Source organism: Puccinia triticina, chromosome 3A (genome assembly GCF_026914185.1).
Source record: "Puccinia triticina chromosome 3A, complete sequence".
Taxonomy (NCBI): domain Eukaryota; kingdom Fungi; phylum Basidiomycota; class Pucciniomycetes; order Pucciniales; family Pucciniaceae; genus Puccinia; species Puccinia triticina.
In genome coordinates, this window is record NC_070560.1 from 6508660 (window position 1) to 6648842 (window position 140183).

Sequence of the window (140183 nt, forward strand, 5' to 3'; positions counted from 1 at the left end):
ATAAAATGTATTGACCAAGCCAATCCAAAAGGTATTACATATGAGGGGGGCAATAAAAAATGCAAAAATACAGCCTATTGTGTTGCATGAGCAATACAATACAAATACAATGTATATGCAATACAATATGATGCAATACAGGGGAATACAAATACATGTATTGGATTTGTTGCAGCGTTGTTTGGAGGCTTGCACTTTGCGCAAGGGGCACCAGCCTGAAAACTCAGAAGGGAGGACTGACTAAGTTTTCCAACGGAATACCTTTTACTACATGACCACCGAAACCTCCCAGGGCCAGGTTACGTGATCAGACTTGACTCATTCTCTCATTCTCTGTTTTGTGTTATGTAAACATGTAGTATATATACCTTGTATCTCTCCTAAATTCCTAAATAATTCATTGCATCTATCCATATCTCAGTATTCTCCCTACTTGTGCCTCTTTACCCGCGGGTCCCAAGCCACACCCACTACAGTCCCTATGTGGCATGGAAAGTGTGAAACCTGCCCACCTCAGAAGGTTTCACAAAGTCTCACATACACCACAACCTCAATTGGCCAACTTTCACCACACAATACAGGACCCTGGAGGCCCCCAAAGTAGGTGGGTGATGTGGATGAATTTTTCCATTTTTTTGAAAAATGGTAGGTATGAAGTTGGAATGAATGGACATTGAAAGCCAAAAGGGTAGTCATCAAAGATGCATAAATTAAATGTATGAAATTTCTGTCAAAATTTAGATAAATTGTCTACTACCTGCAGAACCTGTCTTTTCATCAGGGTTTTGGGGTTACATGGGGTGATTTTGCCTCAAAAATACGCATTTTCTTTTTTTGAATTGGCCCCAAATAAGCGGGGCGGCTCCGCCTCTCACGGGCTGTCGGCTCCTGGCCCCTGTGGACAACAAAGCTGCAGAGTCAGCTGGCTTTGGGGTGCCTCTACTCCCTCTGCCTCCCCCGGGCCCAGGCTGCGGGCTCCCTGTGGACCTTGCGCCGAACAAGGCTGCCAATTGGCATTCGCTGGTGCTCCCCATTGTATAAATTTAGGCCCCGTTTGGCTGCTGCGTTATATGTCATAAATGGTCAAATTTAAGACGCGCAACCCAAAGTTTGCCCCCCCTTGCCACCAAAACTTTGAAACCCCCAGGGGTCACGCGTCATAAATTCAACCATTTATGACATATAATGTGGCAGCCAAACGGGGCCTTAGCCATAATTCCAGATTTCAGATCACACGGTATATTTTTCAACCAAAGTGGTCTACCCATACTTGCATCACCAACACCAAGGTATAAATAGTGTGGTGATTGTGATAATTCCAGCTTAGGTGAACAACATCAAACTCATAAAATGAGTAAGACACTGGGAGCTGTTTTAGCCAGAACATGGTAAGCAAACACAAACCATTTCTGCATTCCCAAATCTGCACAGCCAGTGTTGTGAAACTGAATTCATCTTTTGATGTCAGCAGATCCAACATACACACGCAAGATTAGGCACGTGGAAAATCCCAGCCAAAAATCTCTCATCAACAGAATTTCAGCTAGCACCAAAGGTAAGCGGCCAAGTTCTCAAGACAAGCTGATTAGATAGTTGCTAATGCACTATCAGATTTTGAATCTTGGACAAAAATTTCCAAGTAAACAAGACCATCCGCACCAATACCCCATAAAGGGGTTGAGAAACTATTGGTAAGCAATTTGAGTTAAGGGAGCAGAGATGTAAAAAAGGCAATAACTAATGCAACGGTGCTCTACAAACAGAATATGTTGCATTTCTGCCTCACCATTTCACTGACACCAATTGAGGAACACCTCAGGTCAATTTGTCAAAGGCCAGTCCAAGTAAGACTCAAATGAACCAAAAGGAAGGAGGTGAGGAAGATCACAAGATTAATGATGTTTGACCTGTCTGAATATTTCAGATCCATCTTGACTCATTCTCTTCTTTCTTAATATCTATCTCAACTCAGTAGAGAGCGGCTTTGTACCTGCTCTTAGGTAAATTTCCTTAAATCAAAATCTACATTTCTTTTTCATAAATCAAATGTAAATACAATAGTTACAAGTTCTGATTAGAAGAAATTATCTTAGTTCCTTAAAGTTTTTCATTGATGGGGAAAAACTTAGCTAAGTCCATCCTGGGGTCCAAGTGCCTGCCTCCAAAAGAGGGACTCATGAATGAGACTATGAGTGGAGCTTTTTGGCCTAGATTTGTTTTGAAAATTGGCAGGGAAAATTCAAAAATCTGAATAGATATTCAACCACACTAGGTAGATTAGGATGGAAAAAATAATATCAAAGGCCCTCATCTTGTCTTTCTCCTCACCAATTTTGGGGACCATCTTTCTGCACCTTCCTTCAAAAATGGATGTCACAAGTCCATCATTTAACAATCTTGTCTGGCCCCACGTGGCTGCAAAATGCATGCCTCTGTGTGGGAAAAGACTGAAATTAAAATCCCTTTATTTTCACCCAAGAAATAATTGCTCAGGTTTCTTGGGTCATAAAATACTATACATGGAGGTGTGCTCAGGAATTTTTACATCACCCAAGAAACACTTGTTCACGTTTCTTGGTTCATAAAATTTAAGGTGTGCAGCTTCGGCCCAGCATGAGTATTAAGGAATACTTGGGCTCACTTGAACTCTTTCCCAGGTATCCTCATTTGACAACAAGCTACAGGTTCATAGGTTCACACCTTTTAAAACAGCACACAAGCTGTGAGCTAAGCAAACAGAAAAAAAAAGTGAATATGATGAGTGAGTTGTTGTAACTAATGGAGATGAATCAAGTGCAATGAGGTGAAAATAAAATGAACTATATACATACATCTACAGTTACTATTAGGTTTAACAACCATCATCAAAATAGGTTTAAATCTGATTTGATCTGTTCTGTAGCACAACATCCAAGCAGATGTTTGACTTTATGCCTCCATAATCCTTATTTTGAAACCCTCTAGTGGCTGTTGATGGGACCAACCAGGACTGAAACTGAAGGAGATTTCTGGGCTCACAAAGGGTTTGACCAGTGAGAAACAATGTTGATTGCAGTAAGCAAAAGAGCAGAAGAGAACACCAGTAAGAGAGCAGAACTGATATGCTTAGTAGAAGCATAAAAAGCCACAAGCATATGTGAACAGAATACAGGTAGCTCAACAGTGGCTTTGCACTATTGCTAGGGGCACAGGCTGCAAGCACCCGCTTTGGACCGTCTCAGTGTACATTGGTAGTTTTATTTTTGCTGCTAAACACACTGCAGAAAAACATCATATCATAGCCTAGCATAGCGGAAGCCTGCTAAACTTTTGCTAACACTATGTGCTCAGTAGTCAAAAAAGTGCCACTATTCAATTTTTGCTAACACTTTTCTTGCAAAAAGCCTTGTGTAGCCTGTTTCAAGGCAGATGCTCCAGGGGTGTTGAAATTTCATGTTTCCGTCTCCTTTATTTCCCTTTCCCTCACCTGTCACTCACTTCATTCCTTCCAGACAAATATTCATTTCACCCCCTATCCCACATCTTGCCCCCCAGTTGTAAGAGCTTAAATATCTTGACAGATTAGAATTGAAAATCATTAGTCTTCTGCGCCTTTTCCCTGAGACCATTTGAGTGGAGGGCTTCCTGTGCAATCTGGGACCTTGCAGATGCCGGTTTAGACCTGAAAAGTTTAGATTTTTGCAGGGAAATCTAGCTTCTTGGGCTCTAGATCACTTCTGGGAGGCCCGCAGATCTTGACAGGAAGTCATTCAGTCTCTTGCAGTGTGCTGCATATCTCTCTCTGACAAGATAGCAACCTTAGCCCTCTTTGGGGGCTCCATTGTCCTTTTCTCAGCCTTGAGCTTTTTTCCTTAAGGGTTGTTCATCCTCCTCCCTCCAACTCAAAGCCATTTTTCCAACAAGGGGTCACCACACTTGATTCAATCTCCATGGCCAATTTTTAATTAAAATACAAATTGTTTCAAAATTATGGCAGTAGCAGAACTTATTTGGAAACAATCAATAATGTGGGGCTCATAATGAAGTGTTTCATTAATTTACAAGCCTGATCGCTGACGTTTCATGCGTCACTATTCCCTGAATCTGCTTGATTTCTGAGTACTTGTTTCCGTTGGTTTTGGTCCGTGAGTGGACTGCTCTGTGGTAATCCAGACATAACTGCGGTCAGGAGGACCGATCTGCTGCATTTTTTCGATGTAACTGCGCTCACACTAAATCAGTCGCATGTGATGATGTGAACAACCCTTGTGAAACATCGGCTGGGCCGGCGGGAATCATCCAATCAGACAGGGGCATGATCCAGTGTACGAATAATAGATTGACCGCCGGGCTAATAAGATTTGATGATCATTGGCAGGCTCCCCGAGATCAGACGATAGCAGGCGATGTGGTCGAGACGAGTATGTCTAACTCAACGAAATTTCCCCCGCAACTGGGCGGGACTTGGATAAGTTGGCAAGCATATGTGCACAGATAGCTTCTTACTTATTTTGGTCCTTTCGGAATCTTTCTGAGCGAGAAATTGGGATGCGTCTTCTTCACCAAATCTCATATTTTACCTCGGTCCCTACCAAGAATATAATTGAATTGATTATGTGGCTCCCCTATTTCACACTTCTTTTGTTCTTGATTTGCCAACTTATAATCCTAAATATTGATGCAGCTTTACGTAGGAATGTCCCAAGGTATTGGTTGCCTTACCAAGTAGATCGGAACGATTTTCTTATGGAGTTAAACCAATTGTCTGGTGTTAGTCGGAGGAATGAATTCCTAGGTTCGAGCTCTTCCGCCTCACTTGAACCTATGGCTAGCGGCGAGTTTCCCAGTTTTTTTGCATGGATTAAAAGTTATTTGCGATCCTCCCAATTTGAAATCAAGTGTTGACCTCTGCGATTGGGTTATCTTGTTCATTTATGTAGATATCAAAGCTGCTGAGGTGTTTGAATCTCGATATAGCAATGTTCACGAGACATGCAAAGTTATACTTGCTCGAGAAGCTATTGACTATCTTTTGCATAAACCGTCTATATCACGGGAAGAGCTAGGCGCTTGGGGACGATCTCTAACCAAATTACTTAAAAACTATTGCGGCCGTTACGAAGTTTGTTCAACACTACTTTATGGCCTTCATACTCTGCGTTTGAAGCATTCAGGCTCTGCGGAACTGGCTGTGTCAATGGACGCCCTCTTGAAAAAACTCATGGGCAATTTGAACAGCGACTTCTGTGCGTCAGCTAACACCGAATGGGACAAGGGTGTGTTAGCTTGACAAAAGAAAACCAACTTTTGAACTAAAGAATAAGCTGAGAAACCTTTCCTCATGCAGAGCTCTTCAATCCATCCCGTGGCCTCAGTAAGAAACTTGGTATGTTCCAGAGTTCCTTGTTGAATTGATGAGTTAAATTACTGGAGGACTCCCGTTAGTTGAAATTGGTAATTGATTAGAAAAGGCTCTTAGTTGCTGGTGAAAATTAGTTGTGATCAATTTTTCACCAGCAAACAAGGTTAGGTGCATGCCTGAGTCTAAATCATGCCATTTTGGAGACGGGAAGTCCTCCACTTTTTGTGTAATTTTTGAAGTAGTAAGCATTTTTTTTCTAGGTGATTGGGAAACTCTCAATTGGATTATACAAAATGATCCAGTTCTGAAAAAGCTTCGGATGGGATTAAACAATTACAAAGCTGAAAGCATTCAAAACTTACCAGATATTAAAACTGTATTCTCTACTGGTAATATGGGATGTTACTCTGCTGAGACTAGGGTAGCTTCAATTGCACTTCTCTACCATTTGTGTCATAGTAATATTCCTGGATATTCCACTGCTTCTGTTGAAACTGCCAGGTTTCTCTGTTCAGGCAATGAGGGATTATTTTTATTTGATCATGAGAAGGCCCTTTTGTCTAAAATTTTCTAATACCTTATGTTTACCTCCCTCAAAACACATCTTGAAGCTACTTCAACTACCTTCTACCTACAGAATCTATACAGGCCAAAATTAACATTATAGATAAAATTTGACACACTTGAGCTGCAGTGATGAAAAAAAATTGAAAGCTGTCCTGGATTGGCTCCACCAGGATCTATATATAATATATTTATTCCAAAAATAGGGATGCATTAGTAGTTTTATGATATAATGGGTGGCTGGATTATTATAGATACACATTAGGGCTTTCATTTTATGCTACTTTTACCCAATCAAAATAAAATTCTTAGTCAGTCTAGGAAAAAAACATCAAGATATCAAATGCAGTTTTTCTTTCCTCTGCTCCTATTCCACCTTATCAAGAGGAGAGTAATTTGGGACAGATGGTTTTGGCTTCTATTCTGAAGAAAGTCCAATTTTTTGTGAGGAAAAAGGAATATTGGGTGAAAGTGTTCAAATGTATGCTGGTGTAAGGGTTGAGAATCCCCTTCACTGTACAAGACAAAGGAAACAGGGAAGAGTGGTCAAAGGGGTTTGGTGTAGAACTACTCAAAGGGTATAATAGCGCCTGGATTATGTAGCTTCCCTATTTCACACTTCTTTTGTTGTTGATTGGCCAGTTCCACAAGTGGTGTCCCAAAAGGATTGCTGAGGACTTCTTTGCCCGGTCTTTGTATGGATTGTGTCCTCTTTCTTCCGCTTTAGCGCTCCACGCAGGTTGCTGTCACTCATGATCCATTGGCCATGGGCTAAAAAATTCTGGAGCTTGTTGCTCTTGGCAGAGAAGCCCATTTTAGACCCCAGGCCACTTTTTCTGGCCGGGGTACCGGTGAGATTATTGCAGTTGCTGCCAAAGCCCTTGATGGGGTGCCCTTCTGGTGGAAAATGTATCCCACTTTCAGCCTACCTGGGCGTCATCTGGGCTGCCAGGACGCAACCTCTCCATAATTTTTGATTTTGTACAACAGGCCGCTGGTGGCGGGCTTGGTATAATCTAATCAAAGGGAGGACTCTGATTCAGAGTTATTCCTCTTACTTATACTTGTGGAATTGTCAATCTGTGACATGTTCTTTTAGCAGACGCGCGGTCATCTTTTAAAGACTGCTTTGATGCGTGCTGCTCCTTTAATTTCCTGTTGCGGGGCTTCTTGGCCCACTATCTTGAGCGGGTCTGTCAGTTGCTGTTCCTACTGAGCTAGCAGGAAGCTGACAAGCCCCTTCTTGGGCTTTCTTTTTTTGTTCCTGGTGTCAAGATAAAAGTGTGACACCTGATAAGAATAGGTGTTACACCTCCTTTCTAAGATAACTCCGGGTTTGAATGGTTATCAGCACTGGGTTCCGCAACGTACAGACCCTTTCAGCACTCCGCAATGAGCCTGATATGATCTGCCTAGTCCGCGTAAGCTTCAGCCTTTCTGTCCGCATGTAGCAAACTCCACAAGTAAATAAGAAATCATTTTGGGTGATAAAAAATCTCCGTGTTGTAGCAGTCCGCAAAAGTTCCGCAAGTAAGTCTCTAACTACAAACAATACTTTAAGATGAGTATTAAGATAGATAGATGATTCCAAGAGAGAGAAAATCCCCCCAAAAGGCTCCTATTCCTCCAATCCCTCCACTTGCATAACTCTGCTCCCAGCCGACGTTGTCCGCATCCTTCCTCTCCCGCACTCGTCAAACTTCGCATGCATCACTTCCCGGCCTAGCCCAACGTCATCCACTTCCACTGCCCCAGTTCACCTGGTGCCGGTCCGCACTATTCATTCTGTCCTTGAGTCCCGCCAAAGTCCTACTCTGACCGTTCCGCTAAGTCTGCTTGTCCAGAGTGCGGCCCCTGGGTCCCCCGTCCCCGGTCCCGCAGCCCTCTGTTTGCCGACTTTCCGTCTGCTTCTCTCAGCAGTACATTCAAGGTTCCACTCAGTCTACATATCAGAGGCATAAGCACACATGCTTATCCCCATTGTTTGGATATGTAGGCTGAGAATTTGCTCAGCCACCCCACTGCATTCCCGCACCTTCTGTGTTGAGCGGACATTCCACGCTGTGGAACTACTCTGAGGGAAGAATACAGCTTGAGAGGGATTTGGTGCTTGAAGGGCTGCCTCTCAGGGGAACAAGAAAAAGAATATAAGAGTATGAACTCTTAAGGAAAGGTGTGTCTATGGAGATTCTTGAGGTATGTCTTGAAAGGTATTTACTTGTCTACTAATCTAATCTAGTAGTTGTATACTGAATATCTAGCTTGTCCAATCTGATTTATTTGCATAAGCAAGGATAATGAGTGGTGACCAGTTATCTGAATTTCTGGGGCCGGATCTGATTGGAACACAAGGTGGGGCCAAAGAGGGAAGACTATATACAAAATATTATGGAGTTGTGGTTGGAAGAAAAGATGAAAAAGTGAAAAATCTCAATCAAGGGGCTGAGGCTGAAAATGCTATGGGGATGGAAAGTTCTGGAAAGAGGCTGGCATGTGGAGAGACAATGAAACATCAGAAGAAAGAGATTACACATCACATGAGAGGCTGGAAAGGTAAGGGCTGAAACTAAAAGGGAAAAGGGGCAACCAAGATGGGATCTCCATGGTTATTACATGTGTGGCTAATGCCAAGATGGTGTTGTTATGCTGGATTGGGAAGGGAGGAAAAGATAATGAATATCCAGGGTCTTTCCTTAGTCTGGCTTTGTCTGATGGGTGCCTTTCTCCCACTTGTGCCTAGCTGGGTGATTGGGGAATATTGAGCTGGTGTAGGAGGGGAGAAAGTGTAAAGAGAGAATGGGGTCCTGTTGTTGGGTATGAATTGTCTTGGCCTTGATTCCTGAGAGAGATGGGCCTTTAGTAGTCCAGAGAGGGTTATATTAAGGGGAAAAGCCTTTCATTTTGGTGCCATATTCAGGATTGGCTTATCACAATGCCGCTAGCCCTATATAAAATTCCACACCGGCCTCAAGCTTTCCTCCTCAGGCCTGTTTTTCCCTTGTCTTTCCCCAGCTTCAGCTGAAAATTCATCACTAAAAGACCGCTGGTACCCACAATGTGGTGCCAGATGCAGTCCTGGGTGCTTGTATTTGTCAAAAAAACATGCGGGTACTGGCAGTGCAAACAGTACCCAGGTCCATTTCATTGTCAACATTCTCTAACTGTGGTGAAAATAAAGAAACCCATCAGATCTATGCTAGATGCATCTACTCCCCTGTGCAATTAGCCATTGAAAAATAATGTATCATCTGTGACAAGTTGGCTAAGATGTATGCCTAGAGTTTTATATTTCTCTTGATGATAATCATGTTCTCTCAACTGAGAGATCCAGATTCAACCTTTATGCATATTTTCCTAGAAATCTCTGAAATCTGTGGTTCAAAGAAATGTGAATGTGTCAAATTTACAAACACCTTGAGTAATTTTGTCCATTGCTAAATACAAATCTAAAAAATGAATGCTACAAAGTATTTAGGCCCAAAGAGTCTTTTGAAGATTAAGGAGGAGTAAATTCACATAGTGGTTATCCAATTTTTCTTTTTGGAAATTTCATTCTACTGCATGACTTTTTCAGGATTTGAGCAAAACTTTTGGACTTCATCAGGTACTTTGGCCCACTCAGCTTTGCGTGATGATATTTGCATTGCACCACCTGCAGCCAGATGCCATTGCATTTGATCAGAAAGCAGCCACATTCCCGGGTTATCCGTTGGAAATCTTATCTTAATCCAGCCATCCTTGGGGATTGTAAAGGTGTCACGTCTTGAATAAAGTTAAACAACAAAGTGAATTCAGTCATAAGAGATTCTAACACATATTTAAGTATAGGGGTAAAAGCTTACTGTATCACAGCTGGTGCATCTGATTTGGGCAATTGTCTCCGGTTTCTGAACCGATATGCCCTGTTGCTTTGAGGTTTCCATTCTCTTTTTGTGGCATATTCTCGGCTCTTTCCCTCTCCCCATATTTCACTGCCCTTATAAGGTTCATGAACACTCAGCTCATGCATACTTGCGTGATTCTTTGAGGATGGAGGTTTGTGTTTATCTTGATAAGTAGCTTTTGGTTTCTTTCCTGGTGGTGTTTGGGATTTGGGGTGGCCAGATGATGAGCCGTGTCGATTTTTATCTTCAGGGTTTTTTCGAGGAATGCGGGATTCATCTTTTTCAGAATGGGGAGCGGGATTTTGATTGGGAACAGGTGGAGAGCTATCTGGATGATCTACTTGCGGATTGGGTAGGGAGTTGTTTGAAGAAGCTGTAGGTGCAGCGGCAGTAGAATTTTTATGCGGATCATTTGAACCAGTTGAAGAGCCGTCGTGCGAGGAGTCGGTCAAGTTGCTTTCGGGCACAGGACCCGTCCCCGGGCCATTAGGTGTTGAACTAGTTGGACTCGTATTCGTGGGTGATGGTGTAGCTGCAGCCCGGTCACCGTGGTAATTCCCTGCGCCGCTTCCAATGATCCAAGGCCGATGCCCACTCAAAGAAAAGGTGGATAACCCTGATTGAAAAAATGAGAAATGTGCAGATACCCTCAATCACATGGCTGATACAAAAACATGACTCTCACTCAACTTACCTCCGCTCAAATTGTTGATGATTAAATCGATCACCTCTGGCTTGTCTGCAGAGAGCAGAAACTGATATGGCGCAGGGACTGATAACCCATCTTTACCGTCGCCCAGATTCGTCAACAGAGAGCTGCTAGGAAGTAGAGGTACCCAAGTCTACAATGTGAATTGTTAGTGTCGTGTCGCGAAGGGAGGGAGGGAGGGAGGGATTAAAACTATGATTTTTTTCCACTCACGGTCGAGTTGAACATCCCAACTGAAAGAAATTTACCATGTATACAATGCGCAGAACCTTTAGCAAGCAGATTTTGAAGAAGAAAACTCAAAGGGCTTACCAGTAGTTCCACTTGGGGATCGACTGAGCAAGTAATCTACCACATAAGTTCTACCAAGCCAAGATAAGATTAATCGCTCAGAAACCTCTCTTTAGTAGGCCTTAATGTTAACTTACTGAGTGGCTGATGGAGGCGCTATAGGTACGAGAGGACGAAGACGACTAGCATCTAGATTTTCCATCTTCTCTTTGTGGGCTTCCGAGTGCGGGACACCTTCTAGTCCCTCTCCGTATCCCAAGATACCAAGGATCTCGCGGTTGGCTTCCGGATTATCGTACTAGAAAGTGTTCAATAAATTTGGGCAGATCAGACATATTGTTATCAAAGACTTGTTTGAGGCTGAAATTTACCTTGAAGCCATCTGCGACTAGAGATGCTCGCATCCAATATTGCTCGTGGTGCTCATGATCTGCGCGTAGAACCACGCTGTACCTCTGCCCGACGTCAATCTGTATCCCCCCCGTGAAGGTAACAGGCTCAACTTCGACTCCATCCGCTTCGATGACTGTCATGCTGTGGTCGTCTATACTAAACCTGATAGGCGCCATGGAGCCCGCATTAACCAACCTGAGTCTATAGCTGTGAGTTGACGAGAGAGCGAGAAAGCGAGGTTAGCATAATCAAATTGAGTTGGCCTTCAAAACTAAGGCAAATTACTTCAGAGTGGCTTCAGATAGATAAGTGGAGCAAACCTTCTCTTTTTCTCCACGATAAGCTTGTGGTAATCTGGGAAGATGATCTCCCCATTTGGTCTATGGGGGTATTGACCAATGCCGTTGATGGTACCACTATCCGGAACCGGCTCATTGCCGGCTTTCCCCCCTATCCCATCAGCCTAAGGGCAATCAATGTATTATTAAAAATATGCTTCTTGATGCCACACACTTCTTATGAACCAGGAAGCTTACTGAAACATATTTTTCGGTTAGCACCTTGGAGTTCTCATGGTACAAATCGCTCAAGTGGACTAAAATCTCTTCATCATAAGTGATGGTAGTGGTCGGGTGAGTGGGATGGACCACCAAGCCTCCAGTGAGACCGTCTGCAGCTTGCGTACCGTACCCTGCCTTCCAAAATGTAGTTCCTGTGAACGAGCCAGGCTGAAGCCTGTAAGACATCTGCTCACCAGCTAATGTGGGTGGATGTGAAATTAGTGAGAGGTCGATTGGATCATCGGGTTCAAGCCCAAGCTATACGAACCCGGGATTCCACATTCCGTTACACCAGCCAAACCATCAAAATAGTTCGTGCCTGCCTGAAATAAGCCTTGCCAGTGGATAGAAGTCGGCACGGCTAGATTATTTTTGACATTCACAACCACTTCGTCTCCTTGATTGACTTCAATTATAGGGCCGGGATATTGACCTATCGAAGGCGTGATGATCAGCAGTCAATCACAAGTCACCTGCTATTGATTCTGCTTACCGTTCGCCACTATCATCGCTTTTTCAACCCCGTCAGGCGATCCTAGTCGCTCATCTATCACAAAAAAGAACTCTCGCTTCTGGGGCGGCTGACCTTTGATGTGGCCGATGAAGGATTCGTTGGAGTTGGGAACACGAACAGGGATCGTGTTGATTCGATTGCGTAAATCGTCTTGAAGGGAGATGTTCCGTAAACCAAGCACCAATCCGATCACAATGCTGGCCACAACGATAATCTAAAAAATATTTTTCATCTATTCCTGGAAAACCCTTTTTAAAATGATTGACGGGTGGAGGAAGACTCACTAGAATGATGCAACCAATCACAGTTTGTAATTTTGTTGGAGCAAGAATGGCGCGCTTCAGTCTACTTGAGATGGTGAAAGATTGGCCATAGGACTCATCCGATCTTTCAGGAAGAGTTCGGCCTGAAGCGAAGGCGCGGTCTTGATGTGAGCTGGGGAAACTTTCAGTCTCACTGGTTGTTGTATGAGAGCTCGAGGATCCATGGGGTTCTCTTGAATAATATGGAAAACTTTCTGTTTGAGAGGTTTCCCGACTATGGCTGGAGTTGGATGACTGAGGAATGACGGACTTCCGACGGCGAGCCCCACCTGAGGAAGCTTGACTGACACTGCTTTCAGAGGCCCAAGAACTTTGGGAGCCTGCGTGACTGGAGCTATCTGATGAGTTGGACCACGGCCAACGCACCTTGAAAGAATCGGCGAAGCTCGAGGCGAAGCTGGGAAGCTTTGACAGAGGCATCGAGCAAGAAAAATAAAATTGACCAACCAAAAAAGAACTGATTTGATAACGATCGACGGGTCCAAATGACTGAAATATGATAGATTTAAACTGCTCGGTGGGCCTTGAAGGTCGCTGCTAGCGTGTATGAATAGTTACCTAGACTCCCAATGGCATGAAACTCACAAAAAGTGTAAAATACAAAAGGCGTCAAGGTGGTAGTGCTGGTGGTGCCTGAAAACAGAGGGCGTGCAAGGCAGAGGTGCCAAAGATAGAAAAAAAAATGTGACAAAGAGAAAGTGGAGGCCAAGGATAGATGTGGATGTGTTTTGTGAATCATGGGTGGACATAAGGAGCCAAGCGACGAGCTCGACATGGAGTCTCGGTGGCAAGGGCACCTCCTCGCGGGCAACGTAGTGATTGAATTTCGCTGAGACGCAGCAACTGAAGATGTGACGAGAATAGTCTCTTCGCTGGATTTATGATGTGCCTCGAATCAGGAGAAACGCTCCTTCTGACGGGCTCCCAGGTACCTGTGGAAATTTGCCGAGTCTCATGGCAACGCCGTCTCGGTTGTGATGAGAGGTGGCCGGCAGAGCGCTGCTCAGAGGCCCCCGGTGTCCACGGGAGCCGGAGAGCGGCGCCATGCCGGGGGTACTTCCGCCTCGGATTGTGGATACGACGGGTGACACCCGCTCCAGTGGAAATCGCCCCCTCGTCTCCCGGGAGGAATGCCTTCGGGACGACGAAGTCTTGTCTCCCGGAAGGGGCCCGGAAGGGATTCCTTTGGCAGCCCGCAAGTGGTCCCTTGCGGACGACAAGGCTATACAACCTCGTCGCCCACCCGGGCCAAAAACAGGCACCCGTACCCGTGCCCGCCACTCACGGGTGGGTGTGGGGCGGGTGCAGCCGGTGATTGTTTTTCACCACCGGGAAGAGCTTCTTTGGACATTGATGATAATATAGAATCCGAACTCTGAGTGCTGGACTTTGGTGGAGGGGGTGGGTTTGGGTTGGTACTGTTTGAACCGGCCGCGGGTGTGCCACATTCTTTACTTCTAGCTCATACCTTGTAGTCCATGAACCCTGAGACCATCTGTACCGGGCACTTAGTTTGACCCCGCACCCTTGACCCAGAGCTCCATTTGGAGCTAGCGGGGTCTGAATGTAGACCCCACTAATCCTGAGACTAATCTCTGTTGGAATTTCACAGCTCAGTCTCTTTTTTCCCTGCTCCATCTGTCACACTCTTTCCTTTCCCTGCAGATGCATATGCATTTCACCTTTTGTCCCACAACCTGGCCCCTAGTTGTAAGAGCATCCGCATCGGTTGCTGATTAAGGGAGGATTAGCGTAACTAATCCTCCTTGGCAACCACATTGGGTCCAATTTAATCGGACTAAACTCCTCCTGGGAGTACAATTTGGAGTAAGCAGGAGTAAAGTTACTCCTCGCTGTGGTGAGCCTAATCAAAACCTTATTACATCACTCAGACACTCACCAGGAAGGAATCACCGCCCAACACCTCCTAGAAACCACTCTGGTACATGTAATCCACGCCCACAGACACTTCATAATAGCCTAGAATCATCTCTACAAGGCGCCTCAACTTCTCAGTATTCACTTTCATGGATGGCCCTCCACAATGGGTAATAAAATATGTACAAAATCAGGTTCAAAGTGGGAGAAAGTCCACCATCAAACAGAGCCAGACTAATAGGAAGGACCCTGAGTGCTCACTAGGATTAACCCCTCTATATTTCAGCAAGGCGTAACTCTTTCTCAGATGCATGGCGGCTGATGCGCCATGGTTATTGTTTCCTCTTATGTCATCCCAAGCCATGTAGTAGATGCCTTGGCACCTTTTTGGAGGCTTTTTGCACCCTGTTCCCATCTTTCTCTTTGTCTCAGAACCACCTGTTGTCCCCTCACTATAAATGTAGAGCCTTTTGGCCCATTCTGTTTGTTCCCCATCAGATTGTCACTTTTGCATCCCTGGTCACAGAATAAGAATTACATAGCCTTTTTTACCACATATTTTACAGTATATTTTCCCCCTTGATTTCGTCTAGAAAACACTATTCTCAATACTTCATCAGCCACACTTTTCTTTAAGAGTCCATACTCTTATTCTTGTCCCATATTACTCTCCCAACCTGAGAGGCAGCTTTTCACGCACTCATCCCTCTCTAAGCTCTATTCCCCCAAAGAGTAGTTCCACATCGCTGATCCTGGGAGTAAGCGCTGCATGCATATTCACATGCATGCAGACACTGCTCTGCACCCAAAAGTATGCACCAAACACAGCTTACATAAGCTGTAGGTGCATACCACATACTTACACAGCTTTTTATCCCGCACCGATGCGGTTGCTGGCCGGGATTAGCGCTAATCCGGGAGTAAGCAGATCTGTTACTCCTCAAGTTACACCCGCACCGATGCGGATGCTCTAATAGTTTATATATCACTAGCATAGATAGAATAAAAAACCATAAGTCCTCTGCGCCTTTTCCCTGAGCCCACAAGTCTCTTGTAGTGCAGAGATTTTTTCCTCCCCACAAACTAGCAGACTGGAGGACTTCCCATCACTTTTGAACAGATCTGGAATTTCAGATTTTGCAGGGAAATCTGGAATCTGGAACTCTGGATCACTTTGGGGATCTTTGGGGACCCACATTTCCCTGCAAAATTTGATATCTGGTGGCTCAGATCTGAATTTCCAGATCTACAGGAAGTCCTCCACTAGCCCCCTTTTGGGCTTCCTTTTTCCTCAAACCCCGCCTTGAGCTTTTTTCCTCAGGCCACTGTTCTCCCCTCCCTCCAATTTGGAGCTCACATTTCATCAATCTCAAATCAAATGTTCATCATGCTTGTAAGCATGAATTTTATGTGTTTAGGTCATGAGATTGGCCACAGGGGTGGAAAAGAGGTTCCCAAGGATGATTATGAAATGAAAGAAGTAAAAATTAAAAGAAATTAAAAATGTGAAAACTATTTAATTTCTTGCAAATTTCTCAGAATGTTCATTACTTCTCAAACCAAGGAGGTAAAATTGGAGAGCACAGTATGAAATGCAACAGGAATGATAAAAAAATGAAATTTTTTGAAACCATTGCCAATGATTTTTTGGGTGGATGGGTTATCAACCAATTTCATTTCAACTCAGGGACTGTAGCCCAAATCACCACTAATTTGACTCAATTTATTTTATCCAATAAACATCATTGGCAATGGTTTCAAAAATTTTCATTTTTATCATTCTTGTTGTATGCCATACTTTTCTCTCTAATTTCCCCCCCTTGGTTTGAACAGTAATGAACATTCTGAGAAATTTGCAAGAAATTGAAAAATTTCCACATTTTTTTATTTTTTCATTTTTACTTTTCATTTATTTCTGTTGAGGGTAAAAACCTTAATTGCATGTACTCCTCCCCAACCTCCTCTTGACTCCTTGATACTCCAAATGTGGAGTTTGTACACCCCACACTCCAACACCCCCCCTCAAACTCCACACCACTAAATACAACCAATAGGAATGAAATAAATGGAAACTTGGAAAACAAAATGAGAAAAGATGAATAACAATTGAGTGGGGATTGTGAGAGAAATTGAAACATGAAATATAAATCTTGAGAGAAAATTGAGTGAGGATTATGATAAGTGAAAATAGAGAAATAAACAAAACAGGAAAAGCAGGCTACCATTATGACTCATCGGAATATTTTAGACATCAAAATTGAGTGTAGAGAGGCACCCAGAGGCTTGGTGAAGAAATTGGCGAGATTTTTGGTTGTCAAAACCCAATTGAGCTTGATGTTGTGTTCTTGTATTGCGTCGTTGACAAAGAAGAAGTTGCGCTTGAGGCTCTTCATTCTCCCTTTTGATGCGTTGTTGTCCGATATGAGCACCACAGCTCAATTGTTGCACTTTAGTATGGCTTCCGGTTTGACGTCAAGTGATTGAATTATTGGGATTAGGAATAATAAGAAATCTACTGTGGAGCCGATTGAAATAAACTCTGCTGCGCATGTCAAAGTTGCCACAACCTTTTGGTGTTGCGAACCCCAAGCAATGGGGCTGCCCATGAATGTCATCATGAACCCAGAAGTGGAACGCTGAAATTCCCCGCCCCAGTTGCCATCGGACCATGCGATTAATTCATTATTGGTGTGTTCCAATTTCAGGCATTGTGGAACTCCGACCGGTGCTGGGCCGTCGGCAGTTACTGGAAGGGAGAGTTGCGCTGTGCGCTGCCTTTGCGGTGGTCCGGAAAAGAGATGAGGAATCGAGGATAGCGGAAGTTGGAGGGGGATTTGTTGAGAGACAACAAGGTGTAGATTCCTGTCGGCGGTAGTTTGTTGTTGAGGATCTGAAGAGGAAAGGAGTCCGGCGAAGAGGGCCGGAGGATGTGATCTAAAGAAGGGATTCGGGGAAATGTGACTCAAGGTGCTGAGAGTTTGAACTCAGAAGACACGCGGACTCAGAGAGGGATCAATAAGATTAAGATTCTGGATGGATGATCTGAAAAGCCAAAAGAAAAGGGTTCAGACAAAGTCCATGCCGCCCCATCATCTGAGTTCGAGCTGAACTCAGACTCTGGGGACTGTGACATGTTGTGGACAGGTCATCATACACCTGCGCGCGCAACAACAAGAAGGAAGAGAGAACAGAACACAACCAAAGAAAACACAAAACAACACACCAACCCACCACATACGTCTCTATCCAAAAGCGCACATATAAGGTAAAAAAAAAGAAAAGACAAGACAAGAAAGAGAAGGAAGAGACAAAACAGACAAAAAGAAGGGGAAGAGGGGGGAGGAGATCCTGAAACGCCTTGAGGATCTTGAGGACTGAGTTCTTGAGACTGGGGGATGAAAGCTGACTATCTTGAGGACTGGATACACTCCGCGCACTGCTGATTTGATCTGAATCACCGCCTGTACCATTTGGTGCACCACAGCGTTTGTTGCAGGTGGTTGCCAGATATTGTACAAGATGTCGAAGAGCGCCCCAGTGTGTCACATCTGGGTTTGAGCTGTATTGGGCCAGATAATTCACGGCAAAGCTGAGGTCAGGACGTGAACCGAGTGCGATGTAGTTGAGAGAACCAATCAGAGATTGATACAACATCACGTCAATCGGTTCATTGGATGAGGTCAAGAGTTTATCTCCTGCGAGGGGGGTGTATGTTGGGATCAACTTAGACTGTACTTTGCTTTGAAATTTTTTAATCATTTGGTCTATCAGCAGCGGTTGACTTAAAAAGATCAATCCATCTTCATATTCCATTTTGATACCAACAAGTTTGTCTGGTCGGTCATCCCACTTAACCCGTAAATTGGACTCAAGGTTTTGACGAAGGATCTTGAGAGCTCCATCATTGTTGCTGAAAACAATCCTGTCGTCAACGTGGATCCAGATGATAATTATTGAGCCGTCCTTCTTATACCTGTACAGGCACTCCTCAACCTCGTCCCAGGTGAATTCCCATGCTTGTAGAAGTCCTCTGAAGTGTTTCCACCAGCATCGGCTAGCTTGGCGGGTCCCATATAGCGCTTTCTTCAATTGTAGGACTTTGCCTTTCAAGTCCGGAAAAAGTTTGGTAGGAGGATCGACATAGATTGTCTTGTCTATTGGACTGTGTACAAAAGCACCGGTCACATCGAACGAGTTGATGTTCCATTTGTTGGCGATCGATAAGGTCAAAAGGAGCCGTAAAGTCGTCAGAGATGCTGTGGGTGCAAAAGTGGACTTCACGTCCCGTCCGATCCTTTGTTTGAAGCCACAGACAACAAATCTAGCCTTTAATTTCTCAACCAATCCGTCCAATTTACGTTTGATGTCAAATACAAAGTTGCCAATGGAGTGTTTCTTTTCTTTTTCTTCAATCTCAAAGGTGTTGATCTGGACTAGTTGGTCCCACTCGGTCATGCAAGCTGCACGCCAAGAAATTTCAGGCATTGTGGAACTCCGACCGGTGCTGGGCCGTCGGCAGTTACTGGAAGGGAGAGTTGCGCTGTGCGCTGCCTTTGCGGTGGTCCGGAAAAGAGATGAGGAATCGAGGATAGCGGAAGTTGGAGGGGGATTTGTTGAGAGACGACGAGGTGTAGATTCCCGTTGGCGGTAGTTTGTTGTTGAGGATCTGAAGAGGAAAGGAGTCCGGCGAAGAGGGCCGGAGGATGTGATCTAAAGAAGGGATTTGGGGAAATGTGACTCAAGGTGCTGAGAGTTTGAACTCAGAAGACACGCGGACTCAGAGAGGGATCAATAAGATTAAGATTCTGGATGGATGATCTGAAAAGCCAAAAGAAAAGGGTTCAGACAAAGTCCATGCCGCCCCATCATCTGAGTTCGAGCTGAACTCAGACTCTGGGGACTGTGACATGTTGTGGACAGGTCATCATACACCTGCGCACGCAACAACAAGAAGGAAGAGAGAACAGAACACAACCAAAGAAAACACAAAACAACACACCAACCCACCACATACGTCTCTATCCAAAAGCGCACATATAAGGTAAAAAAAAAGAAAAGACAAGACAAGAAAGAGAAGGAAGAGACAAAACAGACAAAAAGAAGGGGAAGAGGGGGGAGGAGATCCTGAAACGCCTTGAGAATCTTGAGGACTGAGTTCTTGAGACTGGGGGATGAAAGCTGACTATCTTGAGGACTGGATACACTCCGCGCACTGCTGATTTGATCTGAATCACCGCCTGTACCATTTGGTGCACCACATCTCCACCACGCTTGCAGTCTGTCCCTAGACTGCTCATCCTCCATCTGGCGTCAAAGAAAGATCTGGAAAGGAAAGCCTTGAGGGGGAAGGGGGAAAACCTAGAAGAAAGAAACATCTGGGCGCCAACGCAATGCTCACAAGTGTGGCTGAAGTAGGGTTTTTCAAAACTTGACGGTAGTAGCTACCCAGGAAGTGCATACCAGGAGGGGGAACTTACTTTTGGTTAGAAATGTCCCCGCAGGAATAACCACGACAAACCACAACTTCTCCACCAACCAAATGGAAAGAGCCCAGTACACCCCACTTGCGGATCGGAGATGAGGGGGATGATTGAGAGTTGCTAGTGGTCAGATCAGAAAGCTCGGATGGAGTTGAGTTGGAGGATTGAGGCAGAACTGGGATCTGGATGGGAAGATTGGGGAGCATTGGAATGAGCGGTGATAAGAGATTGGGTGTCAAAGCCGGAGTTTGAGGCAAAGGAGAGATCAGAGAAGAGTCTGAGGTCGTTGAGGAAAGAGAGTCAAACGGCAGGGATGGGACGGTATCATTGAGCGCGCAGGGTGGCTCTGCAGCGTAGGATGGCAAAGATGTCAATTGATTCTTTTCTGGGAAGCTAGGAAGCGAAATCAGAGGCTCCGCCGCCTGGGGGAGTTGGCGACCGGAATGGAGATTGGGAGTTGAATTCAAAATCAAACGGGGGTTTAGTTTAACCTCGTCTCGGAGGCTAGGAAGCGGAATCAGGCTCTCCGCCATCTGGCGGGGTGGGTGACTAGAATTGAGATCGGGAATTGAAACCAAAGAAGAACTGGGCCGTAGTTTAACCTCTTTGCGGAGGCTAGGAGATGGCAGAATCTGATGCGAACGAAGATTGGCAGTCGGGATTGGAATCAGAGAGGGACTAGAGCGTAGCTTAGCCTCGTCTCGGAGGGCAGGAGATGTGATCAACTGCTCCGCCATCCGGCGGGGCTGAGAGGAGAGATTAGGAACAGGATTCGAATAGGAAGGGGATCATAGTTTAACCTTGTCTCGGAGGCTAGGAGGAGGCATCAGATGCTCCGCCGCCTGGCGGAGTTGAGTACTAGAAGCAAGATTGGCGGTCGGAATCGGGGAAGGGCTGGGACATAGTTTTACCTCGTCTCGGAGGTTTTTGAGATTGGAAGGCACGGCCAAAATTTCCGCCTCCAGGCGGCTCTGAAGACTAGAAGGAACTTTGAAAACTGGATCGGCAGAGGTAGCCACTCGATCTTGATGCGCGCCGGCGAATGAACAAGAACTTGGTTTGGAAGAACAACGTTGAGGCCGCTTCTTCCTATGCTCCACGTCAACAGGAGAAGCCGTAGCGAGCTTAGAAGCTGACAGGCCTGGAACCAAGAGATTAGCAATCTTCTTGAGAATAGAGTCCACCGCCTTGGCGGACCCAACAACACGCGGCGAGGAAGTTGGAACAGACAACTGGAATTTGGACTGGTTTGGCGGCTTGCGGATTGGATGATAATGACGGGGCCGGGGAAACAGCGGAGCTTGGGAGGACATTGAAAGCACTGTCGGATACCATGGCTTAAGAGAGCCTCCGTTAGCTTTATATGACCTGTACCAGGGACGGTGTGAGGGACTTGAAGCTTGAAAGGACTCCACAACGCTGCGAATGGGTCGGCTAGGATTGAAAGGGATGAGAGAGCCGCTTGGAAGGAAGAAGCTGCTTCCCTTCTGCTCAACCAGAGTTCCCTTCTTGTCCCTCTGAAGATCCGGGCAGCGCCTGAAACGGTGACCTTCACGGTGACAATAATAACAGATAAGCAGAGTTTGGATAGCGGATTTGAGAACTGGTACGGGGATCATTTCCTTCAACCTCCTTTCCAAAGCTTGAAGTTCCTCCAGACGATCTTCAAAAACCGACAGTGTCCTTGCAAGGTGATCAGAGATACCGGAAAGGGATTCAGGGCTAGGAACTTCAGTTGTCTCGACAGCTTTGGCATCAGGGTTGGAGATTCTAGAGGACTGGGACTCTTCAGTTGATTGCTGCAAAAGCTCGAAAATGGCGCTCTGATTCTCTTCTTCTGAATTGGTGGCGGTACGCATGGGATCTTCAACATAACAAGAGCCCAAAACAGAATTACTAGACTTGGGCTCTTCATGAGATTCTTGGGCAAAACCGGATGAATACCCTTTGACAAGAGATGGGGGAGCGTCCAAACTGGGAACCGAGGTCTGTCTAGTCGCGGCTGCTTCCGTGTGTTCCAGGTCTTTGCTGGATCGATCGACGAGCTCCAACTTGATGCTTGTGTCGTCTTTATCTGAATTGGAGGCTGCTTTTAATTTTCTATCTGATAAATCCACTGAACTACGCAAAGATTCTTGAGCAACATGAGAAAACACCTGATGAAACAGGTCACCTGCTTCTTTGATCGTGTCGGTATAATAGTATTTCCCAACCCACGAGGAAACCATCGGATCCCACACTTCACAAAAGCTTTGGCAATCTTTGACAAACGGAATGCCTTCCTCTTCCAACCATATTTGAACTAAGCGCTCCAGATCTGGGCGCGTGAGCGGTACAATTTCGACTCCTTCCCGCCGCCGAGCGGGAGAGATAATGTCCGCCATGAAACGCTTGATTGACTAGGCACTAAACAAGAGGCAAAGGTTCCGTGGGGCTCACAAATGTGGCAACGTGATGCTTTGACACAATAGTAGATAGACCCTGGAGGTGCACTATGGAGGGGACTTACTTTTGTCTCTCCTCTGCCCCGCTTATAACACCAGAAAAAAACAAGAAACTCCACTCGGTTGCAATTGCTTTCAGCGGCTCTTGCTCCTGAAACGGCTTGAGGGTACAAGAATGAGCTGTCTATTTGATCTTTGATTGCTCCTGCAACGAGGAAGAAGGAAGAGATAGGGCCTGGCGATATGGACGTCCAGTCAAGCTAAAAAGAATGAAAGAAGGGGTCGACGATTCCTCTAATCGATTGGTCGAGTTCCAGAGAGCCAGGAATGGGGTGATCGAGTGTCTGTAGTCGTCTTCGGGACTTTGGGTTGAGATTGAGAGAAGGAGAGAGCCAAGCGCTAGTCGATCGATCGGGCCTGGAGATCAGAGAAAGTAGGAAGGGGGATGCGACTTTGAGGTCGAATAACTTCTGATCTAATCGTGCAATTGGGACCTAGAATATGTACGATTGAAGCTCGTGTCGTCCTCTAGAACCTCGTCGTCGGATACTTTGCACGAAAGCTAACGGCTTTGGCGATAAAGCAGCTTGAAGTTCAAGATCAAGGGGTTCGGATAGGTTGGCTTTGACGTGGGATAACGTTTGATCAAGTCCCGCAATAACGCCAATGAAGGGCTCGAAAGAAAGCTGGAATCGTCCTCTACTACTTTGATCCCAACAGCGTCCTCTAAAGTCGGGCCGTATCCGAGATTCGATTGATTGAAGTTGAACTGACTTGGGGCTTGGCCGCCGCCGCCAAATCGCAAACAAAAAGAAGAACTCCAAGCGGAGTGGATCCACCCTACGACTCCGAGAGGAGTCGTCCTAGATAGAGAAACCCAGGAGGAAAAAGGAAGCAGGAATCCGGGGAAGAACTCCAGATCAAGTAGAAAGGATTTGAAAGGGAGAGCGCCTCCACCGCCGATCGTCTCAAAATCCGTAAGGGCGAGACTGTAAATCTTGAGGTCGCTGGTTCGATCCCGGCTCGGGGGACCAAATGTGGAACTCCGACCGGTGCTGGGCCGTCGGCAGTTACTGGAAGGGAGAGTTGCGCTGTGCGCTGCCTTTGCGGTGGTCCGGAAAAGAGATGAGGAATCGAGGATAGCGGAAGTTGGAGGGGGATTTGTTGAGAGACAACAAGGTGTAGATTCCTGTCGGCGGTAGTTTGTTGTTGAGGATCTGAAGAGGAAAGGAGTCCGGCGAAGAGGGCCGGAGGATGTGATCTAAAGAAGGGATTCGGGGAAATGTGACTCAAGGTGCTGAGAGTTTGAACTCAGAAGACACGCGGACTCAGAGAGGGATCAATAAGATTAAGATTCTGGATGGATGATCTGAAAAGCCAAAAGAAAAGGGTTCAGACAAAGTCCATGCCGCCCCATCATCTGAGTTCGAGCTGAACTCAGACTCTGGGGACTGTGACATGTTGTGGACAGGTCATCATACACCTGCGCGCGCAACAACAAGAAGGAAGAGAGAACAGAACACAACCAAAGAAAACACAAAACAACACACCAACCCACCACATACGTCTCTATCCAAAAGCGCACATATAAGGTAAAAAAAAAGAAAAGACAAGACAAGAAAGAGAAGGAAGAGACAAAACAGACAAAAAGAAGGGGAAGAGGGGGGAGGAGATCCTGAAACGCCTTGAGGATCTTGAGGACTGAGTTCTTGAGACTGGGGGATGAAAGCTGACTATCTTGAGGACTGGATACACTCCGCGCACTGCTGATTTGATCTGAATCACCGCCTGTACCATTTGGTGCACCACAGCGTTTGTTGCAGGTGGTTGCCAGATATTGTACAAGATGTCGAAGAGCGCCCCAGTGTGTCACATCTGGGTTTGAGCTGTATTGGGCCAGATAATTCACGGCAAAGCTGAGGTCAGGACGTGAACCGAGTGCGATGTAGTTGAGAGAACCAATCAGAGATTGATACAACATCACGTCAATCGGTTCATTGGATGAGGTCAAGAGTTTATCTCCTGCGAGGGGGGTGTATGTTGGGATCAACTTAGACTGTACTTTGCTTTGAAATTTTTTAATCATTTGGTCTATCAGCAGCGGTTGACTTAAAAAGATCAATCCATCTTCATATTCCATTTTGATACCAACAAGTTTGTCTGGTCGGTCATCCCACTTAACCCGTAAATTGGACTCAAGGTTTTGACGAAGGATCTTGAGAGCTCCATCATTGTTGCTGAAAACAATCCTGTCGTCAACGTGGATCCAGATGATAATTATTGAGCCGTCCTTCTTATACCTGTACAGGCACTCCTCAACCTCGTCCCAGGTGAATTCCCATGCTTGTAGAAGTCCTCTGAAGTGTTTCCACCAGCATCGGCTAGCTTGGCGGGTCCCATATAGCGCTTTCTTCAATTGTAGGACTTTGCCTTTCAAGTCCGGAAAAAGTTTGGTAGGAGGATCGACATAGATTGTCTTGTCTATTGGACTGTGTACAAAAGCACCGGTCACATCGAACGAGTTGATGTTCCATTTGTTGGCGATCGATAAGGTCAAAAGGAGCCGTAAAGTCGTCAGAGATGCTGTGGGTGCAAAAGTGGACTTCACGTCCCGTCCGATCCTTTGTTTGAAGCCACAGACAACAAATCTAGCCTTTAATTTCTCAACCAATCCGTCCAATTTACGTTTGATGTCAAATACAAAGTGCGTGCCAATGGAGTGTTTCTTTTCTTTTTCTTCAATCTCAAAGGTGTTGATCTGGACTAGTTGGTCCCACTCGGTCATGCAAGCTGCACGCCAAGAATCTTGTTTGGGGCATGCCAGTGCGGTCTTCAGATTCGTGGGGATGTCAGCGTCCGAAATTGCTTGGATTGAATCAAGTTGGGCATCCTGAGCGTTGCATATCTCCTTTGTTGGCTCCTGGCCGAGGGTGAGAGTCCTACGGGCAGATGGAATGTCAGGGGAATTTTTGGGGCCAGGGATCAGCAATCTCCCTTGAAATTCAATGAACTCAGCACACTCTGAGTTTATGACTCTTTTGGTTGCCAGGTTCCAAAAGAACCATCCACGTTCATCGTCCTGGTAGCCGACCAGATACCCAAGCCATCCCCGTTGATCCAACTTGCGACGGAGCTCCTTGGGTATATGTACAACCGCTTTGGTGCCAAATGGGTAAAAGGAAGTTCCCAGGGGCTCCCGACCCGACCAAAGTTTGAGGGGTGTTGTTTTGCAGCGTATGTTGGGTATGCGGTTAATCAAGTAGCACGCACATTTGTATGCGTATGACCAGAGAGAGTCGGGAAGTTGAGAGTGTTTCAAGGTTGTACGGGCTATGTCCCCAAGGGTACAATTCAAGCGTTTGGCCTCACCGTTTTGTTCAGGCATGTATGGAGAAGTGAAGATTATCAAGGTACCGACCAAAGAGAGGTATGTTGAGAAGGATTGGGTTGTGTACTCCTTGGTGTTGTTGCACCGGATGTATTGTGGAGCTGATTTGAAATGGGATATGATCCGCCTGACAAGAGATATAATGATTGAGGGTACTTCGGAGCGGTTTTTCATGGGAAACGCAAACAAGTAGGTGGTCGCATGATCTCGTACAGTCTGTAGGAATTGATTGCGGTTGATATCCGGGTCCAGCGGTCCCATCACATCAGTTACAAGCAGGTCTAGTTTTTCATTTAAGGGAATCAATTCTGGAAGATGGTGACGGCATTGCTCGCTCTTGGAGATCTTGCATGATTCACAAATAAAAGGAGACCAGGATTTGAGGTCAAAAGCCGGAACAAATCTCTTCAGAAATTGTTTGACAATGTTGTCTGACACATGCCCGAGTCGGCAATGCCAGTCAAATGAAGGATTAATGGCGGGAGTAATGGGAGAAATCGATTTCATAGAGGAGTAAACGGGTTGAAAAGCCCCGGATGAGATAAACCAAGAACGGTTAGGATAAGTGGCCATGATAGATATAAAGGAAGAGATTAGGCAAATGTTGTTGTTTGGAAGGAAGATCGGCCGGAAACCGGAATCAATAAACTGTCCTAGGCTAAGAAGCGTTCCCATCATGTCCGGGCTGTACAGGACCTTTGGCACCGCTAGTGTACCAGCCCCATTGGTTATCTTGAGGTGACCACTGTGCGTCGCAGTCATATAACCATTTGACGAAGCAAGATTCAGTCTCAAGGGAGGTTCCAAAGCTTTCATAAAAGAAAAATCACGGAAAGAGCCGCTCACGTGATGGGTCGCCCCAGAGTCCAAAACCGTGCCTGCGCCAGCGGCACTTGTCGCATCCGCACCCACTGCTGATCGAACCGCCGGAAATTCATCAGGCCGAGTGGGTGGATTGTTCAGAAGTGTGGCTTGGCGGGCGAAACTGGAAACGGGGCCACCATTGACGGGGGTATTGGGTTGTTGCAGACCAGCGTCTCTGCTGAGGATCGGACAAGTCGATCTCCAGTGACCCGTGCCCCCGCAGTAAACACAAGGTCTCCCTGCGAGGAGATTGGGATTGCTGGGTCCAGTGTTGCCCTTGCGAATGTTGTTGATGGCAGCCGCAATGTTGTCGATTGTTGGATTACCCGGTCGGCCAACATTTTGATTGCGAGTGTTATTGTTGGGCAGTTGTGATTGTTGGAATGAGGAGTTTTGTTGTTGAGAGTTTGGAACGCTACGTTGTTGTTGTCCAAAGTTTTGATGTGGGACACCCCAAGGATTGGTTGAAGTCTGGCTCGGCCCCGTTTGGAAAACTGACGGAACTGTAGGGCCAGCCAAATCAAATCAAAGGGATTCACCATACACCGATGTGATAATGGCTTGAATGTCTTGTGCAGTGACGTCGGCTTCAGCACCAAGCTGCAAGGAGGTGTTCTGGAAAAGCTGTGATCAAGACATTGATGCCGGAGGCGGAACAATACTTTGTAGCACAAGACTCTCCACGAGTGGTGAGAGTGGAGCACTGACCTTTTGTAGATCGGAAAATATATCAAATGTCTTATTAAATAAACCGGGTATTTGAGAAGGTTTGGTAGTAGGACCGGAAACCCGCAATTCCAAAAGTTTGTCAACCAGTTTGATCTGACGGAACCAAATGGTCCCCTGAAAGTTGGACTGGACTGCTTTGTAGGCTTTGGTACCAGTAGTGAATTGATCAACCAGGGATGATACATGATTTGAATGAGAAAGAGGAGGCAGGTGTTCTCCTGTGCCGATAGCTTGATGTAGTTTTCCACTTTGTCAAAGAAATTAGCGTGGCCAAGCGTGAGAAGAATAACCCGAGTAAGGCCGCGCTTCCACTTATTGAAATTGGAACCATCGGCCAATAGTTGTTCGACATCGGCCTTGTAGATGCTTGGTTGTTGTAAGAACTTGTTTCTAGGCGATGCCTCAGAGGCGGCTGATTGGGACATGGAGGAGAAAGGTGACTTGGGTATGAATGGGATCTCAGAGACCGTAGAAGAGGGAGACGACAGAGATTGAACAGGTGAGGTGTCCCGCGGGATATTGATCTTAGGTCAATACTCAGGTGTTGGAATAACAATGGAGAAGGGTAGGCCGAAAGGATTGCTAATAACCCGATTGTCAGACGGAGCAGGCTTTGATGTCAATGGGTTTTTGTCGATGTGTCAAGTTAATACCTTAGAAAAAACGTATGAGATTGCCGAGATGAAAGGTGAAGGTGGTCGATTGTGGTCCAACGGGTCCGGTTTTTTGTTGACCGGAGATGGAGGTAGTGGTGGTAATCTTAGGAGTGCTTTATAAGCTTTTGTTTGCTTTGGCCGCTTTGCTCTTGTCGTTGGAGGAAGTGGTCCCGTTAATTCAGGTTGTTCACATCGGGTGTTAACCATACACCAGGAAGATCCAGCCAAAAGGGTCGAGTTGAAAAGTCGAGTAGGCTAGCAAATCGGTAGACAGATGACTCTTAATTTGTTGAGGGTAAAAACCTTAATTGCATGTACTCCTCCCCAACCTCCTCTTGACTCCTTGATACTCCAAATGTGGAGTTTGTACACCCCACACTCCAACAATTTCATAATCATCCTTAGGAACTTATTTTCCACCCCTGTAGCCAATCTCATGACTTAACGGCTGTGTCCTGAGCTTCTGCATTCAAAAATGTGGTGCCAAAAACACTAGATGACCCACTGTACACCTCAAGTCTGCAGGGTACTCTGATCCCTGCCATGCAGTGGTGCGCTGGGCACACAGGCACTGTGACCAAGCCTTCCTCGAGGCCGCGCGAACCAGTAGCCAGGGACACGGGCATCTGCACAAGCACACCACACGCAAAAGCGTTGGGTACAATGGCAGATATGAATTGCACCTTACACGCATCTGGGAAGCTTGCTCGGAGAAGTGGACGGATGGACGGCCAGGTTGGTGGGTCGGCCCCGGATCAGGTGTGAGGGACTGACCTGCTGGGCTCATAGGTCGTGTCGTGGAGGCGGAAAGATAAAGGATGAGGAGTCGGAGAAAGTGATGCCTTGTCACCTCCTGGGCTTGCTCCGATTATTACCGCGGGGATGATGAGGGCGGGGGTTGGTAGCGCTCCTGATCTCGTGCTGGGAGAGCTTGATGAGCCCGCCGGGGCCGGGTTTGCCGAGGGGCACGCGGTCGGTGTGGCCGGCCCTGGCCCTGCGGTCGCGGGCGGCGGAGCCATCGAGGCTACGCTGGTGGCGCTTGGAGACGGTTTTGGCGGTGGCGGCGCGGACGGTGCCGCTGGCGATAGCCTGGCGGTCGGCGGCCAGGCTGCGGTCGAGGGCGGCGCGGGCGAGGCCGCGGCTGATCGGGCGGGGATGGCGCTGCTGGAGGCCCTTCGAGGGCGGCGGGAGGGCGGTGGGGCAGAGCAGCTGGTCGAGGTCCGCCGGCTGGGTCTTCTTCTTCTGGGGCCCTGACGAGAGGTGGGCGACTAGCGTGGACAGGGAGCGGTCCAGGTGGGCCAGCTTGCTGCGATCGATGCACCCAACCGATCAGCGCTCTCTGTCCATCCTTTTCAGAGCCACCAGACTCGCTCACGCTTCCTCATCGTCCTCCCGCCTCCGCTTGCCCTTCCCCTCCGCTGCCCCTGGGGCCGCAGTCCGGACCTGCTTGCGCAGGGTCGAAGCCTACACAAGCGGGGCGATGAGCACACACACGCGCTGGCGGCTGAGCAGAGAGGGACGGACGGACCATGAAGGAGGTGCGTTCCAGGTGGCCCAGCTCGCGGCCGGGCTTCGACCGCGCTCGGGACGGATCGGCGAACACGACCACGGCGGGCTCTTGCTGTGGTTCTCGGAGGGCGGGAGAGTCGGATTGCTGGAGGAGGTCTGCAGAAGGCTCGTGAGTTTCCGGGCTGGGGATCGTGAGGCTCGTGGACACACCTTCGGGGCCGTCGAAGTCTTCGTCAGTGGCTGCGACCGAGAAGCCCTCCTCCTCCTCGGCGTCGGACTCGTGCTCGCTCGGGATCCCGGCCCACTCCTCGTAGTCCTGGTCGTCGTCGTCGTCGTCGGATGAGAGGCCGTCGATCTCGAACTGGGCCAGGGTCCGGCTGGCCAAGGCCTTCAGCATCTCTTCGCGCTGGGCTCCATCGTGTTCGGGGTGGGATGTTGACTGCATTGCTTGCTGTGTTGTGGTGGGGGGGTGGTGGGTGGTCAGCGGGGGGTAGCGTGGATGGATATTGCATAATCCCAAATTGCATATCCCAGCCAGCCCAAGCCCCGGCCAAGCGCAGCCCCGCATACACACACACACACACCCTCAACCACGAAGCTGGGCGAAACAATGGTCAGTCGTCCGACGCTCCCCGGGGAGCCGACCAAGCTGACGCGGCCTGTCCTGGATAGCTGAAGCGCCAGACCCGACAGCGGCGCGAGTTCCTCTACAAGAAGGCCCTGGAAGCGCGGGAGCGGCAGATCTGGGAGAAGAAGCAGGCGGTCAAGGATGCGCTGGCCAGGGGGAAGCCGGTGCCGACGGCGCTGAAGAACGAGCTCGACGAGCTGCGCGAGGCGATGGCCAAGGACGGGGCGAACAGCGGTTAGGCTCGCTGGTTTTCGTTACTGTCTGCATATGTCTGACCCTCTGCCGTCCTTCCTCAGAACCTTTGACCCATGTGGACGATGAATACGACCGCGCGGGGATCGAGGACCCGAAGATCCTGATCACGACCTCGCGCAATCCGAGCAGCAAGCTGTTACAGTTCTCGAAAGTGGGTGGATTGGCTCTTTTTTCCTGTTTATTTTCTATTTTCTGTATCTTATTTTCTATATATCTTATTTTCTATATTTTATTTTCTATATATCTTATTTTCTATATTTTATTTTCTATATATCTTATTTTCTATATTTTATTTTCTATATATCTTATTTTCTTTCTACATGTTCCGTATCTCCTGAACAGAAAACTGATTCTTGCCTGTTTTTTTTTTTTTAGGAGCTGCGCCTAGTGTTCCCGAATGCGCACCGGGTGAACCGGGGGAAGTACGTGATGGGGGAGATCGCCAGTGCGTGCCGGGCGAACGGGATGACGGACCTGGTGATGGTGCACGAGCACCGGGGTGTTCCGGATGCGCTTGTCGTCTCGCACTTCCCGCACGGGCCGACGGTGCTGTTCACGCTGCACAACGTGCTCCTGCGGCACGATGTGCCGAGCGGGTCGAGTTCGACTGTGAGCGAGCAGTACCCGCACCTGATCTTTGATGGCTTCTCGAGCAAGCTCGGCGGGCGGATCTCGAGCGTGCTCAAGTATCTCTTCCCGGTGCCCCGCGAGGAGAGCACGCGGGTGATGAGCTTCCAGAACCAGTCGGACTTTATCTCGTTCAGGTGTGTGTGTGTGGTTGATTGTTGGCTGCTGGCTGGTGGCTGATGGTGTTGTGTGGATAGACACCATGTGTTTGTGAAGACCTCGCACAAGGAGGTCCAGCTGGCAGAGGTGGGCCCGCGGTTCGACATGCGGCGTGAGTTGTTTTTTTGTTTTTTTTTTTTGTTGGGTTGCTGCTGACTCTGTGTGTTTTTGCAGCGTATGAGATTCGGCAGGGGACTGTTGAGCAGAAGGAGGCTGATCTGGAGTGGGTTCTGCGGCCCTACCAGCGGACTGCCCGGAAGCGCAAGCAGCTCTGAACCGTTCCTTTTTTTTCATTTGATTGTAACTACCTCGACCACTACTACCACTTAAAATAAAAATAAAAATAAAAATAAGCAGCCATTCATATTGAGTGGCTTACATAAGCAGCCCCTGCCCTGCCAGCGTGTGTCCTTCCTGACCACCACCACCACCACCACCCACCACGAACCAGCCAGCCAGCCATGTCGACACACTCCTCCCCCACATCCTCACTCTCCTCAGCCTCATCCACCCACAACCAACCCACAACAACAACAACAACAACAACAACAACGCAAACAGCCGAAGAACGCCCAGGCTGGACTCACATCGACGACGACGACGAAGAGGACGACGACGACGACGACGAAGACGACGAAGAGCAGGACAGGCTGTGGGAGATCAACCCCAGCTCACCAACCCACCACCCCAGGCAACGACGCATCCCAAGCATCACCCTCATCGACCCCCAGGCAGCACTGCCCAGCACCACCACCACCACCACCACCACCACCACCACTGCCACCACCTCGCTCCTCGCCTCGCTCTCCCCACTCACCCCACAACAGCAGCAACCACCCCCACCCCCACCCCCACCACTCATTGCCCACCAGCTCACAACCCCCACCGAAGAGTGGCGCTCAAAGATCCTCAACAGCGTCCGCAAGGGCGAAGAGAAAGTCGCCCAGCGCCGCAAACAGAGCCTCGCCAGCCTCGACTCAACCCCCGCCACCCAACAACCCGCCCCCAAAACAGAAACCCACTCAGCCGACCCCAAGGGCAAACAGCCCGCCGCCCACCACCCCGATCAGCCGAAAACCTTCGCCACCAACAACCCCTATCTCGACGCCCTCAAGCCCGATCTCTCCCACCTCCAGCAACCTCATCAACTCTCAACCCCCAGCGACGACTCCGCACCCCCAAAACCCCCCATCCCCCCTCGCCCACTCTTCACCGACCCGCCCCCATCGATCCAGCCCACCTCCATCGATCCACCCCCATCGATCCAGCTCACACCCACCAAGCGGCCCTCCGGCTCTCCCCGGAGCTACAGCCACATCCGAAGCAGCAGCAACAGCATCACCGAACTGCCCTCACGCCCCGTCGTACCCAACTCCACCCTGAGCAGGAGCAACAGCGCACTCGGCAGAGCCCAGCACCTCGGCCCCGACCAGCGCGCCCTCGCCTCCCGCCTCCTCGGATCCTCCCCCGACAGCCCCGCCACCGAGCCCCCGCCGCCAGTCGACGGCACGTTCCTGACCGTCATCGATCCTGACCTGTCCTCCCGTCTGGCCGCCGCAAACCCTTCCTCAGCCTCAGCCTCCCCCGACCACTCCCAGCCGGGCAGCAACTTCAGCACCAGCCCAAACCCACAGCCGGATCAGTTCGGCCGATCTGCCTCCAACACCAGAAACCCAAGCACCACCCGCTCCAAAACTGTACGTCCTCTCCTCCCCCTCCCCAGAGAAATCTTGACACCATCTGACCGTCACTCGTGTAGGGCAAGCGCAACTTCTTCTCCACTCTCCTCTCGCGCGCCTCGGGCTCCAACTCCAACCCCACCTCGCCCGGCCCCTCCTCGTTCCCCGGATCCGCAAGTCGCAATCCCTTCGAATCCACCTTCAACCGTCCCTCCAATCCCGATCACCACAGTCGCGCTCCGAATCATCGCTCAGGCCTCGAGACCTATGGCACGTCCAATCAGGCCACCGATCCTGCCCATCGTACGGCCTTCAATCGAGTTTATATCCTTCATCTCATCTAATACCTTTCTGGTTTTGTTTTTTTTTTCGTTCAGCTGACAGGACAGCTAGCCCCGGGTTAAATCCCTCATACGCCACCGCGTCAACCCTGGCGTCCATGAACCTGAAACTGACCCCCCTGACGCCCACCCTGCCCGCCTCTCGAAACTCGCAGCCGCTCTGCGGTGCGATTCTTGACGACAAGTTCCTGCTGATCGGAACTAACAACGGGCTGGACTTTGTCCCGCTCACCGCCTTCGCCAAGTCCTCCAATAGCTCGGATCGTTCCCGTGGCTCGGTCCATACCGTCAAGCCGATCAGCTTGATCAAAAAGACCAGGTTCAAAAGCTTGAAGGTGCTTGAAGTCAGGAGCAATATCTTGCTGGCCATCGCTGGGCGGAATGATCATCTGAGAGGTGAGTTTATCTTTTTTAAAAATATACATATATATTGTGGGCTCACCCTCTTTTCTTTTCGAACAGTCTATGCGCTCGATGGGATCAGAGCGATCGTTGCCAAAAAAATTCAAGATCTGGAAGAAAAGGAGGATTTCGTTTGGCTGCCCAAGACGTTGGCCCGAGTCACCCCGCACAAGGGCAAGGAGCGCGTCTCCAATCCTCAAGCGCAGCCCACCGCATCCAACTCACCCCAATACTCCCCGCCTCCGCCCTATGGCGGTAAGCTCGGGCCTGGTCAAACGATGGCCAAATCCAGCTCCTGCCAACCTGCCTCCCCTGCGAACCATCAGGCAAGCCCGGTATCCCGATCCCCAGGAAAATCAGCCCTGCGCCGTAGCAGCACCGTGGGCAGTCGACTTCCGAGCGCATCAGCGGCTTACGAACTACTCGACACTCGTCGAAGCAGTTTGTACAGCGCCTCCGATGCATCCTCTTTCATCTCGCCCCTCGGACTCGTAGCCCCGACGACACTCACATCAGCCCTTCAGTCGCTCAGGGCCGAGAATTCTGATCGGCTCCCTCCAAATCATCCGGCTCTCGGCCAAGCGCCCGTCCAAGTTGGTCTCGAACAAGCAGCAACTGAAGAAAGCGGGAATGGATCTTCCCAACCCGGACCGCCTCCGATCATCAATATCGATGATGATCTCGCTCAGCGCTCGAACATCACGGGTGCTAACCATGTCGGGCCGGTCGGCAAACCTGATCAGGGCACTCGAGCGATCCCCGGACAAGGGGGCCCGGCTGGGCCTGCGTTGGTCGAAGTGATCAGGAAACGCTCCCAATTGCTTGCCCAAGCCGGCAAGCGCGTCAATCCCAACTCGCCCATCCAGCCGATCTCAAGCTCCCGTCTGGTGCCCCGGTCTGCGTTGGCAACAGACACCGACAACGAGTCGATGGATGGCAGCCATCTTAACCTGGTCGATGTCCTGTCTCAACCCGCCCCAAAAGCATCCACCGCGCTCGGCATCAGCACCTCTGCCCCGGGGCGCGAGCCGCGTAGGTCGACGGGAGAGGCCCCATCTGTGGTCAAGAAGAGCTCTGTGCCTCCGTCGATAACCACGCCAAATGAGGCGGCGCGTCCACAGATCAACGTCACTGACGAGATCACCGAACTGGACCCTCAGTCGAATGCTGCGTCAACCTCCCTTCCCCGACCGGGCCTCATCACCCCGATGTCTGACGATGTTCACAGAGTGAGCTCGTCCCACAGCTCGCCCTCGCCCCTGCCCACGCCCTCCAGAGCCGCGCCCTCTCGCGTGCCCTCAGGCGTCCATTCGGACCAGGAGAACCAACCAAGCAGCCTCACCGTGCCCAGCCGGTCCAAGAAACGCTGGTCCGTCATGGACTCCGTCTTCCGCACCCACAGCAACAGCAACAACAACAACAACAACAGTGGCAGTAGCAGCAACAGCAACTCCCACCATAACTCGCCCTCTAACGCCGGCTCCTCGGGCCTCCTCCCCGCTCGCTCAAGCACCGACGACTCGCTCGCCAGAAGCGCCTCCTGCAACCAGTTCTCGCCCTCCCCATTCCCCGAGGCCCAGAACGCGTACGTGAGAGCTTGTAAATGGATATATTGGCAGGACGGTAGACTGACACGATGGGGATGATACTTTAGCACGCTAAGGTCGAGGCCGTCGACGCAAAAGCTGCGGGCGAACGTGTCCGAGTCGAATGGCGAGTTCGGCGGGATGGCCGGGAGCTCGACGGGGCCAGCGACGACCCTCAACGGCGCCTCCGGGCCGAATCCTCCCGGCGGCCCCGCCATGGCCGGCTCTCGCGCCGAGTTCGAGGACCAGCCCCGCGAACGTCTGGCCACCCATTTCCACGGCCAGAACGCGGCCGAATCCGCTAAGACTTCGCCCCACCCTGCTACCCTCGGCGCCCCCCTCGAATACGTCAAGCTCGCCAGAACTAAGGGGGCCAAGTTGCTGCGGGCCTACGAGACTCGTCGCAGGACGTGAGCTTCCCCCCCCCCCCCCCCCCCCCCCCCCTCTTTTTTCCCCCACCTGTCTCCTTCGCTGGATCCTTGCTGAGTAAGGCGGGCCGGTCTGTTTCGTAGGTATTTGGCCGTGCTTTGTGGGGAGTCTAGCGAGCGAATCGAGCTGTTTACCGTGTGTAACTTTCTTTTTGAGCCATCGGAAGGCCAGCCTTGGTCTGACTGTTTTCTATCCTCCAGGGCTCTAAAAACATCTCGTTGTCTCTGAACCGAACGTTTGTTCTGCCCGAGACTCCAAGAACGTAAGTTATGCTTCTTCTTTTGTTTGGTAGCCACAACTTTTGACGATGTGTGTGTGTGTATTTGTAGGATCGAATTCCAGATGCAGGGGGATGATTTGGTTGATATTGTAAGTGTAGTGGTTCCCACTCGGTCTGGAGTAAAGTCTTGTGGAACTGAAGTTGTGGATTTAGTATTTGGTGTATGATGAGAGTGTGTTTGCACTCGAGCCAGCTACCGTGCGTGTTCGTGAAGTTGGGATTGGAAGGAACGAACGGCGGGCGGCCAGGAGAGAGCGGGAGCGAGCGGCACGTGATCTAGCATCCATCAACATGCGTCCCGCGGTGACCGCCACTGGAGCCGACGGCGCCGCTGCGGCCAATCCGGGTCGAGGATACATGACTGATCCAGCAACAGAGTCTTTGATCGAAGCGGTGGGCGCACCTGCACGAACCACCGTATCCGCCTCCCCATCGACAGTCGATGACGGCCTCACTCTGTCCGCACCTGTCCCGTCCTCCTCCTTCCGACAAGCGTCTGTGGCCCACACCTCGAACATTGCCGGAGGCTGGGGCTCGCATGAGAACCCAGGCGGAGGCAGTAGTGGCGGCCATCCTGGAGCAGCCAAAGTGCCCAACCTGTGGCCATACACCACCTTCCAGCAGCTCCAGTTCATCCCGCCCTTGCCGCCCTCGGTCCTTGCCTCGACCTTCGTCATCCCGCCCACCTACGAAGCGGTCGTGACGGCCAGCGGGGGGCCCAAGGCCGTGCAAGGCTCGCTCGCGCCGCCGGACGAAGACCCTGCCCGGACGCTGTCGCCAATCAACGTCGTCGAGCCCGAGAGCGAAGACCTGACGATCCCGCTCAATCTCGCCGTCGATCGGCTCAGCATCAGCAACGGCAGCAGCAGCATTCTCGGCGAGGCTGGTGGCTCGGAGGCAGGCTCGAGCGCAGGCGTGTCGGGCGGCTCGGCTAAGATCCACGCAGGCGGCGACGGCTCCGAGGGAGACATGGAACTCTCGGATGTCGGCGACACCACAGTGACCATCGAAACATCGGGCCGACAGGCCCACCAAGCTGCGGCGAATCCGACCCCGCAGACGATCCTGGCCGACGGCCCGCTCCTCTCGCCGATCAGTCTGCTCTCGAACCCAGCGAGTCGCCAGATCGGCCCGCCGGGCCTGTTCCTAGTCACGCGGGGAAAGAAGGTGACGTCGATCGTGGACTGTGATGGGCGGAGCGTGATGAAGAAGCCGTTTATCTGGATGAACGACAAGCACGCGAAGCCGAGCGGGCCTCCGCCAGAGACCGGCGGGGGACAGCAGCAGGCGTTCCGGATCGAGGTGGTGCTGATCGACGAGCGCAGGACGGTGTTGGTCGGGCTGGACCAGCAGGAAGTCAAGCTGTTCGAGGTCGGCGGGAGACAGGCCAAAGGGCTCGAGGACTTCTCCAACGCCGCCACCCTCGACATCCTCCCCCACCTCATCCTCGCTGACCCCTCCTCCTCTGGCGCCACCGCCGTCGGCGGCGGCAACGGCGTCGGCGTCATCACCGCCCAGAGCTTCCCTGCCTCCCTCGGCTTCCGCGACCACCACCACCATCACCACTCGGCGCTCAATCTGGGCAGCCTGGCCAACCTCTCCATCGGCCTCGGGAAGCCCTCCCCGACTCCCTCCCACGGAGCGAGCACCTCGTACCCCGGCGCGCTCCCCGCCTCCTCCATACCCTCCTCCACTGGCGGCCTCCCCAGCACCTCCTCCGCCGCCTCTTCCTCCTCGGCAGCAACGGCCGCAGCGGCCGCGACGCCAGCGGGAGGAACAACAGTCGGCCCGCCCGTCGCCCCCGGCGACCGCGAAGTCGTCTTCCTCGCCGCCAGCGTCTCCAGGAACGCGGTCGTCTGGGCCGAACGGATCGGCAGCTCCTTCGCCATCTACACCCTCGACTCCGCCCTCCCCGTCCTCCACCATCATCCCCCTGCACCCCCAAACCCCGCCCCCGCCTTCTCTGCCGCCTCGCTTACCCACGGCATCGCTCTTCCTCACCCGGCACCGGGCCCCGCCGCCTCCTCTGCCGCTTGATGCTCCTCACTGACGCCCCGCTCTCGCCCCGCGCCGTGCGCCGAGTCGCCGGCCCCGTCTCGCCCCGTCTCTCTCTCTGTGCCCTTCTTTCGTTTTCTTCGGCCCGTGTGGTCATCCGCACGTTTACACACACACATCAGTGTTTCCTTCCTCTGTGCTTGTCTCCGTCGCCCATCCATAGAGCCCCTCCCCCCCTCGTCTCCCCGCCCCCGCTGTAGATACGCGCGTACATACTTCTCTCTCTCTCTTGTTTGTCTTTGTCTTTGTTTGGCTTTGTTTGGCGGCCTTCGGCGGCCAATGGGTATGTCCTGCTGCGCCCTTTTTCTTCTGGTTGGGCTCGCTTGTGGCCTGGGTTTGTGTGTGTGGTGGGGGCTGGGAGCGGGGAGAGGCGGGGGAAGCCTGCTCCCCCTCACTTAACACGCGTCCCGTCGATTCAGAGGGCCTATGCCATCATACACAAACAGTACATTTTCGTGATTTCATTGTTCTTCAAAAAAATTTGTAAAGTCGGTTTGATATGTCGGTGGGGTCACGAGGCATGTATACAGCGCACCATCTAATTCTGCCCTGCAATCCGCAGGAAGCCGATTTTTGGCCACGTCAACGGCTGGTTTTTGTTATTTTTCTCAAACAAAAAATGGCACCTGAGAACTCAAACTCCTGCTGTGAAGATTTGGATATACCTCATAAGCCTCTCCTACCTCACTTACCTCAGTCCCTCTCTTTATAGAGGGGGGACGCTGTCCCACAGGGACCCTCCAAAGGAGGGACTCATACACTATATATGTCCACCCCGCGGCCTGAGAGGATTTGAACAATGCCATTCTTTGACATCTTGTAGCAGCTCCAATTCTCATGGGGTGAGTAGGTATTGGGGGAACGAGAGATGCAGAAGATTGTGGAGAATCATCCTGCATATTTTCCACTGTCCAGGCTTTTTGAGGCCTTGAGGGGCACTCAAGTTCCTTTTGGATGGCCACCATTGGGTCTGCTTCATCCTTCATTACACCTCTTGCACTGTACAGGATCCAACACTGATTATGATACTACAAAGGGTATTGCAGACCAAGGAAAAGGGCTGGGGGGAGATGGAAATGGTGCATAGATGGACAGCTTGGGTGGTCCCAGAAATGAATACTAGAAGGAATTTGGTCCAGAGACCCATGTGCTATGTTGATTATGAAAAAGTGCCCCCCAAAAGTTGAAATTCTCTCAGGCTGTGGTGGGGTTGACATAGCGTGTAAGTCCCTCTGTCAGAGGTTGCTTCACTCCCCCAAGGAGGAGAGATTTAGGTAAGGTATCTCTCCTATTGAGAGCATCCCGGGGGGATGCGGGGTCCCTTTGGGACCCTCTGTTTGAGTCTTGAGAGGCTTAGTTAAGCTAGCTCCTCCTGGGGGCGGTATCTAGCTTAACTAAGCCTCTCAAATGGAGGCCCCAGGGGACCCCACATGGAGGGCTCTCTGTAGGGGAGGCTTATGAATCATGTCTGCAGGCTGGCAGACAAAGGAAGGATTTTCAATCCTCAAACCACAAAAACACATTTTCAAAGTCACCAACATATGTACAAGAAAAACTGAATAGACAGTTTTTTTGGCAGGACTGATGAGCACCCTCCATATCCTCCTGAACTGATTGAAGGAATCTGTTTTGAAGGTCAAAGGAATCCTGAAGGATATCACATTGCTCTGAAGATCCATTTCTGGATTTTCTGATAATATGCAAGATTGAATATCCTATCTGCAACAATTGAGGGGCTACAGGTGTAGGATCTGCAGATATCTGCAGGTTTGTGAATCCAATATCCACAAGGTGTGATGGTTGCAATTCATTAGTTTACATTCCTTTGTGTTTTTTATTTATTTTTGAAACATTAGTACAGCAAAAATGTTGGGGAGATGAGAGCAGCACCATTTGGAAGCTGAGATTGAGAAGTGTAATTTGGCTCTGGGCCAGGTCCACAGGAGCTGAGGGGGAGGCTGGGTGTCAGGTGATGCTAAGTATTTTTCCTCAAGGCATTCATGATTTCTTTCTCAGCCAAATTTTTCACTCTGTGATGAGGGTGTAAACAGGTTGGGTTTGGGTTGAAAAACAGCGCCCGAACCCAACCCAACATTTAGCGCGGGTCGGGCTGGGTCGGGGCAGATTTTAAAATATGCTGCCCAAACCCGACCCAATGTCATACTATTGCGGGTTGGGTCTTGGGTCAACCCGACCTCATAGGCGCCAAAAGCCCCCAACTTGACTGTTGGAGGCGTCATAGTCGGGTCGCAGGCTGACCCAATTAGGAAATAGGCTGCCCAAACCCAACCCGACAATTTTACAAGCCGGGTTGGGTCGGGTTCAGGTCATGTCATTTTCTATAAGAATGTGCCCTAACCCGACGGGTCTTGGGTCGGTTTTGGGTTGGCCCGACCCATTTACACCCTGACTCTGTGCACAAGCAACAAGTCCCTCCCTGCAGAAGGGGCCCAGCCACAGCAAGCCTCCCACCAGGGGGGACTTGTGTCAAGTTAGAGGCAGTGTTGAGTGTGATGTTGGGAACGCATGCACAGGAGCCGGGTATGCGGTGGCAGCAACCATTCACGCCGGTGTGCTAGGACCCTGGAAACCCCCTATAAATGGGCGGCATGTAAATTCCTGAATTTTGCCTAAATTCATACATCGGGGGGCACCGGGGAACGGGTTTTTTTTGGCTGATTCATACATTTTCATGCGTGCGCTTGAGCTTAAATCCGATCGGGGGTCCCAAAAACCCCGATTTTAAGCAGGGATTTGCGGGTTTTGGCCAACTTACCTGAATGTCATTGAAAATTCATACATTTATTTGGTGTTTCATGTGTACCCTTTTGGGTTTCAAACCCAATTCATACCATTTTGCAAAAAAATGCAAAAATTCATACATTTTCATGCCGCTCATTTATCGGGGGTTTCCAGGGTCGAGCTGTCGTATCTGGCACATCACAGCCTGTCATCGTCTAGTGGTTAGGACACCAGGTTTTGACTTGTAGGTGTTGATCCCTGGGCGTCCTGGTAACTTGGGTTCGACTCCCAATGACAGGTGGAATTCCTTTTGGCCCGCGGACTACTTCTTTTGGCACACGGCACAAGAACATACAAGTCGTATGTTTGGACCAAGAGAAACTCGGAAAGTCGTATCGGCAATGTTGAGTAGAGTCGACTTGATCTGAGGAGCGTACAGCAACAAGCTTGGGTCGGCCGATGTTGCTGGCATCGATTTTTACACTCCCTCGAATAGCCTTGGGGGCCCTTGATCAGTTTTTGAACTGGAGATGCTACGTACACGGGACTTGGCTCATCCAAGAGTCGAGTGATCTGTATAGAACTAGTCTTGGCGGGAAGATTCTAATTCATCGAAAGCAATTCCAAAAAGCTTAACAGCTAGATGGAAGTGATCAACTAACAAGGAAAAACAACTGTCAAAGAAGGTATTTTCAGATTCTGGCTCAGATGCTGGAAGATCAAGCTGAGGGTGTAAAGGCACAAGATGGAGGCGCAACATTTCTATGATGGAATCAAATCGGAATAGCACGCTGATTGATTCTCGCTTAGCCTGGTAACATCGAGGTCTTCCGTCATTAAACCAATACCCGTCCAGGTTGATGATAAGACTCTGCATGTCACAAGGCAGCGAATCAATGGCATTGCCCATCGTGTTGATCTCCGTGGAAGTGACTCGAGTATGGAATGTGAATGGAGGCTTGGTTGTCGGAGTGATCAGCAGCTTGTCGAAGAATATCCGGACCAGTTTGATAAGCGCAATCGATGCCTGGATGAACTTGATCTCCTGCGGTGTTAGAAACATCTCGTCAGATGATCCTCCCGAAGAGCTATTTCCAGACCGGTCAGCATCACTCGCACTGCGGACCTCCGATTGGTGCTCCTGTGCAGGTGAAGCTTCGGGAGGAGGGTTCGGTTCGAAGGTGGTTGGCGAGTTATTTTGGAATGGTTGGTTTTGCTGCAGGGCGCTTGTAGCTGAAGGTTGAGGATCTGATTCATTGTTGTTGGCTGGATCGGACTCTTGGGCATCTCGAACAAGCGAATTAAGCGACGGGATTACGCTTAGCATGTGGGCTTTGGCACAATCTATCGAGGCTTGCCAGTGCTCTTGGATAAAACAAAAATCCGATTTTTGAAACCATCGCATTAAATTGTCAATCATCTCGAAGGCCTCTGTTGTCGATTGGAGTATGGTACTGTGGTTGGGTGTGGCAGATTGGTGTTCCTTCGAGTCCTCGAAGCCGAGAAGAAAATCGGCATGATGGTTAAATAATGGTTTAAGGCCATGTTGTATTAAACTATAAACGTTTTGGGCGAGAGCTTCAGTGCGATGGTTCTTCAAAATATCTAGATCGTGGTCCTTATCGGAGGGCACGGGTGCTGCTAGGACGACTGAATTAAGGGAATACTGGAAATGGGTCAAGGTTTTGCTGATGTGGAAGGTGATATCGAGGGTCTTGGGAAGGTTCGGGCACGGAGCCTTCTGCGAATCGGTCACATCTAGCGATACCAGGAGATCGGCCAAGTGCTGTCGCAGCGCGGGGAGGCAGCTCGTTCGGATTTGGGCGAGGTGAGATGTCCGAGCGTCGATTTGGTCGGCCGTCAGAGTTTGCTCGCGATGGCGGTAGTGCTGGGCGTTTATGTCCGCCCATATCGTGCGGCCATGGTTATAGTGCACAGATGCCTGGCGGGCCAGTCCGAACTTGTCAAAGTCCGCGTCCCTGCTGCGGCGTGAGCACCTTTGGCCTGGGAGAGATGTGTAGCACTGCGATCTCTCCCGCAGGGAGAGGACTTGTGACTAAGCAGGAAATCTGGCTTGACAGGATCTCCTTGCTTTGGTGGTGGAGGATGTTTTTCCCTTATACCTCTTAAACCACCAACCTAGTTCTTTCTCAATTCTCAGCATTTGATCTGCTGCATCTTCCCGTGATTTCCATCCACTCAGAATTGTGATAATCCAATTTCATCATACCCTTATCTTTTTTTCAAAACTTTGGATTTCTGAACTTTGGATTTTTAGCTTTGGTCGGAAATTGACAAACCCATGACCTTATTCAACCCTCTTTTTTTCGTTGAACTCCTCTTTTTTTCATCCGTCTTTTCATATCCCCTTCATTTTGCCTCCTTCCTTTGATTGCCGATCCCATCCACCCATTGCTCCGCATACATCCTCAAACGCATTCACTCAACAACTCGTAGCTCGAACGTCAAAATCTCCTTTATATACGACTATGGATCCGGATCCGACAAAAACCAAAGAGATCAGATCACAAGAGTCAAAGCTATACTCCATTTGCAATCTCATCAATGAACTCGACCTTACCCCGAAACAGTTCCTCTCCGCCTTTTTGACCAGCAAAAATATGTCCATGGCCTTCCAACGACGATATTGGGGAACTAAAACAGGCTGGCCGTCTACACTATCGCTTCTTCATACGATGCGCGATGTTATTTACACTCATGACGGTGGCAAAGATCACTGGGAAAGTTTTATTCTTGAAGAGGTATGTTCAAATTATTTTGACAATTGTTGACTTCGCTTCTGACTCATTTGTTCCTTCCAAACAAATAGGCAACAAGGATTACAATCTCTCAGAGACCGCCGAGTGGCGCCTTCCCTCAGGGTGCATATCACAACACACGTACAGTATCGGAGGATTTATTCTCGTCGGAGGAAAAGGAAGATCAAGACAAAGCCCTGACAGAAATAGACATGCCTTTCCTCTTCAATCTGCTATTCAAGAAACTTGACAGTTGATCGGCCGCGGGGAACAATCACGATGATGAAAACAAAGATCCAGAGGATGGGAATGAGGAAGTCCCCAAACCAGACTTCGACGTGGCTGCTCTGGATCCAAACAACGATCTTGAGGCCGACTTACCTTTTAACCGCAACAAACGAGCATATGTGGTAAGTTATTTTGCATTCGACAACTCAATACCTGAAATTCGATCTGACCCAAATTTTTTATAACGGAAGGTCGCAAAGACAATATGTTTGATGGTCGCATTTGTCTTGAATCGCCGCATCAATGGTCCACAGCTTTGAAATTCCTTGACGTTTCTCGCGTGTGGAGTGACCGATCGAGTCAATGTATTCTTACAGTACATTGGCCTCAGTTCATCTCAAAAGACAGCTCATCTAGCGCTTAACTATCTCAGCAAGAAATCTCAGAAGAAAATCTCGAAAAAGATTTCGGCTTCGCTTGCGACAAATCTAGCTCCATTCCTATGCGTGGACAATCTCGACTTCAAACAGAAAATTCACGCAAAATCCATTGGCCACACGTCTCGTATGTTCCACGGAACTTGGGGTTATATCCATCACCCTAGCCGACAGCTCATCGACTCAGTCCCAAGTGCCGATCTCACTGTCCAAGCGTATCACCAAGCAATGTCAAAAGTTGCGACTTTCAATGTCCATCCGAGGATGCTACTTCCATCGATCCAGGAAGAAATCTCGTGGGAATCTGTTATAAAAAGTCAAATTGCTCAAGCGCTCCTTGAACATCTAGTTTCCCCATCTGATTTGCTTGTCTCAATCCCTACAAAACCTCCGCCTCTTGAGCCAATATCAAGTCAAAAGCCCGATATCACAATGCTGAAATTGATGATAGCATCCAACAACTCAGCCCAGGGAGCCGGCGAAGTCTTTGAAGCAATTACTGATCAGTCAAATATGTCACCAGCCAGCTTTTCGTCTTGGCTACAAGTTATTGATGGCGACCTTGGGACTTGTACAAATGTTTCGACCTTACGAAACCAACGCATACCAAGCGGGCACAGCGAGGAAAGCCTGGTCAACGTTCTCACGATCTTGGGAGGGGCCCATACAATGTGGAATATCAGCCAGGCAATCTATTCAAAACACATCGGCGATCCCTCTGATGCATGTGACTCGGGCTCATGGAGGTTCTTGGATAGTCTAGGTATTCCATCAAATAAGATGACCGACAAGAAAGATTATACCCTGATGATAAAGAACATCGAGAAGATCCATTGAGCTTCTTTAGTTTATTGTATCATGTATGTTCCCTTCATCCTTTCATTATCCTTCCATTCAACTCGAACTTACTAATATTGAAACCTTCCTTGAGGGTTGTTATGGGAACCGAGCACAACAACATTACAGAAGATCTCCTCAAACTCCCGAGTGCGAAGATCAAAGAAATTATAGATGAAACCTACGAACAATTCTTTTCGCCCGAGGCCAAAGAAGCGGCAAACTTGCACCCTTCTCCAAAGCTCTTGAATCTCATCCTGCGGCTAGGGGACTTTGCAACTATTGTTGAGGGGAATGCTGCAATGAAATCTGGTGATATTGGCCGGGTGATGAACTTTCATAACTTGCAGTGTAGCGTTTTGTGTTCCAGAATAAATTAAGGTAGGTACAACTTCCTTACTTTTGACGTCTTCTTTTTTTCCAAACATGGGTAGAATATCGTTGACTGATTTGAGAGAAGACTCCATTGGGTAGCGGAGGATTCGAATTTCGGGCCAAGTCAGTTCAGCGCGAACAAAATTGACACTTTCCTCTGGAATTTTAAGATTTTTGAGGATCTCGGTAACAGCTAGTGGACGACAGGTTGCCGAAAGGAAGAGAATTGGTGTGTTTTTGGTGGCTAGTAACGCACGCCCCAAGTCGCCATACGACGGCCGGAAGACTGCTTGATCTTGATGACGTTTGTGGGCAGAAGATTTTTTAGCTTCTCCGTTTTTGACCAAGCCCCAGCTGTATATCATGTGAGCTTCATCGACCACGAGCAAGGCAAGTCGATTTTGAAATCTTGGATCATTATAAACATTGGTGAACATTTTGTTGTTTAAGAAAATTTCAGGGCTCAAGTAAACAAAGTTGTATTTCCCTTGTCGAATCTCCGTTGCAACAGTTTTGTTGAAGGTGAGTTTTTTCAAATTTATCGCCGTGTATCCCTGGTCCATTTTCTCTTTGACTTGATTATCGCCAAGAGCATCGAGGGGATTCAAAACCAGGATGACCGGTTTCTTCGACTTAGCAAACAGGTGAATATACATTTCCAAAATGCGTGATTTCCCACACCCGGTCCCGGCCATAACAAATGTATGTTGTTGTTTGACCAGGCTCTTCACGGCCTCGACCTGAACCGTCTTGGGAGGCTCGTTTTCGGGGTAGCACGGCAAGCAGTCATTGATGATTGCTTCATGGAGGTCAGTGTCGGCCATTTCAAGCAAATGCTTTGTCAGGCTAATCTTCTTCAAAGCCTTCTTTGTTTGCTTTCACGTTCGTGGCGGCATCTTCGCAGTCAGAGAGGGCTGGATGAGAGGGTTGATTTGGTCTTTGTTGGATTGTTGTGAATCGAAGACGGCTTTGCCCGACTTCACGGAAGATAGAACAATTAATTATTGTTTTTTTTTTCTCTCTTAGCTGTCGATCTCCTTTGATCTGTTTCACTTTAATGAAATCAGTATGGCATTCTTTATTAATGGGCAGGGGTTCGAGCGAGCTTTTAATTGTCGTAAAAACAAAACTCTTAAAGCTTAATCGGACCAAATGATTGCCTTTATTTCAAAATTTTACAGGGTACATACAAAAATTGAGGAGAGAAAAGTGAGGAGGTAGAAAGCTAGCCAGGATGCCAGCGCTTCATGGAGGTAGGTTGGAATTTAGTGGAAACTGAGTGTTGATTTTAGAACTAAGATGCAAAAAAAACTACGGTTCCAAGTGAGATCCTGTCACGCGAGGCTCTGCTTGTTAGGCATAAGCCCCGCTTGCACCTACGGCTCCGCGGTGCTCGCGGGCTTTGTTAAGCTCGGGGCCAGTCTCACTGCAAACGCCTCTTGAATCCGGGTCACGAGATCTGCGATGGATGGAAAGCAGCATAATTGTCAGGCGATTTATTGCTACTAGAGCTGCATCAGTAGACGTGCGTGCTTCCATACCTTCTAACTGAGGGGATAGCATTTGGGAATCCATGATCCTGTATTGTCGTATTGGCTTTTTTTGCCGAAGAGGCGTCTGGGCAACACTACATAAGATCTACATATGACTACCCTGACAGCTACATACACAGCGGGTCGAACCCGATGCCCCGGGGGCGGCTTCTGGGGCGTCGCCGGGACCCTGCGGGCATGGAACGCCCTGAGGGCGCTTCGTAACTTGCTGCCCCCGAGGCGCACTTGAATCTCAGCAAAAAAAATCCCATGTTTCTGGAGTAATTTTCTTCTAATCATTGATTACACAAAAGATTTTCAGTTATCTGTAACCAAGTTACGAATAACTTTTACAAATAACTGAAAATCTTTTGTGTAATCAATGATTAGAAGATAAAAATGTGATATTTTTGGCACAAATTGAAGAGAATGGTGTTACAAAGCCCTGATCTGTAAATCTTGCTGATAACTTGAACCTTTGTGTGCAAAATTCAAATTTACAAACCAAAAATGTGGAATTTTGGATAATGTATCTGCCCACTGCTGCAAGTTCTATCCAGGCAGCAGGAGTGGCGATTGATTTGCAATGTGCTGAACATGTGTATGTGATGGCAAGTGGTAGCCACAATTGGGAGGAGTGACCTTGTGGTTGACCTGGCTTGTTTTGAGATTCTAGGAACCAAGTTGGAATCCACCAAATGAATTTCAAGCAATTGATCGGCTCTACCGTCTGGGACAACAAAATCAAGTATATGTCTACCGGTACTATGTAGAGGGGAGCCTTGAGATGAATATTTATCAAGTACAGAGATGCAAGACAGAATTGGTGTTGTAAGCAGTACTTCTTCAAGTTTCCTTGGGTCAGTTGTTGAACTACGAGCTAACATAATTTGATTTGAAGGCTCAGTGTACCAACAGGAGGAAATGAAGGATTTGAATGTGCTCAGCTGCTTATGAAAGATCTACTCAATGATCATGCTCATACTCACCAGAACCATAGCCCATCAACATAATGTAACCAGATCCGGCCATTGTACAGGCTCTTGTGTGTTGAGTAGCTCTTTTTGCGAGTTGGAGAGGTTGGATAAGTACTTGGGAGAATAGCAGTTGATTGTGTTGGTCATTGAGGGGAGTAGCACCCTCAATTACCGGTCTGTGTTGGTCATCAAGGGGTGCTACTCCCCTCAATGACCAATTGTGCTGGTCATCAGGGGAGTAGCACCCTTGATGACCGGTCTCTGTTGGTCATCAAGGGGAGTAGCACCCTTGATGACTGGTCTGTAATGGTCATCAAGGGGAGTAGCACCCTTGATGACCGGTCTGTAATGGTCATCAAGGGGTGCTACTCCCCTCAATGACCAATGTGTGCAGGTCTAACAAGTTGGTTGGGTGGGTGGGGGAGTAACTCCCCTTGATGGGGTGTGCTTCTTATGTACACCATGCCATTTGGTGTACATTAAATTTCACCCCAAAAATTGAAGCAGTCTGGGGGTTTTAACACCTGCACCCCAATGTTTTTGGGGTAAGCAGGTCTGCACACCAATAAATTGGGGCACTCCAGAAGTGCACCCCAGTAATATTGGGGTGCACATGTAGGTACACCAAAATGTTGGTGTACATGAAGTAAATTTTTGGGGTGCATTCAGACTGACCCTTTTTCTTGCCCATCCTCCAATTTCTTGAGGGATTTGGATCCATCAGCTTGACACAAAAAAAGAATGAAAAAGAAAGCTGAAAGCAGGCTCCTGCTCCCTGGGGATTTTCAACCCGTGAGAAACTCATTGATCAGGTACTCAGCCCCTCCAAAACATAGTTTCAGGGGCGGAAGTATGTGCACCAACATCCACTGTCAGCCTTAGAGTCATCACAGCTGACCTAAAGTCTGCCTTTTATCTACTTTTACATATGAATTGCTTTATACCTTTTCCATCTTAAGAGATATCTTTGTTTTGACTTCATATTCTGTTTCCTCATGCAATTTTAACCCTAGTTACAACTTACAGATTCTTTGTAACTCTACTCCTTCCCTGAGTTCTTGAGTTGTGGCGCGCATGCGCAGTTGTGACGTGTCAGCGCTACCAGGCGCGCCAAACCACATGTACATATGTAATTACATAAGCAAACTGTGAAAATTTTCGAAGTCAGGATCCCCCTTGCCTGAGGAGGATCTACAGACTTCAGACCACCCAGAACCACGCCGTAGATAACCCAGGATCACCCTACAAGAGGATACAACGCTCCCAGTACACCTACCGTCACAGGCACCTAGGTTATTGATAGTAAGTATACTCTTCCTTTGAACCTTGATTATCCAGAGTGATTCTCTGTGTCTCTTGATTGCTCCTCTTTCTTGCTTTCACTTCAACTCTGCTCAAGATCACAGGTTACTCTGTTAATCCTAGACTCAGTCTAAAAATCAGAGCAGATTAGTATTACTATTCTGTGTCCCCCCACCGTCTCCTTGGTGCGCGCGGAGTCTGTAGCCCCTGTTGGTCTGGCACAGCTGTCCTTATCACTTTTCCAGGTGATTCAAGTTGACTTTTGAGGATCCTCCTATAAGGAGTAGATAGACCCCCTCCAGATCATATATTTCTTTTTCCTTTTCTCTTTCTTTCTCTTTCTCTCTCTCTCACTGTTTGTAGTTCTTTTATCCCAAGAAATACAACCAGTGTCCCCTTTTTTTCTTGTGTCCTGTAGCCACTATAGAGGCTCAGGCTCACATCCACCCTGCCCATGGCCGGCACAGGCTGGTCCATACATACTCCCCCAATGACCAGCCAGTACACATGTTGAGTGTGAATCACAGTTCATTGAGGGGATTAAGCATTCCTCTTGATGACCAGAATGTTCCTGGTCATCAAGAGGAGGAAAAACACCTCTCAATGACCAGAACATCCTGGTCATTGAGAGGAGTAAGCACCACTCTTGATGACCGGAACAGTCACGTGCATTGAGAGGAGTAAACATAACTCTTGATGACCAAAGTACTGCTCATTGAGAGGATTAAACATAACTCTGGATGACTGGAACAGTCCTGGTCATTGAGAGGAGTAATAAAACCTCTCAATGGCTGGAACAAACATGATCATCAAGAGGAGAAACACTTCCTCAATTCCTGGAGCAAACTGTTTAACAAGAGGAGTGATGGACCGTTTGCTCTGGTCATCAAGGAGAATGTTTACTCCGAGAGGAGCAATTATTCCCTTGACAAATGGAACAGACCCGCCCATTGAGAGGAGGAACACTCTTGATGACCGGGTTCCAGTCATCAAGGGAAGTTTTCACTCCCCCCAGGTCATTGAGAGAAGAGTAAATACTCCTCTCAATGAACGGGTCAGTTCCAGTTGTTGAGATGAGGTTTATTCACTCTTCTCAATGACCCAGACTGTTCTGTTCATTGAGAGTGGGATGAATGGGACTATTCCAGTCATTAAGAGGTGTGTTTCCTCCTCTTGATGACCGGGACCATTTTGGTCAACAAGAGGAATTCTTAATCCCCTCAATGACCGTTGATTCACACTCCACATGCGTACTGGCCGGTCATTGGGGGAGTATGTATAATCCGCTCCGGGACCAGCCTGTGCCAGACTTGGCACAGTATGTATACTCCACTCTGGGACCAGCCTGTGCCGGCCATAGGCACGGTGGATGGTGGTGCACATACTTCTGCCCCTCAAACTATGTTTTCAAGGGGCTGACACTGGAAGAAAAACTCTAGAAACTGCTTGCAGTTAAGATTCAGCAAGCTTGAATCAAGCTTCAGCTCAAGCTGGAGTCAAGCACCCAAATTCCATGCTGGTGCACCTTCAGTGTGCACCTTGTTCAGCATCTCAATGCTCAATTACATGCTGTAGTGCTCATGCAGTAGGCTGAGCCAAATCTTCAACCTTTCAAATGAGCATCCCCCTGAGCACCCTTTTATTTGCTTTTAGAAAACACTCCATGTGCCATTGAATCCAGCCAGAATAACATAAAAAGGGTATGTACACATGAAAGGGATATGTACATATGAGAGGAATATGTACGCATGAAAGGGGAATGGGAAAAGGTGTATTAACACATAGAAGGGATATGTACACATGATGAAAGGGGTATGAATGCATGAAATGGGTTTGTATGCATGAAAGGGTTATGTGCAGTAAGGGGTATTTGCACATGAAAGGGATATGTAAACATCAAAGGGGTATGCAAACCTGAATGATGAAAGGGTTGAAAAGGATGTAAAAAACTCAAAGGGGACATGTAAACATGAAAGGGTCATGAAAGCATGATGAAAGGGGTATGTACACATTGTGAAAGGGAATAGACATGCACATGAAAGGGATACACGCACATGAAAGGGATACACACACATGAAAGGGATACACACACTTGAAAGGGGTCATTGAGACAGCCATCAAGAGCTATCTCAATGACTGGCTACCCCGGTCATCAAGAGCTATCTCAATGACTGGCTCACTGCTCATCAAGAGCTATCTTGATGACTGGCTCACCGCTCATCAAGAGCTATCTCAATGACTGGCTGTAGTCATTGAGAGCTATCTTGATGACTGGCTGTAGTCATTGAGAGCTATCTTGATGACTGGCTGTAGTAATCAGGAGCTCTCTCAATGACTGGCTACCCCGGTCATTGAGAGCTCTCAATGACCGGCTATGTTGGTCTAAGGGAGGTTTTTGAGCTATTGACAACCGGCTACACCGTTCATCAAGAGCTTTATTCATAAGCTAGTGTGATATGTGAGTCATCAATGACTGGCTGTATGGTCATGGAGCGCTGTAGCTCCCTTTGATGACTTGGTCATTGGGGGGTGCTTCTGGTGCGTATGTGTATTATAGCACACACAGGTGGGTGCAAGAGTCTTGCGGGTTGCTATGTGCAAAAGTTGAGTTGCCATCCCGGGTTTTTAGCAACCCGGTTTTACCTCCCCGGGTGGAGATGCTCTTACAAATCACAGGTTGGGCCTCCCAAAGATCAACAACATGTACACACCTGTTAGAATGATGTGAAAGGCCCATCTGAATTGGCATATCCCCCTAAAGAAGGCTGGTATCATCTTGAATTGAGCCAAAAAAAGGATGAAATTAGGGTGAAAATATGAGTCAAGTCAAGCGTGGAGGTGTGTAGTACCAGATTTCCGCTAGACATCCTGGCTTCTTAACACATATAAGCTTGTGAGTTGTTTTCCAATGTCTCCATCCACATGCATGTGAGCTGTTTTCCACTTCACCAATGTCACATTTGTGTATGCGCATACATTAGGGTTACATATCACCGGAGGGGCCTTTCACAGCTCCATTACAAGTACAAACTGGTCAAAAAGCCATTAAAGCCCCCAAAAGAGAAACGGGTTTACTTTGAGCACGGTGTAAGACTCAAAAGGTGTCTTGAGACCCTTTTGCTGAATGGCGAAAGGTATGGATGAGTTGCAAGCTCTGCCTTTCTGTATATCAGAAAACAAGACCACCAAGGTAAGCTTGGCAATTTATTTTGTGATAGGATATGTTCAAAGATGAGATATATAAGAGGATTGTTGTCAATGTCCGAGGTTGATGGGGTTACTGATGTATCTGATAGGTGACGGTGACTTGATGTCTTGAGTGGGGCTTGAACCTAGGTCCTTGGCCTGGGGGGTATATAAGTTCAGAAAGTGAGGCGTGATGAGGGTGAGAGGGAGCTAAGCTCAACCAGGAGTGGAACCGGGGACTGGTTACTGGTGAAAGGTGTGTGACTGAGCAATGATATGAATTTCAAATAAAGTGTGAAAGGTTTGTGAAACTGAGTGGTGATGTGAGCTGATAACTGTGATATGGATAGATAATATGAGTGATAAGTGAGTAGAGAATATAGACCGCCAGATGGCATGAGGGTGGGAACAACTGGCAGGCAGAGGCCTCCTTATATAGACAATGATGAGGGAATTTAGCTCCAAGGGAACAGCTTTGAGGGAATTTGGCTGGTGAGAAAGTACAACTGAGGGAATTTAGCTAGACTATCTACAATGCGTCCCTTTGATATGCAAACAGGATCATATATATTCATACAGGGATTTTCCAAGATCAAAGATATGCAAATGGAAAACAAACATATGCAAAGAGAAAATAGGAGGTGAGGAATGATAAAAGGAAGGAAGAAAATTAATTCATGTGCCGTATGCATTATGCCAAGTATGGTAGCCAAGGGTTGAGTCTGTGTGTGAACCCGCTCGGACTGGTGCGTGAAAGGGATGATTTGTGTATCTTCTGATCCGGTAGAGATATGGGAGTGGTTTCAGTGGGTGACTAGGGGTTATTTTGGTCCTAGATTCCATTTCTGATGTCCATTTGGCCGTATCTTGAGGCGTTTTGTGAGTACACATAAAAGTTTGAATTTTTCCTCCTACAAACACAGGAATAATGACCACAACGGAGGGAAACTTGTTGCGCACGGGAATTTCCGTTGACTTGATGTCACGTGACGTTGAGACCCCCTCTGTGCGCGCCACCAGCTCTCCTCAAAAAACTATCCGCACACGGGGGTGCCGTGCAGTGACAGGTGGCCGGGGTGAAGCACTCTGGCCATCCGGAGGAAACAATCCCCTTGATGACCGGCACAGACCGGTCATTGAGAGACTACATCCCTCTCGATTACCGGAATAGACGGGTCATCAGGAGGCTAAAATCATCTCAATGACCGGAATAGACCGGTCATTGGGAGGCTACATCCCTCTTGATGACCGGCATAGACCGGTCATCGGAGGCTACATCCCTCTTGATGACCGGCATAGACAAGTCATCGAGATGCTACATTGCTCTTGATGACCGGAATAAACCGGTCATCAGGAGGTTACATCCCTCCCAATGACCGGAGTAGACCGGTCACTGAGAGGATACATCTCTCTCAACAACTGACATTCCGGTCATCAAGAGAACACATCTCTCTCAATTACCGGCATTCCGGTCATCAAGAGAACACATCCCTCTCAATGACTGGCTGTGTCCCCTTGATGACTGGTACAGAGCGGTCATCAAGGGGGATGTGTCCTCTTGATGACCGGTCTATTCCGGTCATCAAGAGGGATGTGACCTCTTGATGACCGGTCTATCCCGGTCATCAAAGGGGATGTGTCCTCTTGATAACCGGTCTATTCCGGTCATCCATTGGGAGGGATGTAACCTTATGATGACCGGTCTATTCCAGTCATTGAGAGGGATGTAGCCTCTCGATGACCGGTCTATGCCGGTCATCAAGAGGGATATAGCCTCCTGATGACCGGTCTATTCCGGTCATTGAGAGGGATGTAGCCTCCTGATGACCGGTCTATTCCGGTCATCAAGAGGATTGTAGCCTCCCAATGACCGGTGTGTGAGGGATGTAGCCTCCCAATGACCAGTCTGTACCAGTCATAGAGGGGGATGTGTCCTCTCGATGACCAGAATGCCAGTCATCAAGAGAGATGTGATATACCCTCTTGATGACCGGTCTATGCCGGTCATCAAGGGGATTGTTTCCTCTGGATGGCCAGAGTGCTTCACCCCGGACACCTGTCACCGCACGGCACCCCCGTGTGCGGATAGTTTTTTGAGGGGAGCTGGTGGCGCGCATGGAGGGGGGCCCAACGTCACGTGATGTTGAGTCAACGGAAATTCCCGTGCGCAATGAGTTTCCCCCCGTGCGCGATGTAAACCCAAAGAGAAATTGATCAACAGAAATTCACCATAAATGATTAATAATTGGGTATTGAGTAACTATCATTTGATTACAGGTTGTAAGTTTTCTCTAGAAAATTAAATGGTTTTATACAAAATTGCACAAGGTCCTATGACAATTTGGCATCACTTCTGACAGACTTCCCATTCACTTCTGAAGAATTTATCATTCATTTCCTAATCCACATCTGACTCACATCTGACCCAGAACAACATAAAATTAGACTTTGGCACTCTCTGGAGAGTGTGTCAGAGTCTCCCCTACTATGCCTAGCGTAAGCATAGTGGCGCTAATAGCACCCCCTTTTTTTTGTAGTGTTAGCTTGATGCTACTTTACAGTAGAGGTCGCCAAGTGGACCCGGGTACCTGCAGTGATTTTCATGATATTCAGACACCCGTACCCATACACAGCACCCGCAGGCGGGTACTGGCGGTACTTTTTGCGGGTACCGCGGGTACTTGTGCTTTTTTTTATCCAACACCCCCATTCAATGACAGCTACAGACTGTTCATTGGGAGTGATGGTTCCTCTCAATGACTGGGACAGATCCCGGTAATCGAGGGGAATTGGCCCTCTCAATGACCGGGACCTGTCCCAGTCATCAAGAATGTTGTTTCCTCTTGATGAATGGGTTCTATCCCGGTCATTGAGAGGGTTGTTTCCTCTCAATGACCGGGTTCTGTCCCGGTCATTGAGAGGGATGATTCCCCTTGGTGACCTGGATCTCTCCCGGTCATCAAGAGGGCCAATTCCCCTTGATGACCAGGATCTGTCCCGGTCATTGAGAGGGCTGATTACGCTTGATGACCGGGATCTGTCCCAGTCATTGAGAGGGCTGATTCCTCCCAATGACCAGGATCTGTCCCAGTCATTGAGAATAACCCTCTTGATGACTAGGGTCTGTCCTGGTCATTGAGAGCAAGTACCCGACAACATGTGATGGGTACCCACCCGCGGATCCCGGGTACCTGTGCACAGGTCCACTTGGTGATCTCTACTTTACAGCACTTGTAGCGCCAAAAAAGGCCTAAAAACTGCTGTAGCGCAGCATAGCAGGTGTGCTTTTGAGCCCTGTGCACATAGAGCTAGTGCAGATCCGGTGGAATTGTGCTATTGCTACACTACAAGTTAGCTGAATTCAGCTACATTAGGCTACGGTTAGCATAGCTGGCCCACCATTGGTAGGAGTGTGCCAAAGCACAGTCAATGATTAGGAGTGTGCCAAAGCACAGTCAAATATTAGGACTGTGCCAAAGCAGGTGGACTGAGGCCCAGGGAGGGGGAAGGAGGCAGGGAAGGAGAGGAAGGTGTGGGCACATTGGTTTGAGAGCATGTTGATTGAGTACAAGGCTGTCTTGGGTACCAGTCTTGAACATGAGAAACACCAGAGGACAGCTGTGAGCTTAAGGAGGTTGTGATGGGAGCAACAGGAGAGACAACTGAGCTCCTAGTTAGGTGCAAGCAAGATGTGACCCAATGAGTGATGAAAAGAGAAGTGGAAATACAACAAAGTGATAGCCTAGGTACAAGATCTACACCACAGATTGAGTTTTTGGAATTGGCCCACGTCCGGTGGACGCTTTCGGCTGAAAACCGTCCAACGGATGCCTGGGGAGCATCCCGCAGATGTCAGGTGGGCTGAGCATCACATGGATGCTTTTTGGAAGCGTCCATGAGGGCGTTCAAATTGGGACCAAAGTTTTGTCAAATTATATCATGAACCCCCCTACATGTTGAGCCGGCAGGTAGAAAAATAAAAGGAATAAAGAAACTGGGAAACCAGTGGTGTTATCGATTTTTGGAGGCCCTGTATGATGGATACATCAATCAATATCGGTGGAAACAAGAGAAGAAGCAGACAACGGCAGAGTGAGCTCTCGAGCTCTTGCGGTGAGAGCGTGGGAGAAGATGTACTGCATAAGAAAGGTGGACTGAACTTATAAGTGAATCGTTTCCGAGTCGGAGAGAATTCACCAAGCTTGTGCCCGACCATTTGAGGAGTGATATTTACTGGGATATATTCTTTTCCATTATGGACTAGTAACTTCAGCCTATTCGTCCCCTCGCCCCCCAAAAAAACGAAACAAAAAACAGCGGATATGGAGTTGATCAGATCCTTTTCTTTTCGCGCGTTCTACTTCTCATCTGCTTGTGTCCTGGGGAAGTAGAGGTGATGGAACTTACCCCACGAAGTTCGGTAGGATCGTACATGCTCTTGCGGATGTCCGAATAGCAGTATTTGTCTGAAGAGCCTCGGCCAAGTTAGGAAAGGCAGTAAAATAAGGCCCTGTGTGTTCCCCCCGTTTCCATGTTGCACGTCCAAAAATTCGTTTACAGCATATCGATGACCCGAGAAGAATGAGTAATTGAATGTTTCGTTTTTTTGGAAAAGGCGCCCAGACAGAAAACAAATCCAGTCAAAAAGCGTCTCACGTGGGGGGTTGTTGAATGAGTCTGAGAGGAGGGAAAAGAGGGTGGGGAAGGAAGGAGGGAGACGTACCTTTCCAGGCTGATCGAGCGAGACTAACCAACGAGGCTCTCATCAGTTGTTGAACCGGGGGGACAAGGATGTGTTGGATTCGATTGGAAAGCGGCAGGCGCCCTGCCGAATGCAATGCCTCGGGGTTCGTGAAGCGGGTGTCGGGACTCGGTACAGATCGGTGTATCGGGCTATAGGAATGTGAAATATTAGCGGATATCCGGTCATGTCCGCAGGCTCAGTACCCGCCGGGACTGCTAACTTGCCTGCCGGATATCCCGCACGGGATATCTCCTTTAAGGGTTCATCCATCTTCAACCCTGTCCCCAGCCAGCTGCCACCCTGGCCGGACATCATCGCCATCTCCGGCGCTCTCAAGACCGACACACTCACACTCAAGTCCATCATGAGAAAATTCTTCAACCGCAAGAAGCTTTCACAAGACCCCGGCTCAGGCTCAGCCACTGGAACTTCGTCCTCTGTCCATCATACCAAACCGACTGATTACCACTCCACCCTCGCTGGCTCAGCAATTGACCAGGACCCCTCTGCTCTTGGTTCAGATTCGGCTAATCACTCTCAACACCGCGACTCATCCACTGCAAGCCTCATCTCCGCTCCTTCCACGCACGAACACGATACAACATACCCGACCGACAATCCCCTCGCTTCGCCTAACACGCGAGATAATCGAGACAAGCGTCAAGTCGCTTTCGTCAGCCCCGATATCACAAGCCGTGAGTCCTTTGATTCTCGTTGACGTACCCCCTTCTTTTTTCATCTCTCTCTCTCTCATCTCTCTGCGCGCAAAAGCGTCATCGCCGAAACTACCTCAAACGCGAGACTCCTCGTCATCGTTTCTACCCCAACCAGGGAGCTGAGATATACATAGCTCGATGCCCCAAGTGCGGGACACTTGTCTCTAAACACTCAGCTCAAGCTTCTCGCTTCGGAATCGATGTTCTTTTTGAGTTCATGACCCGCCAGTAGATAGATTCTTACATACTCTGGTTGTGTCGGAAACCTTGAAGAGTTGCTAAGTCTGACGTCCAACCTCTCAACCTTGCGTTTTACGTTGTGTTTATCAATCTACTCAAATTACACATACTCATCTTGAAAACCATCGTCACTCTGCGGAACGGTCAAATATAGCTGACTCGGAACTTTCTTCTCATGTCGGTGATCTCTCTACCTGTATGCTCTCCTTTCGATATGCCTTACATTACGCCAAAGTTGTGACCACCCGACCACCCACTCCACCAACACCCCAGCCATCTCACCCCTCCCTTCGATCTTCATCGGCAGCCGGTAACGCCCACGGCTCAACCCGCACCGTCATGAACTACGCCAACACCTCTTCCTTCCATCACCCCCCCGCTAGCGTCATGTCTCCCCATCGACCTGCTGCCGGCTCAACCGGATGGCGATCTGATGGCAGTGCTGGATCCCAATCTGGCAGTCAGCTCGGCCACTCCGCATCTCTCCCATCCCCCGACCTATCTCGTGACACATATGGCGACAGGATGACACCAACCCCCAATAATGGATATCGGCCCATGACACCACTGTCAACCGTCAGCTCAGGTTATCAGGTCCGGAGAAGCTCTGGTGGGGTCATCGGCCCTGCTGACACTTGGGGCGGCAACGTGATCGGTGGGCGACTGGGTGAAGACATATACCAGCCGATGACTTGGAGTGAAATGACCGATCTGGACTTGGTTGAAAACTTGAGCGGAAGAGAGCGAACACGTCAGGAAGTTCTGTGGGAAATCGTGGCGAGTGAGGAGCGTTATGTTTCTGAACTAGTAGTCAGTTATTTCATATAAACTTATCTCGGCTTTCTGCTCCTGAAATACAATCTGACTTCTCTCTGGTCTTTAGTCTCTCCGAAACAACTACATCACTCCCATACTATATCCTATGATCGCCCCGATTCTTCTCACCCCGCCAGCAACAAATACCCAATCGAATTTCTTCAAGAGCTACAGCAGTGTTTCCTCCAGCTCACCAACAACTTTGACTCCTCCCACCACTGCCTCTGACTTCCTGCCGATCGCTGCCCAATTTGTCCGAAGTTCCTCACGATGCTCTCGCAACACGTCTAATCATAGCCAAGATCATCTGCCCGACATGGAATCAGAAGATTCTCACTCATTCCCCGTCCAATCAGCTGCCCCTATCACATCCCCTGATCCAACTCGAACCCTGTCTCCATCTGAGAAAAACGGACCAAATCATAATCGTTTGTCTTTCAATACTCGGTTTGGAATTCGTTCCAAGAGAGCATCTCAACCCGACTTGGACCCCAACGTCCAGGCTCTTTCTAATTACAATCAATCAAGTTCTTCAGTCCCACACATGAATTTCAAGGGTGCTTCCACTCTACGTGGTATCAGGCATTATCTTCGACCGCCTAATCCACCCAACAAGCTTCATAAAGCTCATCAGGATACCATTCAACAGGCCCTAACGAATCACGCCAACTTTGAATACCTCTTGCCCGAGTCGTTGAGGATCATTTTCAATATCGTCAATGATGGGATGTTCAGGGGACACGAAGATTTGAGTGTCCAACTCAAAGAAAAGTATCTCGAACAGTTCCCGCTCGTCCGGGATTTGACATCAGTATGGGCCGAACAGGTTAGGGTTTATTCTTGGCCTTGTCCCTTCTTCAAAAGCCGTCCTAAACGGAGTGTTTATTTCACATATCTCTAGACTTGGATCATCGAGGCATATGCTGTCTATGTCCAGCATCTCGAACGCGCTCTACGGGATATTGAGGAAACTTTGGCGGTCGTGGGTCGCAAGAATTCCACCGCCCCGAAGGAGATGAAGCGTCTTGCTAGTATAATCATGGTCAGTCAACAATCAACCCTTTTGCACAACAGAAAAAAATCACTGACCCTTTTCGCTCTCAGCTTTTGGAAGAGAACGCAGCTGTCCAAGGCGAATGTGGGCTGGCGATTTGTTTGTCTAAACCGTTTCAACGACTACTCAAGTATCCCTTATTGTTCCAAAACCTGCTTTACCAGTCAGTGTTGAGACTTTTTTTCGAATAATCCTTTAGCTAGCTTACTTTTCACCTTTTTTCATCTTGGCAGCACCGATGCATCTACACACGAATATGAAAGCGCACAGGCCATGGCGATTTCGATAGATGGGATTGTGAGGAGCATTGAAGATGGCAAGATCAGCGAAGAAGAACGTACCAAAGCTCGAGATGTATGGTCCCGAATTGATGGTGTCAATGAGAAGGTAAAATAGCTCGTGTTCCGTGATGTTCGCAAAACTCTGGCTAACCCTGATTTTGACATCCGCGTAGGCGATCATGGTCCCCCAAAGCGATCGTCTGCTCATGTCTGAGGAATCAGTTTGGCAGCCTGTTCCTGGTAAAGAAAAGCGAACCCTGTCTGATGCGGCCGAAGGCAGTCGGGCAGTCTCGCCGATATCTTCCCGCAACGTTCTAAGTCCGTCTGGGAAAAAGGAAAAGTCCACTATCGATCGTCTGCGTATTCTCAAAGGACAAAAGTCATTCCGCAGGCTTTCCGACATGGTCGGTACTGAGAGCAAACAGCCCACCCTTGGCTCTAAGCGTGACATTTGGCTGGTTGTCTTTTCGGATGTTGTTCTACGATGTCAACGGGTAGGCGTCACTCGAATGTCCACAAGCTATCCATCTTGGCTGAAAGATAAACAGAAGGGCAAACGTCTGTTGCCTGGTCAAGAGAGGAACCTTTACAAATTCCTAAAAATCGAAAGATGGGAGAAGCATCCCTCTATTATTCTGAAAGAGGCTAACCAAGCTCACGCAGAGGACATGGCCAACAGTACTGCCAGCTCAACCGCCCAACAGACCAGCAACATTTCCGCCCAATCAGCTTCAAGTGCCAATGGGCCCCAACCTGAACGCGTGTCTCTGACTACCAATGGGACGGACGAGTACGAGCGTATCAGGCGTGAAAGTGCCATGAGGTAAGCATTCTGCACAAAAAAGCATCGGCAAATTGTCTTGACTAATGCAACATGGGTTTGTCTAGCTTTTCCTACGACCAGGACGACCCCAAGCCAATCATTGCACCCATCGCACCTCTGACGAAAGGGACGTTAAACAACAAGAATGTCACGAAGATCACTTCTAATGCTGGAACAGCGTCCAAGAAGTTCACCAGCAATCCTGCACCAGCGTCCCGGATAGTTTCGCCGACGACCCAATCGGTTATCGGCAAGCGGACGGCAGCGGTGACCAAGTTCTCCAACCGTGTCCCGGCTGGCCACCAGTTCCAAGGCGTCTCAGGAAGCATGTCCCCATGCGGATCGTCGTCGGCCCATCACCACCGATCCTCGGCGGGGGTCCATACTGGAGCGACGACCAACGCGACCACGTCGCCCGTTGCGCTACAGTACCGGTACGAGACCCCGACGACCAGCACGCTGGCAAAGAAAGCCCAGGCCAGTGCAGCCCGCGCCTTGTCCCCTGCCATCAGCTCAAGAGCTCCTCCGACAAGACGACGCGCCGGAAGCACATCCGGCTCGGCTAACAACCCGCCGAAAACCCTCGGCTCCACCCCTCGCACTAGGGCCGGGAGCATCGAGGCCCTCCGGCCGGCGACCCAGCTCCATCAGTCCGCCGCCACCGCTAAACGTAACACGCCCACCAATAGACCCGTCCAGCATCCCGAACGCGCCCCGCCTTCAGCCGTCGTCTCGAAAAAACCCTCCGAGGACTTCTCCGCTTTCAAGAGCTACTTCGATACTCCCTCTAACACCATGTCTTCACTCGCCATCGCCTTTCCCACGTGACCTCCCCCTCCCTCCCGCGCATTGGGTCGTTCCAATCTCTCTCTCTCTCCTTGTCCAGATTGTCTTCGCATGTACTTATTTATTCGCCCCCGCGGCCTCCTCTTTCTCTTACGTTTTTTGCGGCTATTCTGAAGGGTACGCTCCTCCTCTCACTCCTTTCTCCTTCCATATAACCCTTCCCCATCCATAATATCGCCTGGATACTACACCCTCTCTTTCCTTTGCTTTATACTCTTTTGTTTCGCAACACACTCTTTCAATATACATTGCACGCATATACACACATACATGTACTTGACTATTTATTACCATATGTTTCATCCTCTTCTTTGGTCTCGTCGTCGTGGGCGGCGGCAGCCAAGAAATAATCCGACTTTGGTCGAGGTTCAATATACACTCCTTTCCTGCTTTTTTCTTTGTCTCCTTGATGATGATGATCGGCCTCTTCCTCCCTACTTCCTTCCTGCCTACTTTTCTTGCCTTGTTTTAGATTGTATAGAAGATAAAATTGGGGCTGCACATCTTTCTGGCAATGTTTTTTTAAATGATACATGCATTGACACACATAGCTCTCCGGTGGCTGTGGATGCCCCCAGACTGTTGGACACCAGCTCCCACTTGGTGGGTTGCTTGCTGGAAGAGTTTTCTGTTTACCATCATCAAAAAAAAATACAGTGGATTTCCCTTTTTTACTTCAATAGTGTTCCTACTTCCAAGTACAAGACAAGTAATATGAACAAAATCTTGCTGACACTAAGTCCAACAGTGGGCTGCTATGCTAAACTATGCTAAATGGCTCCTGTGTGATAGTGTAGTGGCTTTTAGCTTTGGCCTCTGCAGCCATAATGTTAGCAGACTGTTAGCTGCACTACACCAACACGCTGCTATGTTATGCTGCTTCTAGTGGAAAAACCTGCTAAAAAGTGGCACAAGTTGCTTGGACTTTGACACACTCTGTTCCTAGTAGTGTGCCAAAGCACACTCTGTTCCTCAAGTGTAGTGTTGGCAATTGGGTAGGCTTAGGCTGGGTCAGTTTGACTGAAATTTTTGCCCAACCCAAGCCTGTTTATGTGTTGGGTTGCCCATGGGCTGCATGTGGACAGGCAATCCCCAGCCAAAAATGGAAATTGAATTCAAGAGGGGGGAGGTTTGTTTATGAATCTGGAGTAGGTTTTATAACACATCCCTAGAGTCAAAATACAATGGAATACAGGATTACTTTGACTCTTGAGGCTGCTTCCTTTGCCACTGGCTTCCTAGCCTTGGTCCAGTCTTGAGTATTAGGGATGGCAAAAGGGTACCCGGTACCCGTGGGGGGGTACCCACCTGCACTGACAGGTACCCGCAGACAGGTAGCAGGTGCGGGTGCAGGTGTTCAGCTTTTGAGGGAAACAAATGGCGGGTACCTGCCTTGTTTGGCCAGAGAGCCCCTCGCCAGGCAGGTACAGATCCCACCTCGCCGAGAGCCTCTCAGAGAGCAGGTATACATGCACCTGCCCGCCGAGGGGCTCTCGGTGGGTAGGTATATGTATCCCTGCTTGCCGAGAGCCTTGCCTGCTTGCCAAGAAGGATGACTCTTGGCGAGCAGGTATACAAACACCTGCCCGCCAAGCCTGCTCACCGAGAGCCCCTCGGCAGGCAGGTGCATGTATACCTGCTCGCCAAGAGAAATCCTTGGCAAACAGATCCCACCTTGCTGAGAGCCTCTTGGCAAGCAGGTATACATACACCTGCCCGCCAAGGGGCTCTCTGCGAGCAGGTATACTTGCACCTGCCCGCCAAGGGGCTCTTGGTGAGCAGGCTTGGCAGGCAGGTGTTTGTATACCTGCTTGAGGAGAGTTATCCTTCTTGGCGATCAGGCAAGGCTCTCGGCGAGCAGGTATACATACACCTACCCGCCGAGCCTGCTCACCAAGAGCCCCTAGGCGGGCAGGTGCATTTATACCTGCTCAGCAAGGTGGGATCTGTACCTGCCCGCCAAGGGGCTCTCGGCGAGCAGGGATGTGTATGCCTCCTCACTGTATGTATCTGCACACCCTTTGACTCGTACACCCTTGGCAAATACAGGGTGTGCGACCATCAGCGGGTGTGTGGCCCCACAAGCCCTTTTTGAAGGGCATGGGCATGGGCGTGCCCCTGGAGGACGCGTGCATTTATCAAGGCCTGTTACATTGGGGGGTACCCCGGGTACCTCCCCCTCTGCACCCGGGTACCCCCCCCCCTTGCAGGTGCCGGGTGCAAGTACAAGTGTCTCAAAATCAGTGAAATTGCAGGGGGTACCCCTACCCGCAACAGGTACCCGGGTGCCATTTGCCATCCCTATTGAGTATATATTAATGCCTTGACCAATTCTTGTTCAGGCACATTCACTAGTTTTCCCCACCTGTAGAGACAGCTGACCCAGAAGCCACTGAGGTTTTTGGGATCATTAGTATTGCCCTGGCAACCTCAGATAGTGACAGGAACCAGGCAAAATTTTAATTCCACCAGCCAATTAGGTTGAGATGTGTCCATCCTGCCTGCCCTGTACTGATGGAATGGAGAGAGGTCTTGGTTGATTTTATTCTTCTTCTGTGAGCTAGAATCACCAGGGGAGATATGTTCCCACTCCCCAGGGAGTGCCTTACCGTAACTTTTTTCCATAACTGTGCTGGAGGCCTTTGGTAAAGAAATATTGAATAGGTATGAACAAGACTGGAAGTCAGCTTGAAATCAGTTGGAAATCATCCTGAAATAAACCATAACTTGCCAAGGAATAATCCAGAACTCATCTGGAATTCATCCAGAACTCATCCAAAATATAGGCCTTTCTTGGCTCCATGACCAGTGTGTCCTTTTCATGGGGATGTGAAAGGCGCAGCATGTCATATTGTCCCCCTCATTTACTCGCGTACATCAGGGGGACACTTGGTGTCTCAACACAAAGTTTTTACTTTTCATGTGGCTGTGAAAGGCCCATCCTGTGATATTCCCACCTCAATGTACGCACGTAATTAGCAAAGTGCAAAAAAGTTCACTTACATGTGCACATGTGGATTTTGAAAAGCAAAAAAAAAAAAAAATCACACAATCATTTTTGTGAAGGGGCCAGGATATGTGGCCAAAATGGGGTGGCACTGCAATCCAACCTTGACTTACCTCAGACTTTCATCCCAATACAATAGTTTATCACCATTTTTTTAGCCAAATTCAAATTAATTACAGCATTTTCAAGAAAATGAGTTTCACTAATTTTACTGCAACATTACCACATTCCAAAATTCTAAACCCAATAATACCAAGTTGACTTATACTTCAATTTTGTACATGAGGGCATATAATGTGAATTAAAAGAGGGTCTTGGAAAAACGACTCCCAAGTTTTGGGAAAACAACTCCCATACGTCCGCGCGACTATTTTTTGACCCGCGCTGGACGTCGACCTAGACCCTTTTTTTGGGTATGGCTGTTTTGGGAGTCGTCGTCCCAAAAAAATTATTTTTTGGGAGTCGTCCCCACCAATTTTTCAGAATGTTTTTAATATTTTCTTGCCGGGGGGTTTGGGAGTCGTTCACCCAAAAGGAGTGCCCCCCGCGTTATTTTGGGAGTCGGCCGCGGGGGCCACGGAAGCCCCCAGGGAGTCGTGACGACTCCCCTTGCCAACTCCCCTTCGAGCCCCCCACCCATCACACAAGTCAGACACCACAACCGCCACACCAACCGCCCGATCACCCCCACCCGTCCACCCCAACCGCCCGATCAATCAAACAAACAGAGAAGATGTTTAACCCTGCCACCCCCGCCGCCGTCCAGGACCAGGAATCCCAGGCCCCTGTTGCCGCCATGGAGCACGCCGAGCCCCCAATGGCCGCCGTCGACCACGACCAGGAATCCCAGGCCCCTGTTGCCGCCATGGAGCACGCTGAGCCCCCAATGGCCGCCGTCGACCACGCCGAGCCCCCTGTCGCCGCCATCAAGTACGCGAAGGCCTCATTGCCTGGCGAGCACACCAAGCCCCCAGTGGCTGGCGAGCACGAGGAGCACGCCGAGGAAACCCAAGCCACAGGGCCAGGTAAGCCCCCTCTCCCCTGCCGACTCCCTCCCATCCAAACTGGAGGCATTGAGCCCCCAACACCCTGTTCCTGCCCCTGATCCAGGTGCGAATCAAGACGCCGCCGAAGGCCTTGCGGCCCAGGACCACGCAGCCACCCTGGCCACTCTAGAGCGCCAAGGAGCCGTCCTAGCCAGCGGGGCTCAAGGTCTAGCACCCGCCTACGCTGCCGACTCCCGTGACCCCGTCGACACTCAACGTCCCGCAGCCGCCAACTCCCAGCCTCCCGCAGCCGCCGACTCCCAAAAGGGAGCCGCCGACTCCCATTTCGCCGCCAACTCCCAAACCGCAGCCGGTGCTCAAGGTCTAGCGCCTGCCTACGCTGCCGACTCCCGTGACCACGTCGACACCCAACGTCCCGCAGCCGCCGACTCCCAGCCTCCCGCAGCCGCCGACTCCCAAAAGGGAGCCGCCGACTCCCAAACCGCAGCCGCCGACTCCCAGGCCATTGCCGCCGTCAAAGCCTGCATTCAGACCACTGAAGCCCTTCAAGACGTCACCCTAGACCCCCTCCTCCTTCAACTTACTCAAGAAATCACCAAAAAAAAACTAGAAGATCAAATCCACAAAGAAATTGAGGAAGAAGATGAAGATTATAGCTTAGATAATCCAGAAGAGAAGAAGACACTCGAGGAATATGTAGAGCTAGCTAGAGAAGAGAAAACTATTGAAGATTGTATTGTAATGTTAGAATTAGATGAAGATAATACTACTAACAATGATCCAAACTCTGGGACTGTTCCACCTGAAAAAAACCCAGAAGAAATCGAGAAAATACTCAAGAAAATTGCTGAAGAGAGAACTGAGAAGGAGCTCGAAGAAATGGAGCTGGAGAACGAGAATCAACCGGATGATGAAGACTCAGTTAATGAAGAAGGAGAAAGGACGATCTACGGCAACATTCCTGCACCGCCAGCTGGAAATTATGACGGATACTTGATGTTGAGTCAGAGGGCCATTGTGGATTCCGCGCGGTGGCATGGTGCTTGGGGAATGGTCAGGGCGCTTGGAGTGCAGTCCGAGAAGCTCTAGCCGACGAAATCAGCAAACGAGGCGAGTGGTACGTGAAGTTGGGACATTTTCACAACATCAAGTCAACTCTGGCCAGAATAAACTTTTCCGGTACCAAAGGTTGCGGTATGGCTCATTGGATGGTGATGCCTTCCTCCGGCGAAGCACTGGCCAACACTTTCCAACGGCCAGTTTTTTATTTCACTGAAGAGTGGTCTCAAAATTTCCTTCCCTCCTTCTGCCCTCCTAACCAAAACCCCCCAATCTTCTTGGCTTTCATCCGGCGACTTGATCACTTTGTGGCTCTAGAACTATCCTCCCCTGACGTCTTCCCTGCCCCTTCCCTACAAAAGAGCTGGAAGCTAAATGCCAACCCAGAGGCACGAGGTTGGGAGGCAAGATACTCTGATTGTTTTGCTCAAACAGGTGGAGGAAAGCTCCTCTTTCCTGATAAGAGTGGTAAATTTTACTAGTATTTCCATTTGTAGTTTTCATGTATTGGTGGTTGTTCTAGTCTTTTTTGAATAAATATTGTTATTATTCCTCTCTAGTATTTTTTGAATAAACACTTTTTATATTTTCTTTTCCTCATTATTTCTGGCAGCTCTGAGAGTTTGTGTCATCAAACATGAGGTACAAATTGTGCGCTGGTAGGGAGCATGTCTATTGTGGAGCTGCACCCCTCATATCTCATGTTCTGATGGCACACTAATGCCACAAACCTTATAGCGCAGAGGAGTTACAGTCTTGAAATATCCCTGAAAATTTTAGACTGTTTGGTTGTGTAACACAAAAGTTAAACAGTTAGCAGTCATTTCCTACTGAGCATTCGGCACGCCCCTTATGTGTCATGTTCTGATGGAAAAATAATGCCAGAAATTTTATATCACAGAGTTTATGCAGTCTTAAGATATCCCTGAAATTTGTGGACATTTTGGGTGTGTAACACAAAAGTTACACAGTCAGCAGTTATTTTCCTACTAATTTTGGCGCACATCCCTTATATCTCATTTTCTGATGGGACAATACTGCTGAAACTTTCAGTATTGTCTTTTTGTGTATGTTTCTCTGTGCTATCAAATTTTTATGGCTCTAGTACTTGGAACAAAAAAGTTATACATATTAAAAATAATAAAAAATAATACGAAAAATTAGTGGGGACGACTCCCAAAAAATAATTTTTTTGGGACGACGACTCCCAAAAAAGCCGTACCCAAAAAAAGGGTCTAGGTCGACGTCCAGCGCTGGTCGAAAAATAGTCGCGCGGACGTATGGGAGTCGTTTTCCCAAAACTTGGGAGTCGTTTTTCCAAGACCCTTAAAAGAAACTCATTTTTTTTACAGGAATTACATTGAAGAATGGCAATTTTGCTTTCCTATCCTTTGAAATCATCAAACAGGAGCAATTGATGAGTTGGACTTGGGTGAAATATCATTTCATCATATTTTTTCCTCTAGTTGTACCTAGCAAACAAAAGAATTCTGCACAACATTGTGTTGATTCCCAAATCAATTCTGACTGACTTTTGACTCACTTCTGCATCCACTTTAATTCATTTAGGGATGAGTTACTGATGCACATCAGGCTCACATCCAACCAAAACTCACATCAAATTCAGCTCTGGCATTCCCTGGGGAGTGGGAACATATCTCCCCTGGTGAATTGTTTTGAATTTTGGTGGGGTTGGTGGTGGGTGATGGTGCTGAAACATACAGTTTCCACAGCGCAAAGAAGAGAGACTTGACTCAGCCAATGAATTTGCTGACATAGTTTTCACCTAGAAAACATGGCACATCTTGTAACACAGGTCAAGGACAATGCCAATGGCAAGCATTTCCTTTTTTGGCTCCCAGGATTTATCAACCTTTGGTCTCATTGGCAAGACTTGTTTTTAACAAGGAGTCCTTGATCAATCACTGTCATCACATGGCAGGCATGGTTGATGGTTGGAGATTGTGTGCCACTCAAGTTGCTGACACCAGGGGGGGATCTGTTGCACTTTCTACAGAGTGCCATACTGTGATTTATTTCTGTAACCATTCCAGAAGTCAACTGCTTGTACATGTGTAAATCAAGCCTAAATAATTTTCAGCTGCTGTTGAACTCATACTTATGTCTTCTCTAACAACAAATCAGGTACCAGGAAAGTGTGGGGAAGGGTTTGATTTCAATTGAACCAACCAAACTACTACAAGATAGGAGAGGAAAGGTAAAAGACATTTAATGAACATAAACAACACAAACTATTGGTCTCATTCTCCAGAACTCTCTCAATCTGATTTTTAAGCCACAAATCATTTTTTGAGGATGAAATTTCTCCTTGAAATAAGCAGGTACGGCACCCACCATCAAATTCCTCATTTAGTGGGAAAATCCAGGTCTGTGATTCATGGTACTAGGGGAGCATCCAAGCAGTTTTCTATGACATCATTATGAGAGTCAAAGACAAATAACTCACATTTTTTGCTAAATTCCAGAAAGATTTGGAAATCACAGAAGGAGAAGTGTGCCCCAATGATGTCAAAGTGATCATTTAGGGGTTTCAATGGTGGGCTTCTATGCTATACTACAATATGGAGCCACTTTGTGTTAGTGTAAAAGTGGCCCTTTTTTCTGTATTTTACACTATGCTGTAGCACTTTTAGCACCAAAAAAATCCAAAGATCCACTAAAAAAGTGCTGTAGCACAGCCTAGCCATCCCTTTTTTTGCGCCCTGTGCACAGAGTGCTAGCTCAGGTCCCCCACAATTGTGCAAAAGCTATGCTATATTTTAAGGGAATTCTGCTACACTACACCATGCTAATGTGGTGGTAAGCATAGCTGGCCCACCGTTGCTAGTTCATTAGTAAAGATCTCTGGATTTTCCAGCCTTCTTGTTGGCGGGGGCCAGGGATGAGCCAACTGAAGTTCACAGACTAAAAGTTTAGTGATACTAGTGAGTGAGAAATAAAGGTTTATGATTCACTAAGGAGGAAACTCCAGGGACAATCTAACATGGAACAAACCATGGGAGTTTCCTTGGAACTTGTGTGCAAGTGCCATCTCTGAACTCAGTCATAGATTTGGTTGGATCTCAGTTGGATGGTGCTTGGAAGGCAATTTCATGGCTGCCACACATTAAGTTGATAGGAACTGGAATCATACCAAATGTGTTGTACAATGTCCGTGTGAAATGTATGCCATACCTATGCTGAAAATCAGGCCAATTTAATGATAAGGTTTACTTGATCCTCAAGCTTGACCAAAGTTCCTCATATTTCAATTATCATGATTTTTTACCTCTTTGGAAACCCATACGCAGTAGGTTTCTCTGAAACGGTTTTTGTATTTATTTTCAGGGCACACACCAAAAAGCTGCCAGTTCTTTTTAAGTTTTTTCTATTACACATGGTTAAAACTTTGGATGGATTGCAGTGATACTGTGGGAGGTAGAGCTGGTCCCTAGTACCCATTGGTGGGTACATGGGCGGGTATCCGTGGAAGTGTGCAGGTATCTTCCAGGTGCGGGTGCGGTTGTCCAGTCTGGGTCCAAATTCAGGCAGGTACCCGCACAAAAATTGCCATTCTGCAAAGCTCTGCTTGCCCCTAGTGCCCATTGGTGGTATTGCGTACCTGTGGGCGGGTACCCATGGAAGTACGCAGGTAACTTCCAGCGGGTGCCGGGTACAGGTGCAGGTGTCCATTCTGGGTCAAAATTCAGGTAGGTGCCCACACCCGCCATGGGTACCCGGGTGTGAAGTGTCAGCTCTGGGAGGTGTGATTGTGCTCTGGTACTGCGGTTTGACTTTGGCGCTGTGGGGCCAATGCAAATGTCACAAAACCATGTAACCTGTGCGGGTTTCTGTGACACATTGCGTCATACAAACGTACACGCACACGTTTGTGTGACACATAGACCATCACGCAGCCATATCATGCCAAGATGAGTGCCCCGCAATCCCAGGGGTGAGCAAACTAGCCGAATCCCTTAACAATTGTATCTGATTTTCATCCATCAGTACAGAAATCATTTCAAGGAGATTTTCTGAATTCATTCACAAACCCTGGGTAATCTGAGGCTCCCCTGGACTTGTCCCAGAATTCTAACTCCCTTGGGACAAAATTTAGCAGCTGAAGAATGTTTCACACAAATTTACACATGTGTGCTGGTGTGTCACATTTTTCATCACTGAGCCAAGTGATGCCAACCTGAGTGCTCATGCAGAGCCAGGGACTTAGGTGGACCCTTCAAAAATTGTTTATAACTTTCAGCCATATGTACAAAAATGATTTTGAGGATATTTTCTGAAGTCATACACAACTCCTGATTAATATGAGCTTTTTTCCGCTGGACTTTTCCCAGAACTTCAAATATTTTGTGAAAAAATTCAGCAACTAAAGAATGTGTCACACAAACTTACACGTGTATCTTTTTGTGTACCACTAAAATTGTTGGAATTCACTTAACCCTCTTAAGAGGAGTACAACCGGTGAGTAGTACTTTGAGTACACTCACTAAAAATCAAAGCAAAATGAATATTCATATTGTTTTGTTAAACCTGTGACAGATACCCTGTCCAAGCCAACTCACAAGAAGTCTTGTACTCTTGTGTCGATCAGTGACGCAACCAACACCACTGCTCAGTACTCAAGTGATCTTCGATCACTCAGCTCATTGTGAGTAAAGACGTTGTTTTCTTAACCTTTCCGATTGATCAATAAGCTAATTGCTTATTGTTTCTTTCAGATCAAAACCCAAAAACAAACAACTCAACAAATTGCAAAACAGTCAAATAGTCACGAATCACTCGTGAGTACAATGACATTTTCTCAATCAAGATCAAAGAAGAAGTTTATGTTAAAACTCTTCTTCTTATATCATCCTTAGTCTTTCGAGTCTTACAAACCAAATAACCTTGCCAATTGTCAACAAGCGCATAAGCAAGACTAGCTAAAAAGAACTCTACTCGATCATAGTCTAACGACTATTGTCTATCAAAGTAGAGTCCAATTTCCTGCTTTAAAACTTAAACAACAGCTAGCTTTGACAAACAAAACTAACTTAAGATTTATTGTTCGTTCTCTTTAAAAGAATAATAACTTTTAGTTATTCTAAAAACAAACGATTCAGTCTTATTGTCAGGTCAACAGCCTAGTATTAGTCTAGCAGATTTCTATCTGCCTTCAGGTAAATCTAATACTAGAAAACTATTATGGTCATAAACTTGTATTTCTTATTTTAAATACTTATAAGAAATATACTTCAGTTTTCCTATTTCTCTCAAAAATATCTTGAGACTTTTGGGATTTATGATAAAAAAATGATAGAATGAAATATATAGAGCTGGCACTTTGCACCCGGGTACCTGCAGTGGGTGCAAGTAACTTCATCAATTTTGACCCAGAATGGACACCTGCACCTGCTGGCTGTTACCTGCGTACTTCCACGGGTACCCACCCACAGGTACCTAGTACCCGTAAATGGGCACTAGGGACAAGCAGAGCTGTGCAGAATGGTGATTTGTGCACAGGTACCTGCCTGAATTTGGACCCAGACTGGACACCCGCACCCGCACCCAGCGGATACCTGCGCACTTCCACAGGTACCCGCCCGCAGGTGCCAAGTACCTGCCAACAGATGATAGGGTACAGCTCTAGAAATATATGATTCCCATGGTAAATACCTTGTTTCTGCCAAGTATTTGATATTGCTTTGCAAGGCAGTTGAAAATGTGTTCTAAAATAATTCCAGTAATGACTAGAGTCCAGTTGGAGCTGGTTTTCAATTGAATTGAACTCCTTTCCAAAGTGACTTCAGCTCAATTGAGCGTAAGCTAAACATAAATTCATCATGAATTCAGCATACATTGAGGCTCAAGTTCCAGGATATATCTAACAGGGTTCTTAAACAATATTGTGTGATGGTACTTGCACGCAAGTGCCAAGCAAACTCCCATGGTGACAAATACAAGATTTTCTGTGTTATGGTTTAAGCATACTATACAAGATATATAAGCATATTATATCAGCACTTCTTGAAAGCAAGATGTAATTGAACCTACCAATTTACGGACATTCAAATCATCATCCTTGTGAGGTTGTTTGTTGAAAGGGAGATATCCCATACATCTGAGCAGCAGGAATAACCCAATTAGCTCTAGAAGATTGTTAATCTTTTTTTAATAAGCATCATGAGCCATTTAAAAATGGTAGGAGAAATGATTGAGGTGGGGAACACAAGAAACACAAATTCATTTGCATCTTTGACAGGAGGCGAGTGCCTGTCTTGGCTGGTCCCTGTACACACTGCCAGCATATTTGGCTGGGTTGAAGTCATCCCAGTTTAACTGGGATGCACTCAAGAAATTTAAACTTGGGTAATCTCAACCAATTAGATATAAACCCAAGGGGGGTACCTTGGATTTATATTTCATCAGTTGAGATCACCCAAGTTTGAATTAGTTGATTGCATCCCAGTTTAACTGGGATAACCTTGGCCCAGCCAATTTTTCTGGCAGTGTGGGTGATTGGCCAAAATCTCCTTTGAAATTTTCTGAAATGTTCACCAGGAAAAAAAAGTAGTCAGTTGATGACAACTGACATAACACAGCTCTGGTTTCAGCTCCAAAGCTACTCCATCTGCTAGTTCAGGGCTGGCTGGCACACAGCTCAGTGCCCATTTTGGCACAGCTGAAGCCTCTAGCTTGCAATTTTCACAAGCTGCTCCTCAGCTTTGTCCCAGGCAAAGCTGCTGCTCAGCCTTGGCCTAGGCCCAGCTGCCCCTCAGTCTTGGCACAGGACAAGCCACTGCTCAGCCTTTGCCTGAGCAAGAACGGGTGTTGATAAACACACACCCGTCCCCCGGAGGCAAGCCCTCGCCCACGCCCTTTGAAAAGGGCGTGTGGGACCGCACACCCTTGATAAAGGGAAAAAGGGCATGCACACCCCTGTATGGGCGTGCGAGGGCGTGCACGCCCCCACATGGGCGTTCACGGGCGTGCACCATGGCTCGTCGGGAGCTCCTCGGCGGGCAGATGCAAGTATACCTGCTCGCCGAGAGCCCCTCGGCGGGCAGTTACAGATACCACCTCGCCGAGAGCCTCTCGGAGAGCAGGTATACATGCACCTGCTCGCCGAGAGCCTTGCCTGCTCGCCGAGAAGGATAACTCTCGGCGAGCAGGTATACAAACACCTACCCGCCGAGCCTGCTCACCGAGAGCCCCTCGGCGGGCAGGTGCATGTATACCTGCTCGCGCAGAGAAATCCTCGGCGAGCAGGCATACAGATCCCACCTCGCCGAGAGCCTCTCGGCGAGCAGGTATACATACACCTGCCCACCGAGCCTGCTCACCGAGAGCCCCTCGGCGGGCAGGTGCATTTATACCTGCTCGCCGAGAGAAATCCTCGGCGAGCAGGCATACATATCCCACCTCGCCAAGAGCCTCTCGGCGAGCAGGTATACTTGCACCTGCCCGCGGAGAGGCTCTTGGTGAGCAGGCTCGGCGGGCAGGTGCATGTATACCTGGTCGCCGAGAGAAATCCTCGGCGAGCAGGCATACACCTCTCGGCGAGCAGGCATACATATCCCCGCTCGCCGAGAGCCTTGCCTGCTCGCCGAGAAGGATAACTCTCGGCGAGCAGGTATACAAACACCTGCCCGCCGAGCCTGCTCGCCAAGAGCCCCTCCGCGGGCAGGTTCAAGTATACCTTCTCGCCAAGAGCCCCTCGGCGGGCAGGTTCAACTATACCTGCTCGCCGAGAGGCTCTTGGCGAGGTGGGATATGTATGCCTGCTCGCCGAGGATTTCTCTCGGCGAGCAGGTATAAATGCACCTGCCCGCCGAGGGGCTCTCGGTGAGCAGGCTCGGTGGGCAGGTGTATGTATACCTGCTCGCCGAGAGGCTCTCGGCGAGGTGGGATCTGTATGCCTGCTCGCCGAGGATTTCTCTGCGCGAGCAGGTATACATGCACCTGCCCGCCGAGGGGCTCTCGGTGAGCAGGCTCGGCGGGCAGGTCTGCTCGCCGAGAGGCTCTCGGCGAGGTGGGATCTGTATGCCTGGAGCAGGTGTACATGCACCTGCCCGCCGAGGGGCTCTCGGTGAGCAGGCTCGGCGGGCAGGTGTTTGTATACCTGCTCGCCGAGAGTTATCCTTGTCGGCGAGCAGGGATACATACACCATACCCGCCGAGGGGCTCTCGGCGAGCAGGTATATGTACTTGCGCCAACCCACCGAGGGGCTCTCGGCGAGCAGGCACGGTGCACGCTTGTGCACGCCTATGTGGGGGCGTGCACGCTTGTGCACGCCTATGTGGGGGCGTGCACGCCCTTGATAAAGGGTGCGCGGTCCCACACGCCCTGTTCGAAGGGCATGGTCGTGGGCGTGCCCCCGGAGGACAGGTGTGCATTTATCAATGCCCGTTCTTGCTCAGGCAAAGGCTTGGTCGTGGGCGTGCCCCCGGAGGACAGGTGTGCATTTATCAATGCCCGTTCTTGCTCAGGCGAAGGCTGAGCAGTGGCTTGTCCTGCGCCAAGACTGGAGGCAGCTGTGCCTGGGACAAAGCTGAGGATCAGCTCGTGAAAATTGCACTAGAGGCTGGATAGCCAGCTGGAGCAGGTGTCATGTCAGTTGTCATCTAGTGACTACTGATTTTTCCTGGTGGTTGCTTTGGAGAGGACAGGTCATCAAATGCAGGCTGATTGCGCCCTCACACCACAATTTCCCTTAGAGTTGCACATCAGAGGCCAAGGGAGATCTGCTTCACAGAAGAATTCTCAGATGCCATGTGTGTGTATTGCAGGGGGGAATGTGTCAAGATTTTGACTTGCTCCTGGCTGGGCACAATGTCTTGTGTGGGTACTGTAAGAAGAACCCCTGGTGAACCCACAAAAAGCACCTCGGGGGTCTTGGGGGAGCTGTCCCCAAAGCCCAATGTCCTGCTGTCTGATGCTTGTCACCCTACATTTGCGTGAACATAACGGTGGACATCAGGCAGTGTTGACCAACTCCTCAAATCTCCTCCTACCCACTAACATAAAACAAGTCCCTCTTTTGTGGAGGGGGGATGCTGTCATTGTTTCACTTCTGCGCATCTTGTGGTTGCTCCAAGTTAAAATTTGGACTCCACAGCAAAAAAAAGTGTGCAGGTTCTCTGTACTTTCACTAATATTCTAGGAAAAATGTGGCTTGGTGGGCCCAAGCGCCACAGCACTCTGCACCAGAAATGCTTTTTGAAGCAAAAAGAAATGAAAAGCACCACCAGCCTCTGCACTATTTTGCAGCAAAAGCAGGAACGAAAAATGCATTGCTACCTGAGGATCAAAATCTGTGCAGTGTTTTTTTGGCTGTGCTGACACTGAAAACAGCGCAAGTAGTTACATTCAACCTTTTCTTTGCCATTGGAATCTCTAAAAATCAACAAATAGCTGACCATTAGATGACTTTTGGAAGAAGATTCAATATTCAGAAAGAGAAAAGCACTTACCTAAGATCTTGGAGAAGTGGTCCAAAACCCCACTTGTCAGTTTTTGCTTCTTTGATTGACTCTGTTCTTGGAATTTACTAGGCGCTGGAGTCTGAGGCTCCAAGTTTTCCTTCTCTTGGCTGTTTTTTTTTTTCAATTCAGGCCCAGGATTAACCTTGATGGTGTGTTTCTTGCAAAAGATAACCAGAACCTGCCATGTTGAGCCAACTTGGAGACTTGAGGTAAAGGGTGGTTGCAAAAAAATCTGTGGTCAAAGTGAAACATCCAGTCAAACTGGGTCCCAGGGGTGGCATATAGGGGCAGCCTGCACCTGCCAAGCGGGCCAACCGGGTTTTGGGCGGCCTATTGGCAGGCCCGCCCAATTACTATCCTTACGGGAGTGTGAAAGCACATTCTATTATAGGAATGTGGGATCCAGAAATATTGTTGGACATCTGCACCCGGATATTCACCCATGTCCGCAGTTTGGTACACCACCGGTGCACTAAGCCGTCCCAGGGCCAGCACCGCGGAGGATGAGACCAGGACGGCGCAACATGCTCCGCAGCCCATCCCAGGGGCGTGCTCATCCAAATATAAATGATCAGCGCAGGGATGCCTCTACGTACCGTCACCAAAACAGCATGAACGTGCAGCATTACGCTGGATCACCGGTGCCGTATTGCCGTTACGCGGCAAAGTGGACGCTAACCATGCACATGGTCCGAATGGCCCCCGTCTATCCCAATCCCGGCAACCAACCGTCCCAACACAGACCGCGCGGCCACGCCACAGCAGTGGGACGGCCGCACCACATCCTGCATAGTGCCCAATAGCAGGCAGAGCCAACATGGAAGCATCCCAAGGGTGTGCTTGAGTTACACACCGCCAGATGGACCGGCTGCAAAAGCACTGGCACAGGGGCAGCTTTGCTGGAAAGTGGGCTGAGCACAAAGGCCGCAAGTAAACGAGGGACATGCTTAATTGCGCCGGCGCAAGTAGATCACAATGAGGACAAAGAAAATATGTATGTACAATGCAAAATATATACAAGAAAAAAGCCCTGAAAAAGTGGCACCCAAGAATACTTGGGATCTTTCCTGCTCCTGGTCACACATCAGCTGCATTGTCTAGAAGAGGTGGCTCATTGGCTAAAGCGTTGGCTTCCATGCGGGCTGATATCTGCTCCTTGGTAGGCAAAGCAATACTTGTCACATCCATCTCAGTCCACAAGTCGTGGCCAAATGTGGCATGATCGTAAGCCAGGACCAGCTGGTAAAAACTGCGAAAACACTGAGCATTGAGCAATTCATCCAGCTGATCATGTACTTATGACTATGTAGACAAGAATAACTACTCACGCCAAGCGGTATGCGCGCTGCTTGAGCGATAATTCACACAGATGTTCATCAATGTTTTTCCATTGTCGACCAACATCCCCACCCCCTCGGCCTCCAAACTGTATGATGGTCTGGATTCGCAGGTAGGCCAGTCGTGCTTTCAACAAGGACTCGTTCCCTCGCGGCTCTGGCGGCGCCGGTGCTCCAGGGATAGGTGGCGTGAAACTTGCCTTCATCTTGAAGCACAACATATCAAAGGGGTGAATGGTCAGAATTCAGAGAACAACAGCATGATATGTACAAAAAACATGCAATCAGTTCCGCCCACCTGAACCAATAAAGCGCTGATTGTGGGGACCGGCTGCAGTATTTCCCTACCAGCCCCTGCCTGGATGTTCGTCAACAGCTGTTAAGTCGTGGGTTAGTTGGGTTTATGCCTCACAGACACTTCCAGAAGGGTATTCACCAGGTCCCTGATTTTGCCTCGACTGTTCCGAAGCTTTCCTCGTACAAACGTATCCACACTACCCAAGGCTCCAAGCTCGCCATCTATGTAACCTCGCGGGAGATAATCTTGTTTGAACTGGTTGCTCTGAGCATTAATCGCCTCCTACGGAAAATACAGACGCGTACAGAGTCAGGTTGTATCAGGAATAATGCTCCATTCATTGATTCGGACGTACAGTCAAACCCTTGAAACCGCATACCCCTTGGTGGACTGAATTTCCTATGTGGTTTGGCAGTTTATGTGGTTAAAAGGGTTAGCTACAGGCCAAAATGAGATTTTGGTGGACCCAAATGAGTATGTGGTTTGGGAGGTTATGCCCTTATACAAGTATGTGGTTTCACAGGTTTGACTGTACTAAGACCAAGCTCAGCAAGCTCTTTGCACGGCGAGGGGAATTACAGGGTTTGTCGGATCCGTATATAGCACAGCTTCTACTCAAAAGTATATCACGAGCTGCCCTCTTGACAAATTCCTGTTAAAAATGCGTTAATATACAATGTAATCCCAACCAGGGACAAGACTGCACGCACACTGAATACCGATGTGTAGTGGAAGCCCCTCCCCGAGGGGGTGGTCGTCTCAGTGGTGGGAAGGGGTCTTTGGATGGTGACGAGAGCTCCAGTAAGCCGTTCGCTTGCTTGGCGGAAAGCCAGCATGCTGTAAATGATCACTACATATTGCCGAGGTGCAGGTACCTGCTCGGAGTTATGAAAAACAGTCAGCTGGTCTTGAGGTTTGTCCGCTTGATCCAACCCCAACGCACGTAGGCAAGTTGCTCAGCTAGGTCTGCATATGCGCCTTGAAGCTGAAAAATACCCTCAACAAGGTCAATGAACTCGTCGTTTACAGGTTCGTCCTGGTGGTTCATGGCCACAACAGCCTGGGGCCAACCTTCCAAAACGGGGCGGTTCGTAATTGGATTCAACGGAGATGTGGGGCCAGCCGTGGCAATGGGTTGGGTAAGGCCCGGAGCCGGAGGCAACCGACCTTTGGAATATACGGTTGAGTTTGTCAGTCCAGATAAATTCAGCAATACATCCATGTTTGATGTACTCACCTGGTCGACTGACCTCACCAGGCACAGATGGGGCTGCCCTGGCCATCCGCGTTGAAACTGGAGTCGGAACAGACCTTCCAGCACGGCCTGGACGTACCGGAGCAGTTTCAGATCCTCGAGCTCTCCTGATAGGCCCTACATGGGATTCTTGAGAAGCCTCGTGCGTGCGGCGGTGATTTGGTTCTGGCGTGTCTCTGGCTGGAGGCTGATCATGCTCTCCATCTGAATGCTCGCTCTCGGATGACAAGTGGAAAGACATTTGGCTGTTCTTAGGCTGTTCGGCTGTTAAACGCAAGGAAGGTGAGGAAAATTGAGCAGGGGTGGAAGCAATCAACGTTTCCTGGATTGCGACTGTGTGCGTGTGGGGGGAAGTTGAGGCACATTGCCAGCCCAGCCCTGATTAAATATCATCTTCTGCTGCGTGGAAGATGTCCCCAATGCGGTATTGCACCCGCCCGTCAAATCATCTCACATCTTCACACCAAACTGTTTCACAAGTGGTCATTATATGCCCAGGAAACAAATGAACAGAAGGGATGCCCTTATAGCCAAGGTGGGGAACATTGGTTAAAATCCAATTAGGAGTATGCGCACGAAACATCATGGTGGTATGACCTATGAGCAAGGAAATCCACGGTGGTAGCAAGCCAAACCACAGCAAAACAAACCATTAATCAGGGATTTCCTTGGTGGAGAACTTCGGTAAAAATAAAATTGTGAGTGTTAGCAGCAAACCATGGCAGTATGACTCATGAGCAAGTAAATCCACGGAGGTAGCAAGCCAAACCACGGTGAATTTCATTGGGGAGTTCCTCTCAATCCTGTTTGTATGGAAATTTGTCTGCCCTGTTGAAATCATCCAATATTATTTTCACCTTACACCTTGCTGGCGTACTATTATCATGCCACGAAGCAAAAAGATCAAACCAACACGCTTACTTGACCCAGGTGAGTGAAAATGTAGCATGTGTGCCTTGGCAAGATGACTGATGGATAATTCTGAATCCCCCTGTGTTGAAGCCGTATGGGATCAAGTAGCCAATACGCCTAAGGGAGGTGTATATGTGTGCATGCTATGCCACTCACAAAAGATATTGTGGCCTTCTGTAGCAAAACATGAAGCATCCACGAAACATGTTTTAAACCTTGGCGAATTCCAAGCCATGCGCGCCGGAGCTGCTGAAATCCGGGCGGCTAACCAATGCAACAGCGCAAACAGTGGTTACGTTGTATCCGCCGCACCAGTGCCTCCAATGGCATCAGCTCCGCCTATGGGAAACCCGGAATACGAGACCAATTCCGTACCAGAGCCATTAGCATGGGTGCCATACGCTGGAATCACAAATGTCCTCGATGAGATCCCGCCTGGGGAGAACCACATGAACGAAGCTGGTAGCCAGTTTAGTGAAGAAATTTCTGACGTGGACTATAGTTCATTGGAACATGAAGCGCGATCGGTACTACTCTCTGACTTGGACTCCAATGGCGAGGCTGATGGGGAGGAGTGGGAGATGGATCCTGGGGATCTCCAAGCTATCATTGGAGTGGTGTTGCCTTCAGTACAAGAAACACCCAACCACGACTTGCCAGAGGTGCCACGGTCCCGAAAGCATCGACAGGTTGATAAATCCTGGTGGCCCTTCCGTTCAAAAGAGGTGAACTCTAAGTTTTCTGTCACAATGGATTGTAACTGACAGTTTCATTTTTTCACAGCATTCAATTGCTTCTCTGGTGATTGGTTTTACACACTCTATTGTCTCTTGAAGCTTATATAGTCACATCAAGTCAATGTTCCGACTATTTCAGGTCAAGCTACCAGCTTGGACCACAATTCGTCGATCAAAGGCCGATATAAGGGCATTACTTGGATTGGATGTCCAGAAATCAACATCTATTCTCAACACACCCACCTACGCATTAAGTCTTATGCAGATACTTGCCCAGGAAATTTCCAACCCTTTAGTTAGTCCGCTGTTAGATTTTTATCCCCAAGACGCACGCGGTAAAGATGTATATAAGTTGTCTCAATCTTGGAAGTGGCTAGAGGGGCTGGAACAATCTGCGCGTGCACCCATGGTCCGAGCAGAAAGCGGTGATTTCTATCTTTATGAACCACTGCAACTTTCTAATGATGACATTGTAGTACCACTATACTTCTATACAGCTGGAGGCGAATTGTGGTCCAAATGCGTCTCTCCTGACTTCAATCCTGAAATCAATGGGTCCGGTCTCCGGTTGACAATCCCAGGCGATACTTCTTTCACATCGGTGCAATTGCTCACTATTCCGGTTCGTGATTTTTACCGTGATTACAAAGGGATTAGAGGACCAGATGGCCTGCTGCTTTTGGACCGATGCAATGGGAATCTGTATGGTAGGTGGTGCATTGATATTTAAATTGGATCTACTCTTGTTTTAGGTTTAGGAATATTGATCTAACATCTCTGATCGATCAGAACTGGGCAACCACATGACCCTGATCCATTGCCTTCCCAACCCATGGAGGGAACGCGCCAACGGAAAGATCATTTGACATATGCCAATAACATTATACTGTGACGACACTTCAGGTAACCAATCAAAGCGTTGGAACAAACACATATCTTTCTTTTTCACACTCTCGGGCCTGCCACCAGAGATGACCAACCAGCAATACAATTGCCACTATCTGACTACATCTAATGTCGCCGGCGCAATGGAGTTGGCAGTCCCAATTGTAGCAGATCTGAGGTGCGTCTGGTTGCAAGTTTTGACTTGTGAGGTGCAATATATGCGGCTTACACGCTCATTTGCTGACCACTATTTCTCACAGACACTTGGCCACGGAAGGAGTTGTAGGCTGGGACTGTTCCATTATGCAGGAGGTCCTCATAACCTCGACGATGCTTTGCTTCCTGGGGGATTCCCCTATGCACGCCGAAATCACCAGCACTCCCATACCCGGTAATAGTCTTCATCCCTGCCGTTCATGTGACCTCTCAGCCAAAAGTGTGAAGGCAAAGGCAACCATTGAATATGTTGCCTCTTTTTGTATGCTCAGCTTATCTGGAGAATGGGTGAGTAGCTTGCTGGGTGATTATCCGCCTTGGCGAGAAACTTCTGATTGATCCATGCTGAAAAAAACTGCCTCTTGAGATTACGAATCCAATAAGGTCGTGGACCAAAATAAAGGAGAACTGTTATGACATTTGGAACATATCTCAGAAGCCTCAATCAAAGACCGCTGTTGGATATTTACACACACAGTTAGGGGTTAAAGATACGCTGAACAAGGCTATCATAGATAGGAAGTATGGAATCATTGCCAAGAAAGAAGATGCAACTTTGGAAGAGCTTAAATTCCTCGAGGATCATAAGAGCTTGGACGCCGAGCGCCAAAAGGCAATTTTCAACGCATTCTTTGAAATCGATGGTGAGTGGGCTACTATACTATCTGCTCCCGAAAATGGGTGCGCTGCTGACCCGTGGTATGGGCCATGACAAACAGGTTTCGACGGGTGTCTTGACACACCAGTTGAGGTCCTCCACGTGTTCCTACTAGGGGTTGTAAAATACCTGGTTCGTGCCTTTATGAAGGCGCTGGCTCCCGCGCACATTCCAGAAGTGATGGCACGGTATCAATCTTTCAATACAAAAGCGCTCAACATCCCTTCCTTGCAGCCCCGGTACCTCACTAGACATTACGGTAATTTTATTGGCAAAGACTTTAAGGTTGTGCTTCAGACAGCACCTTTTGTTCTTTTTGAATACATGACTGATCACGAAAGACTTTTGTGGTCTTCCCTCTGTCAACTGGCGCCATTGATTTTTGAGACGCGGATTAAAGACATGGAGACTTATCTATCTGAACTCACACTCCGCATTCGATCATTTGTCTTCCTGCTTATCAAGGGGACAGCCCAGTGGGTCAACAAACCCAAATTCCACATGCTCTTACATCTTCCAGATGCGATCCGACGATTTGGACCGGCAACTTTGTTTGCCACAGAGAAGTTTGAGAGTTACAACGGAATTCTGAGGAACGCTTCGATACATTCAAACCGCCAGAGTCCAAGCAAAGACATTGGTGTCACCTTTGCCGACTTCTCTAATCTTTGGCTTTTGTATTCGGGCGGTTATTTCTGGGTTAAGGAACACCAAAACTACCAGACAGCAGCCACATCAGTGCCTCACTTATTTGAAAACAACGACTCGATACAAAAGGCAATGGGTTATAACCCATCAGTCCTTGTTGATTCATCTGACTTCAACCCAAGTGTCCGAGACTACAAGCTTCCCGCTGCCCAACGGTTTGTTGTGCCTCCTTCGCTGGCCAGTCATCTGCCGGGGTGTTCGTGGCAGCAAGTAGCTGAAATCAATCAAAGCAGCAAAAGCGTTGTGAAGGTGGGTTCATTTGTGCTGGTGAGTCCACTCTTGTTTTGCACGCTGAACAACTTGTTGGGGTATAAAGGTTACACTAACACCCGTCTGATTTGATAAACACAGTACCAATCTGCCGTCGGGACAGGAAGGCCGGATATAGGACGCGTGGATATGTTGTGGGAGGCACGGAAGCCAACTGGTTCATGGCTTTTTGTTTGTCTCACTCCATTCAAATTTGGCAGGATCAGTGGATTCTACAACATGAGGGAGGTGTTCCAAGCTGGAGAGGGGCAGTTTATCACTGTACAGGTCAGTGGATTATTTGGATGCGTCGAATTTTGTGTACTCAATCCTCACTGCCCTTCATTTCCGAAAGAATATCTGTGCAAACCTCAACGTGCAGCATGATTGCCACAAGGGCAATTGCTCAATCTCTTTGACGAAGAGGCTGCGAGTTGAGCGGGAGGATACGGAAACTCGGGTTGGCGAACTCACCCATCGAGATAACAAGAACTACGTTGTGAATGCGGCGGCGATTTCTTCGGCATTGGCGCACCGGGAATTCTCGGATATCCCTTTGCAGCCAATTGATCCTCTTTCTCAAGTCCGTTGTCTATATGAGGGTATAACTCAATGGCATTTGGCGGGGACAAAGACAGGCCCCCCAATGCCCATGGAAGTGGTCGACCCCAGCCTTGTCTGATGGTGGCATGGTGGGCTGTGTCGTGCTATATAGATTCCTGTTTTTATTGTTCAATTTATAGTGACCTTCGGGGGGCTGGAGCATTGCGCCAGCATGCCAAAAGGCCGCCTCTGGAACAATCAAGAGGGAGAGGCAAGGGGAGGACGGCCCTGGTGCATCCTGTGTTTTCGGGGACGACTGAGTGACGCGTTTTCCCCGCTTTGGGGCGTTCTGTCTCATGGTTTTGCGAGAGTGTCATATCTCTGCTTGGATCGCACCTGGGAGATGGTTGGCTGCTGCTGCCCCTGTCAATGGGCAGCTGTGGAACGGATGTGATAATGTGATGCACCAGGTGCAACTGTTGCCCACGGTGCTGATCTCTGGGCAGCCTGGGTATGGCTGACCAACATGCGGGACGGCTGCAGAGCAGTCACATCCAGGGTTGGCGGAGGTGGGGCGGGGTGCGCCCACGGTGTATGTAATCTCTGATCGCAGATATTTGGTTTGATCCGCGGGCCCTAACGGATATCCCGGGTCACATTCTGGATATCCCGGATTGCTTACCGGATACCCCGCACGGGATATCTCGTTAATTGTTGAAGTGATAAGAAAAGTATTCCGATTCTCCTGGGACGGCAAAATCGTTAACACGGTCCTGCGCGTTCCCGATGAAAAGAGAAGCGGAAATCGATAGCTCAGAGTCGGCGGATAAACTTCCTAAAACTATGTCAGAAAAGCACGGTGCAGACCAAGAGGCTGCGTTCATTAGCCCTAGCTCGGCTCGGTGTGTTTGCATCCATTCTCTGATTTTATAGAACCATTCTCTACGGCTTTTCTTCATTGCTGATTCTACTTTCGTTTGTCTATCTCTGGGTTTTTGCTGCCTCTCCTCACCCTCAAGACCCGACCGGGAAACTCAACTGTTAGTCAAACTGGAAAGCCCCTAATCCCATAATGCACACAATTCATGATTTCATTCAGGTTAACGTGATGCTTTGAACTCTTGACGACAAACTTTCCATATCTAGATTTGATAGGCAATTGAGGTAAGCCTAATTCGCTCGTCTCTTTCATTTTCTTGCGCAGCTGTCCAGCTGATAGTTACGTCGTCGAGCAGGCTTTGGGAGAGCTCGGGTCAAGAGCGTTTCAAAAAAGGGGCAGTGGGAATCTGCGATTGTTCGGCAACTTCGACTCAAATCGCCAAAAATTTGGTTCTGTCTGGTCTAGGACACGTCGAGATGTACGATACAGGAGTCGTCCGGCAATCAGATGTGGGGAACAGTTTCTTTTTAGAGCAAGCGAGCTTAGGGGATTGTCGTGCGACGGAGTGTCGTAGATTGCTTGGGGAATTGAGCACATCTAAACACAACCCAGTCATGGGCAACTACCACGAGATCTACAACGCTGAATACTGGGACGGTTTTGACGATTTAACCGGATTCTCAGATTGGACGGCGCACATCTGCGTCCGAATGGTCGAAGATGACGAATATGTCACTGAAAGCTACTGCGATCGATTCAATGTGCCCTCAATTTTCGTCCAGACTTGCGGCTTGGTGGCAAGCATTCGGGTTTCGATTGGCGAGTTCAATAGTAAGCTCACTCACTCATACCATCAATCACCAGTCAAGCATCCTGAACTATTCTCTTTGCTACCGGGCCCAGAGATCAATCTGACTCAAACAATCCTTCCGTCTTTCCTAACAAGTTATCCAAACCCATTCCGAATCCCTTGTCGACCTCAGATTAGATTCTCCCTTTCCAGCCCTATCTGAATTTGTCGAATCATTCGACATGGAGAAGATGGACAGCCATGAGCACGCTCACGTCCCGGCCGTTGTAATCATCATCCACTTTTTGGAAGTTTTCAAATCTAAAGTCAGTGCGATGTGAATTTCTTTGGGAGAATGAATATCACTTGGCTGAACTGCTATATATTTATTGATAGCATGACGGCAAGCTACCTCAAAATTCAGCTGAACGAGGAGAATTAAAGGAGATGATATTGGCTGAGAAAAGAAACGCCGACGAGGATAACTTCGATGAAGCAGTGGGCCTGATTTGGAAAGCCTGTCAACCGACGCAAGTAAGATTCTTTGATACTATCACACAGCTTAGATCATTTTCTCATGTCGATCAAAACTTCGCACCAGGTACCCGCACATATAGAAAAATTATTTTCCAGTCCTCATTGCGATAAAGCACCCTGGTTCGACGGCCAATTTTGGTTACTTGTGAGAAGTTTACGAGAATTTGTCAAGCAGCATCCCAACCACCAATTGCCTTTGTCTGGCGTCCTTCCAGACATGAAGTCCGATACGAAAAACTATATCAAGATGCAAACAATCTATCGTCAAAAGGCTGCGGAAGACTTGCAAACCTTTAAGGAAATCGTTCAAAACATCAAAAGCTCACTTAAAGGTCGAACCGATGATGACGACGGCGACAGCGACGGCGGCGATGGCGATGAAGACAGCGATGAAGACGGCGATCAAGATGGTGATTATCACGACCCTCCCGATTATGATGTATCTCCTGAAATGGTTGAGACATTTGTCAAAAATTCTGCCCATATACGTGTGATCCGGGGAGACGAGAGTCCTCCCGGAGCTACCGGGGATATATGTGAGTATTGCCATCAGTAAGCATACGAGACTAAATGTGAAATGTTTCTGATGCTTGTTGCACAATCTCACATATTTCTCCGGCGTTGGTGTCCTGACATCGAAGCCTCGAGATTCAAAACGGAGTGTGAACCTGGGAATGAAAACTATACTGTGACTTGGTATATAGCATTCCAAGCATTGTCGGACTTTAGGTCGAAGAATGATGGCGAATATCCAGGCATGCGAAAAGGGCAAGAAGACAAAGATTTCGACAGCCTTTTGCAATTCGCACTCGAATTTTTAGACCTTTCTGAAGGGGACAAGGAAGCGGTACCTGAGAAACTGGAAAAGGCATTGAAAGAAATGTAAGCGTCTTCATCATTTGATTGTTTGTGAACTTTCTGGGGTCCTCGAACGGCAGAGTTTTTTTACCTTTTTTGTTTCTCCTACCATGGCGCGTTTAGGGTCAGATCAGCTGGATCTGAATTGCCACATATCTCAAGTCTAGTGGGAGGTTTAGTTGCTCAAGAAGTGACCAAATTGATCACGCGACAATACGTACCCATGACCGGGACTTGTATCTTCGATGGATATAGATCATCTATTGGATTTGTATGATACTAAGTCCTTGGGCAAGAATTTAATGCCAATCTTTTGACTGTCTCTTGACCCAAAACTATTAGCGCCTTAAATGGCATGGGGAAGTTGTGAAGTGCAGGAGACTTTTTTTTGCTTTTTAAGTCAAGTTTTGCCATTAGAGCATCTCCAACGGTCCGGGGGTGGATTGGCTCGCCTTGCCGACCTTCCACTCCTAAGAAAAACTTTTTTCTCGTGTGTTGTTATTACTCGGGCCTAAATGAGCCTCGAAAGTTCTCGTTGACCCTCAAAAACAGCCAAATGGGATGCCAAAAATTTTGGTGCCCCCGCTGTACAGTAATTTGGTTTGCTGGTCTAGCCTACACATGCACACACATGTTCAAGGTCTCACAACTTGGCTGGAGAATGTTTGTTGCTAGTCAAGGTGTGCAATTTTTTGACAGGTTTGGCTTGATTCCTTTAAACAGTTGCACAAGAATAGACACATTGATAAGCGAGAACTTTGATATTTCCCTTCCCAAAAAAAAAGAGAAAAAAAAGAAAAAAGTATGATGGAAGAACATGAAGTCTTAAATGAACAGACGGGCTAATTAAAAGAAAGATTTAAACAAAAATGGTTTGGAGTAAAAGTTGAAACAAAGGGCCAAAACTCCTAGCAAAAGAAAGGAAACTCTACAAGAAACCAAAACCGAGCTCGAGGAGAGAGAAGGGATGGTGGTTGGTGAGTTATTCAGTAGCATCTTCGCTTCGGATCGCTTGAATCCACGCAGCTTGACCATTCGGATCAGACTGGAACTTCAGATCACAAAACGTCTGCACACATAAACGTGAAAAAGCCCCACCCAGACTGGTCAGTCTTTCAAAAACAAAAAAAGATAGCATCAAAAGGGTATTAAAAGGAGAAAAAGCAACCCACGTCGAGCATTTTACTTTTAACATCGGCGATCAACTTCTGTACTTCAGCAGCTTGAGACTGGGATAATGCGTCGGCTTCAGGGTTGAAAGTATCTTCGGCTTCCTTATCATTCGATTTATTTTTGGCAGCCGAGTTTCTGATGATCGGATGCAAGTCGTTGAACAGCAACTTGACCAACTCGACGTTCGCCAGGGCGGAATATTCCTGGACCTGGTCGACCAAGCCGAGCATGGGCTCGATCGACTGCTCCAACGATCGGCTCCTGTTCTTTTCCTCCGGTACTGAATAGATGATGCCCGAGATTTGCGTCGCTACACACGAACCCGCAATGAAAAATTGTCTCAATAGTTCGATGTGCTCGAATGGTGCCCGGTTCGGGAAAATTAAGGACATGTAGTATGAGATCCGGGTGAGTGAGGTCGAAGTTAAAATGATCGCCTCAAATCCAACGACCAGCATCATAATCGTCCATCGCCACTGCAAATTTTTTTGCGACGCCCGCGACGATTAGATTAATTTGTTCAGCTTGATGCCTCTGAAGTAAGCAAATAAGGATGTCAACCGAAGAATACTGACAAATGTACCAGCGTCTGTCTTTCGCAATGTGCCTATCAACAGCAGAGACGAGAAGGAAAATCCGTAAAATGGGCAGGTGTTCTTGATTCCTTCGATCAGGTACTCTCTCAGAGTAATGCAATTTTTCCATTGTAGGATCGTTGGTCCAAAGCTAAGAGATATCCGAGAGACCAGCCAGGCCAACATGGTCAGCTGGAGTACTTTGCGCATGAGTTTCAAACTAATGAAAGGACATACCGATCGTACGCCCATCGTTTGGTATTATCATTCAAGGTTTCGTAAGCTTCTCTCATTCGGATGAATTGCGACTCCACTTTGGCCTTCCATGCAGCAATCTCATCTTCAGATCTTACTCCGGCAGGTGGGCTGAGTTTGTCTGGATGAAACGAACGGGCCACCCTGCGCCAGTGTGATTTTAATCCGGACTCGTCGAGCAAATCGCCTCGAATGATTTGGAGTCTGACAGTATTCAGGTCTTCGGGCACACTTTGGGTGGTGGCATTGAAGGCGAGTGAGTTTGATTGAATGCCCAAGACGGAGTAGTGATTTTGGCCAGTTTGTTTTTGGTAATCAACAATCAGCGTGTATCCCAGATAGAGCCCGATCACGAGACCATGTGCGATTGAGTGATGATGACGAGCTCGACGATCGTATTCTGTCTTCTGTAGCTCATGTATTGGATTGTAGATCGGCTTTTCATCTGCGGCAGTCCTGTGGCTTTCTGGAAGTGTCGGACGGCGTGAAGGGAATATGCGATAGAAAATCGCCAGAACGGCCGACGAAACGTATCCCGGTAGGAACCACCACCCAACGAAGCTAAAGAGTGCACTGAGGTCGCCCAAGTGAGCGATGTAGGCGGAGGCCATGTCGTTTGTGTCTATTTACTGATCGCAGTCCAAATGCCTTCAAAGATAACCCCTTGCGAGGGACCAGTTGACGTAAATACAAAACCAATGGGAGGATCTATCGAGGGTTTCCTGTGAGTGTAAAAAGTGTCGAAAGTCAATATCTGGATTTCACCAAGGCAATTTATTTTATTTGGATCTGCAAAGGATTGCTGAGTTGAGAGATTTCCGTCAGTAAGGCACTTCGCCAGATATTATCATATTCAAGCAACCACTTGCACCCCAGACAATCATCAGCTGACGTCCTCGAAATAGACAGGGTATGAAACTTGAGAGTTGTCCAGGGGACACTCCCCACAACTTCTTCTGGGCTAATTCACATCCTCAATTCAGTCAGACAACATATTCCACTTTTACCAGTTCTAAGCAACCGCATCAAGCCACTGATCCTGATTAATGTCTGCAAGCTATCCACCCCCAGAAACTCTGAAGGAACCTAGAAGATTGTGAGTTTGAGGGCTGATGAAGATATTCCTTCGGATTGCAATGTTGAGATTTTGTACCCTTTGAAAAGAATTCCATTCCGTGGCCACCCACCCGAGTGGAAACAATCGCTCAGAAGTTTCCTTCCGAGCGATCCTCCGGGTTGGGCTTGACTGGCAAGAGGGCCTCCACCCTGTCCTTCAACCTAAGCAGCCATCGCCCCCATGGGCTTGCAGTCAATCGTGACATCCGAAGAATGAAACCAGAGAAAGAAACCGAAAAAGGGAGACAAGAGGCAGGGAAGAGACGAGTAAGTGGGGTAGATGTGAGCTCCTGCCTTTGCATGATGACTGGGATGAGTTTGGGAAGTGGTTCTCTCGAACACACAAGCCCAAGATGATACGGTAATCATATCAACCAGAAATATGTCTAGATGTACACCAACGAAGGTGTACAAAGAAGCTGAGGGTGGTCAGACACCCCGGTAAGATGTTGGTCTTGCCTTACGCCCGGAAAAGAACTCTCTGAGTCATAAAGGAGAGCCGAGCGGGAAAAAGACCAGGAGGAGCAGCCGAGGGTCAAGAGCAAAGAAGAGAGTAAGAGAAAGAAATGGGGTGACTGGTTGAGGATGGAAGCAGCCAGGCAGAAGACGGTCAGGATGAGATATCTTTCCCAGTCCAAGTCAACAAGAGACTCTCCGCAACTTCTGGTCAGCAGGAGATGGGTAGACTGGGGAGCAAGCGAGGGTTGAATCGACCCTTTTACTATTGTAATCCATCACTCGGATCACTCAGCACCGAGGAAGAAATGAGAGCCTCAACGGCTGGGCGTGACTTACGAAAGATTCTGAGGGTGGCAGATCAACGTCGATCGAAGTGGTCAAGAGGCCTAGCGATTTTTCCTCCGCTTTCTGGAGGTGGTGGTCGGGAGTGGGCGTGGCGAGTGGGTGAGAGGGCAGACGGTGGGGTTCAACTAGCTCGAGGGTTGCAGGATGACGTTCGAATGAGAGGTGGTGGTCATCCAAGGAGGGTTGGTCTTGGAGTGAGTCGAATCTCGAAGGCTTTCGGTGTACGGGGGCTGATCAAGGGCAGGAGGGGAAGGTCGAAGGGGGGTGGTGAACCTGAGACTCGCCGAACCTGAAACAGCCTGAAACGATCCCCTTTGATGGTCGCCAGTCGAACAAGCCAAGTCGGATCTCGACTGTTGCCGTCACAGAAACTGCACCCAGATATTCACGGGGTGTAAGGTGTACATCTTGTTGTACTCGATCGTCAAATCAGTGCTGGCCTTCGATATGTCCCCCTGGAGACCGTTGCTCGTACACTTTGTCTGCGTTTTGTCAAGGAACGGCGGACTTTGCATACGGTGCCGGCAGCGCATGCATATGGTGGCCCACCCCTCGCGCGAGCCTAGAAGGAGGGACTTGGGCAGTTCGCAGAGCAGAGACATGAGAAACAATGAGTGGAGTGATAGAGAGAAAGGGAAACATAACCGGGGCAGACAACCAAAAGAAACATAGCCAAAGAGTGTAATGGAAAACAGAATCCTGAATTGGCGGAGGCGGAGTCCAAAACCTTGAATGTATTGGCGGAGGCAGAGGCCAAGTCTGAGCTCCCAGTCCCAAAACATCTTAAGGGGTGGGTCCACTAGTCCTACTCCAAATATTGCATTCCGCTGCGTCTACTGGCCTGAACACCACAACACATAAGCTATGTACATATGAGAGACTGTGCTACGGCTCATAACATTAAACCTGGTTGTACAGTCACAAGTGGCCCAAAAAGAATCTTAATTCATGCCAAATGAAGATGATTGATTGTTGAAGTGCTAGGTTGTTTTCTGTTCTTTCTCTGCTTCCAACCTGTTTCTTCTCTTTCACAGTCTGTGACATGTCATGTAGTCTTGTCTATTCACCTGGGCAACAGAGTGGAAGGCTTTTCCTCATCCTTCCACAAACTCATCTGTGCTGTGTTCTGCTGTCCCAGGTTCACTGCAACATTGATTTGAGAATTAAAAACACATAATTGCGTGGGTGATGTCTTTTTTTTTTTTGGCAGCAGTTCCCCTGGAACCTCTGACAAAAAAAAATAACATTACCAACGCAATCATCTGTAGGAATACAAAGGCACAATTCCTGGGTGACAATAATTTGGTCAAAGCCTATCAATACACCCAGCAGCCTTGGGGTATCCGGCTCTCCGTCAACGGCCTCCTTTTATGCTCCACAGAATTTGCCGTGCTGCTGTGACCTCCCTTACACAATTGCAGCACTACATTTCAATGCTCAATCAGGTAACTGGGAATGCTTTTCCCCTACTGCCTTTTATGTACAGCAAGTGCATTTCAAAACTTTCCGCACTCATCTTCTTTTTGCACGCACCCATTTGCAAGTACTCATTTACTTTTCATCCGCTTCTTGTAATCACCGGATTGCTATGCACTTGATTCAACACTTACTTATTTGTCCAAACACTCATCTCAGCTATTTTTCCACTTGCCCAAGCAGGAATCACATCATTTTCCACAACCCAAACCAAATTGTCAAGACCCAAGCCTACACGCAACAATTTGACTGCTTTTTGATACACTTCGCAATCAACTTCCTTGTGCATCTATTGAATTGACATCACATGTTTGCTTTTAGTTTGTCTTCCCCTACCCACTTTGTCCATCTTGTCAGTACCTTGACTTTTCATTTTCCGCAAATGGCTAATCTCATTTCTTTTTCACTTCCTTTGTCCGGTGCAGATATGTTTTTCCACCCGCAAGCCTTTGGTTGCAACTCAATCTACCCAATCATTCGTTCAAATCCCTGGCTCGGTCATGCCGCTCCCCTGCAGACAATATTTTCTCATACTTTATCCGGCGCGGAGGTGTTCCTTTTCCAGTAATCACCGGCCGGTACCCAATTGACCTAATCATGTGCTGATCTCCTATGACTGGCATATTTTTCTCACTATCGTGGACTCCTCAAGTACAGTTCCCTTCCCCGGGCTCCTCATCCTCCGTGTATGCCAATATTGTTTTGTTGGTCATTCTCTAATTGCCGGGGATGTGCTTGAGACATGAGTTTGGGGTGGCAATATTTTTGCGCAGGGTTCAGCGAGTTTGATTGGATCATACTTATGGTCGCAAGTTACGCGGTTCAAGTTGTTGGAGAACATGTGCCTGGCTGTGGCTTGTCTTCAAGGCAATGATGCTGAGCTTTGAGCAAGACATTTCGGATCTTGGTTGCTCGGTATCACCAGGAAAAAAAAATAGTCACTTGATGGCAAGTGACATGATGCAGCTTTGGTTTCTGCTCCAGAGCTACTCCAGAGCTGCTCCAAGTCTGCTCCACCAGCACTTGTAGAGCTTGCAGGACTGCACCAGAGCACTCAATGTGGCACAGTCAGCTGATCCTAATTTTTTCCCAGGAACAGCTGATGCTCATCATAAGCTGAGCAGTAGGCATTGACTGAGCCTGGGCCAAAGCTGAGCATTGGCTGAGCCTGGGCCACAGCTGAGCATTGGATATTCCAAGCCTGATACAAATTCAAGTGTCAGCTGGACCAAGAATATTCCAAATCTGAGCATCAGCTTAGCCAACAATGGTCCAAAGCTGAGAATCATCTTGGAAAAGGCTTGTGCAGAGCTTAGGATCAGCTGGGACAATACTGTTCCAAATATTAACACCAGCTGGGCCAAACCTTTTCAAAAGCTGAGCATCAGCTGAGCCAATGCTGGTACAAAGCTGAGCCAAGGCTGTTCTAAAGCTGAGTATCAGATGTTTTGAGACTATTCAAAAGATTAATATCACCTGAGCCAAGGCTGGTCCACAGCTGAGCATCAGCTGAGCCAAGGCTGGTCCACAGCTGAGCATCAGCTGAGCCAAGGCTGGTCCACAGCTGAGCATCAGCTGAGCCAAGGCTGGTCCACAGCTGAGCATCAGCTGAGCCAAGGCTGGTCCACAGCTGAGCATCAGCTGAGCCAAGGCTGGTCCACAGCTGAGCATCAGCTGAGACAAGGCTGGTCCACAGCTGAGCATTGTCTTAGCCAAGGTTGGTCCACAGCTGAGCATCAGCTGAGCCAAGGCTGGTCCACAGATGAGCATAAGCTGTTACAGGAGTGGTCAGACTCAGAATCTGAGCATTGGCTGGGCCAAGATTTATCCAAAGCTGAAAATCAGCTGAGCCAATAATGGTCCAAAGCTGAGCATTGGCTGGGCCAATGATAGTCCTAGTATGAGTCTAAGATGAGCCATGAGTGGAATAAAGCTGAAACGCAGCTGGGCCAGGACTGGTTCTGATCTGGGCAACAAAGCTGAGCATGAGCTGGGCAACAAAGCTGAGCATAAGCTTGGAGCTAAAGCTGAGTATCAGCTGACCAGAAATGGGGATCAGTGGTGCCCAGTGAAAACTGAGGATCTCCTGTGGAAATTCTGAAAGTGGTTAGATGGTGGGTAGATGGTGGGTAGATGATGGGTAGATGGTGGGTAGATGGTGGGTAGCCTGCTGGAGCTGGCATGATGTCACTTGTCATCAAGTGACTATTTTTTTTTCCTGGTGTATAGGATTGGGTACTGGCATGAAGATCAATTCGGAGTCGGTGGTTCTAGACCAGGTGCGCGTGTTCACCGCCCGTGTCCACTCGGTAGTTCTTGAAGAATTGGTCAAGTTTGTTTATGGGGATCTAAAATCAGTACTCGATGTTGGACAGACCAAGACCGGAGTAGCGTACTACAGTTCTCGCGCTATCCTGACACCGTTGAATGTCAATGTCGATTCCATCAACGTCATCTGCCTCAATCGGCTGCCGGGTTGTCTTCTTTTAGTCCAGGCTGTTGATCAAGTTCTCAGTGATACTAAAGGACCTTGACTTTATTTCTATTAAACCAAAAACCAGAACTGACAAAAAGAAAAGTAAGAACAAGTCATGACAGTGATAATGAGAAAAGTAGAAAGAAAACAACCCTGAGACAGTTAAGGATATGAAGGGAGAGGACAATAACAGATAGAGGGCGATAGAAGTGTGGATAGACTGAAAGGTTGATTTTGAGTGGTTAGTTGACGAAAACAATGAGGAGATTGAGAGAGAAAGAAAAAGGAACAAACCCTAAAGGTATAGGTGATAATCTTGACAGAGAGAAAGGAAAAAAACAAGGACTAGATCTAGGAAAGAATCTGGGGAAGAAAGGGATATTAGCATTGAGGATTGGAGGCGCCATGTCAATGAGAGATCTGAAATGCAAGGGTGCATTTCTCACAAAGTTGGAAGCCAGTACGGCTGTCCAAGTTAAGGCTTCGCGGAGCACAAGCAAGGGTTGAGTCAATGTTGATATTGAGGAGACTAGATCAGAGTCGGAGATTTGTAGTCGGAGATTTGTAGCGGTTTGGAGCGGTGAGCGGAGTGATGCGAAGTCAAGAAGTTGGGGAAAGAAGTTTTTGGGTTCGAGATCGATGATTCACTATGGAAGCCGTGGGATTGAGCGGTTGAGGGAGTGTGGAAGGTTTAGGTTTCAAAGAGTGATATCAAGGGACAGCTGAGAGAGATTCATGAGATGTGCCGTAGAGCGCGCCCGTAATGAGATGCGCTGCAGAGCGCGCACAAGTTTCAACAGATACCAACGAGACTGTTGGTACAGAAATATTGGGCAAGGTTTTGTTGCCTAGCTTTCCTTTACCATTTCTCAAACTGAAAGAAGGCATGCCGGTTGTCTGCCTACAAAACCTGACAATAGGTACAGGCTTATGCAATGGCACTAGACTATTAGTCACAGGTATACAGCCTCATGTTTTGAGGTGCCAGGTAATGACCGGTCCGACGGCAGGGACAGAAGTTGCCCTGCCAAAGGTGAGAATCATCCATGATGCAGACGAGGCGTTTGGAACCAAATTTTCTCGATATCAATTCCCAGTGAGTCCGGCTTTTGACATGACCGTCAACAAGGCTCAAGGGCAAACACTCGAACTTGTTGGAGTTTTTCTACCTAAGCCAGTTTTTGCGCATGGACAGTTGTACGTGGCTCTATCCAGAACAACAAGTGTGGACGGTGTCATGGTGGGCTTAGTCGCAGATACGTACAAATCACAGGTCACTTCAAACATTGTTCATTTGGGTGTGATAAAGGAGGGGGTAGAATGACACATTATTTGTGGTTAAGTTTCATTTTCTGCATGTACTTTAGTTTCTTTACTTGAAACTTTTTCCTCTGTTATGTGTGGAATTTACTCTTTGCAATGATTGTGTTATTGGTGTAGTTGGGAATGGTTGTGTATGGTCGTAGTCCGCGGCGGAGCCGCAAGTTCCCTAGTTACATTTAAAATCCAGCATTCCTCTTGCAACATTGAAAGCAACATTAATTGTGAGAAAAGTGCTGAAAAGGGCCATTCTGGTACATTTTTGGCCCATGAAGCAGTGTCACAGTCACACCTTTTCAGATCCTCAACCCAAAAGCCCACCAACAATTCTCACTCACCTTTTTGCTTCATTTTCTCCTCTGTATTTCTAACATTCTCATAGATTCCCACATCTTAGGACCTCACCAGGAAGGCAGGCTCATCACCACTCATCTCTTCCAAGCACTGCCAAACACCTGGTATGGTTGGAGCTCCACAACAAGCAGACTGAAAAAAACCACTAAAATAATCTGAAATTTTTTCCCAAGAAAAATATCTGATTGGGGTTGGGGAAAATGACAATTTTCGAGCAAAATGGCACAGTAGTAAAAATTGAGCAAAAAATGAGCTAAACTGAGCATTCTCAGCATAACCCCAAAACTTTCCAGACTTATGGTGTTCAAAGTTGAAATCATAAAATTTTCAATGCATAAAATCATAAAATCATAAAACTTTCAAGTGATAATTTTATATGTACCATTCTAGAAATATTGCTCTAATTTGAGTGCTTGGGTGGAACATATTTTTTTCAGCCTAGAATTTTATGATTTTATGGTGTTATGATTTTATGCAAGACAACTTTGAACAACCTAACTGAATAAAAATGTATTCTACTCAGTTTGTGATTTTTCTTTGCTGAGCATTCTCAGTATATCTGAGTTTTTACTTCTGGTTTTTTTTTTGCAAAATTGGTTACCAATTGTCTCCACTCAAGGTTCCCATTTTCCTTGGGGCATAATTGGAAATTATTGAATTGAACCCTCTCTGATTAGAAAAGTTAACTGGCTGTTATGAGCTGTAGTGCAGGCTCCACAGCGCAGGCTCCCATGTGCATAGCCTACACGTACATGTAACAGACAGCACTCTCAATCAAGAGCCTGGAGATCCAGACTGCTTCCTCATCCTGCAATCTACCATTTTGGATCCAGAACCCCCAGAACCCCACTTCTCAGATCCCAGCTTTCCCTCCTAAGACTTGAACATAACACTGGCTGGGCCAAAGTCCAAAATTCTCACAACACTGCTTTCATGGTCTAGTATCAGGGGAGGGAGAGTTAGTCTGGAGTCTGGAGTTCTTTTTGAGCAGAGGAAAGTTGGTTGTGGTGATAAGGGGTGGGCTCTGGGGTCTACAAGCTTAGAGCTGGCACTTTTGCACCCGCTGGCGGGTACCCGCCCCCCTTCAGCAGGTGACTGTGTCCCTTGCAGGTAACCAAGGTAGCATTTTATCAAAAATTAAAGGAAGTAGCTCCCCACCAGCCCTGGGTATCTTCAAGGACACACATATACCTGCTGAAGGGGGGTGGGTACCCGCCAGCGGGTGCAAAAGTGCCAGCTCTATACAAGCTGCCCTGGTTCCAAATATGAGCACAGATTTTCACCAGCTCTACTCCAAGATCCTTTGGACTTGCATGAAAGATGTCAGAATGAAACACAGCAAAAATAATAACAACTTGGCTGATGTGAAAGCCAAGTCAAGGCAAAAGAGGTCAATTTTTGGTAAATGCAATATATACTATTATTACATCATATGATATACATGCAGAAGGTGTTTCTCAAATACTGTCAGAGTTGAGAACTTGAGGGAAAAGTTTCCTTGGTTCATGCAATTCTGTAGGGCCAAGTTTGGAAATTTCACCACCTCAGATTTCTGTGATTGAAGTATCCTGCTTCACAGGAATTGATTTGCAACTCTTGCCATCTCTCCTACAGGCAGACTTGCTGTTAACTTGCTGTGGGCGCGGTTGTGTTGGGTAAATCTTGTTTAAAAAGATTTCAGAGGGGTAAATATGTAATTAAACTTAAAGGGTGTACACAGTGGGTTCTTCTTTTGATCTTCTCAGTCTGTTTTGCATTTCTTCGGTCAACCCGTCAAGGTTTGCTTGTTCAGACTTGAACGCTTTTTTCACATCTTCAGGATCAAATCTTAGAAAGAAAGCAAATGCGCGGTAATCAACTGGATCTAGAAAAGCCAAGTATACTTCCAGACGCCCGGTACCGTCTGAATTTCGTAAATGCCACAGCAAGTTCACCAGTTCTTCATGGACATCTGCAGGGAGTCTTCCACAGCCGTATTCACGTATCAACCTGAGTGAGTCCTTGGCTATTTCCACGGGGCATGTATTGTAGGCCCCCTTCTTTAACAAAGTCCATTTGGTCTCGAGCCAAACATTTTCTAATTTTGATATAAAATCATTGATGTCGTTTGCGGCCTCCTCATCAATAAGATTTCTTGTAAGCTTATCATTCACTAGACCTCCCAGTCGACCAATGTGATTGGATCTTTGCAGAAACTCTGTCACTTCTAAATGTGATGAACATTTAGGAAGGGGCATCATAGGTCAGACCTGCTAAGCACTGATTCTAGAAAAAAATGAATAGATCAGTACTTACCCTTTGTCATTGAGTACAGGAAATCGGCAAACACAGAGCCGCAACATTTATTTTCTCCAGGGCTGAACTGATCCAATATTGAGTTTGTTCTTTTGACTAAATGGCTGAATACTTGAATCCGTAGAGCCTCTTGTTTGGTAATTTTCTCTCGCATTCTTCGCCAGATACGAGGTCCTGTTGAGGATACTTCTACAAGCCTTGATAATAGCTTGGCTTGCTCTTTCAAAAGAGCTTCATGTTCTGTTAGAGATATCCCGCCATGTTCAAGTTTTGTTAGCTCGTAGCTATTCATTTCAAACTTTTTAATAATTGAATCAAGTTTTTTATCCAGCTTCCTTTCTGCTGACAAATTGGGATTGCAGTTGGGGATCACAATATTTGGTAGTTCATGTTTTCCTGGGAGTGACATTGTTTAATTAGCAATATGCCTGGATAGGGGAAGATAGCATATTGGTGTACCTTGCGCATAGCGAATAATTTCGTCTGACCATGCAATATCATGTTGTTTCCGGAAATTTCAAATCAGATTAGTTGGATTGGGAAGTGGAAATGAGAAATTCAATTCAAGAAGCTTAGTTTGCTGTGAAACAGGACTTCCTGTTGCCTTATAAATGGCTTGATTTAGAGGGGTCCGCTAAACCTTGTTGGCTGGTGAAAACTTGATCTCAATCAACTTTCACCAGCCAGTAAAGTTTAGCATGTCCCTCTAGATCAATCATTTTAGCCAATAGGAAGTCCTCCAGTCATTTTGAATACATCAAGATGAATAAATAGGGATAAGATAGCTTGACTTACTTTGATCTTTGCACACGTCACTTGGTATATTTAACACAACTTCACGGTCCGAGACTTGGCAAGTTCAGAAGATTAGGGATGAATAGGAAGGATATGATCAGATGTGAAATGAATTTTTATGAAGGCATGATCATGCCAATCAACTATCACCCACGATGTTGCAAATGTTTCCTCATTCCAGGCGTCAATAGATCGTAAAATCCAATATCTTCTAAGAGGGTCAGTGTAGCAAACTCCCGCGGAGTATATTTTTGTCTCAAAAGGACGTGAGCGTAGATAGTTTTTTGACAATATACATCTCGCTTGATGAGCCTCTCAATCAACATTTGTGTTTCGAAATCCCCTTTACTATATTGATAGATGTGATTTAGAACAATATAGACCAACTTAATTGGATGTTCACGATTGGAGTTGGTATTGACCTCAGGGGGAAGGTGAGCTTGCTTTGCCAGAAATCTGACACATTTTCTGACTAATCTCTCGGGGTTGCTGTAATACCCCTCTGCCTCAATGGGCCAGTTTGTTGTGAATTGGATTTTCTGAAGCTCTCCGAAAATCTTGCGAAGGTATCTTTCTTCCGGTCTTCGAAAACCAGGGGGAGGTTGATCCGCTGCTGATGACAACTTCCCCGCTATAAATCTTCGTCTAAATTCTTCCCGCCATTCTGTGTTTCAAAATATAACCGCGGGGTTAACAAACTCTGAAAAGCTCTTTTAAAAATGGCAAAATCTTGGCCAGTGGAACTCACCCATGCTCATTTGTTCTAATGACCCATGATATCTATGAGGGTATAATGTTTGCCGCGAATAATCTTGAAATAGTAGATCTGCAGTGATAAGCTTGTGCCAAACATCAGGCTGAGGTACTTCCTCGCCATTGGGGTCGTAACCGCGCATTTTTGCTTTGAACAGTTCTCGCGCCTGAGGATTGAAGAATCCGATATATTTGATCAACTGTAGCGTCAAGATGTCTTCTGCACCCAACTTTCCCTCGTTTTCCACATTCGATAAAAAGGAAGTAACAATGTTGCTATAGTCACTATCGCCCCAATGTTTGGGCGGATTGAACTCCTCGAACCATTTCAGCAACCTAACGAGATTGGGCGACTTGGCTATCTCTTTCACAAAAAGGGGATGGCTGCGAAAATCTTCAAGTAACTTCTTCTTCAACTCGGCTGCTTCACTTTTTATCTCCCTCTCTGCAAACTCAATTGCAAGTTAAGTTCTCGACATCATAAAGCTGCTTCCTCAAGATTGGGGGGATCGAGGGGTACGCACCATCTAAAACTGCATGCATTGTTGGTGATAATGTAAAAAAGGAAAGTTAGATACTCTTATTTTTCGGCTGCAGGTCAAAAGTATTACGCACCATCCCAGCGGTTTAATGGGGCTTTTGAAAAGAAAGTATCAAGATCATCAATCAACAGGCTGATACTTTTTTGATGCATGATGTGTTTTTAGGCCCCATTTGGATACACCCTTATGAGTGATAAATAGGCATACTTAAAACGCGCGACCCCTGGAGTTTCTGAAAATTTTGTCGATACGGGGGTCAAATTTTGGGTCGCGAGTGATAAATATGCTCATTTATGATGTATAATGGGTGCATCCAAATGGGGCTGCTTGTATCAATAAGTTCAAAACCACGGTTACTTACCTGCATTGTAAAGGCTTTTTTTCGCTCGACTTTTGTAAGTTCTTTTGATTTCTTTCTTCAAAAGTTCGTCAAAAAATTTGTCTTTTACCCGTAACCAGAGCCTTTTGAACCAATCCACTAAAATGAAAATGGTCCGACCTAAATTATTTTCATGGAAAGCAGATTCCGGTTCAATGCCCTCGTTCAAGTCATGATACTTCACTTTTGATTTTAGGCTATCACGCGGAGAATGCTGCAAAGAATAAGGGGTGGTGGAACTTCTTGTTTTCAAACTGTCTGTTGGCGTAGGGCTACTGGTCTTGTCTCCAGTTATTTGGTTTCGAAAGGTTTGAAGAGCAATAGAAGGCTCAGAGCTACCATTCAGATCTTGGAAACTGATTATGACTCTTGAGTTTGACGGATCTGGTGAAGCGGCCCTTACAGCGGGTTCTGGGTCAGGGTGTATTCTAGATGGGACATCTGTTCCGAGATAGATATGGAAAAGAAAGGAGAATAATAACAATTGAATGCTGAAGCGCATGACCAGAATGGACCAGGTTACTGCTGGAAGAGGGCTTGGGATTTTTGCGTGCAAGAGCTGAAGGGGAAGGGAGTTCAAGTGAACATCTAAAAAAGGGAAAAGGTTTGTTTGAATCATCAGCATACAGTTTAAAAGTGTTTTTTTTAGCAGGAAACTGTACATTGTGAAATCTGACTGAGCGAGCCAGTCAAGAGGCAAGTTAAACTGCCCCTTACTCCCTTCTAACATGTTACACAGTTCTCGCCCAGACATTGAGAGACCATTTCCAAGGACCAGGAGAAAAAATCAGTAGAACGTGGTCTATGCAGGGCTCCTTTGTGTAACATGTTGGTCATCTGTCATACAAGACTTCACAAAAGGTATGAAAATATGTACAAATTTTTCTATTGCTGATGTACTTCTTAAGGAAAAAAAGTAATCTCCAGTCCTTGCTCTGACAATCTGCTATCCACTGCCAGCCACAAAAGGAAAAATGGGATTAGCCAAACATATTTGACCAAATGTTGGGTCCCATCAGCTTTAAATCATTATTTGATGTTTGGGGTGGCATTGGAAGAGAAGGAAAGCTCCTTTCCACTCATCAGCTGTTTTTATAAACAGCTGTTGAGCAGGGTGGGGCATATTATTGCATTCATGATTGCTGCTTGTTGTTGCAGCAACAACACTCTACACCATGGGGTGAATGGGGTGTCTTGAGGACACATCTGAGGATTCTAAAAAGCTGTCCTGTGGCTCTCTAGCAAGAAATATTTTCAGCTCCTTATCCTCTGTAAAATTCTTGTTTGGCCTCTTCATTGAGGAAGGTAAGGAGGCCATAGAGACTGCAACTTGAGAGCTTCTAGCTCTGGGTCAGAGCATATTCTAGATGAGACATCTGTTCCAAGATAGATAAGGAAAAGAAAGGAGTGTAAAAAATGAATACCGAAGTGAATGACCAAAATAGACCAGGTAATCACTGCTGGAAGAGGGCTTGGGATTTTTCCTGAAGTACATTGATCATAATCAGGTATATTGATAACGTTTTTTTATTGATCAATTTTTTCTTATTGTAGCAGCATCATTTTTCATTGGGCAATTAAGCTTTGAGGGAACAAAAGACAGACAAGATCTAGGAGAATCTTTTTACCTATTTTTAATTCTTTTGGTGGCCTGTAGTGGCACTCAAATTTCTTTTTTATGTCCACCATTGGTTCTGCTTCATCCCATATTACTCAACTTGCACTCAACAGAATCTGAAACTCACAGTTTTACAAAAATGATTGTAGATCAAGAATATGAGTTGAAGATGTGGTTGAATAGTACAGATATAGGGATAGGCTGGGCCATGGAAAAGTGCCAACCAAAATCCTCAATTCTCTCAGACCCAAGCTGCAGGGTCCACATATCCTGGAAGGTTGAAATCCCTCCCTCTGGTTGGTGCAATGCAAAAAGTGTCTTACCACTCTGCAGTTAGGAGGGAGTTACTTAGTTGAGTTAGCACCTACATGTTTTTTACCTTCTTATGCCTGTTTTCTCTATTTTTTTCCTGTTTTATTCTTTTTTCATTTCTTTCATCTGATGATTTCTTTCATCTTAAATATTCTGTTGTTACTCTTGTGTCAGTTTCACTCCTTTTCTGATTTTTGATTTTTGATCATTTCTCTCTGATGTTACTATTAGCACTGTAAGGAAATGCTATCTTATTACTAAAAGTTGTGTTTTTCTCAAATCCCTTCAGATTGTTTTATTTTCCTTTTGCAAGATGATGCATACACCAAGTAAAAAGTTGAAAATCAGTTTTTTGTTAATTTTGGGAGGTAGTGCAGATATTGGAAAATAATTTAGGGATTGTAGCCTCCCCCAGCTGCCAGATTGTCCAAATTTGGGCATATGTGTAATGCTTTATGATCAATTTGGATACCATATTGCAAAAGAAATCTAAATATCATTGGGCATGTAGCCTCTGGAAGCTGATAACCTGCCCAAATTGGGGCAAAGTTTGGTACCAATCAGGCTGTAACTATTCTTCTGTGAATTCACGCAGTCAATTTCCTCAAAAGCTTGTATGATGCTTTCTGATCAAGATTCCTAATTCAAATCTCTCTCACTGTGTTGTCTATTGGTGGCATCAGAAAATCAAGCATCTCAACTCTTCCCTCTCTCTGCAGCTTTGATTGATCACTTCTCCACCTTCCTCCCCACAATTCAATCGCCTCTTTAAAAAACCTTTTCATCCATCTCAGGACAGAACAACAAGAGCATTGGTAATTTTCTCCCTATTTATTTATCTTAGACAATTTTTTACTACTTGATATCTGAATTGTCATGCTAAACATGATTTTGAATGCAATTGGGGGGTAATGAAAAACTCTCCAAATCAAAAAGGGATGTGGGCTGATATTTCTGCAGATTTGGTGTTCATGGAAATAAGATGCAATGCACACAGCTGCTAGATCCCAATTCTTTATCTAGCTCTATCCAATCTGTCCCAGCTTAATGGATATATCTGCTCTTGATCCAAGAGCAAGAACATTAAACAGCTGATCGTCTCACTCAAACAACAATCACAAAAAAATCAGGAGGATTGTAGCAACATTTTCTGATGCTATTTTTTGACAAAATTGAGAAGAAAATGGCCGGTCCAACGATCTGATCACATGATCAGGAAAAGAGGAAAGGTACGACGTTTTTCAAAAGGAGGAAGTCGAAGCCAAGTTCTTGCTTCTTGCACATCAACAACCGTAAAATGAGCATGGAGAACTTTTCAAGGTTTTCTAAGTCCGCTTCGACATCTAGTAATTCAGAACTGATGGCTCCGGATTTGTCAAACTGTCAGACTTGCTTCCAGGTTCCGCACAGTGTCAACCCAATGACACAGCTTCGAGTGTGCTGATTTTGAAAGACCTCGTGCACCCATTTGGACAAGCTGGGTACAGCCTTTCGCGCATCGAATTTGTTTGTCTTGACTCTGAGCTCGAAGGGGACCAATACATCTCGAAAGTGATTGACCTTGACATCCCGGGACATGATCGCACCATCCACCATGCGTGCCCCACCAGCGCCCTGCGAATGCGCGTTAGAATTAGTCCGCCAAATACGAGAGTTCTGAATGTTTAGGTTTTGGTCGTCCAGCTAGGTAGTGCAATATTTAAAGAGCGCTGTGATCCACTCCAAGGTAACAGTCTCCGTCGTTTTTGACATGGATTGATCATACATTTGACGAATAAAGCTTACGTGGGGTTGCAAGCGCAAAGCCGGATTGGTGGGATGTTCTCGGGTGAATGGCTCCAGCAAACCTCGGTCATCTTTGAAGATTAACTGGTTTAATTCCCATTCTAGAGCCTGCGAGAATTCTCGAAGGCGGCTGGAAGAGTTGGTGAGGCCGAATGTGGTGCCGGTCTTCACCGGGGTTGGTGTGAAGGATGAACGACTTCTGGTGTTTTTGGATTCTTCGACGATGAGCTCAGGCAGTTCTTGAGATGATTGACGACCGAGGAGGACGAGCTATAGAGTGAGGGTTCTTTGTCCGAGACCGCCTTTCTGGGTGGATTTAGCAGCGAGAGTGATCTCATCCCAAAGTCCGTCAAGCTGGACTTGAGAGGAGCTGTCGATTTTCACCAGGAGCTCGAAATCAGCAGGCAGTCTTTCACTTTGAGATGTTGAGAGAGAGATTGGATGTTTGAAGGCCTTGACACGGTAACACTGTCGCCCTCAGGGTCGAGGTATTCCAATCCGATGGGCTGTTCCTATGGGATCCCAAACCTCTAGACGATCGCTGCCGAACGACCAGACTGGCGCAGGCTGGTTGGCACCTGGACCTGGCGGGTCGAGTTGGCGTGCTTGATCTTGATGAGGTGCCATTCTCGAGGATTGATTACATGGCAGGGTGATCTTTGTTTAGCGTATTTCTAGGAGCCTGGAAGGTGAGCTTATAAACACAAGTCCCTCCCGTGCTCGCGGGGTGCAAGCAGCCTCACGCCTTCTCAGACGCTTTTTGCGACTCCTTGGAGAGGCTTTTTAAGTACACGACACTCTCATGCGGAGCAGGCTAGTACAAGAAAAGGAGCATTTTTTACACAACAGAACAAAAAGGCAGAGACTGAGCAAACAAGAATTAAGTTGGACAATATCTAATGGTGAACAGAGGACCGTGTGATCAAGCAAATGAGTTTCGACTGTGAGGAGAGATGCAGAGTACCAGTCAGTAACCATAATTGAAGGGGCAACGTGTTTGGATTGCATTTAGCAGGTATAAATGAAGGGTATTAATGTCCATCAGACAATGTTAGGCCTTCACGGACATAGTACAGCATTATTCATGCGTAAAGATGTCTTGGGTGGAAACTGCGAACATAATGCTAGTTATCATCAAGTGGAGGAGAGAGAGAAGGGTGGAGCAATGTACGGATATCGGCAAAGATCAAACAAAGTTTAAGCTGACCTTATCGATATGCGTGAGGGAGTCGGCGAGTTTGGAGAAAGGAGATACTGATTGACCTAGGAAAAGGAGCGAGTGAAAACAAGGTCAGTGTTCCGCGTAAAAAGCTGTAAGGTTGAAGAGGCGGAAGGGTTGTGTTGTGTGTGTGTGTTTCTCAGACAAATGGATATACTGGCAAGTATGAAATACCAAGACATAGAAGATATCTTGGTTCTCTTTTCAAGTTTCTCACCAAGGTCGATAAGATGGGGAAAGAGGAATGAGAAGTCATCATAGAAAAGCCGTTCGCTTTGGCGGCCCTACAGCAATGGGATGGGTTGGACTTACACTTATTTGGTTGTGTGCCGAGGACGGGAATCTGAAGGTCCCCCAGGGACGGTTCTGATACATAAATATATGAAAATTATTGGGCGGCTAACTTGTGGGTCATGCGCACCGAGCCACCGGGCTGCGGGACGGCACCCTCGGCTGGGCACGAGGGGCTCGGCACCCCTGGACAGGCTGAAGCTGGATTTTGACGCGCGGTGGCCGGGCGTGCAGCCAGGGCGACGACCCGAAGAAGCTTCGCAGACAACCCTCAACACCATGTTTGCCGGACACCGACCTGGAATGTACGGGACAGCCGAGCTGATCGCCAGCCTCAACCGCCTCGGGACTAAAGGTGGGATTCGAGAGCATATCCAAAACTACCAGCGTATGTGGATTACATCCTATCTTGCATGATTGGGAAGACTGGCTGACTCGTTTCGACACCCCTCTAGTTTTGGTCATCAATGAGTTAGCACGGGTCGACAATGTTTACTCCTCACTCTCCGATGGCATCGTCAACCGCCCAGACCCACTCGTGATATTCAACCAAGTTGAAATCAGGACGGATCTCTTAGCTCAGCTCCAATCAAAACGTTTCCCTAGCCTGAGACGCCAAGTCATCGCCCTATCGAATGCACTCATCAGTCGGACCGATGCTCAGAACGATCCAGTTTCGAAACTCAAACTATGCCTCAAAATATTGCACAAGATGGATCCCATCCTGAATAAAATCAAATTTGCCATAGCTTGCATCAACCCAGGCATAGACCCACGAGAAGTGACGCACGACCGGGACTTCAAAAGAGCGAAACAATCGATAGCCTTCCGTCTCGATCTAATCACGAACTTGGTGACCCAAAATATTTGCGCGTTGCTTCATTCCTCTCGTCTTTCTATGGAATTATCGGGACACGCGTTCGCCGTCGACGACGCTCAGAAGAGGGCCGAATTACTCACGCTCACTGGTCGCTGCACAGGCATTATCGACAAGGCACTCGACTTCATGAACCAATCCGAACTGGACTCCATCCAAGACGAGTGGCGAGCGCACATAAAATCGATCGATTCCACGCTCGAGAAGTTCCTCAAATTCATCAAACGACCCCATCCACCACGACCAAGCGGTCAAACTCGCCCCCAATTATCGGTGATCGTACTCATCAGATTAGCCAGAATATTCTTCGCAAAGCTACTACAGATGTCGACCGATAAACGACACTTCACAATATCCACACACCTGAATTCCAGGGAGCTCGATCTGTTTGCTGAAATTAATAATCTGTTTTCTGAAAGGATCGCGAAGCTCATCAAGGCTATTGCCCAGGAGGATAATTACGGAGATCACTTCGAAGACTTCATGACGATCGAAGATTTAATCGTTCATCTTCAAAATCCCCCCAAAAAGATCTTCTTTATGGTCGACCACGTTTTTATTCCTGTCGCCCGTCAGACTGATCGACCTTCTCCCAAGATGTACTACAAAGCTTGGTTTTATCAGTTTAACAGCGCGTACCGATTGGCCAATCAAAACCTTCAAGAGGCTTTCAGGGTCAACATGTAACCCTTTTCTTAGGATTTCAGTTTACTCTCATTTCCTCACAGAAAAATGACATAGCATAATCTATCAAGTTTCTATGTACAAGATGTGTTACTCTCAAACAGTGTTTTTTGTAGACTGGTAGCTCCAGAATGTTGTCCTGATCTAATGTAGTGGTATTCGTCTGTCACAAGCCTGGTAAATTCACATAATTATGTAGTCCTCCAAAATCATCAGCAATTCATATTAGCCCAGTTCACGTTGGCGACTTTGAACCTATTTTTATCTGATTTTATCTTAAAATTTTGACAAATTATTCAATCATCAGAAAAAGTGGTTTCAGAAGAATCTGACCAACTTGAAAAAAATGATAAATTTTAATGATAAAAATGGCCTTAAAAATCCAATGAATTGAGTCAGAGCAGTTTCTCTCACGGTGAAGGGTGTTGCATTTTTCCGTGCAACACCCAGAAGAATTCCTGCGCAGTCACTGCGAATGCAACCCCAACAAACTCGTCTGGGTGTTGCAACACATGATTCATCACTAAATTCCTCACCAACGCTTTTCAAGTCCCATCAACTGATCCTGTATAGGACCCTGGAAGCCCTGGGAGTAGTTGGGTTATGTAAATGTAGGGGCAGGCCAAATCCACTCCAAAAAATTACTACATCCGCTCCAAAAATGGAGTGAACAATAGTCCACATTGGACTGAACCATGGTCTACTCCAAATTTTGTTGGAGTGAACAAAATTACACTCCAAAAAAGCCTGTTTTTTGCAGTGTACCCATGATGCACTCCAAATATTTTGGAGTGGACTATGGTTCACTCCATTTTTGGAGTGGATGTAGTAATTTTTTGGAGTGAATTTAGCCTGCCCCTAAATGTATGAATTTTTCAAAACAAATTGCAAAATGGGACTAGGTAGGCATCAAGTTGGTATGAATGGGCATTGAAACCCAAAAGGGTAGGCATCAAACATGAAATATATGTATGAGATTTCCACCAAAATTTAGTTAAATCTGCTACTACCCACAGAACCCAGCTTTTCATTGGAGTTTTGGGGTTCCCCAGAGGGATTCTGCCTCAAGAATATGCACAAAAATGTATGAATTGGCCCAAAAGGAGCCATTCCCTGGTGCCCCCCCTAAATGTATGAATTTAGCCAAAATGCTGTATTTTACATCACCCATATTTATAGGAGGGTTTCCAGGGTCCTTCCCCTATCTCAATGGGGAATAGCTACACTAGGACTATAGAGATGGGTAACCAAAAAATCCAACATTTTATCACAATTCATACATCAGGAGGTACCATGGAATAGCTTTTCTTTGGCTTATTCATTCATTTTTGTGTGTATGCTTGAATTCCACCAGTGAACCCAAAAGCCCTGATGAAAATTGGGGTTCTGCGTCAAGCCTAACTGAGCCTCTCCAAGGGGGTGCAAAGTGTCTCCAAAGGAGAGGCTGGACTAAAGTCATTCTTGGCCTGGGGCTGACAGGTTTTTGCATAGAAAATCCTGATTTTTGTACTTACATCTATTTTACAGCTATCCCTCAGCTGATAACTCAAATCCATGAATGCCATGTTGTAGCTCTCAATCACAGCTATCTTGTACATTTTTTTCCCAAACAAATTCATCAGAAACTGGCCCAGCGGTCATCCTTGTGAGAGCTGTTCTTGAGAAATGCAATGGACCCATCAGATCATCCAAAGGTCAGGTTTGAAAAAGTCTCACAGCATTTTCCAGTATGAACTGAATAACCACATGGGTCCCAACTTCCATGCATTATTCCTACTTCAATAAATTTACACCAAAAATGATGATAATTACTACCACAATATTCCAAGCCAGATGAATGCAAGTTTTTTTTTATTGTGACATATAGCATTTGGAGTAATCCCATGTCATCAAGAAGTGATTTCAATAGTATAATGCCACAATTGAGGCTTTTCAGCACGGCGTTGTTGGTGTAGTGGTTAGCATTGAAGCCTTCCATCGGTGCACATGCACCCCTCGGAATAGCTTTAGTCCGGGGTTCGAATCCCCGACAACGCAAACTTTTTGCTTGGCAGTCTTGCGCAATTGGAAGAGGTAGGCAAGTGCGGCGTGCGCTTCGTTATGAAAGGAAAGTGTTCTGGAATGTTTGCTGGAACGCCGGTTGTTGGGGGTCTGGCATGCTTCCTGAGTTTGTTGGATATGCAGCAGTGTTGGTTGAGTGAAAGAAGATCAAGAACATGCCGTTGTGGTCCGACTAGTTTCTTATCTTCTGCCGGCTTTGGATCTTCGAACAGGACATACATGACTAAACATATTGCAGGGGACATGCAAACACAGGTTCGGTCAACGAGAATCGAATCATTGAACAAGAAAGCTGATGATCCTGAAGGCAAAGTTGGCAAGCCTTGAGTGAACGTGAGTTGGAATGGTTTGAGTACCGAGTATTGGGAGGACGACGACTAGTGGCCTGGGTGGGTGGTTGGATGGTGGCCAGGGAAAGTGTCTTTATTGGCCAGGTTTCATCGGGAGAACTCAAAGCGCTCGGCAGAGAACACATCCTCCTGCCATCTCCAGCCAGAGATGTAACCAGTCTCATCCAAGTCTGTCTCTCATCGTATCACTAGCAAACTAGTGGCCAGCCCACGCGAGATTCGTCAGCGCAAGAATTGACCCAACTGAATTACTCAGAGGAGATTATTCATAGGGCTTTTGGTGAGGTTCATCACATGACTGAATTCAATTTCTTGTCTACATTAATTTCAGAGCAATTCCAGAGTGTTCTCATTTACCAGACCCTTCTAATACCGGTTTCTAGAGGTTTGGTAGCTGGTTTCAATTGTTTTTTCAGGTGGCAGCTAGGGGTAATCCACTGAGTATGTACTTGATCGAGCATTTGGATTGTTTATTTTTCGGAACTTCAACTTCAAGGGACTCTTGGCAAGAGTGGACCTTTCATTCAAGTTATTTTTGAGAGAGTCTACTGAAAAAAAAACTGTACACTAAGAGCTCTCCAAGTAATACAAATCAAATCACGAAGCAAAATATAAATAACATAATGGAATAAGAAATGACATCATTCTATTGATGCTTTTCAGTCACCGCTTTGGTAGCTGGAGAATCAGGATCTTGTGAGAGGCCAGCAGATTGAAAAACAGGAGACGTTTTGGCAGTCGTCAACAGTGGCTGAGCTGGGGATGGAATAGCTGTAGTCGTCCGGTTGTTGGGTGACGTGACATTCAACGGGTTGGAAGGATCGGGTGGAGAGTTGGCATTGGTGGATTTATTCGAGGCTAGCCGTTGATCGAGGGCTTTCAGAGCCATCGCTCTACGAGAAGCACGCAGAACAGGAACCAATCAATTGGGCTTCCAAAACAGGATTGGTTGAATGGAGACGAGTTAATTACCTCCGTCGCTCGGCCTCTGCTCGAGCTCCACCGGGCACAGGTGCATATCCACCGGATTCAAGATCTGTATGACTCCACTGTTTTAGTAGCTTGCACTTGACAGCGACCGCAAAACCGACGTCCGATAACCTTCTAATGAGCGGCCTTGAGAAATGGTGCGGTACTGCTCAGTTATGCAATAACGTCTCGTTGGAATTCCAATGATAACTTACTGGAGGAATGGTGGAAACCACATGGCAAATGCAAAGGTCTCGCTGCGGTCGCCACGGAATTCACCGCTCTCGTTCCATCTGATAAATCGCAGGTAGTACCACGAGGAGAGCCACCCCATTTGGATCAAGATAAACGGCGACTGATATCCAAGTATACACATCACGTTCGAGAAGGTAACATAGATCATGGGTAGATTCTAGATTGGGAAGGGAAGTCATGTCATTTAGATCAGTAAGGAAAGCGATTCGACTTGACATGCCGGTTTAAACCTATAATTACCTTCACTCTGACTTTAATCACGCCAAATAATTGGACTTGGTGTTCCGGTATTAGTTGGGTGAAAGCAACTAGAAAGCCAGCATGTAAGGCCATCATACCGCGATAACTGGAACCGTATCTGGTTTGTTGGAAAGCATAATCATGAGCCCAAGAGGTTGATAAATTTGATCGCCTTCATTGTCTTCGAATAAATGTACTCGGGATTGGAAAAACACTCACAGGTACATTCCACTATCATGTAGCACATAATGTTCGGCAACATTGACGATCACAGATATTAAGTTTGAGACGCCGATCGTGGTGAGACAAAACTTGATAAATTCGGTCGTACCATACACCCTTTCAAGGTATCTTCCACACATTGAGAGGGTCAGTAGTGAGAAGACTAGCTGGTTGAGTAGGTGAGCAAACGTCAGAAACAGTCGGGAAAAAATAAATGGAATTGATCAAGAGGAAGGTAAATGCCGGCCATGAAATGTAATGCGGCAATATTACGAGGGAGATGCAAACCAGAGGGCAAGGTTCACTTTCAGCCACTTACTTCGATAACACCCACTTCGCATAATCCAGCGGTCAGCAGGGTCCAGGGATTCCAAATCACACTTCCAGGAACGACAACTAGCCACGGGAACGCAAGAGCATCGTCCGTACTGCCCCTAAAGACCGCTTTCAGATCGGTTGCTGATAGACTGAATCGAAGAAGTTGGACCAGAAACGAGAGAGCCAAAAGGATACCACACAGCAGTCTGGTACCCGTTGGAAGTTGGAGTACCAAACCGATGGGACCCGAGCTAGTCATGAACCGACCGGACATCTTGTGATAGTTTCCGTTGTGTTGAAATTACGTCAGGGGTCGCTTCCAATCGATACGAAGGTTTTCACGGCCGGGAAGGATTGCCAAGTAGCAAGTTTGCCAATGACTCGGGGTGTTTTGATTTCTGAACTCTGCCCCGGGGTGTTTTACACGCAGCGACCGCAGTCGCATCCTCAATACAGAATATGCCACGATGCACATCGTGTTTCGGCCACCTTCAACACTTCAACAAGGTCGAGCTCAATCAGACATTCAATGCCTCAATAATTTCAAATCAGTTAATAAGTATACAGCAATGATATGCATAATTTCAGAGGGAAAAATCCAACAATTGAGACCCTGACAGTGGATGACTTCCCTTCTAGATCTGCGGGCCTCCCAGAAGTGATCCAGGGCCCAAAAAGCTAGATTTCCCTGAAAAAATGTAGACTTTTTGGGAACAAAGAAACATCTGGGAGGGTCCCAGATTGTACAGGAAGTCCTCCAGTAACAGGTACTGTAGTATTGAGCCTTGAGAGCATTCAGTTGTCTCATAGATGGATTAGATGTGGTTTCCAAATGGGTGAACTGGAGATTGAGGATCAGTTTTTGAGCTGAGTAGTAAATACTAAAGATGTGGATTTTTAGCTCAAATTAGATATCAGTCATCATTGCAATTGATTAAAGGGTCAGGGGAATTGGGAAATTGTTTTGTAATATTATGAAGCAAGAAAGGAGGAATTGGGTGGTATTGGTAGTCTACAAGTAGATGGGAGATTTGTTCATGTTGGTAAAAGATTTTGATGTTTTCTATAGTTTCTTTTTCTGTTTCATCTGCAAATTTTTTATATGCATCCCTCCAAGATGTCTTTTAGCTATTGACCATCAAGTATAAGTAGGTTCTCCTTATACTTACATCAATATTTCTATTTTGTGACATACTATCTTTGGGTTGCCTTGAAGCTGTGGGGTGTTAGAATTTCATCTGCCTGTCAAATGTTGGTCCCCCTTTCCCCATTCTGATTCCTCTCTTCCTATCATCTTGAATCAACAATGCAACTATTACGCTAAAAGTAATTAGAGGCGCTAAAAATATAGTGTAGCGCTGACCGCTAATAATCTGGGCAGTAAGAAATGGCGGTAGTGGTCCAGCGCTACATATAGCGCGTAGCGTAGCGACACCCTTGCTACACCATTTCCCTCCGCCGTGTGGTTTAGCTTTTTGAAGGCGCTAACACTAAAAATAGCTGTATTTTAGCGCCAAAGCCGCTACACCCGCTAAAACATTGCTACATTCCAGTTTAGCGGGATGAACGCTAAATAGTCAAATTAGCGCAGATGAGTGCAGCAATTAGCGCATCAATAATGGGGCTAATGCGCATCCTTTTTAACTTAGCCCAAACATTAGAGCATCAATAGCTTATAGATTCTGGAGCTGGAGGTCTAGTTTTTTCCCAGATTAGATAATTACCGCCAATTATTCAATAATTACCGCCAATTATTCAATAATTACCGCCAATTATTCAATAATCACTGCTAATTATATATCAAATTAGTGTAGCAATAAGGAACACTAATATATTGCTATATTAGCGCAGAGCCGCTAAATATAGCTGAAGTGTAGCAATCAGACACTAAAAATTGCTACTTTCTAGCAATTAAAAACTTCGGATTTTTCTCTAGATAGCACTTAGCATTAAATTTAACATGCTGGCGCTAAACTCAATTTTAGTGTAGCCGCGCTAAAAACACCGCTAAATTAGTGTATTACACGCTAACCGTAGTGCAATACATAGTTGCATCGTTGCTTGAATATGCATTATGCTTTTCCCTGAGGTCACTCTTTCAGCCTCTTGCAGTGAAACTGCTTTTTGCGCTCACAAGCTAGCAGACTATTGGCCCTTGAGTTTTTCCTCTTGGCTCTCAGCCCTCAAAAGGGTTCCCTTTTCCCTTCACCTCAAGCCTATTGTTCTGAGGTTTCTCTGGGAGTGTGCCTTCAAAGTTCACAATTTCTTCATGGGGAGGTTTTTAGCCTAGATTGGTTTTCTTTTCTGTTAGGACTGAGTTCTGGAGAGGGGGATCTGGTTCTTCTACATTTGGGACCTTATAGGTAGATTGCAAGATGGAGAGGCATTGGGATCTCTCTCCTGCACAGATCTATAGGGTCTTTTTTTTTTTGGAACAGTATTAAATATTTTCCAAGGGTATCATTTAATGAAACAATATTTTCAGCTATTGTGCATGTGGAATCTGGATTTAAAATGGCATTTCCACTGGAGTAGGCCATATTTCAACTGCTTACAGTTTCTAGAGTCTCTCTTGTAGTGAAGGTAATGGTGGTATGTCCTTGTCTTGATCCTTGAGAGAGATGGGGGCTTGAGTATTCCAGAGGGGGGAAGAGCTTTGCTTTTGGAGCCATATTCAGGATTGGTGCAGGTCCGGGTATGTGAATTTTGGAAAAAAGCAGCGGGTACCCGCAGCAAAAGGTCATCTCCATATGAACCTTTTCCCCACAATTGCTCCTGGAGGGCCCTGCCACCTGTTTAATTCCTCTAAATTCTGTTGATACCAATATTATTGGCAATTTAAAAGACCCAACCACTAGCACACATTCACCAGGACCTTGGAACTTTGAAAACCGTATATTCAATTTCTAGAATCAGGGAATGATAAAATTTTATGATTTTGTTGTGGGCCATGTGAGGCCAGGTTTGCAACCTATGGTGATTTTGATTAATAAAGCTTTCTTGGAATGAAGTAAACATGTCAAACAGGATTGATATACTAGGGAGATTTAAATTTGGCCATGCATGACTTGCATGTACTTTTGCCAGTTGGTTTTCAAGGCTGCTCAGAAGCCTTCCCCTCAGGTGTCAAGGCTCTTTTTGTACAACCAGCTTTGGGTGAGTCCCATTCCCCTTGGGGCCTTTCACATCCTGTGATGAACATCACAGTGTGAATTTCACACTCCATGGAAACACAAATTTGGGGGCTATGCCCCTGTCAAAAGTATCTTCTTTGGTTGTGTTTTTCCACTGTTGAAGTTGAATTGAGTAGCTATACAGTAACAGTATCCCTTGAGCCATCTGGTAGTGGTAAATATTTACTATTATCAGTTGCATCAGATGGTTCAAGGTGTTTAGATGCCTCATTATATACATGATAATTGAGCTTATTTATCACACGCAACCCCTGGGTGTTCAAAGAATTGGTGGAGACAGGGGGCATTCATCATATATAACATGGCATCCAAATGGGGCCTAAAGTATAGTGAATACCCATGGATGTTGCAAGTATTGTTATGAGGATGCTTGGGGAGATTTCTTGTGGGACTTGACACCACATTTTCAAGCAAGTATGTCACCCACAAGTAAAGAAATTTAGTGCTGCAGGAAGTAGGAATCCTTATTGTGAAATCCCCTAGCAAAGAACCAGAAACTGACAGTTTTTGAAGAACAAAATCAGTAGAATTGTAGGCTGGCTTCTGGACTATCATCTTAAAAAAGCAGTTCTAATATTGAATTTTTTTTGGAAATGTGCTGCTAGCTGGTCATTTTGCAATGCCTGATAGAGTAAAATCTAGTCCTGGACAAATCATTCACATGCACAGTTTAGACTTTTATGTCCAAAACATTTTCACATTTTGCGTTCAAGTTCAAACTTTTCCAAGAATGACACTTTGATGAAAGAAGAATGAGTTTTGGAAGAGAAAATCAATTAGGCGGGGCAGTGATGAAGTTCTCACCAGATGCAGCTCAGGGTGGTGACTGGTGAAATGAAAGAATGAGAGAGAGCCAATAGTTTCATTGCTTTGAGCTAGGCTATGTTTAAATATACTAGGTACACTGGCAAACATGTGGGTGAGAGCATAATTAAAATGAAAACAAAAATAATAGAGCACACTACACCACAAGAAAACTCCTAGAAACTGCCACACTGTGAAAAAAACTCAAGAAACTGCTGTCAGTTGACATGCAAGATTACAAAGGTGCCTTTGTAATATTGCATGTCAACTGACAGCAGCAACAAAGGGTAGTTACGCTACACGTAACGCATAGATAACGGTAACGTAACGGAATTTTTGGTGTTATCTACGTGTTACGCGTAATGGCGGTGCAATTACGTTATTGCACCACATTAAGCCGTTTTTTTTATGCTTGTTGCGTTATCCGGGCGCCCGGAGCCCCTGAGAACGGGCAAAAAATGAGGCTAAAAAAGCCTTAAATGGTCCGTTATCGCGTTATCCGGGGGATATAGCAATAACGGGCCTCAAAAATGAGGCACGTTATGTTACGCGTGGGGCCTAAAATGACCCTGCTACTAGTAAAGTAACGGGGGTAGTTACGTTACCAAAACTGCGCGGATAAGCAACGTAACGTAACTACCCTTTGTTGACAGCAGTTTCTTGAGTTTTTTTCACAGTGCCAGTAGTTCAGATGCAGCCACTCTAAGTAAACTTGAGGTGATACTCAATCCTTTCTCAAAGCTTATTTCATGCACAGTGACTGTGCATGACATGGTATGATGTAATCATGTGGAGTTAAAATGGCAGTAACACTGGAGAATGCCACATGTCAACTGCTGGCAGTTTCTAGAGTTTTTCTTGTAGTACTAGAATCTCAAAGAATTAAACATCAGCATCTGTGACAGGCAGAGAGTGCACACAAGAGGAAGGCATATAATAGGGGGTTTCAAAGTTGGCCAGATGCGACTTGCATGCACTTTTGCAAGTTGGTGTTCAAGTTCATTCTTGAACACCAGATTGCAAAAGTGCATGCAAGCCACACTGTACTACACCCCCTAAGCCTGTTTGAATGTTTTTTTGAAATTTGGTGTTCAATAAAAGCCTTGAACACCAACTTGAAAAAGTGCATGCAAGTCGTGCATGGCCAACTTTGAATCCCCCTAATCAAGGAAAGCTATTGGTCTATTTTAAGCAGGCATCAATGACAATAATATTAGTAAGAAAAGAAGCTTGCACTGCAAAAAAAATTGTGTCAACTGTGAGCAGTTGACATGCGGCAACTCTGAAGAAGCTTGTGGTGTTACACCAGCCTTACTCAAGGTTTGACTCAACCCAAGCTTCAATGCACAGTCACTGTGCACCTTGCACAGTGACTGTGCCAACAAAGGCACTTCTGCATTCATGTGGAGTTACAATGGCAGCTTGGCTTGAGTATCCTGCATGTCAACTGCAAGCAGTTGACCAAGTTATTTTTGCAGTGTTGGCCTTGTATTACAGACAACCACAGTGTGTAACAAGATTAAGAACGTGAGATAATGGAGTCAGGGGATCTTGATGAGAGATGAATGGGGAAGTGAGGCAGAAGGGGAGAAAAAGGAGGCCAGGGACCAAAAATCCAACATTTTGTTTTGTAACATTCAGTGAGAGCCTGTGAGAATTCCAACAGTGGATGGTATTTTGAAAAGGCGCATTGATACTGCTATTGACTTCCCAAAACCTCCTTGTGTCATTTGAGAGATTTTATCGGCTCTTGTCAGGCCAGACAAGGGAAAATTGCAGGAAATTCCCGGGTCCCCTGGACCTTAAGTGGGTGTATCTCAGTGTGCCACCGACGTCGCCAGCAATCCAGCTGAAAAAGCCGTTTTACATTGGATTCCAAACGTATATGTACTGATTCATGACCCTTTCAGTCCTCACAGATACTGCAGCTCTGTGCCGGCTTGGTAGTCATCGGGCTTTCCAAGGTTCTCATTTGTCCTTATTTACATGTGTAATGGGGAAACACATTAGTCAGGTCTTATTTGTTCATACATATTTAAATACTTGATAATTGATACCCGTCCGGGCCATTTCCCACCCGAGACAACACGATTTCAACTACTCAGTAGCCAGGCTCAGAAAAATACAGAGGCTACTGAGTAGCTGAAATGCGGCTTCACGCAACCTCACTCAGACGCGCGCTACCTCACCCCTGTGCGATGGCCAAGTCGCACTACCTTCCATAGGAGTCGACCGCAAGACTGTGTGTATGTAAATATTTACACAAGGCTACTTACAGAAATATGTAATCATATATTTCAGTAAAATCTCAAGTCCATGCATGCTTGCAGCCGGCCGTCGGCAAAGGTGCCTCTCCCGTTGTGAGCCTTCTCGGTGCAAACCCCCGTCTCGCGCCGGGGATCTCATGCTTGCCGGCCGGCCTATACACTCAACGTTATACAAAACCGACCTCGCTCAAATCAATCAAACGGACTTTCCTCCATCATCCATGACCATCCCTGGTAACGACTGAACACATATGTTGAGTTCTCTGCAAATTTCCAGTCTCCAGTTGAATATTAAGAAACTGAGTTCTTTTTGGTTTGCGTCATCATTTGAATTAGAATCCAGAACACGATTGCCTTGGAATCATGGTCAGTAGGCGGCGTGCTGGCTTCGTTATTGCTCGAGGACCTGGTACCCGACAGCGACGGTCAGCCTCTCCAGGTACTCTTGCGAGCTCGATTCGTATGGTAGAGCGCATCTCTAATAGAAGAAACCAAGCCCCGCCACCCCCGCCAACAAGCATAGCAGCTCCTGCTCCCCAAGACGAATGGGCTGATGAAAATCTCAATATCTACGAAGCTGGGGAACAAGAAAATCATGCCGACCAAACCATGCGCCCCGCTCAACCTTCTAGTTATGTTTCTGATTATGCTCGGCGTCGCGATCAGTTAGTGACAGCATGGAAGCAGCTCGAGAACTCCATGACCGCGGCGTATTTCACATGTCAACATCACACCCGAAACTGGACCACCTCTCAAATGTACCTCCTCCCCCTAACCGAATGTACATGCGCCCCACAGCTGGTAACTACCCGAGAGCTTGATTTGATTCACACGCATGGTCAGTTATTATAAGGAAATAATATTCAATCCCTGGTAGCTAGAGATATGACAGTTTGTTGACAAAATTTAACTCGTACTTAGACCGATTGTCGGGTCAAAGCTTTACCTTTTGCAAATGCATCCCAGACCCGATACGCCTGCTCCACTACGGTTACATTGCAGCCTCGCCTACAACACCCCGTACAGCTTTTGCGATCCCAACGCTCCAGCTCTACCAAAGCCTCTGGTATGAATCTAGTCTGCCGTACACTTCGTTCATTGTTGGATTATTGTTCCATCAAGACAAGCGCTCTCAGCAGAAATTGAAAGCTCGTGGCCGCCGGGGGACCTCTCGCCAACTACGACTCCCTTTTTCACAAGCCCTTGACATTTATAACCGAATTCAGATCCTTCGAACCGAAATACTCGGCAAGACGTTAGGTCTTACAACCCAGGACAGATGGGCAGCAACGTGTCCATCATGCTTTGGACCAGAGGCTGCTGACGAGAAAGGCTCGAATGATGAGGTCTACGCCATCATAGCGATGGACGGGAACTTCCAGCACCGGCATCATAGGTATGCGAGTAAGGATGTGCCCATGGAGGCTGATTATCCTTCCAATTTCATCCCCCCCTCTCAGATTGATGGTCACCAACAGAATGAAGAAACAACTGCCAACAATGCACAAGGATTGGAGGTATGTTCTTGTCACCTCCTGGATTTTCAGAAGCTACTGAATGCAAATTCCCAATCATCTAGACATCTTGTTCAGATGCTCACAAAGCAGCCAATGATGTTCGCAATGCGTGCTCTTGGGATAAGTGTGACGATACTGGGCTATTTGGCAGCTGCTGTCGGCACGATATTCCCCTAAAGCTCAACAATATTGAGCAAAGTGGTGAAAAGTGAGTAGTATCATTCTTATGTTGTATATTTTTAGCTAGTACTAACTATCTACCATGTAAATATGATAGGCTTTACTATCCGGTGAGCATTATCGACAACCTGGTCAAAGCATTTCCGCAAAAGAGCTTTGGGGTCCTTTATGACATTGGATGTCATTTGGATGCCCATGTTCGCAAGGTTAGTCGTGCCTCCAACCAACATTACTGCATTCTTCCTTTTTGCTTACTTTTTATTTCTCAGCGCAACCTCTTAGGCAGCAACATTCGGCGGGTGAAGTTTGGAACATCTGTTTTTCATGCTTATGTCCACCAGTGGTCGTGCCAACTCGAATACAACCCTCGCTACAACCTCGGCTGGGGGCTCTCAGATGGCGAGGGCATGGAACGTCTCTGGTCGCAGTTGTCCAATCTGGTAGGGCCCCTTCGCAGTGCCACCCGAATTCACAGACTGCAATCAATCTCCCTCCTTTGCAAATACTATGGAGGCAAGCTCAAGATAAATTCCAGTGAGACAGCCAATTGTTACACTACCTACATGTGTTTTTCATGTTTCGTTGAAATTTTCTTCAAACCAGTGAGCTGGTCTTTCCGTCATCTTGAGCAGGCGCTTGAATGTATTCTAGACTGTGAATCTCGTCTCAATCACCTGTACCAGTCTCCCAATCAGTACACTGGAGAAAACTACACACAAATATTTCTTGAGGAGCAGTGGACCAAGGAGCGGGACCACTATCGAAATCACAAAGATGACGAGGCGGACCAAGCTATAGAGCTTGGAAAACTGCTCTCCTTAGAGGATGAGCTCAGGACAGCCTGGTAAAGATAAGACCATGTTCATACCCATCTATCTTGTACTGATGCACTCAAATAGGTCAGATATTCCCCGATCGCCCGAAGATGCTATCTCGCGACTTCGTTCAATCCGCAACATGATGGATCAGATCCAGGAGCAGCGGGAAAAGCTTGGCTCATCGGAAATCTTGGAAGGGATTTCTGAAGAGCACCAAAAAGCATTTTTAAAGATGTTGTACGCTAAGACCGAACTCCGACGGAAGCACTTGGCCCTTCTCGAAGAAAAAAGGCCGCTTGATCGGGTGCGCATGGGGCGTGCTTCAAAGTTAGGTGAGGTGATCACGGTCTCTCTGGTCCTGCCTTTCTTCCATGAGCTGATAAAGTGACCAAATCAAAGGTACCCGAGGCAAAGAGCGCCTGGTCAAATCACTACGGAAACGAGCGGTTGCCCTAAAAGCCGTTCTAGACAAGTATAACCGGGCCCGCATCTCTTACACCAGGGCATTCCCCCATCGACCCACACCCAGTGCACCCGATTACGATTCCCTTTTACAAATGGACACAATGAGAGCAGGGAGGCAATCTCGGTCAAGCCGCAAGTGAACAGCAAAAAAACTCAGAGCACAGAGCTTGTAGAATTCATTCATTCGTCTTCGCCTTCATTGTCTGAATCATCCAAGGCCTTCTCAGCCGCAGTGAGCGGGGTTTGAGCGCGATGGCGTGACCCTGAAGTTGTTAATTGCTTACGTTTGGGTTGGTTGGTTGTGGAGTTGGCGGAGGTGGTCGGGGCTCCCAGTTCGCTGTTGGTATCATCAGTGGTGCGAGGTGGTTGCTTCTTTGGAAGATTCTTCTTGCGACGAGGAACCACGCCAAGCAATGCATCTTGATCGGCCACTACACGAATGAGGTTCTGATTGAGGTCGTGATTAATCAGTGTGATCATAGGACCTTTGAGTTCGCGGCTCAGAGTCTTGAGCCATATTGGGTTGGACTTGGCACCAGGAAGAAAGACAAGCTTGAAACCGATTGCACCAAGTTGACTGTCACAGTCACCCCAGCTCCAAGACTGTTTCAAGCCATTGGTTTCTTCAGCTAGGTATGGGAATATCAGTTACATGAGATAACCAAGGGTTTGTCGCTTGAATTTATCTGAATTGGCTTACCAACAAAAGATCCAAGACGAGTTCGCAGGTCGGTAGCAGCTTCACGAGCAAGTGCTAAAGTGTGAAAATTGACCACATCAGTTAGAATAGAAATCGATGGGGGTGACCAGCTGATAAGCTTACAAATCTTTGCCTTGTTTACAAGGGCTGGAATGTTGTTGATTCGGAACCCAGAAAGAAATGCTTGAAGTCGATTCTGGTAGCTTTGCAGTCCATCTGCATGCTCGATCTGTTTGGAAAATGGCGCAGCTCCAGGTGTACTGCGAGTAAATTGGAAGTTGTGTGCCGAGAGGTGGTTGGATATGCCTATCAGGACAAATTCACAGTGAGAGCTCTTGGCCACATGGACCACCTATGTTCATATAATGTCAGTGGAGGGTAGAAGAACATCTGATTAAATGAGGCGGCACTTACTTTGGCCTGCCACTCGGTCATCCACTTATCAACACGTGAGTGAGCTGCCTTCAAGGACTTTGAGCAGACCCGTAAGCCGCCAACAGTCGGAACTCGAGGTGTAGGAACCAAATCTGCCGTAGTGGTTTCTTGAGGATTGTTGCCAGTTGTTGTAATATCAACAACGGCCGCCCCAGTTGGATTGGATTCCGATGCCGCATCTTGATCTGGTCCGACTGTTGGATCGGTTGCAAAGGCCCTCTTCTCATCAAGTGTCATTGCGTCCCACATTGCAGAAAGCTTCCCCATCGCTTCTTTGTCCTTAACACCCTTGCCGCCTGAATCATACAAGTTAGCCTGTTTCAATTGAAGATTAATAGGGCCTCCTCTCACTTTCTTTGAATATTGCTCGTGCAATGGGTGTCTTCATGAAGTTATTCCAGATGGTTGCAGCTCGAAGGGATTGTTTTCTTCCCCTGGAAGAATCAGATAATAACAAGTCAATTTACTTATGAATTGTCAATGGAAAAAAGATAGACTAACAAGAGCTTCTCGACCATCTCAACAGAGACTCGCCGTTCAATAGCTAGGAGAGCTAAGTCTTTCTGTTGGGTAAGGTAAAACTCCAGAAACACTTCAACATCTGAATTTGTCATGTGTTTCTTGGACTTATCCTTTGAAATCCCTCGAAGTTCATCTGCTGTCTTTTGACTATAGTCGACTTCCTCCTCTGGCTCTCGGTCTTCAACTTGTTGATTAACGTCTGCAAGGAATCGATTGATTGATTGAGACTGGGTTACAGTGGTAGCTGGCGTGGTTGAGTTGGCTGCGTTTGTGTTAACAATTGGTGCTGATGGTGTGGGCACAGGGGGAGTACTTTCAGGGACAGCAGCTGAGACGGTGGAGCGGTTAGTTCTCTTGCGCTTTCGGGGACCGGTTGCAATGGTGGAGGCGGGAAAGTGAGGGGGCAGAAGAGCCGAGGTTTGTGGGGCAGGATTCATCACATCGGAGTCGTTCTGCTGGCCTCCATGGCTGGAATGAGATTGCTGACCACCATGGCCAAATTCTTGGCCACCAACACTGGATTGTTGACCGGCGCCGCTGAAGTGTTGTCCGCCGCTGCTGAATTGTTGTCCGCCGCCGCTGAATTGTTGTCCGCCGCCGCTGAATTGTTGTCCGCCACCACTGAAAAATTGTTGTCCATCATCGAACTGTTGTCCACCACCACTGAACTGTTGACCGCCGCTGCCACCACCAAATTTTTGACTGCCGCCGCTGAAGTGTTGACCTCGACCGCTAAATTGTTGACCACTGCCAAACTGTTGAACACCAGCGTATTGCTGACTGCCACCAAGCTGTAAGCCGTCATTCAAATTCAATCCGGTATTGAGCCGCTGGCTACCATCGAATAACAGGCTTCTGTTTAGCTGCAAACCATCATCAATTGGTTGAATATCAGAGAACCGCGTGGTTGGAGGAGTGAAGTTGTTGCGGGGGTTCAAATATCCATCATGCGGAGAGGTCCGCTCCAGCCCATTCGAAGTAGGGTAGCCGTACATGTTGTTCATGGTTTCTGATGATAAATAAGCCTTGACAAACAGAAAATATCAAGAAATAGAAGAAGTAGTTAGCTGACTCTTCTTTAATAGGAACGGGTTCTAAATAAGGAAAATTGTGATCCAAACCCAACAGCTGCTTGCCAAGTGATGATTTGAGAGAGGTTGAGAATCAAAAGTTTTGATGCTGTTGAATCAGTGCGTGTATTTGGTCAGTTGAAGTTCGATTGCTCGAGTTGGAGCAGTGTTGCTCTGAGAAAGATTTATCACGGGTGGGCAAGAGCTCTCAGGGCTCCCGCTCCGGGTACGGGGCTCGGGGGTTGATCTCTGATATTTTGCAGCTGGCACCGGTAGGTTGTTACTCATATGTGTATGTAGTTACATGCTCATATATGTCAAAGTCCAAAAAGAAAGGTTTACCGGACTTGAGGTTCTGCCGAGCTTGTAAGGGTCTCGGAAGTGTTATTATATTAAAGTCTTACAAGTGCACAAGTGAGGGGGTGAGGTAGCGCGCGTCTGAGTGAGGTTGCGTGAAGCCGCATTTCAGCTACTCAGTAGCCTCTGAATTTTTCTGAGCCTGGCTACTGAGTAGTTGAAATCGTGTTGTCTCGGGTGCCATTTCCATGAAATGTTAATCTCGGTGCACATAGCCGGGACACCATCTACGTCTGGCAGCCCGTCGGCCCATAGATCCCAGCCGGCTGATTCCGATGCAATTGCCCATTTTTATCCATAAATACACTGTTGACCATGCTGACCCGAGCTGAGCCGACTCTCAAATGTAGCCGCTCGTTGACTGTTGAGTTTGTTTTTAAACTTCCCAGTACATGATCCTCGGATTGCTCAGTGGTTCGCTTCTTTTCTACCACAAGTAACAGTACCTTCTACAGCGCCGAAAGTTCAACGCCTGCAGGATGAGTTGATATTGTTTTTTTCCTCCACTCGTGACTGAGGAGATGTGGCCAAATTGTAGCCTCAGATGAGCCACCCTGAGCAACGCCGGAAGGATTGCCGGCCGCGGAGCCGCACACTCATCGGGTGCCCCGGACGCCGGCTGAGTCCTCGCAACCGGCCAACAACCGGTAAGATTCTTGACAGGCACACGGCCGGTTCTTCCACCTGACTTAGCTCGGGAAGATCCGCGCTATGCTGGCACTTCAACTTGCCTTTCATCCATGAGGATAGGGCGTGTTTTTGTGCTGGTTCTGCTAAGTTGACCAGCCGCCCAATTGTCATGAGCTCAAACCTAACCAGGGTATACATAAACAGGTTGACGTACGGGAATCAGGGCCATCAGGGAATCAGCATGAAGCCGCTGATCGCGGTCTGCACGACGCTGAGTCTGAGGCTGTCTGAGGTGTGAGAATTGCGTATGCTGACATGTTCTTCAGTTCCCAGCAGGCAGCAGCAGACCAGGAAGCTGAATGCGAGCCCATGCGACCTCGACCTTGAGCCCTGCAAGTCCACACAAATGATGATGTGGAGTGCATACATATATGTATGGATGCCCAGCCATGAGAAAAGGCCATCAAACTGTGGCTCTCACCCGGCCCCCGATGACCCTTCAGGACCATTCCCAGCTTTCAGACCTTTTTTATACATACTTGTACACACGTTGCGCAATTTTCAAAGCGGGAAAAGTTTCAAAACTCTGTTCGGAGTTAAAAACAATTGAAGTCTCAATTGGCCACTCCATAACAACCAACAATCCTTCGGTGCCCACTGGGAATCACGGAAGGCACAGGGAAGCCGTCATGCCGGCTGCCGAGTCTTCTCACATTTGTACAAGGCTAGTGTGACTGTTGTGCTCCGAGGTCTCCAAAGATCCCTTTTAGAGGCACCACTGGCTACAAAACACGGTGGATAATAACCATTGAGCGTCGCAACTCTTACCCCAAGCCCCAACGCCGGTTCAGATCAGACTAACAATACTGCAGGTTTCTTTTCCTTGTTTTATTCACTTTCTACACACAGTCAGAGACTTCAATATTATATTATTTAGGTTACCACTAGCATTATCATTGCGAGTTTACCGCGTTATACTCAACGTTCAGTCATCGTTGGCACCAGCGATCACTAGTTCGTCAGCCGGCCTGCCCGCTTTTTCTGTCTCTTTTTTTTTATCAGTCCTTTTGCAGCTTTCTTATCCTGACTGTGCCGTTATGCCTTTAGGATTTGTCATCATCGGCATCATAATCACCCAACCGAACGGTACCGTGGCACGACTAGGCTCACGAAAATTATACCTAAGCTCCGAAAGTCTCCCGCCTACATAACTCGCAGAGGATACTTTTAAGAAACACACGCACGGGTACTCACATACTGAGGTCTGCTGACTTCGACTGAGCAAATTGCATTAAGTCCTCAGAAGCAGAGGAAGTCCTTCTGCCAGAGATTTAACATCCAATCATCTTTATTACCCGCTTCTTTCTTGCGAGTCTTTGCCGATTGCTATTTTATTAGACGCACCAACGTGCCCTCAGGATTTTTCAACATCTGTCTCTTTCTTTTCATCTCGTTGGCCCCCGACGTTCCAAACCATAACCAACACCTCCCTGAGTGTTCCACTTGTATCACATTCTAGTTAGACCCACCCTTCCTTGTTGTATCCCATCTCGAAGTGCGCCAACCACTGACAACTTTTACCCTATTTTTTGTGTGTATTCCATCTTTTCTGTTAACCTCACCCACTTCTTGGCCAGTTTTCCAGTGTTCGAGTCAGAGTTACCCTTGCTGACCCACCTGTTCGCGCCTCTTACCTTTTCCTCTCCTCATCCCCATCGCCATAAATACGTAGTCATCTGTCGTCCAGCATCCCATCGCCCTCCAACTAATTGGCGAACTTCATTATCAACACTTTGCTACATCCCCTTCCTAATAATAGCCATTTGTCGATCCCTTCCAAGATTTAGTACCCAGCTTAGACGGCATCACCATGAATCTGTCCAAAAACACGGAAAATCACCCGGCTCCAATGGCGTCGCAGTCATCGAGGAATCAACCCGCTAACAGATACCCATCAGCTTCGCCCTCGCCAGTCCCCATCCGCAAGAGCCGACCATTGCAAGCTCTCAACTCGAACCAAGTTTCCCGGAGGACTTTTGGAGATGAAAACAAGGAAAATTATCGGGCAGACAGCGTTTCCCAGAGGCCAACAGGAAATGGCAAAATGGGTCAGTACTTCCATCTTATTATTCACGCCGTTTGCCTCATCGGCATCACAATTCTTCTTTGCCCGAGTCTTTCTTCTTCCCTGTCATCATCTCGGGCTTGGAGTCTACTAGGCATTTTCAAGCACTTGCTCGCCGGTCTACAACAGACCAAGCTTGAAGATATCTCCCAACGTATCTGTGGAGCTTCGTTCCGAGTCTTGTGCGGATTATCGTTATTCCGCTGCTCGTCAAACTACAATCCCCCTTCCAACTATCCCAAGCATCGCAGCCTCCTATTTCAATCCTCAGAACGAGCCGCCAGAAATGCGGCCAAAAAACGCGAAGGGTATCCATCCATATCCTCTCATTTAGTGAAAAATCCCCAGCTGCCTCATTTGATTCCTGCCTGCTATAGCTTAGCGGTTCCTTCCCTGCTCAGGGGAATCGCTTTTTCGTTTGATGCACGCGTTTTCGAGTTTGCTAGTCTCCTGGTCAGGCCGCTGGCGTGCCATTCCAACCTTTCGTTCTTCACATCCCCTCGCCCCTTTGCATGCAGTGGCGCATATGCCTTTATTGCAGAAGGATCAATTCCCTCTCCATTATCACTCGACTTTCTGCCGGGCACCGCTCTCCCAAACCGGATGTCGTCCTCCGATCAAATTATGCTCACCCTTGATGCACGCCGATGCGCTTGCACTTGGACTCATGTGGGGGCCAGCTGGTACTGCTGAACACCTACCCCCGCGCCCGTTTTCATTCTTCCATACCCTGCTTTTCGGCATTTCAATCGTCGCGGTCGAGCGACAAAGTAGGATTCACTTCTTGCCCACTTCAAGGGTTACATTTTTCAGCGATGGTACCTTTCCAGGATAAAGGGAGGAGTAGTCAAGAATAGATTTCCCAGTCCTTTCCTCATGCATGCGATCCTTTTTCCTGAAGCCATCAAGCGGTTCCTTCAGTTGTGGTGGGTAACATATCACCGGCAGCATCTCTTAGCGCGCTTCTGATGATGCCCAGGGCTCTGATAATGCTCTTTGGCTTGTCGATACGCCGATTCTCATTTCTCCATGCCGTCCCCGTATTCGCACACCCGGCCCAGCTGTTGGCATCTCCAGGGTTCTGGTCCTTGGAATAGTAGTGTCCTGTCATTCTTCAAGTTTGATGCCCTCCTTCCTCTTCAAGCTGCTTCTCTTGAACACGAGAATCAAAGGGGTGGTAGTTCCGGGCATATCTAAACAATCCAATCTTTCCCTCGTCTGTCTTTATCACTCGTAGTACCTTACACAACAGCCACTCTTCAATTCAGGCTCCCAAATAGCCGTGATTCTTCTGTCCTCTTCTGATAACTGGTCCACCGGCTCATTGACTTGATCGTAATGGCTTTACTTGACCTGTTGCCGCGGGAACCCAAATCTCCACGAAATGACTCGCATCATGACCTGAATGATGATACACCCAATGATTCATCTTGTTCTGTGGTGACTGACGACAATCACTCTTCTTTGCTTTCCTCTGAATCCGCATCTTCGCCTGGCCCCGGACTGCCTCATACACCTCCTCGACTTGACATCGCACCTCCGTCCATCCGCGCTGAACAAACGATCCCACGCGATGAAAAACAATTTTGGCCGAATTCTGATGATTCACACCCTTCATCCTGCTCAACCGATTCCGTCAATATTGCACCCGGTCCGGTTCGCTTGCCATCTGAATTTGCTTCGGAATCCACCTCTTCGTATACCGTAAATGTAGACCCGACCAGCGTCCTTCTGCAACCGCCCACTCATGCCAGCCTCTCGGCCCAAGTTCGCCAATCGCAACCTGCTTCCCAGCCCCTGGTGCCCAAGCCATCAATTCAACAAGTACAGCTTGGTTCCATCCCTAATTCGACCCAATGGGCACATCACCCAGTCAACGATCCGTTGCACTTTGTGAATGTAGACAATACCCTTTGTCACACCACCGATTTCTTCCCCAGTTCCTTCCTTCAGGGGGAGGTGGATGGGCCCGAAGCGGATCCATTTTCCAAGCTCTCCGCTCGAACGTTGGCGTTGATGGACCAGCCGGAGAGCGAAGTTACTGTGTATGACTGTGAATACTGTGACAAGACCTATCAAGGCAAGCATGCGCGCAGTATTTGGAGACGACACCTCTCCGACAAGCACAAAATCCCGCTGTCCACCCAGCCACGCCGCACCCGTTGGGATAATGGTGAGTGAGATGCTCAGGATTGTTCCCCAAACTTGCAGCAACAACTGCTGACTTTTTTTCTTCTTCTGCCCAATAGATGTTAACAGACCCAAGACTGAGGAAGAGCGTCGTGAGAGGACCCTGGAGAGCAAGCGTCGCTGGGCCCGAAAGAACCGCGCTGCCAAGAAAGCCGCTCGAGATGGGCAAAGAAACTCGATGGAACACGTGGCAGCGGTCCTTCACTCCAGGTCCCTCTCTCATAATCTAGCGACGAGTACCCCAGATAGGAGCCGGGCGCCCTCCCCAAGCATGTACCCATCATCGTTTGGTCACCGGGCTCACACAGCAGCTGGTTCCCCGGAATTCTTCGCTAGCGTTGACTCGCACGCCTATCATCACTCACTACAGGGTGCGTAAACTTCGATTTTGCTCCATATCAATACTCTGCTGACCTTGAACAGCTGCGCTCACCGTTATCGCAATCTTCTGATAGGCAATCATGGCCGATCATCCGTGCCGATAATGCCCCGTGACTCCAGTGTCCCTCACACGTTTTCGCATGGTCCCCCACCAATGTCGTCTCACTCGTCGCTGCCCTGGGGCCATGTCCCCTTCAACCCCTCTTTCCCTATCAGGCAGGCCACTGCCCCTGCGGAATGGTCATTCCAACCGGCGGCCGAATCGAAACCCAGCTCCTATTCTTTCGGAAACTACTCGGCCCCCCCGGACACGCACTCACTGCAATTTTCGGAGCGCTTCGCTAATGAGGCAAATCAATCTTGCTATTCGCCTCATTCCTCGCAAAACCAAAGCCTGCGTCAAAGTCCTCCGGCGACGTACGAAACTGAAGTCAGCCACCATTCAGAGTTGGCCCACCCACCCGAGCTCCCTGATCCCTATCCGAGTGCGCCCTTGAACTTCCAGTACCACAGCTGGGAGTTGAGCGAGCGTTTCAACTTCGCGCCGGCGGTCCCCTCGCCCCCATTGGAGCGTCTCAGCTACGAGTCGCACGCCAAGCGTCCGAGATTGTCTCTTCCGTCTCCCGGCCCCATGCCCATGCACCAATACGAGGACTTGGGCCAAACGTATGCAACCTGCGATCCGGAGGCCTTGATGGAAAGCCACAGTTTCCAACAGGTCAATGTCCAGGACCTTTCGATCTCGTCCAGCGAGGCTCTCCAGCTGGAAACGAAAAGCTCCTCTGTAGGATCAGCCCGCGATCAGGAAGCTGAAAGCGAGTACGGTAGCTTCGGTGAGCAACGCATCAGCTCCCAAGACGAGCTGAACAACACTTCCTACCACACCCTCGAATCACCGCCTTACACCAACAGGCAGCAGGATGTACTGGAAGGGCATCCCCGACCAGCCACTGCTGGAACCTTCGCACCGCTGGTCGATGACCACGAATACACCCGTCTCGGGCCCCTCGACAGAGCTGCTACGGAGCCCCAATTCTCCGGCCAGCATGATGATCTCCAGACGCCCCTTCGGGAGTCTGGGCTTCGATCCGACGGAAGGTTTCACTTTTCTCATTCGCCCATGGGTCGGATGGATGCTCCAGGTCTCGATCCAGCCGATCTGCTGAGCTCGCCTGCAGTTTCCCGACCCGATGTCAATGCGATCTCTCTCTGTCATGGCCACTATGCTCCCATGAGTGCTGGCAAGAGACGCTCTTCGGAAAGCCACCACGTCCAGCCCTCGAGCCAATCATCCCACATGAACCAGGGTGATTGGAATAACCAAGTCCTCCAGACTCCCTCAGGGCTCTCCCGCTTCACTTTCAGTAACGGCATGGTCTCTTCTCCTGCCGGTGGGGCTGGACTTTTTGGGTCGCCCCACAACCTCTTAAGCAGGAGTCTAGGACTCACGCTGCCCAGCACCGGGGCATCTGGGGAAGATTGTCTCGGGGGTCTTTTGGTTGGTTCCCCTTCTTGGGATGTGGTCCACCGAAGAGCTTGATCCGTCGAATCAGCCATTCGACCGACTTGATGCCTCCAATGCGCCGCCGCATTGAGTAATCGTCTTGTCTAGTCTGCTTCCCCCCCCCCCCCCCCCCCCCCCCCCGAAGCGCTATTTATCTGTTCATCGTGATCTGTTCCTTGCTCCTTGATCCAATCTTGGTCACCTTCCGTTCTCCTTCATCTGCAAAACCTATGCCTCCCCTTCCCCCTATCACCCTTTAAAATAAACCCGAAAACAGCCAAAAACACACGAAATCGGTACCCTTTTCGCAAGTCTTTCTTACACTCATGGATAAGCTGGATAGTTGACGCAAATGAGTACATTATTTTATTTTATTTTATATTTCATCCAATATTCTTACATCGTATGCACATACGCCGACAGAGATTGTAGATGAATTTCTTTTTCAGTATCCTCTTTTTGGGTTTCTTTATCACTTACATACATATCGCCGAAATTATCCCCCCTCCGGCTTTCGAAGACTCTTGATGTTTGATGTCACCGGGCCCAACTGCCAGTTTTCTGTCTGTTTTCATCCCCTCGGCTTTCTCCACTTACATTCCATTATAGATTCCAATTAATATCTGTTGAAAGCGAAGAACGTTCCCAGTGAGTGTTGTGAAGATGCTTTGTGCCTTGATCACTGAGTAACTAGAGAGCCATAGAATAAATGAAGCATGATTGATTGAGATGGAGTTTTCACCAGCAAACACGGTTCAGTGCCTCCCTCTCAATCAAGCCATTAGGTGACGTGAAGTCCTCCAATGTGTAAGCCGCCATTAGGTGACGTGAAGTCCTCAAATGCGCAAGTTGCAATAGGTCACAATGCTCAGCATGGTATGTACTGTTTTTCTAATTCTTGTCGTGTGAGGATGTTCTGACTTAATCTCTTAGTAAACCAGAGAGCCGTAGCATTCATGGAAAAAAGAAAACAAGTTGTGCGATGAGGATCAGGTATACCATGTCGAGATGCAACGGGAAGCGAGTTCTACGTCGCTGGAGATGTAAAAAAAAAAAAAAAAAAAACAAGCGATAGATTACGCCGGTTGAGAGGATCGGAATGTACCAGCAGATTGTGGGGAATGTGTGCTCATTTGAGTTTTTGGATGGGATGCCATTCCATGATCAGCTTGCCGCCCTCGTTTTCTTCTTTGACAAGCTGGCCGCCGAAGCCAGCGAGCTGCTGTTCGACGACGGCCAGGAGCTCGTCTCTGAGGTTCTGGTCGACGAGCTGGTGCCTGGCGGGGGGGTTGAGGAGGGCGCGGACCTTGTAGCCCTTCTCGAAGCAGTGCTGGACGGCCTTGAGCTTGTGGCTGAGGTCGTTCGGCCCGATCTTCCACGACAGCTGGATCTCCTTGACCACGCTGTCGAGCCGGTTCGACTTCTGCTGCTCCTTCTTCTGCCGCACCTTCGTCCGCTCCTTCTGGACCAGCGCCTCTCGGGAGACGATCTTGCAGATCGGCGGGCTCGCCTTCGAGTTGACTTCGATCAGGGTGTACTGGCTCAGATCCAGTCGGGCGAGCACTTCCCGGGTCAGGGCGGGCTCGACGAGCAGGTTGCTTGCGGCGGCTTGGGCCGGGTGCGGATCGGTGGGGGCGGCCGAGGATGGGTTGAGGGTGCTGCTGGGATTGACGAGCTGGATCCACTCGGACTTGATCTGATGGTCGCAGGCCGCTTTCCCCTTGTGCGGATGCTGTTTTGAGGCTGCAGAGGAAAACGCCAGTCTGGAGGTTCCAACGAGAGGGGTTGGGTGGCCCGGCCGGGAGTTCGGCGACGGGGCTGGCCGGCAAGAGGATGAGGAGGACTGCGGATCGAGATGAAGCCGTCGGACGAGTCGACCAGGGTTGTGTAAACCAAGAGCCCGCGGCACACCTATCGTACACTGCATGCTGTTGGTGATGAGGATATCCAAGCACCGTTTCGCTTGGTGTGCGAATGCAGGCCTTTGTATTGTCTTGGAAGCCAAAAGGACACGTGGATGAGAGACTGTTGAGGCTTCTCAGAGGTCTAGACATTGTACATACCATGATGGAATCCAGCTGCTTTGGGCCTCGGCGAGTGTGAGTGAAGTGTGGTGTGGCCCGAGCTTAACTAAGCCTCTCCAAGGAGGCGCGAAGCGTCTCCGAAGGAGAGGCTTACGTGTAAAGTCGGACCCCCGGGCTGAGGACATCCAAATTTTGGCAGGGAAATGCTAAAAAATAAACTCAACACCCAATTAAAAATAAATCACGAGTCCTTCTCAAATGCCTTGAGGGGCAGTTGTAGCTGCTGTGATTACTCGACGGTTTCAAGTGCGAGAAAGATACGAGCGAACTAAGTTGAGGATTCATTGCAGGGATGAGGAGGTCTATTTATAGACCGGAGGGATAGAGTAGTGCTCGAAGTGAATCAGAGAGAGATGAGACAAAGACGGAGGGACGAGTCCATCTGATGGGCTCGTCACAACAATAAGTTATACATATATGGGGCCGGACTTGGAGAAGTCCGGCTCGGTGAGATCAGCTAATATACAAGGATAAGAGAAACAAAGTACGGAGCATCTACAAGAGTGCCGCGAAAGGCTAGATATATCTGTGGGGGGCCGAGAGCGGCATATATGAATAATGGTTAGAAGCAATTATGATGAGGCACCAGGACTGAGAGCAGTCCGAAGAATATACGAGAAGGAGAGGCCTAAGGTTATGACCTTAGGCGGCGAACATAGGGGTTTCCATAACCGGGAGTGGGAGACTTCACACTGCCCATCTTGGGCATCTCCTGCTTTTTATTTGGGAAAATTTGGCCATAAATGAGCTGCTCAGCAGCTTTTTTGGCAAGGGCACTTACAGGTTTGGTAAAGCAAAGTTCGATGACCCTTCGGATTCTGTTTTTCTCGGATCACGGAAAGTCTCACGGTTTTTAAAGTATCAATTTACAATTTTAATAGAAAATTTGAAATTACTCTCCAGCTTGTATGCCTTATGCCGTGTATGCAATAAGGACCGGATCTATCCGAGAACTTATCTGGGCCTGCATTGGGCGGATTGCTCCAATGTCCAATACTTATCCATTCCCCTAGCTTCCTAATGCTATGGAAACCTTGAGCTTTGAGGGCCGTACATATACCAAAAAATCACAAGCTTTTCAATGGTCTGAGAGGTGTGACCAGAATCAGAGTGCTTGTGGGTGATTTGGGGGTTGTAATGTGTTCCTCAGCCAAATGGCTGGTTGCCCTCACGCAAAATTTGGGACATAATATTTAAGCCCCTCCTTCGGAGGCGCTTCGCGCCTCCTCGGAGGGGACTTGTGTTAAGCTAGGGTGTGGCCACGGCACAGGAGGCAACAGTTACATAAGGCGGGGCGGGGGCGCCGCGCGTGCGCTGTGCAAGTCTACTGCCGTGACTTCTCGTGCGCGAGGCGGCTGAGATGGGGCCAGATGAAGGCCACGTGGAAGTCGAAGGAAGCCCATGTTCGTCGGCGATCCGGCTGCGCGTGCGGCGTGCCCTGGTGCTCGGCTTGGAAGAAGACGGTGGAATAGCGAGAGCCGAGTCAAGCTCCACTTGATTTCCAGCTTCATCTGTAGCAAGGGGGTTTTCACTGTTTTCACGATTGACCTCTTGGGGCTATTTATCTGCGGAGGTTTTTCGCCGACATCATTTCATCCAGTTGCACTCATAGCGAACTGTTGCCCATGGCTTGAGTTGCTGCAAGCTCCTGGCCTGCTGATCCCAAAATACCCACTCCCCTGTGTTTTGTAAGCTTGGGCTCCTGATCCGAGTGCGCAGCTTCAGTTGCAGTGGTTCCTCACTCTCTTCCACTTCCTGATCTCAATATGTAGAACAACCGCCTTCCTGCTGGAGTGATCTTCAGTAACTGGTTTAACCTTGTCCGAACTGATTGAATTGCGAGCCAGGAGTGTATGTGTTTATGTATGTAAACACATAAGCAGTACAGCCCCGCTGGGACAGCCCCTGTGTGCGGTGGCGGCGTCCCAGGGGGGCCACTGCCAGGCTGGGGCAGCCATCCTCATCCCCCCCTCCACTTCACTCCCCAAAACCAGCCGAGCAGCAGCCGCCCAGCCAACCATGGCTCTCCCGGACCCCACCAGCGACCCCGCGAACAGCCATCGCCCACAAACACCACCACCACCACCCGCCGAGCCAGCCAGCAGCAACAGCCTCGCCTCCAAGGACCCATCCACCCCCGAAAACAGCGCCGACGGCCAGCAGCCCGCCAGCAACCCCTCCTCCACCACCGGCTCCAGCTCCAGCTCCAACCCCCAGACCAACAGCCCCGGCACTGGCACTGGCCCGGCTACTCCCGTGAGTGTGATGATCCAGATCTTCCTAATCAGGCCCCCCAGCTCTCCCATCACCACTCCTGCCAATGAGTAATGCTGACTACCAGACCTTCCTGCACATTGCCAACACCCCACCCCCCCCGTGCCTGCCGCTGTTTTATCCCCGACTCGCCCCACAACGCTCGCACCTGCTCCCCTCGGCCGACACCCACCCTTGTATATTGTTATATACCCAACCCACCCACAAAACCCAACCGCACCCACGCCCCATTCGGATGATATAAACCGTCCTCTGTTGTACGATACCACCCGAACGAACACACACACACACACACACAAACCATTCGCCTTTCCTCCGCTCCATGGCTCTCCCGTTCTTGCCCTTCGAGCCTCCGCAGGCCCCAGGCCAGGGCACCGGCTCAGCAACCACTCCTCCCTCCACCGGCGGCACAAACACACCCCCCGGCGGAGGAGCGCCGAACAACTCCAGCCAGCCCACCAAGCCCACCGACCCGCTCGTCCCGGTCCCCCTTCCCTCGCCAAGCCCACTCCCCTCGCCACCCACCCCTGGCACCAACAGCTCCACCCCCAGTACCACAACCCCGACCACCCCGACCACCACCCCCACCACCACCACCACCAACAATACCAACACCACCAACACCACCACGCCCACGAACCCCAAGACGGACAACAACCAGCCCGCGAACGTCGTGCCCATAGTCACCAACAAGGGGTCCACTAACAACAACCCCGGCGGCGTCAGCACTATCACCACCACCATCAGCGCTCCCTTTGGCCCCGCCACCGGCCACAAGAACACCACTGCTGCCGCCTCATCGCCTCCGCCGGACACTTCCAGCGGCCTGTCCAGGGGGGCCATCACAGGCATTGCCGTCGTCGCCGGGATCATCGGGTGAGCCCTGCATGCTCATTTGCAAGCGATTGAAGAGAGAGAGTTGATGTTTTTTTTTTTTTTTTCTCGTTCAAGATTTGTGCTGCTGTTCTGGGTGGGTGTGCAGATCTTGCAGTCCAAGCGCCGTCGCCGCGAGGAGGCGGAGATGCAGGAGATCGACTTCGACCCGACGGGCAACGGGAGCGTGGCTGGCGAGCTGCCGTTCCCGCGGGCGAGTGGCGGCGGAGCAGGAGCAGGAGGAGGGGCAGGAGCAGGCGGGGGGCTGGAGCGGGAGATGGGCTCGTTGAGCGGGAGCAACTCGCTGAACTACCACAAGGGCGGCGGCCCCTACGGCGGCCCGGCGGCGTACGGCGACGATCTCGGCGGCCCGCCGGCCGACAGCGAGCTCGTCGACCCCGCCCACCAGCTCGAGTACGACTCCGACCTCCAGCGCCACCCCACCCTCGGCGCCGCTTCCGCCTACTCCAACCCCTCCGCCCACCAACACTACTACCCCGCCGCCCCCGCCGCCCCGCCCAGGCAACCGGCCCCGTACCCTGCCTACGCCCCCGGCCTCTATACCCCGCCGCCCCCTCCTAACCAGATCAGATACGAACCCCCGAGCGCTATGAGCTACGACTACAACTCCGCCCAGTACCCCGGCGCGAATACGAACCCCCACAGCGACTACTACCGCTAGGAAAACTCAGACCCCCTTCCCCGCTCTCTCTTCTTGTTTGTGCCGCTTCTTTCACTCTCTTGATGAGATTCCCTCCTCCTCTCTCCATCCTGTTAGCCCCCGCCTTCGACGCCCCCTCGCCCGGCGGCCACCACACCCCATACCCCCCCCGCCCAGCCCTTCCTTTCTTTCTAATCCCCCGTTTTTCGCTTTGGAGTCCCTCCCTCTCTCGTCCCGTTTTATGAATACCAGTTTAAATATATCTATCGCTTCTCGCGCGAATCGCCATCCAACCTCAAAAAACAATAAGATCCAAAGGTGTTGCAAATGGACGATAGAAGGCGGGGTGGGGTGGCAAGAGATCAGGAGAGCCAGTTCGTATGCCGAAAATTGTACATATCGTTGTAGTTAGAAGGGACGTGCCGACAGCCCCCAGTTCGCCCGGACCCCGGCGTCCGCTGCCTCAGTCCCTTTGGTCCGGCCCGACGAAGCGCCCGCATCCTCTCTGCCCGACCCGACCTTCCCTCGTTTCGCCGACACCTGGCCCGGGCTCCCCACACTCATTGATCTGGCTATTTGGCCCGACGACATCCGTTCCAGAGCCATGGTCCCGGCGCCGGCCTCTTTGTCCCGCCTGCTTCTCCTCGCCCCCCACCCGTCACCCATACTCCCTCTCCCCCTTAATCATATAGTCTCTCTCTCTCTCTCCCTGCCGTCCGGGGTCGCGCCGCTAGGCTCCCTCGCTCCTCCTGTCCCCTTCCTCATCCCTCTCCCCCCAAAAAAACCAAAAAAAACCCTTAAAAAAACTTCAAAACCGCCGAAAAATCCCCTGAAAACCCTGGAAAATCGTAGCGAGCTGCCGGGACAAGAGCCCCCTCCGTTCGCGACCCTTTTCAGTTTTTGGTGACCACACCAGACCGCACACCCTCCACGATCCAGGTTTTTTTTCTTCTTTTTTTCACGAATGAGCTTTTTTTTCAATTATTGTTTTTCTGAGTTGCGCTGTGGTTATTAGTTTGGTGTGTTAGTTGTTCAGAGTGCGTAAGGGAAGTGTGTGTGATATGTTTGTGAGCTGAGGAGCATGGTCTGCAGGGAAAGCCTTGCTGCGCATGGGAACACATTAATCTGCAAGAGAATTGCGGGGTTCAATATTGCACATGAACTCCATGATCAGTTTGGACAGGTTGGGACATTGGAGGACTTCCCATCACCTGATTAAGCATTTCTAATGTGTGTAAAACCAAAATATAGAGTGACTGATATATTGTGGAGTGAGCAGTTGTGTAGTTGTTATAGAGGAAACTGAGTGCAGGTATTCTGCTGGGGGAAAGTTACAACAGGGGAGGAGAGCCTCCTTTTATAGACAACAGTGAGGGATTTTAGTGCCAGAGGAGCACCACATGAAGTATTTAAGCTAGGTACATGAGGGATTTTGGCTAGTGCAGTTTCTGAATGTGTGAAGGTGATTGGGCAGAACTGTACATGCAATTATGGGAGGTGATCTGCAGGCTGAAGCAGGAGGTGTGATTGGTCAGGACAGGATGTAAGTGTAGTCATGCTTTAAACAGGTCACCTGCTGTTGTTATGCAATGGAAAATGTTGAGATTTCACTGATTGAGGGGAAGGCTGAGAGTCAAGGAGTGGGGATTGACCAAGGAGCTGGACTTAGAGATTGGGGGCACTGATCGGTCTGATTTTGTTAAACTCTGACTTGATGATTTTTATTTCATTTCCAAGGAGTGGACACTAACCAAACAACTAGAGAGCCCCCCAGCAAGATCCAAAGGGGGGCCTAACAACAATAACAGGGGACAGGACAGGTACTTGGCCATACAAATCAAGACAGGGGACAGGTGACAGGAACAGGGGACAGGGGACAGAACAGGGGACAGGGGAAAGAACAGGGGAGAGGACAGGACCCAGGAGATAGGACAGAAAAACAGGGGACAGGTGATAGGATGTGAGCGGACAGAAAGACAGGCTCATATTCTAACAAAAATCCACTAGCACATGCAGCAGTGACTGCATGTGTACACTCAAGGGTGAAAAGCTGTGCTGTGCTGTGAAAAGCAGTCAGCGCAGCGCAAAAAGTGCACCCCCGCTGTGAGGGAATCCCAAAAAGCAGTCTTGTGCTTTCCCCCCAGGCCAAAAAGCACTGTGGAACTACTCTTTGGGATGAATAGAGCTGGAGAGGGAATGGTGCTTTAATGGGCTGCCTCTCTGGGAACAAGAAAAAGATATAAAAGTATGGACTCTTAAGGAAAGGTGTGGCTGTGGAGATTCTTGAGGTAATAGGTATGTCTAAGGGTTTACTTTCTAATAATCTAATAGCAAGG

The 140183-nt window shown here is 48.0% G+C and overlaps 20 protein-coding genes across 20 annotated transcripts; 8 read left to right on the plus strand and 12 right to left on the minus strand.

The window, feature by feature from the left end:
• Positions 1–9743: 9743 nt before the first annotated feature.
• On the minus strand, positions 9744–12999 carry PtA15_3A698 (uncharacterized protein; the record flags this gene model as incomplete). The annotated part of the gene is made up of 11 exons (XM_053167691.1): positions 9744–10405; positions 10484–10631; positions 10712–10731; positions 10811–10860; positions 10927–11087; positions 11161–11389; positions 11503–11645; positions 11719–11939; positions 12011–12175; positions 12236–12470; positions 12541–12999. 11 exons carry the CDS (start codon positions 12997–12999, stop codon positions 9744–9746), a joined length of 2493 nt encoding a protein of 830 aa, XP_053018884.1.
• Positions 13000–28864: 15865 nt separating this feature from the next.
• On the minus strand, positions 28865–29972 carry PtA15_3A699 (uncharacterized protein; the record flags this gene model as incomplete). The annotated part of the gene is made up of 3 exons (XM_053167692.1): positions 28865–29320; positions 29462–29482; positions 29547–29972. The coding sequence occupies 3 exons, from the start codon at positions 29970–29972 to the stop codon at positions 28865–28867; spliced, it is 903 nt and encodes a 300-aa protein (XP_053018885.1).
• Positions 29973–30137: 165 nt separating this feature from the next.
• PtA15_3A700 (uncharacterized protein) lies at positions 30138–37950 on the plus strand (the record flags this gene model as incomplete). Its single annotated transcript, XM_053167695.1, has 18 exons — positions 30138–30140; positions 30200–30389; positions 30452–30561; positions 30786–31174; positions 31235–31283; positions 31371–31474; positions 32584–32893; positions 32956–33178; positions 33253–33612; positions 33679–35203; positions 35273–35614; positions 35717–35768; positions 35834–35895; positions 35963–36002; positions 36067–36747; positions 36796–37284; positions 37556–37565; positions 37655–37950. The coding sequence occupies 18 exons, from the start codon at positions 30138–30140 to the stop codon at positions 37948–37950; spliced, it is 5235 nt and encodes a 1744-aa protein (XP_053018886.1).
• A 3343-nt stretch (positions 37951–41293) lies between these two features.
• On the minus strand, positions 41294–42620 carry PtA15_3A701 (uncharacterized protein; the record flags this gene model as incomplete). The annotated part of the gene is made up of 3 exons (XM_053167696.1): positions 41294–41313; positions 41824–42376; positions 42444–42620. 3 exons carry the CDS (start codon positions 42618–42620, stop codon positions 41294–41296), a joined length of 750 nt encoding a protein of 249 aa, XP_053018887.1.
• A 3604-nt stretch (positions 42621–46224) lies between these two features.
• Positions 46225–46921, minus strand: PtA15_3A702 (uncharacterized protein; the record flags this gene model as incomplete). The annotated part of the gene is made up of 3 exons (XM_053167697.1): positions 46225–46323; positions 46774–46805; positions 46888–46921. The coding sequence occupies 3 exons, from the start codon at positions 46919–46921 to the stop codon at positions 46225–46227; spliced, it is 165 nt and encodes a 54-aa protein (XP_053018888.1).
• A 9433-nt stretch (positions 46922–56354) lies between these two features.
• Positions 56355–57109, minus strand: PtA15_3A703 (uncharacterized protein; the record flags this gene model as incomplete). Its single annotated transcript, XM_053167698.1, has 4 exons — positions 56355–56373; positions 56504–56617; positions 56751–56853; positions 57067–57109. 4 exons carry the CDS (start codon positions 57107–57109, stop codon positions 56355–56357), a joined length of 279 nt encoding a protein of 92 aa, XP_053018889.1.
• A 162-nt stretch (positions 57110–57271) lies between these two features.
• PtA15_3A704 (uncharacterized protein) lies at positions 57272–61845 on the plus strand (the record flags this gene model as incomplete). The annotated part of the gene is made up of 8 exons (XM_053167699.1): positions 57272–57782; positions 58279–58853; positions 58927–59685; positions 59761–59901; positions 59964–60076; positions 60147–60300; positions 60368–61017; positions 61083–61845. 8 exons carry the CDS (start codon positions 57272–57274, stop codon positions 61843–61845), a joined length of 3666 nt encoding a protein of 1221 aa, XP_053018890.1.
• A 15651-nt stretch (positions 61846–77496) lies between these two features.
• PtA15_3A706 (uncharacterized protein) lies at positions 77497–79550 on the minus strand (the record flags this gene model as incomplete). The annotated part of the gene is made up of 7 exons (XM_053167700.1): positions 77497–77668; positions 77748–77962; positions 78055–78132; positions 78193–78336; positions 78765–78929; positions 78998–79221; positions 79292–79550. The coding sequence occupies 7 exons, from the start codon at positions 79548–79550 to the stop codon at positions 77497–77499; spliced, it is 1257 nt and encodes a 418-aa protein (XP_053018891.1).
• Positions 79551–80454: 904 nt separating this feature from the next.
• On the plus strand, positions 80455–82771 carry PtA15_3A707 (uncharacterized protein; the record flags this gene model as incomplete). Its single annotated transcript, XM_053167701.1, has 4 exons — positions 80455–80910; positions 81067–81166; positions 81285–81580; positions 82538–82771. 4 exons carry the CDS (start codon positions 80455–80457, stop codon positions 82769–82771), a joined length of 1086 nt encoding a protein of 361 aa, XP_053018892.1.
• Positions 82772–85003: 2232 nt separating this feature from the next.
• Positions 85004–87559, plus strand: PtA15_3A708 (uncharacterized protein; the record flags this gene model as incomplete). Its single annotated transcript, XM_053167702.1, has 9 exons — positions 85004–85119; positions 85237–85257; positions 85364–85381; positions 85453–85928; positions 86044–86213; positions 86284–86421; positions 86489–86960; positions 87066–87306; positions 87406–87559. 9 exons carry the CDS (start codon positions 85004–85006, stop codon positions 87557–87559), a joined length of 1806 nt encoding a protein of 601 aa, XP_053018893.1.
• Positions 87560–88264: 705 nt separating this feature from the next.
• PtA15_3A709 (uncharacterized protein) lies at positions 88265–89896 on the minus strand (the record flags this gene model as incomplete). The annotated part of the gene is made up of 4 exons (XM_053167703.1): positions 88265–88351; positions 88455–88931; positions 89031–89181; positions 89268–89896. 4 exons carry the CDS (start codon positions 89894–89896, stop codon positions 88265–88267), a joined length of 1344 nt encoding a protein of 447 aa, XP_053018894.1.
• Positions 89897–100634: 10738 nt separating this feature from the next.
• On the minus strand, positions 100635–101217 carry PtA15_3A710 (uncharacterized protein; the record flags this gene model as incomplete). The annotated part of the gene is made up of 2 exons (XM_053167705.1): positions 100635–101119; positions 101199–101217. 2 exons carry the CDS (start codon positions 101215–101217, stop codon positions 100635–100637), a joined length of 504 nt encoding a protein of 167 aa, XP_053018895.1.
• Positions 101218–107099: 5882 nt separating this feature from the next.
• Positions 107100–108384, plus strand: PtA15_3A711 (uncharacterized protein; the record flags this gene model as incomplete). The annotated part of the gene is made up of 2 exons (XM_053167706.1): positions 107100–107208; positions 107276–108384. The coding sequence occupies 2 exons, from the start codon at positions 107100–107102 to the stop codon at positions 108382–108384; spliced, it is 1218 nt and encodes a 405-aa protein (XP_053018896.1).
• Positions 108385–111438: 3054 nt separating this feature from the next.
• On the minus strand, positions 111439–113070 carry PtA15_3A712 (uncharacterized protein; the record flags this gene model as incomplete). The annotated part of the gene is made up of 6 exons (XM_053167707.1): positions 111439–111685; positions 111765–111908; positions 111977–112173; positions 112257–112374; positions 112476–112645; positions 112798–113070. 6 exons carry the CDS (start codon positions 113068–113070, stop codon positions 111439–111441), a joined length of 1149 nt encoding a protein of 382 aa, XP_053018897.1.
• Positions 113071–119424: 6354 nt separating this feature from the next.
• On the plus strand, positions 119425–122181 carry PtA15_3A713 (uncharacterized protein; the record flags this gene model as incomplete). The annotated part of the gene is made up of 5 exons (XM_053167708.1): positions 119425–119899; positions 119983–120407; positions 121442–121602; positions 121658–121908; positions 121976–122181. The coding sequence occupies 5 exons, from the start codon at positions 119425–119427 to the stop codon at positions 122179–122181; spliced, it is 1518 nt and encodes a 505-aa protein (XP_053018898.1).
• Positions 122182–122221: 40 nt separating this feature from the next.
• PtA15_3A714 (uncharacterized protein) lies at positions 122222–124702 on the minus strand (the record flags this gene model as incomplete). The annotated part of the gene is made up of 6 exons (XM_053167709.1): positions 122222–122670; positions 122742–122795; positions 122865–123093; positions 123156–123472; positions 123528–123610; positions 123678–124702. 6 exons carry the CDS (start codon positions 124700–124702, stop codon positions 122222–122224), a joined length of 2157 nt encoding a protein of 718 aa, XP_053018899.1.
• A 2923-nt stretch (positions 124703–127625) lies between these two features.
• Positions 127626–131991, plus strand: PtA15_3A715 (uncharacterized protein; the record flags this gene model as incomplete). Its single annotated transcript, XM_053167710.1, has 4 exons — positions 127626–127863; positions 129595–130053; positions 130130–130441; positions 130526–131991. The coding sequence occupies 4 exons, from the start codon at positions 127626–127628 to the stop codon at positions 131989–131991; spliced, it is 2475 nt and encodes an 824-aa protein (XP_053018900.1).
• Positions 131992–133084: 1093 nt separating this feature from the next.
• On the minus strand, positions 133085–134021 carry PtA15_3A716 (uncharacterized protein; the record flags this gene model as incomplete). The annotated part of the gene is made up of 2 exons (XM_053167711.1): positions 133085–133948; positions 134019–134021. The coding sequence occupies 2 exons, from the start codon at positions 134019–134021 to the stop codon at positions 133085–133087; spliced, it is 867 nt and encodes a 288-aa protein (XP_053018901.1).
• Positions 134022–136058: 2037 nt separating this feature from the next.
• PtA15_3A717 (uncharacterized protein) lies at positions 136059–137868 on the plus strand (the record flags this gene model as incomplete). The annotated part of the gene is made up of 4 exons (XM_053167712.1): positions 136059–136295; positions 136672–137189; positions 137265–137390; positions 137571–137868. 4 exons carry the CDS (start codon positions 136059–136061, stop codon positions 137866–137868), a joined length of 1179 nt encoding a protein of 392 aa, XP_053018902.1.
• Positions 137869–138255: 387 nt separating this feature from the next.
• On the minus strand, positions 138256–138453 carry PtA15_3A718 (uncharacterized protein; the record flags this gene model as incomplete). Its single annotated transcript, XM_053167713.1, has 1 exon — positions 138256–138453. The coding sequence occupies one exon, from the start codon at positions 138451–138453 to the stop codon at positions 138256–138258; it is 198 nt and encodes a 65-aa protein (XP_053018903.1).
• Positions 138454–140183: the final 1730 nt, after the last annotated feature.